We start from the raw sequence: 131,892 nt of genomic DNA, 5'->3' as shown, positions 1-131,892 counted from the left end.
CATTGTTTTCCCAAGGAAAATCCTTCAGAAGAAAATCATAATTGAAAATGCAAAACATTCAGTGAAGAAAATGTCAAAAGAGACATTGTCTTGGTACTGTAACATGGGTTTACTGTAGGTCTGGTCTTAGTGCCTGAACATCATCTGGCAGCGGCCACTCTGGTCTATTGAATGTTGTAATCATTGCTATTGGAACCTGAAACACAGTGAGTGAGTGAGTGAGAGAGAGAGAGAGAGAGAGAGAGAGAGAGAGAGAGAGAGAGAGAGAGAGAGAGAGAGAGAGAGAGAGAGAGAGAGAGAGAGAGAGAGAGAGAGAGAGAGGGCTGTGTAACAGTATCATTCCTCATGGGAAACCACAATAGATGACATTTTGAATACATCATGAAGTGGTGAATATATTTTACACATTTACAGCAAATGTTTTATTATTTACTGGGGTTGTTCTAATGAGGGTAGGGTTCATTTCATGAGCAGAATTCCTAAACCGTTTCATATATCGTGAAACTTGTATTTGATGTTTCTGCAATTTTGCATACATTCTCTGCGAAACCTTTCCGCGATTATTGAATCGCAGAATTGTTCTGGGACTAGTTGTGCATCACATGAGAATCATCAGGAGTGGTTCTTGTCTCATCTTTTCTTGTAAGGTCACAATATCGCAGATCACAAATATTGAACTTCTAATTTTACACAAAATATTTTTTTTGATAATCCATCTTCATTTGTAAATATCTTCCCATTTAAAACAACTGAGTTCATGTGTTCTTGGCAGCCATATTGAAAAATCCTAGTTTCCCACACATTAGCCATTTTCGTAGATGGCAAAGTGGCTTTACCTGATATCCTTTGTCTTTATTCCTGTTGCCTGATGATAGTTAGGATAATTATGTTTCTGCCGAGTAATTAAATAAAGTCATTATGGATCATGTGCCTTTTTACGGAATACAGTATGTCATGAATGTGTGCCTTCTGGGTATAAAAATATTTGTATGATTTTAAAGCATCTATAGATATTTTCAAAAGCTCTTGATTTACAAGAACAGGATCTGATTAACACAATGTCACAATTAATCCTACTTCTTGTCATCAGCGTTTAATATACATGTCACTTAAGTTTTATTGATTATATAATGTCTCTGTGCAATATCATATGTGGTGGTCCTTGTATCTTCATGTTAGTTTTTACTGTGTTGACAAAATGCAGCAAAACCTCGTGGAATCCATTCACAATACCGTATTCTACGTAATAAGTGCCCAGGGCGCTCTCAAAATTAGAAATAGGGGGCTCTTATTAGAATATTATTTTGGTGAAAAAAGCAGAGTTGAAAGATAAATTCCGTGGTTTATGCTGACAGCCTGAAGTGTTTATGTACGACAGATATATTTTTCCAGAATTGAATTGCCCATAATTAAGGGTGCATGTAACACACGAGTGCGTATTACCGGTATACGCGAATAAATAAGTCTTGTGTACATTGATCAATCGGAAGGGGTGCTAATTGGGATTATTCACTAGCCAATATATTAGCAAATGTCGCCGTGGGCGCTTATTACGTCGAATACGGTATATATTGTTAAAAACCATGTATCTTGTTAGTCACATGGCTTAGTATTGACACACTGTGCTGGCGCCAAATAATTGATACTTTTATACATTCTTTATGGTCTTTGAGTTAATGAGAGAACGTAGCATAGAATTTTGTTCCATGGCCTAAGCATCCATATACAGTCTTCAGAAAGTGATGCCATCAAATATAGAGACATGTATGCATGTATGAATGTGTGAGTAATGAGTTTGGTATATCATGGACTAAGAATATTCCTTTCTAAAGTATATATATACCCGGTATCGAGTAGCATATTGTTGTTTATTATTGATTTTATCATTGTTTTCATGTCTCATATATACATGTGTTTTTGTATGTCGCATACCTACATTATAAGTTGTTGTATGGTGTAGGAAGTATCGTTTCCTCTTTGCTCATCCACATAATTAACCATATGATATACAATTCATATTTTAGCCTTGCAGTTGCAATGCAGAGTACTTATAATATATACTAATCAAGTTTGGATAGGGATACTGTGAAAATTCAAAAAGAGAGAGAAGCATATTGTTGTTTGTTACTGATTTTAGCATTTGTTTGCCTATGTCACATACCTGTGTGTGTTTTTGCACATAGTGGTCCCTAGGCCAGCATGTCCTGTGTCTTTACTGTAAAAGTAGAAGCTTATTTCTAACCTTTTCATGCTATATTGTATTTTCATAAAATAATCAATTATAAATTTTTATATGATTGAAAATGCTTCTTCTTCAATAGTATTTCTTTATAAGATATTCCATGGACAGCACTACAGACCAAGGCGGTGAGACTATATTTGCGAGGGCTGAAACCACACAAGTCTCAGTTGGATGCACCCCAGTCTCAATAGCATTTGCATTTTATACACCCAAGTGTCAATGCTTTGCACAATGTGTCAATATCATAGAGTTGGTTGGTTGGTTTGTTGTTTAACGCCACACTCAGCAATCTTCCAGCTATATGACGGCAGTCTGTAATAACTGTATTGAGTCTTGACCTGACAATCCAGTGATTAATATCATGAGCATTGATCCACGCAGTTGGGATCAAAGACATGTTTCAACCAAGTCAGTGAGCCTGACCACCCGATCCCGTTGATCGCCTCTTACGACAAGCATAATATGATATTACAGAGAGATAGACACATAATGGGTGAAAATACAAAAGTAACAAATAGAATAGCCCAAAATGGTGTCTTCCTGAGTTGTCAAGCCAGTGTTGTAGCGTTTCTACAGTGTGGCAAGTAAACATGTGCAGTGTATGAGAGCGAATGGGACATGTGATACCATGGGTACAAAAAATAATTAAAGATATCTTGAATTCATTTCTGATATCAAAAATTCAATTACTGAAATCTTAAAATGTTACTGTGATATCAACAAAATATTTTGTGATATCTCTAAATGTATTTAATATATCATTTAACAAATACCATCCTACTGTACATTATCATATTAGTAATAAATTCAAGATATCTTAAAATAAGTTATACACATCCACAAATCCACAAATCATTAATTCATTTTAGATATCTTTTATTCAATTAGAGATATCTTTAATTCAATTCAAGATATCATTAATTCTGACCATTACTGATATCAAAAATCAAATTAAAGATATCATTAATAATTTCGAAGATTTCTTTATATCAATTGTTGATATCTGTAATATAATTTAAGAAACATGAAGGAACGGCAAAAGAATTATTCCGGTCTCCAAAAGTGCGGAAAATGATTTACAGATATCTTCAAATACTTCCGGTCTGGCTACATATCCGTAAATTCTTCCGGTTCCAAAATGGCGTCTAACCATGCCCAACTTGTGCAGGAACTAGTCTCAACAGCACGCCAAGCGGAGGAGGTAAGGCTTTGAGGGGTTGAGGGGGCTGACTACGCCAGCAGTGATCAATTTGAAAACATGGTTGTGGGAAGAAATTTTCTGCCATGGTTAGAAACATTACCCACAGTACTTAACAGACGGAAGTATTTGAAGATAACAATAAATAAGCAGAAGTCTTTAATAACGTCAATAATTGAAGAAATAAATGATTAATTATTGATATCTGTATTTAGTTTCAAGATATCAGGAATTGAATTACATATATCATAACAACTTCTTGGAATCTTTAAATCATATTTTGATATCATTAATTGAATTTAAGATACCAGTAATAAGCTTCACCATATCCTTAATTCATTTCGTGATATCCTTAATTCATTTCGTGATATCCTTAATTCATTTCGTGATATCTACAATTCCATTCAAGATATCTTTTAAACAATTGAAGATATCAGTAATTCCATAATAAATGTGAAAACGTCTTGCCATAGAGCCTGACCACCCAATCTCGTTAGTCGCCTCTTCCGACAAGCAAAGTCACCTTTTACGGCAAGCATGGGTTGCTCAAGACCTATTCTGTTCATAGGCCACTTATTTGAACACCATGAGAATCCCTATCAGGTAGATACTTCGAACAGTGTACAATCACATGTTGTTTGTTTTAAAAAAAACAGATTTGATTTTAAAATGTGACTCCAAGCAGAAACATGTTTATGTCGATGATGTTCCATGGAATTCTGATCCAAATTTTCAACACGACACAATAACCATATTGATATCACTTTAGCCCAAGTGTGTATGTTTATGAAATAAAACAAACAGTTGCTTATTTTAATTATATACCTATAACCTAATACCTTTATTACCTTTGACCATCATGTAACCCTTGAAAGTTGTGAAGCCACATTTTCTTCCGTGTGGATGAAGCTGAACATCTGTGAATGTGGTCCCAACTTCAGATGTGATAAAAATAGTGCCCAATCTCTGTAAATCAGATCTTAGTTCTCGCTACCGCTAAACAAAGATCTGAGGACATCGCATTACGGGTCACGTCAGACCGACCTTTCGCGAACTTTGACCGACCAATGGAATGACCAATCAGAAGGCAGCTTTCTTGTGTTTTACGGTGCGGTGCTCGTGTTTAACTACGCACGACTACGCTTCGAAACATATTATGACTAATTCTTGATTACAAATTTGAAACCTGAACAAAAGAACATTCTGGTATGGCTAATAGATGGTCTAGATTGTAAGGATTCAGTCGTTAAACCCATATCTATTGTTCGGAATATCCCGTGTTAATGTTTACGAGGTTGTATGATTTGAAATCACATTCCGACTGTCACTTTCATGATCTGGTAAGTTACGCTCTGATTGGTCGGATGAAAGGGCGTTCTGACGTGACCCCTAATGGGATGTCTTCAGATCTTTGTATAGACACAGTATACTGACTCCGAGCCGACCAGTCCTTGTTTAGCCCCTTAATGCTGAGCGCCAGACAGGGTAACAACAAGTACCATCTTTTATCGTCTTTTGGTATGACGCGGCCTAGGATCGAACCCCGGACCTTCCGCTCTTCGGGAGGACGCTCTGCCACTACACCACGGAGGCGGTTCTGAGGGGGAAGATGTTTACAGACACCAACACTGACTGACACCAGACAAGCAGTCCATGACATAAGCTCACATCATCAGGTACACATCACAATACACAAACTATACCTGCACTCAAAACTATGTATCACCACTGGAATTTCTATTAAGTCTGTCTAGCTTAACACAAAAACAAACACAAGAAATTAGTTTTCACATTTTATTTCTGTCAATGAACAAGTCAGTTCACAACTTACGTCTTGTGACATAACTATGAATGTACATTGAATATGTAAATAGGTTGGTCTCTGACACTTGACATTGACATTGATGCTTAAGCCAACTCCCACAGAACCTCCCTGCCTTGGTGAGAAATTACAAGCCACGTTATGTCCAAGCATAACTGTAGCAGGAGATGAGCACTTCTAAATCTCGACACAGCAACAAGATGAGTCAACAATTGAAAGATACACTGTCATGTTGAAGGAGCAAGTCATCTGGGAGTTGGCCGGTGAAACACAGAATAATGATGTAGATAGTAAAGGAGATCAACTTGACACAACAAGGGGCTTGGGTTTGATGATGGGTAGATCCTTGATACCTTCCTTTGTCACAAGTCGTACTCTGAAGTTAGGTAAGTTGACGATGAATCGCTTCTGGACCTAAACAGAAAGAAGAATCACTTTAACTTAAATGCTAAAAGTAACACAAATTGGAATAAGAAAACAGCGTTATCACTAACCACCGCCATGAGTGAGTGAGTTTGGTTTAACACCTCTTTGAACAATATTCCTGTTATACCACGGCGTGTAACCTTAATGTGGTACAATCCATGAGCATGGGTATGGTGCTGAGAAACCTAGAAACAAAATCAGGGTGAACTGGGTTTGGACCCCACGATCATAGATTTCAGGTGTGCTCAAGGGACAGAAGTCGGCGTCCCATAAAGCCTTAAGAAGTGATAAGCACTATCTGTTATGTTATCTGAAAATTTGAGAAAATCTGTTCAGATTACAAATTAATACGAACGAAAGGTCCCTTAGCTGGAATAAATAAATTATGGCACCAATATGGCACCAATTTTCAAACTGTCTTGATATGTAAAGATTCTCTTAGATAAGCTTGCAAAGTTTCATTCATGTAACATCAGTAGTTTTTGAGAAAACTTGTCCCCATTGAAGACACTTATAGTTAAGTAAAAAAAGTTTTGTAAGAAAGTATTTAACGGTTTTTGAACGCTCCGGAAACGAACACCACCCTTTTAGAACCTAAGTCCAACTTGTTGCCATGGAAACATTAAAAAAAATAAAAATTTATAAAATTCCTAAATAGCAAAAGGCACCAGTTCAGTATGTGCCTGGTAGACATGCAAAGTTTCTTAGAGAAATATTAAACGGTTTGAGCTATGCTCCGGAAACGATTTCGGGACACACAGACACACAGATGCACATTGGAGCTTTCTTGGGGCGGGGGATAAACTTTAGTTTACAATGACTTACATTACCTGAATTGTGGAGATTGAAATTATCACCTTGGTCTACAATAAGGGAGATAACCAAGAGGAATGACAATAGTTACCCCCCTTTACATGCTATTCAGCAAGCTCATCACAGCATGTGACACCTTTGTTACATTCTCGGTAACAGCGCCGCCACCAGTGTGGGGCAAAATTCAAATTGACAAACAAAAGGAAATAATTAAGCTGGGCTGAGAGTATTCGGCGTCACAGTCACCACTTGCTTTAAAACATAACGGTCAGTTTGTTGCGAGTTTAACTCCATGCATGGTTGTGGCCACCCACCACAGTGGGAAGTTTTGACTGGTGGCAGCGATAGTATCACTTTGAGGAGCTTGGCTATTCATTGGCCGAGTCTAATGAAGCATGTGACACTGTACAAGGAAGGCTTTTGAAATAACACCATTCTCACCTCATCAATACATTGCTGCAACAGGGTCATCGCCTCTTCCTGGTTCATGTCTGTGAACATACACAAGCATAAACGTCATCTCAAAATCCTGTTACTGAGATCAACTGATGCTAATCTTGGAAGAAATGAAATTATCGATCCCTTACAATAGGCTTGATACTGTTCCATAGTATTAATAACATGAACTAATGATGGGTCAAAAGCATATGAAGAAATCATGGCCATTACTTTGTTTCTTTTTCTCAACGATTGAAATATGCATCATGTCCAAATTGGCTTAATAACCTACATGGGAAAGTAAAATTAAGATTTTATGAATAGTATAAATGTGTGTTCACAACCAGAACAGTATCTAATAAATATAGAGTTGGTTATTTCACAAATGCTTTCATAAATTCTGTTGTGGAAATCACAATTTATGTAATGAGTCTTGACAATGGGAATAAAATTTGTAAGAAGAAAGATTGTTCATCTTGTAGAATGTTTGTTTAAAGAAAGATATTGAAGATGAACATTTTTTATTGATCTATCCTTTGTATGAGTCAGTATTTTAGCGTTGTGAAAGGACATTTTAACGTCATCACTATCATGTAAATTTGCATATTCCCGAGGCAAGAGAGTTAACTGACTTTAAAAGTCCAGTTTCCACCCTTGCCGAACTTGGCTGAAATTACTGGGCTCGATCGTAGCACCACCAGTGGCTATTACCAGTCAATGTCCCTTCTAAGCCTCTCATATGGACCAATCAGATTCCACCTCTCGCATCACTTGCATTTGCTTCACACAAAATGGTGGCGCCCAGTCAGGACGATCTGATTGATAATCAATATCTATATTGTGATAAAACATGTCTTACATCGCGAAATGCATCAAATCACGTGAGCACCTTGATTAAAAACATGATAAAATTTGGAAAATATCTGCTGACAACGACTTGGCGGTGCTCATGCTTTGCAAATCCTGCAATCGACCGAAATCTGCACGACAGTTTACTAACCGGATTTCGATTTCGGTGCGCGATTTTGATTGGACTATGCATAGACTCGCTAGTCCAGCCAAAATGTAACTCCATAATACCAGCCTAGTTCAGCAAGGGTGGAAACTGGACTTTTATAGTCAGTTAACTCTCTTTCCTCGGGAAGATGGTAAATTTGTAATAACTAACATGCATGGAAACAAGGTGCATACATATTTTACGCTTCCAATGTGAGAAAACAACGGATTGAAAAACACTATGATGTGAATTAATAGCCTTTGTTGATAATTTATGTTTACATTGATAGTAATGCATTGAATGCATAAAGGCGGAACTTTCATCAACATACTGTTTGTAATTGTTTGTGAATTATGGGCTAGATGGCCTACTTTTCCGAAACAAAATACATACATTACAAAAGGTAATGAACTATAATGACATTATGATATGTTGCTTATATCATTGCTCATTAACAGACTCTAGCCCCAATTAACATCTGATTCTGCCATAAATGCCCATGTGCATAATTTAGTTATTCCTGTCGATTGTACATATTCCATGGACGAAAACTCACACAAAAACACTCACTGCAAAAAGCTTTCCGGAAACTGACAGCATAGACTTTCTAGTTCTAATCAGAAGAAGTTCAGTTGGAGAGACAGTACCTTTCTTGTAGTATCTGTCCATGATGCTCATGGTGAAGAGGCTGCCGTATCCATGTACAGCGAATGGCAGTTTGTTGAGAGACGCCAGATAGTCCATGAAGTACAGCACAGGTCCCTCGTCCTCATCATGCCCAGCAATCAGCATGTTCACCATGTACGGAGTCTGGGAAGGAATGTTGTGGAATAAAAGATCTTATTATTCATAGTCATAATATGCTTAGGCAGAGACAAAGAATGTGTTTGTGAAAAATAGTGCCCAAAGACTATCATCAGCTGGTTATATATTGAAGAGTGAGTGAGTGAGTGAGTGAGTGAGTGAGTGAGTGAGTGAGTGAGTGAGTGAGTGAGTGAGTGAGTGAGTGAGTGAGTGAGTGAGTGAGTGAGTGAGTGAGTGAGAGTAGTCATTTACATCATTACAGTTTCCTCTATACAGCACTAAACAAACTACTTTACTATAGAGCATCTGATGCCAGGGTTACTTACAGAACTTCTTAGGTAGTCTGCCAGGTTCTTGCGAGTAAAGTTGGCCGCCGCATGTGGAGATAATTCATATCCTGCAAAAAAAACAATCAAAGTTCTTACTTTAATGTTGGGTGTAAACTGAATCAAAACCCAGACTTGACATACTCAATATGCTAAATACTTTCTACTAACTCATATTTTGGCATTACTTTCAGTAGATTTTAGTAAATCCCCAACCCTGTCCGTCCAGCAGTTTTTAATGTCATACACCGGCTGCCAAAGGCAACCTAGACCATCTGAATGGTCCAGAAAGAACCTGGCCAGCCTCATTGCTGAACATGGTATGACACCACTGATGTAAATCTTGGATGCCATACTGACATGTTTGCTGCCGCCGGTTGTATAGATGTTCTGGACCTAACGCTAACAATTAACTCCAATTCTGTAAAATGTGATGACGCACATGTTCACATGCTGGGTGCAGCGTTAAACAACAAACAAACAGACATGAAACATGCGTTCCCTTATTATTTTCCATCCCTATAGCTTGCTGAGCTAATCCTCATGTTAATGAAGTCAATGTGATTTGCTGTGGTTTTTATTCAAGAAACATCCTGAATATGTTGTACCAACTGTTCATTGGTTTGGGCTGAAAACCATTGTTAGCAAATTGTAACCCGTAAGTAGTCCCTACTCCCTGACCTCAGTGATTTCAATTTGTTTATTTTCAATTCATGTTGTCATCAATGTGCCTTTGGCTTGTAACAATAATTTGCTGAGGTCTAAACATGATCAAAATAATGTATTGACTTATTGGACGAGAAGTATTTCAGCAACACCGTGTCATAAACAGATTTAAGAAGACCTAAAAACACAATGATATGCACACCAATGCCTTTGTTTTCAAAAGCAAAAAGACTCTTTTCAAGTTATTGTAACATACTGACTGCCTGAAAACATACCATGTACCTTATATAAATCATTGCTGACTGCGCAATCAAAATTGAGAAAATCCTGGCAACAATATATTTTAAATATGGTATGCGAGTGAGTGAGTATGGTTTTACGCTGTTTTTAGCAATATTCCAGCAACATCACGGCGGGGGACACCAGAAATGGGCTTCACTCATTGTACCCATGTCAGGAATCGAACCCGGGTCTTTGGCGTGATGAGCGAATGCTTTAACCACTAGGCTACCCGACCGACCCTAAATATGGTATGCATAATATAAGTATAACACTGAAAACCTGATCGGAATCATATTTGACAAAGCTGCCATTTATATGACATTGTTATTAAAGTATCATTCCATGCAAACATGAAAAACATACCATTTCTCATTTTGTACAACTGAATATTTTTGGATATGTATTCTGCAAACTGCACTGTGTCCCCGGACTCGCCAGTCACCAGCATGAGGAGTTTGTCACTCAACTTGTGCATCTTGTCATGATCTGAAACATTTGACCGATTAAACATGTACAAAGTAGTACTAGAAAACTAACCAGTTGATATAGTGTGGGTTTACAGAGAGTGAGCTGCACTACAAACTTGTATCCTTGGTCATGAATGGCTGAAAGCACTGGAAGCTATCAGACCAAAACAGAAACCGCCGTACCAAAATGTTGCATCGAAAACAGATGCAATCCATAAGTCAGTTCCATCTTCATTGGATGCTACAGCTCCAAAATCAGAGCTCCAGATAACTTTTTGAGCAATTTAGTTACGTTTTTCATTGGGTAACCAATAATTTTCTCTCATCTATTCATGACTCTATAGGGTATTTCCCCAAAAGAGTGAACATTTTTAGATTTCAAGAAAATGAAATAATATTTTAGATGTACATAACCATGATAACAGTTTGACTCGGAAAGTAAATTAGCTGGTAATTGTGTTTCGGAAATTAGCTCCTTTGTATGCATGCTGAAAAAGCTTTACTGGGTATTTACACTTGCTGTTTTTATACATTTGAGTTTTTCCTTTACTGCATGCATTTCTGTACGCAAGTTAATTGAGAGTAATTGTTTTGTTTTTTGGGGGTGGGTGTATTTTATGCAAATACAGTGTTTATCTGTAGCTCTGAAAATGCAATTTAAGCGTTGTGTCAAGATATCAAAATTATTTCACTGAATCCATGAGTATGATGAAGCCTTCTGCCTGTAACATGTGGAAGTCTGCGAATTTCATTCATGTTGTTCGTAAACCAGTTTATAACCATGGTAATCAAACAACATCAATGGAGGTTGAGGAGAAAGACTACCCCATTCAATACTTGTGATTATCACAACCTTGACCTGTCAAAGATTTTCAAAAACTTCATAGTAACACGTTGTAGAATAATGTCTTTACACTGAGATTCGTAATTACTTCTAATAAATGAGCAATGGACAGATATATAATGTATATGCTTCAAATATACCTATACTTTTTAAGACTTTATTATCAGCAAAATCATTTTTCATGATTTAAACCGACTCTTTTGTGTGCGGGTCATTCAAATTTGTATACGAGTAAACAAATTACGAATGCTCAAAATCTGGGATGGCAGAGACGGGAAATTCAGTTACGTGTTAGCCATTTCCATTTGGTGCAAATACAGTCAAGTCTTGTTAATCCGACACTCGTTAATCCGCCAATCGGCTTTATCCGACACTAATGATGGGAACTGATTAAATCAGTGCTATTTAGACCCGTTAATCCGACAGTCTTGCACTCCGATCCCGACACACACCTAATTTGCAACGATTTACCGAAATCACTTATTAATCAGTCTCGTTAATCCGACACAGTGATCAGCGTACTCCGTGGTCATCTGCCCGCGAGTACACAGCCCGTGTTTTGATGCAAGACGAATCTGCTGGTAGGTGAATATTACAACGGCGGCAGAGATAAACTTGCTTAACAATAAACAATTAATGAAGAAATGAAGAAAACAGGATAATTCACATGATTAGATTACCTCAATCTTATTAAAATCAGATACAAGTTCTTGCTATCGACGAGGACATCCCATTACAGGTCACGTCAGAACAACCTTTCGGGGAACTATGACCTACCAATGAAATGACCAACAGGAAGTCAACGTTAGCCACTTCGAAAGCAGCTTTCTTAAGCTATGCTTAAGCTTCCAGACTATGCTTTTTAAAGTATTTTGAATCGGTCTTACAGTCCGTAACAGTTGTTTTGTGTTAAACTTTAGAGGTTGCATGATTAGAAAACATATTTTGCCAACAATGTAACATAACAATATGAATATTTATTATATATTTTTTATTACGTGTTTGAATCCTTATCTATCGTGTAGTTGTCCAATTTTCGATCACGAACGTTGATACTACTAAATTTCTTTTATCTGACATACTCGTTAATCCGACATAATCATATGCAACCATCGATGTCGGATTAACGGGACTTGACTGTATCCGTTAGTATGGATCATCTAGTCACACCAAGGATCGTGAAGGGGTGCTTGATCAGAAACCGTTACATTGTCAGCTTGAAGTAAACCTAGGCTAATGAGTAAATCTGTGAAGCAAGTGTCACAGTCGGCAACCTCAAATAGCGATATATATAGGCTGTCCCCAGTAAACAGCATTGTTGCCAACTGCAGTGTTATCAAAACCTTCCACTTAACCAGCAAATGTGCAGATATGTTGTTGCCCTTTTCATGTAGTTTAGATGTTTTTATGTATCCAGTCTTAACATACCGGGTAAGTTTGATGGGAAAATGGACAATCTGTACCCACGGAGATCTGTACCCAAACGTTTTGGACGAACTCATACCCAAATATTGGATAACCCATGCCCACTCGTACCTGATCAACTGGATGACTCGTACCCCGAAAAGCGAATAAGTATCCAATGAAAATATATATGATTTGTCATACCCAGGCAAACTGTTCAGATCCTGATCAAATTACCAATGAGGGAGATTTCAGCTTACAAACTACTTAAGCTATGATCTCCAGTGACAAGCCAACTTGAGGACTAAAATGACAAATAACAGACACTGATTGAGATAAATGGTTGATTGTTCATTCACCAATTCACCAGTCAGAATTATTGAGAATTTTGTGTTGAATAAATGATGAGAAACACGTTTTTATAGTCTAAACCTGTTAAAGCAATCCGGTTTCGAACATCTTGCTTCAAAACATAAATAGGTACGGGTCATCCAAATCTGAGTACTGGCCCCTTAACATTTGGGTACGGGTTCTCCAAATTTGGGTACGGAAGTAGTGCACTTTACTGGGGCGCACTTTTTCAGATCCAATAAGCGCTGTGGGGGCTCGAACGCGCTTCGCTGGCTCATCGGCTTGGCTAATTAATGTGTTAATTAGCCGACGCTCTACCACTGGACCACGAGCGCTATCACACGTAATCAGTGCTCGTTTATCGGGTCATAAGCACCCCATTAACAAGCATGCGTAATTCAGAAAACAATGAATTGCACATGCATGTGACGTCACTGTCTGCAGTCCCATTAATCTTTTCTTGAAACCACACACGCCATTGTTTATGACAACATGACCGACCAATCGGTCGGAAATTATGGCTAACCCTTGCCCAAATCAAGCTAACCCTAAGGACCGAAAAGGGGTGTTGGATCGTAAAGACGTGTAAGTTTCCCTAAGACCGAAAACGGGTGTTGGATCTTAAAGATGTGCAAGTTTCCCTAAGACCGAAAACGGGTGTTGGATCGTGAAGCGAGAGTCACCGGAGCGTGAGGCATAGTGGTAGCACGGTATAGCGAGACAGCAGTAGCACTAAATTGCAGTTATTGAGTGGATGGTAGAGCTCGGGCTGCAAACGGTAAATTGCATTGTTGCCTTGGGTACTGGTCTGCCATATACGAATACTCCAAAACAGGTACGAATGAGAATTTTAGAGACGGGTTAGCCATTTTCGCTGGGTGAGAATCTCCGTGGGTCAGGATCGTTTAGTAGATGTAAGGTATACACTTCGAACCGTTTCTAACATTTTGGACCAACACCGTTTTCTATTTCACCTGACCTCATCCACGTTATTGTTAAACTGCCGTGATTGTATATGGAGAAACAATGCAAAATAGAAAATTGATGCAAAAGACAAAATGTGGTATGGAGGAAAAAGCAAACGCAGATCCCTCGGTTGATGCTTTCACAAACAAATATACCTTGCTTCATGGCAATGACACTTCTTCCAGAAACCATGTCACAAGCTGTCAGAATGAAATCCTTCCCTTGGATCCCTATCAAAAACTCCATTCTCACTTTTATCGGGGCACCGTAGTGAATCAAAAAGCAAAATGTTGAAGTGAGACAGCACTCTTGATACTTCCGGTCTAATCCCGCAACAAAACTACCGGTGTCGGTGTTAAAATTATTTTGAAAAATTAACAATTTATACGCCGGTATTTGCGTTTTCAGAGTATATCACGATATTCTAATATGTATACGTATAATACAATTTATATGAACGTGTTTTTAACAAATATGAGTCAGCCTATTTAACAAAATCTTAACTCAAAAACGAAACGAAATATAAGACAAAACACAAGTAACAGTTAGTCGTTTGCTTTTTGAGTGGCTTTATTCGCAATCGGCTTTCGACAATATTGGCAAGGCACTATCATGTATCACCCCCGGTTATCCAGTGTAATATACATCACCATTCGTTGAGGAAATATATTTACATACATATGGTTATACCAGTACATATGCAGATATGTATCCAAATTAAGAAATAATGAAAAAAAGAACCAACCACAGCCTGTGTATATTACCCTCACTTCTGCAGTTATTTATCTCCATTTTCATTAGAGTAAACATTTTTCATTTGGTTTCATATTTTCCTTTGTTTGAACATTTCTTTTGTTGGACCAGAAGAAAACTATGAATGTTATATATAAGCTAGATCAAAGGCTTATCAAGAACCCCATAACCGTCTGTATGTTTTTGCGTTTATGTGATAATGGACATGATATTGTTTGATGCGTATCTTTTCCTTCTTTTTTTTTCAAGTTACTGAAAAAACATCGCACAACATAATGGACCCTAACTGGCGCATCATTTCACCTTAGCCCCGAAGACAAAACAAAATAAACTTATATTTTTCAAGAATCAGTGTTATCAGTGCTCCAAATTAACATTATATCGAGAGTGGAACGTATCCATGTAGAGAGATCATATACCGGGATGTCTGATATCGCAGCTGTATAATGTGACAATGTACACTTTGCTGCAACAAATATGATGACGTGTCCCATTTGCATCATCATCATCATCATCAAGGGAGTAGTAATCTTCCAACCCCTGCTTCACTTTAGACATTGACACAGCGGCTTTAAACACAATATTCACTCACTCTCACATCATGATCATTCTGTAAGGCTGCGGCAGTCGTTTATTTTGTCTAACGTAAACATGTTTCATTTTCCATGGTAAATGTCAATTGCAATAATTGATATGTGTTAGTGTTGAACATTTCTTAACTTTTTGTCGCCTCATATATTTGACTCAGGCGCAACACTAAATTGAGGTCCGCATTTATTCTAGTTCCGTATTTCTATCACTCCTAAATTTAGGATTGACCTAAATTTTAAAACCGACGACACACAGACAGACTAGAAGTTTAGCTGGTACTGACGTGAAAGCGGGTACGTAATTTGATTATATGATTCATTCTGTGGTAATGTGATTTCGGTGACCATTCAATACCCGTTTGATATTTTCCTGTACCTTTTGGAAGTTACAAATGTCTCCTTTGATGTTTATTATCCCATTAGATCGAAATACTTCAGTGAAGTTGCAGACTGCGCGTCTCAGTCATGCCGGCGGGATCGCAGCAGGAATATTTAGACTTCATTTTCGACCAAATAAATGAATTTATTATTGCCTTGGTAACATGATTATTTCATCACACATTCGTGAGTAGGGTATGGTGTGAAATCATTACCGCAGCATAAACAGTTGTTCTGGATTTGTAGAATTGTCAGTTGGAGAGATACTGAATCATCGTGAATGACAGCCGAGTTGCCAAATATCACATGTTTTTGTCACAGTTGAGAGGAATGTGTTAAGTCGGCTAGGAGTGGCCCTGTCCTTCGTGTACTTGCAACTTGGTCGTATGTTGACAGATTTGCTCTTCAAACTCTTCTTCCCACTTGAAAAGTCATTACAAGTAGGTCAAAGCTTATGACCCGAGTCGGCATTGGGCCTCCATAAAACAGATTGCCTAAACCAGGGGTTAAAAATTTATGAAAAATGTTACTTGACCAAGGGCAAGTATGGCCAACATTCTTACTTGCCCTATATTAAAATGTACTTGCCCAAAATCAAGCTAATAAATTCAGTAAAAATGTTACATCTACAGTACTGAGAATCAGAGATACAGTGTACCCTCGTAATTGTGCACCTCAATACAGTGCTAACTCGGTTATAGCGCGTGGTAACGCATGGCTCCCGAAATTTACTTACATATTTAATACATGTAAACTCAAATCTTTCACTGACACGATGTTTTCCCCTCATCTAAAAACACATTTAACAGTGATCGCTCGCTATTGCGCTTCTCATTGCATAATCAACCGTTAATCGCTGAATAGAGCTCTAATAATCTGATTGAAAACATCCGTGGCAAGCCCCGGAAATACGATTGTTCTACTAGTTAACTTTTCACACTATACATCCTTTGATCTTAGAAGCACATGCATGCAATAAAAGAGAACCACAAGCGAAGTTCATATTCTTAATTAGTGGGCAATCCAATTTGAGGCGACACTGTCAACTCACATGTAGTTGCTGTCACAACAAGACGGTCATTCCTTTTGATTCGGATCAAGTAACCGTATCAAACCAATTATTCTGGCTTGACCGGCCTGTACTATTGGATGCTCCCTGACAAGAACTGCCGAGAAAAATGATCCCAGGCAGAAGACAGGTTTCAAGAAGGCCAAGCAACATGTTACAGGGCTCCTTGCTTGTAACAAGACCGGAAATCATAAGTTGAAGCCACTTATTATAGGAACATTGAAGAACCCCCGCGCCCTCCATCATGTGAACCGCTCTACGTTGCCAGTGGTCTACAAAAGTTTCCAGAATGCGTGGATGACGGCATACATTTTCAAAGACAGTTTTTTTAAGAATTTCATCCCCGCCGTAAGAGATTACCTCAGACAACAAAAAATCAAGTGGCGATGATGATGAAGAAGATGAAGATGACGAAACTCTACAGCCGTCTCCCTGTGTCCCCAGACGTACAGCCGAAGAAGCGGTAGCCGGTTTGGAGGTTTCTGTCCAGTATATTCAACAGAACCCCAATAGCTCCTTCAATTCAACGACATTGGATATATATTTATTTTTACACTATGAACCGTAAACAACTTGTATCAAGGCGAAAAAATGAGATTGGCTGAGCGCGCTCCCCTACGCCTCACCTCGGTTAAACGGCTCATCGTCTATAATGCCCACCAATTATTTGGACCCCATTTTTTGCGTTGTAGCGAGGTACCACTGTATCAGCTGAGCACGTAACACCGGAAATACCAGTCAACCAATCCGAACTGGAGCACACGATTTAATCCCATTATTATATTACATGTATCTGGTTATAAAAATGTGTTCACTGTATATCTGGACTTATGTTTGTAATATATTTGATTCAAAATTTCATTAAATATTTGTTCACATTTATTTAGGCGAAATCATGTGTGAAGTGATCGGAAGATAGCACAACTCACCGTTATTTACAGCAACCATGGTCAGATTACCGCTATTGACGCCTTGAAACGAACTTTAGTGGATAGAGAATAAATATATCTATTATAAATGCCATACTTTGTCTCGTTGAAAGTCATATTTGTTGTAGTTTGACAATTTTATGTCAACATAAAGTTTTCACTATCACGCGAGCGGGCATATTGACGGTGATAGGTCAAATTATTCCATACCCCAAAAATATCCGGCAACCACGATCAGCTGTACCAAAGTGCTACACTTATGGTTATTAATTTAATTCAAATATATGCAGTAAAATAGTTTGATATAGCAGTGTTCGCGTTTACCGGTAATTACCAGTTTTTAACTGGTTAAATTAGGCATGGACTGGTAATTCATGTGACTGCCAGTCCCTGCAACTAGAGTACCTTATAAATCTCTCTTGTTGAACAAAACATCGGCGATATTCATATAAGTATATTTTTCAAATGAGGTCAGCTTGTCTGTCACCATCAAGGTTTACCCTTGTCAATTTTAGTGCAAGGAAATAACATTTTGCCTTGCTTCGAGGTTAAATATGCATTTTTAGCGACTTAGTGTAAAAATATTTTTACAAAGGAGAAATTTGTGACTGGACTTTGTGTGAATGACGTGTAGATCTAACTGAATTACTGCAAGACGTCATTGCATTGAACATGATGTTGAGGGAATTAAAACCAGGTAATTTTCGTGCGTTTTTTATTTGTTGAAAGTTGGGACTGACAAAAATTAGTGGGGACTGGTAATTTTTAGAGATTCAAGTCCACCAGGACTGGCAATTTCCAAAGCCAGCGGGAACACTGATATAGGAATAAATTATTCCAAATAAAATAATAGTTTCAGATTCAATTCTTTCGATTATTGTATCAAAATTCTTGAAAGTTATAGATCTATTATTGGATTGTTATTAACCACATCACTGATAGATTCTGAGAAATGTGTGTACAGCTGATTGCTAGTTCCGGCTTAGTTTACGAGAAAATACACACAGTAATCTTAATCTCTGCATATCAGAACAGGAAAAACAATGTAATCGGTAAATGATCATGTCTAGTGTTTTTTTACCTCAAATTTTAAATTTGTATTGACCAAGTTTAATTGTTGTGATCTGTTTGTTTCCCTGAATTGGCTGAAGGGAAACAATGTAAAAAAATTCTGCAGAAGCCAAACACGTTTTTATTGCAAATGTAGGGATTGTGTATGCACTGGTGGCGTGCTTCATTTTATAGACAGGGTATATAAATTAGCATCGATTTTAAAGGCTTTTACAGGGGGGTCGTCTTATACGTGGGGTTGCTTTATAGACGGCGATATGCGGTAGGCCTAACGAAGCTTTAAAAGTCAGCACTAGACCTACCTCACATTACAAATTCCAAGAAATGTAGTCAACTGTTCGTCATTCATTGTCCAAGAAGCATGTGCCATATATGGAAGTGTTACTATGATTTATCAATGAAACAAGCCTGGTTCTCATTGTTGACCTGCCTGACATTGATGTGTTTTAATCCCATTGGTTGACTGGTGTAACTGTATGCAAATTAGATTGCCAGTCAGGGACATCAGCAAAATATTGGCCAATGCAATATCGTAGCATGATCACATGATTACATTCACATGAAACTTGACCCAGTTCATTTTGTGTGCTCCACTTGTCCACGGACATGCTAGAAAACGTATATTACTCGCCCGACATCTAAACCTTACTTGTCAGACAATGGTATTTTTCAACCCCTGCTAAACTGCAGGTAATGTTGTCTCTTTACATCAACAAGATCAACAATCATACATATTTTAGTTACACATTAAGTCAATGAAAATAGCTTGAGACGTAACAATATCTAAATATGCAATGAAGAACATACTTCCATTGATGGTACTTAATTTTAGGTGCTCGAACCACATCTTCGTTTAGTGGTAGCAAGCACTGAATCTGATTTTAATGACATTGTATTTTTCATTAATTTTGGAGACTAATGCTGACATTTATTTGCTATAACCAGGGCTCCACTTGAGGAAATTGATTTAACATGCACCAGGTGCATGTTGACATTAAAACCTAGTTGCACCAGATAAAGCCAGGTTGCACCTTGTCCCAGAAATTTATCAAAATTGAAAAACAGATGCATAAACTAATCTAAATACATACAATCTGAGATCTCTGATGACTGTCATGATTTTACATAAATTGGACAATGGGTATTGCTGTAAAACATAATAGGAACATGTGCACATAATCTTGAAGTACTCACAGTTTGATGTCACACCAAAGAAAGCATGACAAATTATAGTTAATAAAACTAAGCGGTATTGAGTGTGTTCAAAGATGGATGTGTGAAAAGTATGGGTTGATCAGTCACAAATTTGAATTTTGTTTACATGCACTTGACGCAAGTAGACATCAATATTAGGTTTCATTTCTCGATAATAGGTTGCATTGGCGCATTGAGCTATATGGCTAAATTGAGCCATGTATTAAAAAATAAAATTACATTTGAATTTGTCCTGAAATCTGAGCATACAATCCACCCGTAAGATCTGGCAGGATATTTTCCAAGACATGGCAAATAGTGGCCAAATGATAATCATCTGTATAACTATTGTATCGATACAAGTATTGATCACAGTCGAACACTAAGGGACCACTTCAAAAGTTTGATGTTGGAAAAAAACTTAATTCCTTAAGTTTAAGGGTTTGAGGTTTAATGGCTGTGTAAGTTTTCCATCTGACAAAATGAACTGACCTCATTTCTATTTTGTATACTAAACTTAGCAAAAACTCTGATCATATTTCGCCGACCCCATTTCTATTCATATGCTTTTAGGAGTTGTCATTAAGTACATCCAGTCTTTTGATGAGTTTTGTCATCACCAATACTGGTAGTAAGTCTTTCTAGTGCAGTGAGTACTATAGACTTGCCGATTTTATCTTTAAAAACTCTACCAGTGATTTTCAACACCAAGTAAATAAATTTCAGTCGATGAAAGTTCTGAGAAAGTGGTGCAAACATAAGAATGCTTGACAAAAGAGACCACTAAACTTATAAATTCAACTTTTCTGAGAATTAAGGTCAAAATTTTGGACTGGTCCTTAAGTAAAACATATCGGTTCCTACCTTAAATGTTTCTTTTAATAACTGTTACATCAAAAACACTAATTAGCAGTGAAAATTAGTTGTGAAAACGGAAATATTTCATTCAATGAGCCATGTCAGTATGCCAGGTATTTGGCCATCCTGTCTATGAGAAAGATGGCACATGCACTTATCGTGATACATATTGGATTATGAGCAAAGTATTGTGATATGTATCGGATCGCACTGAGTGTATCATCCCAGTCCTAGTGTGGATTCTCTCTTCATATGCAACCAGCTATTATGGATGATATTCTAACCTGGATACTGTGCAGGCCTCTTTGTTGAAACAAGACTCGCACTGTAAAGCCAGAATCAGTCCAGACTATTTATGTGCAATAATCTTTAAACTCAATGTCACCTCACCCTCACATTCAGTGCACATTGTAGTATATCAGAGGAATAAAGTCCTTGCTGTTAGCCCTCATGGGTTTCACCAAGTTGGTAGATGCTTACATTCATCACTTCGGGCTGTTTTTCAACATTGATCATTGTTGAGATTTGTTTGTTTGTTGTTTAACGCTGCACTTAGCAATATTCCAGCTTTATGACAGCGGTCTGTAAATAATTGAGTCTGGACCAGACAATCCAGTGATTGATATCATGAGCATCGATCTACATAATTCAGAAATGATGACATGCATCAACCAAGTCAGCGAGCCTGACCACCCAATCCCGTTAGTCACCTCTTACGACCAGCATAGTCGCCTTTTACAGCAGGCAGTGGTTGTTGAAGACCTATTCTACCCCGGATCGCATGCTATTTATGTGCGTCCAAGGACTTAGGACAAGCATAGTTTTCTTTTACTGCAAGAATAGCTTGTTCCTGAAGACCTATTCTACCCCAGATCTTAACGGGTCCCATTGTTAAGAGATTGGTTTTGATGCAATACTGTTTTGTGGAGTTTAGCCACACTTGCTCTTATCACTAATGTCTGAATATTCAGTGTTGTACATACAGTGTGAAATGTCATTATGTACCAAAGTTGAAAGTTTTGACTCACAGTGAGCTCAAATTGTGTTGTTTTTGAAGGAAAAACAGCTGTTGATTTAGAAATTAACAAGAATTTTCCCAGTATTTTCATTTATTACATGTTGCCAGTCTAGCCTCTACTAACATGAGGCTGTTGCTATCACCCAGTTCGTGTTAAATTCTGGTAGTTAATAATCTAGCTTGTTCTGATCCCATTCTGTGGCTATCAGGATGATCAGGTGTCGGTAACCATGGTAGTCAGGTAATATCTCAATGTTTGAATGTATTAATGTTTGTACTGTTTTTTTCCATTTTCTTGATTGTATGTTTGCAGACAATAAAGCTTTCAACATGGCTGTAAATGTGTACAACACAAGTGCCACAGCGGAAAACTTGAGTCGGCATGACATCATTGGTTGGGTCAATGACACTTTACAAGCTAACTACACAAAAATTGAGGAGCTATGTTCAGGTTGGTTTTATTTTCCATCTTTTCTTTGCTTTGGTTCTTCATCAATATAGGATATATTTGTTTGTAGTTTTATACCACACTCAGCGATATTCTAGCTATTGGACCTGTAGGAAGGAAGCCTGTATATAATTCAGTCTGGACTAGACAAACAAGTGATTGAAATTATGGGCAACATTGCACGCTACACACAATCAACCAAGTTACCATCCTGACCATGATCTCACCCGTGAAGATCCGGGGTAGAATAGGTCTTCAGCAACCCATGCTTGCCGTAAAAGGCTAATAGCGGGATCGGGTGGTCAGGCTCGGTGACTTGGTTAATGCATGTTATCGATCCCAATTGTGTGGATTGATGCTCATGATATCAATCACTGGACTGTCTGGTCCAGACTCGATTGCTGAGTGTGGCGTTAAACAACCAACCAACCAACCAACCATGATCTATCTAGTAGCCTCATGGACAAGCATGGTTGTTGTTCTCACCTGGAATTTCTACAGGAAAGGGTATGTTGTGCTCGATAGAGCTGAATAAGATGTGTGACCTGACTGATTGTGTGTAACCATGTTCCAATGGGATGGGTGTTACTTCTCCTGTCAACCATTGGTTTGCTTGGTCCCAATTTGATGTAAAAGGCTGTTTTGTTCCAGCTTATATGTTGCTGATTTTGTGTAAAACAACATTCACTCACTCACTTTAGATATGGTTTCAGATCTGTTTATTTCTTAGGTCATTGACTGATTATCACCTAAAATGTCTACATATATTTTTCAACTTTTTTGAAGATATAAATTTGATGAAATCATGAATACCATATGTCTCTGCAAAACCACTGCCTTAGCTCACCCTGGCTAGGCTGCCATATTAGCACACACAAGTACAAGTGTGATAGTTTAACACAAACGTCTTTGAGAAGCACCATTTAAGGCATTCTGTCTGAAGTAATGAATGCAGCAGACAGTATTGATTTGTGTGGGATGAGTGTTTGCTGGATCCTGCTGATTGTCTCTTTGGATGACTCCGTTTACAGACAGCCACACCCATGCTGCCCAGTGTTTGTTTCTGTTTCTGTCCTTGTCACAGTAACACTGGCAGTGCCCATGTGTGGCTTGGGTTGTCCACGGCAACCAGCTGCTCTCTCTTTGTACTTCTCCAGGCAGTATGGAAAACAGAAGGAAGTTTCTATTACATTCAGGATACATTATTATCTGTACTCTGGGTTTGAAACTGGGTATGCTGCAGTGGCCTCAACATCAAATGCATTGATTATATAATGATACAGTGTAAATGTGCATAGCAACCCATTATCAATATCATAATGCTGAATGATCCCAGTTGAAAATGTTTGGGACAATTTACTATAAGCACTGTTGAGTGTTTGAAATAATTTTAATACCCAACAAGACAGTTGGGGAGGTGACCCATAAGTGTTGCTGCCCATTGTCAAAGTTACCTGCCCGCTTTCAGACAGTTTAAATATTGAAAAATTCAAAATATAAGAGACAAATAGCATCTTGATTCAGTTGAAATAATGCAAACAATTACTTGAGAATCTTCAAGGAGTTAAACTTAAGCTAAAACTGAATACACGAGGAGTCAAAACAATATCTGTCAATCTGGCAGGTAGAAGAAAATTCATGCAGCCCAACAGGAAAGTTAACCAGCTACAGGTTGGCAGGCAGGCTGTTATTTCGGACACTGGCACTGTTTATCATGTGTGTCAACATGATCAAGAAAATGAGATTAAAATATTCTTTTCATTCATGTTCCATGTACTGAAATTATTTTCAGTTGTGACATCTAGTTTTGTTTAGGTATAATGAAATGATAATTGTGTTTCAGTCAGTTATCATGGGTATCAGGGATTTTTCTTGGCCTGCCAAGAAACTGATGTTTAGCCCCAGGTCTGCAGCAAATTAAAACATGACCAAGTTATGTCAAAATAATTATAACTAATTTGATGATAATGACAAAGAGAAAAATATGAAGTTCAACAAAATAGTTATTTTTCCCAATGTGTAAATGTTTAGGAGCTGCATCACTTGGGACATTCTTTAACCTGACATGCCAGCCATACTGAATTACTGTTATCAGCAATGTTAAACCAAACTTGATCATGCAACAAGGTTTCAAAGCAGTGGCATGGTTTGTGGTGCTGCTCAACATGCTCAATTCACTTTTACTGATAGAGGTATGTGACCTGGCATAAAACAAATATTGCTTCACATTTTGCATGATATGTCATCATATCTATCATGTCTTTGAAAATTTGACGTAAAGAGTTTGTTTTCTTGAGTGGTCCATTTCATATTGGCGATAGACTGACTCTAAATATGTTGCTAAGCGACTCCCAATATGGCCATGGTGTTTGAATGGTCCATTTCATATTGGCGATAAACTGACTCTAAATATGTTGCTAAGCGACTCCCAATATGGCCATGGTGTTTGAATGGTCCATTTCATATTGGCGATGGACTGACTCTAAATATGTTGCTAAGCGACTCCCAATATGGCCATGGTGTTTCAATGGTCCATTTCATATTGGCGATAGACTGACTCTAAATATGTTGCTAAGCGACTCCTAATATGGCCATGGTGTTTGAATGGTCCATTTCATGTTGGCGATAGACTGACTCTAAATATGTTGCTAAAGGACTCCTAACATGCCCATAGCCACAACATGCCAGTTGGAGCAGTGAACGGGGATGTTTATGAGAGGACAACCCTAAATATTTTTTCTACTTGAAACCCCTGCTGGCATCACAGCATCTAAAATAATGATGATTTATTAAACATGTTAAACTGAAAACCACTTATTTTTCATTTGTACCGAAACTGTTTCTGTATTCAATGGTTTATGTTGTCATGCTATCCATTGGCCAGCTATGAAACATGATGTATCACACAGTCTGGTTCCAAACCTCTGTTCAACATTACAAGACTACCTAATATCACACATATGTATGTGTCATTTATGTTGATGCATTTACAAGCCTTCAGAAAACGACATGCATGGTGTAGATGACAGTATCACAATACAAACACTTTCAATGAATCCATTCTAATCAAAGCTGTCATTTGTCTGTTTGTAAGACCATGGGTAACATTTGTTTGCAGTGCAAACATGACATTACTTCACCTCCTTTACTAGTGAATGGCTGTTGACAGTTTGGGTTAAATAGGTAATGCAAACCTTTGTGCATGTGTTTCTATACAAACAGTAGATGCTTAACTGAATGCTTTCTTTCCTTTCAGGTAGTTCATATTGCCAGTTTATGGACATGATGTTTCCAGGTGAGTTATCGTCACACAATGACACTGTAGTAGCTCTAGGCTTTCCTTTGACCTCTTAACTGTCAGGATATTATTAATATGAATAAACATGGACGAAGCCATGATGAGTGCCTGAAAAAAACACCTCAATCTAGTCGCAAAGAAGAATGTATTTTGTCCAGGTTGATATACCATGGAGGACCATTCTGAGCTGAAGTATCTATATAAATATTATAATGTTGTTTATAGTTACTTGGCAGATAAATGAATGTTGGTCCTGAATGTTTATGAATATATGGCTTAGACATCTCTATGCAGTGAAGAATGTGGCCTAGACATGGATGAGTCATGAGACAGCTGGATCCAAGGGCATATCGTCTTCATTGATAAGTGCAACGCACTGTCATAAATATAAACGCCTGTAGTAAGCTTTGACCAAAGTATCAATTTATTGTACAATCTGTGCGCAGATAGATTTATACCATGTGGTTGTCATATATAGTTGTCTTTCTACATGTCCTACAAATATCAATGTATGAAAATCATTTAATTGATTTTTTTCACTCATTCTTCCATGTATAAACAAGGTTCATACAGGCTTGGAAAGCCCTTGTATTTTGAGGTCCCTCTTGAAAAGCCTTGATGATTTTTTAGTGTCAGCCATGAAAAGCCTTGAAAATCACAAATAGCTTGAAAAGCCTTGAATTTGTACAAAAGGACATATATACCTGTTAATATAAGTACATGTATTTGAAATTCTTCCCTGACTTAATGCATTTTATTTTTGGTTGTGAAAATAAGTCTTATTGGAAAATTTGTGATGTTCATATTGCTTTTCAGGTCTTATGATTAATATATAGTATGCTTGATTTAAAAAATATATATTGACAGACGAAGGCTAATAAACCAGCTAAAAATCCTTGAAATGCCTTGAATTGTTCCATATCTGTATGAACCTTGATAAATGTGTTTAAACTCTGAGATTTACAACTAATGATATTACATAGCATCACATTTATTACATACTGTCATTGTGAGTATTGTGTTTGTTGTCTATATAACTTATGAGAAAGGTAAGCTGCATGTCATTAATGTTCCTGAGCCATCTTGTCCCAGATTCCACATGTATTGCCTCTGTTTAGTCTGTGTAGAGACATATTCAGTAGAGTACATTTCTTCAGGTATATAGTACAGATACTTATTATCAAGTTTATTTACGTATCGCCTTGTAAACTTCAATGAAAACCAAGGGTGTGGCAGTCTACCTTAAATTTCATTCAGAAAGCAGAAATAACGATTCCACATAGTTACAATGTGACAATTTATAATAGAAGTCAACGATCCTTGTCATCACTCTCATGTTAAAAGGAAAGATGATGGAGATTAGCATTAAGATATCAGAAGAAAACCTCAAGGCCCCTTTGATGCCCTCTAAGTGTCAACATTTTGTTGATGCTCATTAAAACCTGTGACTTACTATTGATGTAATATGAAGAGGTTCAGAGTATTACGCTAGATTACAGTGTTATGTATGGTATGCTGTTGACATAATTGAATATTGCAAATTTTATGAAAGCAGTAAACTGGGCTGGTATTATGGAGTTACATTTTGTCTGGACTAACGAGTCTATTCACAGTCCAATCAAAATCATGCACCGAAATTGAAATCCGGTTCGTAAACTGTTGCGTAGATTTCGATCGATTGCAGGATTTGCAAAGCATGTGCACCGCCAACTTGTCAGCAGATATTTTCCAAATTCTGTCATGTTTTTAATCAAGGTGCACACGTGATTTGATGCATTTCGCGATGCAAGACACGTTATATCACAATATAGATCATGATTATTGATCAGATCGTCCTGACTGAGTCTGACCACCCGACCCCATTAGTCGCCTCTTACGACCAGCATAGTCGCCTTTTACGGCAGGCAGGGGTTGTTTAAGACATATTCTGCTCCGGATCGCATGCTATGTATATGCGTCCAAGGAAGGTCCATTTTGAGGCTGTTGTATTCACCATGTGCAGATATGAAGTTCATACATGCCGGCAAGGATGTAAATGAATACACTCCCAATCATATTGAATAACAGTTAATCAAAATTTCATTTTTTTTTTTACGATTATTCCACCATATTAAAACACTAAAAATAGTGATATCAATTCTTGAATAAACTGAAGAAACACAAGAAAACATTTGACAATTTTTATCATATTAGAGGTACACAACAATTTATTTTTTTTTAGAGTGTTAGTATATGATTGTTTAAACAATTATTTTATAAATTTGTTATGATCTTTTGTAATGTCTGTATGATTATTTTTGCTTGAGGTATCTTGCACAACTGCCTGAAAGTCCATGATTAATCATTCAGCATGACAAAAAATATTCATGGGAAGCCTAGTAAAAAATCAGGTCTGAGGTGAATACTAGCAAGGGAAAAGTTAAACATGAAGACATGTAAATGAAACATTGTTTATGGTTTTAACGTTCTTGGAGTTAATTGGATAATTAGATGGATTCTGTATTAAAATGTCTTTGCTGTCAGGGACAAGGTAAAACAGGAGCATGACTCACACCCTTGTGTCAGGTCTAGTTACAACTGATAAGCCAGTAGTCACTTAAGCCAAGACCACAGCAGGACGTTTGTTTTTGCTGTTTATGGATTTTGTTAGTGAATGTATTGAACAGGATATTTTAATCATAAGGAAGAGAATGTTAATATCCATAAATCTCTTCCTTTTGTGCATCACTTCTAAATTCCATTCAAAGACTTGATTTTTTAATCATCTTTATCATGTTTAAAGTTTGATTTGGATTGAAAAGGTGATTTAATTTATTGTTGAAAAAAATTCAGTTTTATTCATTAAAAATCCCTTGAATTATTTTTATTGTAGAAGTGATTTTTACCATCTACCATCGGCGGTACTAAAAACCTTGTCATCATGATTTTCTCTCCTCTCCTCTCTTCTTCTTCCCCCCCCCCCCCCCCCCCCCCCCCCGAATTTTCAACTTTTTAAATCCAACAAAAAAAATAATGTATGGCCAAAATAGTGATTCCATTAAGAGTAGAATCCTCCTTAACCTATTAATAGTAAGTGAATTACAGGGGTAATCAGGTTAGATGGAGTCAGTTTGACAGCCACTAGTTACTCACTGCACTTCCTGGGTAGAGTATAGCTGACTAACACTCATAACATGACAGGCTGCTACCATAAACATCAAGTAAGATACTGGCAGCTTGGCAGTTTCCTTAGAGATGTCAAAGAGTCATTGGTATAAAGTCTGGCAGGGGCACTGTGATAAACATGATAAATGGGGTAGACAGTACCAGACACTGTATGGAAGTTACCAGGTCACAATTCAGTTTAAGCTAGTTCGTCTGCATGTTGTTCTTAGTAGTGTTCAGCATGATTAGTTTATTTCAGTTAAAACCAAGAAATTGAATAAAAAATGTTATCAATGGGGTTTCTTTTATGATCCAGTATGTGTGTATTGCTGATTCAAGGGAAGTATATTATAATAATATTGCAAATATTATTATTAATGTGTAGGATGCTGAGTGATAACGAATGCAGTCTATGCCTTATCATGATCAATCCCAATTTAACGGTTGACTTCTCTTTCGAACCAGTGAGCAATACAGAAAGTTTTACCCATTATCAACTCTGTTGGAATTAGTATTAATGAACATAAATGCTGGTTATATATTATAAATCAATAACATTAATAATAATAATAATCATCATCACCATCATCATCATCATCATAATCATAATACCCAGGTTTGCTACCAGGAATACAGCCAGCTACCTGACATTATGGGTAATGCAGGAGCGTTGAAGTGTTGGGGAGTCTTCACATTCTCCGAAAAGTTCTGGGTGGGTTTGACTTGGCAGCGCTTCCTGGGAGAAGTCCCATTCGCTGTCTGGGCTGTCTGGGCTGCGTGTAGAGGGGGCCAGGCCCCTGAGCTGATGATGAGCCTAACCATCCTGACTGTGTCAGGATCACCCAAACCCTCTTTGCTGCATTTTTTTTTTCAATCGGTACATAATAATAATGCCCAAAGTACAAAACCACCTTTATGAGTGAAACATTCTTGCCTTGGTTCAGTCAGTAATATCAGGAAGTATGTAGTACATCTGACTGCCAGTAGTGGTAGGCAGGAAGTTGTGATAGTGTGTAAACTGCACCCTAGTGGGGCCGGTCATTATATAGCATGGCAGTTCCACCCCTTCCCACTGGGGCTGTCTGAACTTCAGTGGCCGACCAATCCCTGCCACAGCAAGCAGGGGAGTTGCTATCTCAAACTCATTAGTGTAACTCACTACCTCATCAAAGCTGCAACTCAAACCTTCAGTATCAGCAGGTTATCTTAGTCGTGTAGCAGGAGGAAGTTAACCACTTGTCCGCTACATTCACTGAAAGATTAGGTTAGCCCATGTGTTTCATTGCTCACTGCACAAAGTTATGCATTTTTGTCTTAGATGAAACCACCAAAATGACTAAATGCTATTAAAATTATATATCTGTTATGACTTGAAAGACATAAAAAAACAAAATATTTTATTATTGTGGATAAAGTTTACATTTATTAATATATTTTATGTCCTGATCCTCATTATGCGTATTGTGCTTATATCAATCATAATTTTAAAGAGTTAGACAAGGGCAGTGATCTAGTTTACTGTTAGCTCCTCCAACGTTATGTTATTTTAATAACTGGAAGTGTGTTAAACACAGATTAACCATTTGTATTTATCATGTCAGAAATTAAGAGGGATTCCAGAATTTAACATTTTTTGCCATAGTATATTTGTCTATTGAATCCTCAATCTTAAATAATGGAGTTACGAAAAGGACTTGTTTGTCTTTCATTCTAACTGAATGTATTTTTCTGTTTGGTTTTAGTAACAGAGTGGCACAAGATTTCAGTTCATTAAAAACAAAATGTGACAGTAGCAGAATGTATTGCCAAGGAAATAGCACTGTAATATCACATGTTTTGTATTTAGTTTATGGACTTCAAAATGAGGATAAATATATATCAAAATAATTTTATCAATACATTGTGTGTTTTGTCATTTACTGATGCTGTAATGTAACAATTAAAATTATGATTAATGTAAGGATATGTTCAGAAATGAATTGTGAACCAGTGGGATTTGTGACATTATGTTTTACTTACGATTTCTTAAGCTATGATTGGTTGGTTGGTTTGTTGTTTTACGCCGCACTCAGCAATATTCCAGCTATATGACGGCGGTACCTTAAGCTATGAATAAATTACCATGTAGATCAACTTCCGACAAGGATTTTGTTCATAGATGACTTTGTTTCCCAGTTGTTAAGCTGCATCTGTGATTGTGTCTTGTTGATGTTTGTTCTTCCTATATGCTCCATGCATTATGTGTATGCACTTTGACATCTCCATCGGCCTTAAACAATTTTGCATCTTATTGATGTTGCTTTCCTATCATTTGGATTATTTGAGATTTGTCTTCAATATTAAAGGACAAGTTTAGTCTACATGGCAACCTTGCAGATTTTATTACATTAACACATATTTAATCACAAAGGCTTGACCAAAATTAAATATGAAAAATGGAAATAGCGTACAAAAGTCAATAAAAAACGACAGGCAAAATTGTGTGCCCCAAACGAACAATTCTGCCACTGATGGGATTCCCCTTACTGGTTCCTGGCGTTTGACACGATCCCGACAATTCGGCCGACACCCAGTCTGCCTGATTCTGCTTCAGATTTTTTTTGTCTGCTCATCTATTTGATTACCGTGTCCACTATTTATGTCACCTTAGTAACAACACTGAAGATGCCTTCAGTTGTTTTCGCAGGGGATTAATCCCTGACAGGCATTTATTGTGTGGAATAGGGCCGAGGTCAGCTGGTGTTTTGCTACAGTATATGTATAATGGCTAAAAATTGCATGATAGATAAACGCAGCAAACATATCAGCCAATGAAAATAGTTGTCTCTGCTGCGCCAGTAGCTTTAGGCCACGTCCCCTAATAGATTTGTTTTGTAAGCCAATTAGGGAGCGTGTGATTTCAGCACTTTCACCTGAACATAGGAATACTTTCTACGAATATGATGAATTTTTCACTTTCAGAATGTATCTAGTGAAATTGATATTCGCAGCAAAATCGCAATCATTGTTTTCACTTTACTTGCCCTTGAAAGTATTACAGTTATTAACCTGAAAAAGAATACAGTATTGATTTACATGTGATAAAGTGGAGAATATGTTGAGGCAGTGTTCATGGTAATAAGATCTTTTGGAAAATATTATTGCAACTCTATGAAGGAAGTGTTTGTAACATAACTTGAATAGTCACTAACTTATCTGAACAGCCGAGACAATGTACATGATGTAAGAAAATGTCTGTGATAGGAGGTTTATCATGTTCATATATGGAGGTAAGACTTGGAAGTATTGTACTATATTCCTTTATGTTACTGTATATTACTGTATTTATTGAATGGGTAAGAGGTGTACTATATGGTGTATTCAATATATGTATAATACAGAGGTGTAAGCCCATATATACAGGTGATGTTGTGTGTCCCCGTCCTGCTTGTGACATTGTTTGTGACTGAATTCCCTATTGCAGGCACTATTCTCTTGAAGAAAGTCAAATACAACACCAAATTAGAACATGAAGCCATTCAGAATTTCAAGCTGCTGCAAGGGAGTTTTAAGAAGAATGGTGTCGACAAGGTGACTTACACGATGTCTGACCTGATGGTCAGGGGAGGCAACTCATGTTGCCTCATGAGACTCCTTAACTGCCTTGCACACAGGTCGGATGTGACTACGACTGGCACATTTTGCAGTGGGCCTTAACTGTTGTTTTATTTGCAGCTTACTGCATGATCCACTGAATGCTTAGGTCCCTCTAACGCTGGGATGACCCGATACCTGTCGGCAGGGACTGGACATGCATAGCACTGAACATACTGAATGGCAACATGTTGCTTATCGATTGTTGTGATAAACTGCTTTCGTAATTTAATTTCTCAAAAATATTTCAACAGTGTCACTATTTAGTGGCACTGTACGAGATTCGTTGCTGATATTTTCAATGTCTGTGCATATTAGTGTCTCTCCGTCAATGGTACTGGGCCAACTTGCACAAAGCAATCTTAGCATTACAATGATGGTTAATCCCTTACTTTAACATAGACTGACAAACTGTGCTAAAGATCACTTTGTGCAAGTGGGTGCTGGTCCCAACAACTCCTCCTACCTCCTCTACCCTCTTCACTGATGCATGCAGGAACTAACACCACTACTAATCTTTGACACAGATATACTGTAGTGTGTATGATGTTTGCTCTCTCAAACCACATGACCTCAAACACTCCTCCAGTTTCTTAGGGCCGAGACTTGTCCATACTAACATGTATTGGTTAGCCTGCTGGGATGACCGCCTGGGCATGATATATCTGGACACCAAATCATAAACTATTCCACTATCATGACAAAGCCAGAAATTGTCTCTTTGTCCGTCATGTTTGAAATACTGTGCCACATGAAGCATGGGAGGATATAGCTGACTGCAGGTGTACGTGTTGGTTGTCAGTACCTGCTGCACTGGTCCCCCAGATACTTCCTTGTCCACTGAGAACTGCCATGTGCACATCCGTATGTCAGCTATGGACAGACCAGTTTGAGGACGTGGTGTTTGTGACAGCAACTTAGAGGTTTGATATTTTGCTTAAGGAGGAATTGTCTTTCCTCTTGCAGGGTCAGTTCAGATGAAAAGGATAAAATTCAATACAAAATTAGAACATGAATACATAAACAATTTCAAGTGTTTGCAACAGTCGTTCACAAAGATGAATGTAGATAAGGTAAGTGAAGCTGGTAAGCTGGCTGTTTGTCTTGTCACTGTTGGTAGACTGCTTGTGTCAGTGTCTTGTAGTTCCATTCCAAGAGTGAGTTGTTTCTTGCATGTTTTGAACATTTTTTGCACCTCTCTCGCAGATCACCCCATCCTCACGATTTGATTCTGACATAGTTCACACCTCAGTCAATGCACATTTTTAAATTTAAGCTTTTTATCATTGTGGATCATCTTTGTGGATCATTGTGAAGAGTCAGTTATTATTGGTGTCTCTGGGAGGATCTTTTTCAATTGGTTAGTTTTGAGAAATGTTTTGATGTTTGATCAGTTAACATGGTGAAATGATTCCTCAAGTTTTTGCATCTTGTCACCTGTAATGTCAGTGAGTCAGGGGTTAAAACAGCTGCTCAATATTGAATCAACATGCACAAGCCTGTTATTTTATTAAATTATTTTGTGTGTGTACCTTGCCAGCCACTGACAAGATTGTTTCATTTCAAACACAAACCAGAGGACTTACCTCTGCACAGTTCATCATAGAGACAGTGTCTGAAATTATCTTAACAAGTCCCCTGGATCTTCTCAATAAAACACTAAATAAAGGTTAAAACAGAGTTTTAAAATTTGGGAACCATGATAACAGGAAAAAGTTTGAAATTTTGGTCCAGAACCAGAGACCTCTCACTGGAATTTTCAAACCTTGAGTGAGAAGTTGACTGCTGACATAGGGCACTGAATGACAGTCCAGTTCCTGTGGTGGAGTTGCTTGTCCAGCTGATGCAGGGTACTGTGCTGGGTAATGGATGGAAGTTTTGACCCCTGAATCTCTGCCTCCAGTTTGTTCACTACGGCCAGAGGTTGTCGTGAGCATAAGCCATGGAATGTTGTTTGAAATATCCATCTGTAAATTAAATATTAAGAACTTGTGTCAGATACAAACATAAATTTATGTCATACAAATATAGAAAAAAACAACAACTTTTATTCAATCATAAAGTTTGCTAATGTTTGATGATGATTTAATTGTAAGTTTAAAAAGTAATAATGTGCTATCATGTGCAAAAGATGTAAGATGTATGTGATGGATTAATGTATGACTCTGAGGTTATGCTCGAGGAAGTAGGACCTAGGAAGTAGGACCAAGGCAAGAGGGTATCGGCAATACTTCCTCGGCCATGACTGAGGAGGAGTGCTTAATCTCATTTATAAACCATCCAAATGCAAGAAATGACAGTTAAAAAAAGAGGAAACATCGAGACATCTTATAGTGAAACAATACTGTAAAAAAGGAATGTGATCAAAACGTGCGAGAGAAACGTGCACCATAGACAAAACTAAGTCATGACATCTCAAATTGAATATTTTCACAACACCTGCCCCGGTGGCTCAGTGGGAAAACAGTGGGTTACAAAACTGAACACGATATGTTAGGTTGCAGGTTGGATTCCCAACATCCACAGTGAAAAGTTTCATGTCTTGTCTTCGATTTTAGAACATTGTTTGAAACACTCAGTCCAACTTCCATCTGCTACTCACATCATCAGGTCTTACTAGCAAAAAGTAAAACCTCATATCCGGGATGAGGTCCTTTTAGGAAAAAGTGAAACCTCCCAAGAGGTTATTACGAGATAGAAAGATACCTACATTACAATAGGCAGTAGGTTTGTAAGAGATATAACATGAGCAGTAATGAGATGACTGTGACTGCAAGGTGAGCCTCAGAACCCCGTCTTGTCTCATCATTGACCCCGCAGATGTGAGTTAGGGTAACTGGACCACTTGATTGGAAACCAATAGTGATAGATAGTTTGTTTATGTTTCACAGTCCACACTGTGTTGTCATCATCATATTCCAAAAGTAAGAATTACAGTTAAAGGTTTTGTTTTCTGGGAAATTGTATGAAATTGTAGATCTGATTTCAAAGGATTTTCAGCTGTCAACTTTTCATGATTATTGAAAGTGAATGAAGAGGAGTAAAATCCCCTGAACGTATCTGAGGTTGTTACAGTTTGGCCATCTTGGCCTGATATGATAGTAACTAAACTGCTGAAATATGGCATCGTTAAAGATAATAGTGTGGGCTGCATTATCTAATGAAGTTATTTAACAGTAATATTTACAATCTCCGTCCATGTTTCTCTGCATTTGGCGTACTTTATGTGGTTTCAAAATTACACTTATTTGCTAGCTTTGCTTTGTGTTCCACTCATCATTGGAGGTCGTGTTCACTCATGTGTTTTTTGTCATTTCGTCTGTGCTCTTTGCTTCCTGTATATTACAATAACTCTCATCATCTTCATTGCAGACTGTACATTATACATGTGTTATATATCATTCATTGGTTGTGCATTGTTTCAGGCATGTCTGCGATAGCTGTTATAACATAGGATCTTTAAGTTGGTCCTGATGGCATGTAATACATAATATATCACATGAAATCAAAGGAATGATATGCTGCTTTGTTTAGAACAATTCAGTCTTTTCACACTGTAATGTATTTAATGCCTCTTGTAACATGGCTTATTGTTATAATGATTATGAAAAGATGAGTTTAAAATATTGCTATTATTTAGATTGAATCTGTAGTTTTGTTGAACTAGCCTTCTACTTTTCATACTGTATTTACCATGTCAGTTATGGTGCAACTGAATACCTTGTTTTTGTTGGCCTATTCCTTTATGACCTCTTTGTGTTTTTTTCTCAGATTGTTCCTGTAGATCGATTGGTGAAAGGAAAATTCCAGGATAACTTTGAATTTGTTCAATGGTTCAAAAAGTTTTTTGATGCAAATTTTGACATGCGTGATTACGATCCCGTCCATGCTAGAGGCGGTGAATCTCTTGGAAGTGGGCCAAAGGGCAGTGCCTTTAACAAACCCCGGGTTACCAAACAGTCCCCAACAGTCAAGACAGCCAAGCCAAGTGAGTAGCGAAGACTTCACAATTACTTTAAATCATGTGCAAAATGTAAGAGTCCCTTACTCGCATTAATTAGTAAAGTGACAAAGATTTTTACTTAGTTCTACTTGACATGTTCTTAACTTGGATCTTTTGTCATCGTATATATATTTATTCTCTGTCCATCCATCCCTGAACTAAATCACTTATATTTTAAAAGTACCGAACTTATCGATATCATTTTCCCAGAACATGTTCATGTCCCAGACAAGAATAAGGATGAGACTACTCTTAAAAAAAAATTGAAATGGCTGCACAATGGCCTACATAATGTACAAATTGAAACCTTCATGTGAGCATGGCCAGATTCTAATAAAAGGGAAGTAATGTGGATCTCTGGATCTTGATCTCAGTTCAGGGCCCTGTTGACAATCAATCTTAGAGCTGTGACTATTGAAATGTTCAAGTTGTGGCATTGTGGTAGTTGTGTGTAGCATGGCGAACACTGACTAAATGGCTGATATAAGTACACTGACTTCTTCCACTTGCCTTGTAGTGACGGAAACAACAAAAAGGGTGGCTCCACCTGCAGCCAGGCCCTCTGCGAACAATCATGCTAGCAGCAAAGACAACAAAGATAACAAGATTGCTGATTTGGAGGCAAATGTATGTCATCTCTCTCTGTGTCTGTCTGTCTGTCTGACTGCCTGCCTGCTTAATTGCCATGGTTAAATTGACAAACTTGGAGTAGTCCAGCACTGTCTTAACCTGCATATTTGGCCTGTCTTGTATTGTGATGATTTAGACAGTCTACTGTACTGAACAGTCTCCAAAGGAGCTTCAACTCACTGTATAGAGTTGTGTCCCTTGGCTGCCAGGATGTAATGGTCTTTGGTACAAATCCAGCATTTGCCTGGATTATGATCCTTGGTTTGTCGGCACCATACCTGTGGCAGTAGCTTTCACCAAAGTGGTGAACATCTAATCTATCATCAGTGACACTTTGGGCTTTCCTTCCACACGATGCTGGAATATTGTTCAATCACTCACTCACTTCCAGCTTGTCCGAGTCACCATGTATGCTTGATGATATACATTTGATTTCAGATTTCGGAACTCCGACTCACCGTGGAAGGTCTGGAGAAGGAGAGGGATTTCTATTTCGCCAAGCTGCGCGACATTGAGATCATCTGCCAAGACCATATTGATGATGATCCAGTTATTAAGTCAATTTCTGAGATCTTGTATGCAACAGAGGTGAGAAATCAGGGGGAGTTGACAATTTCTCTTGTCATATAACAAGTAATAAGTAATTTTTCAGCAGATGATAAATGTTAAATAATATATGTCTCAAAGTTTGAATTATGTTCTTGCCCAAAGGCTACCTATTGTCTATTAAGGCATTGCAGTAGGCAAGTGGGTAAGTAGTAATGCCTGATCCATTGTTTTATAACTCTTATTAGGTTCTTGTTAATGTTTACAATTTCCATATGGTTAAATCATGAATCATGTGTATGATATAACTGTTCCTCTATAACTGTTCTGTTAAGTTCTCATACCTTCATGATCATTGAAAGTTGCTCAATCTCATATTCATTTATGCTTCATGTTTACTTGGAGACCTATGTTCCTGAAATCATCAGTATACACCTGTATTCAACTGATATCATCCCTTATCACATATATCTATACACTACTCTGCACAGATGTCATATATTCCTGTATTACCTGGTACCATGATTACGCATATATTCCTATAGACACTTTGTAGAAGTCATATAATCCTGTAGACACTTTGAAGACGTCATATATTCCTATATATACCGGTGCACTTTGTAGTCATTTATTTCTGTACTACACTGTACTCTCATACTGAAGCGATAACACAGTACGGATTCCAGCCCAGAATAAGTCCCCATCACCCCATACTTGTTGTAAGGGCCAAGTGTAGTGAGGATCTGGTTGTCATCTGGTTGATTGTGTGTCATTTTACCCCATCAGCTTAGGTGCCTTGTCAAGACCCTATTATTTACAGACCGTTGAAGATAGCTGGAATATTGCTGACTGCGGTGTGAATATTCACTCACTAGAAGCTCTACATGACCCTTTATTACACCATGTAGAAGTGAACTATTGCTGTATTAGGAGACGGATGTTTTATTTTTTGGTTTACGGATAGACCAACTTCAGTAAAAATAACACTAACCAAAAATGAATATATTATTTCTATTTTTGACAAAAAGAAAGGGGGAAAACAAATAGAATGTGCGAAAAGAAACCAGCTTAGAGGAGCAAGAAGTAATAATTGTTACTGTATGTCTAGTCAAAGATTCAACAACACGGGACACCCTAGTCAAAGTTTGTACCAGTAAAATATTCCAGGTGGTCAGCTGTCGTTATTCCTTGAAACATTAGTCTCTACCAAAACAACAAGTATGATACTACTCCTGCATAAATACATAAACATACTTTGTTGCCACCCATATTAATAGCCGTTTCTGTTTACTAACACCATACACCTGTCGGAAGTGAGAAGTTGCTGGTGTAGGAAGCGGTGAGTTGATCCTCGCTAATGTGTTAAACTTTTGATAAGGCTTGACCGTAGACAGCTCCTAGAGCCAGCTTGACAGGCTGCTCTGTTGCACTGCAGCCAGTCACAGTTATTCTTAACAAGGTTCATACAGACTCAAATAGGTCCTTAATTAAGATACTTCATCTTGAAAAGGCCTTAACTGTGACAATACCTTGAAATGGTTTTAAAAAATTGTTCATGAGCCACGAATTCCTTGAATTTTGTATGTAAGGTTTCGTTTCAAGAATTTACAATGAAAGTTGCCCGATTAATATTTCCATATCAAAGGTTTCAGCTTTAACATTTAGATAGAACACCATGGTACAAGCAGTTAGGAAACTCGGATGTATAGCATATAGCGTTCCGTTCTTATCACGACAGAAACATTTCTTTAAAAAAGCTGCAATTTTAGCAACGTTTACCCTTGAAAATACATATTTTGGTTTTTAGAAAGCCATAAAAAGGTTACTGAATTTCTGTATGAACCATGCTTAAAGAATTACATCCAAGTAATGCCATGACCTACAGTTTTCATTCTTGATATAGAATCCTGATGTTTGGGCACTGCATGAGAAAGTGAATGTTTCCCAACAGGATTGCGTAGACATCACAATATTTGTACAAAATGAATTGTTTCCAACTGAAAAATCATTATAAAATTGAAATTCTTGCATATATTGCTTATTGTTATGTTGTGTTTATGTTGCTCTAAGGAAGTTAGTGGGGAAAAGTTTATCATGAAACAATTTGTTTGAGAATGTTTATGAACTTTAAAGACTATGTACAACATTGGTCATCATCTGATTACAAGGACTGCTAGTGTCATGTCCATGCAAGAAACCCTGGATGAATAATGTATGTAAACATTAGTGTCATAAATAATAAATAATAATATCAAACAAACATATATTATTAAGTAACTAACTATCTAAAACTTTGTCTTTAGTTTTGTACATCATGCATACACACATGCATACATTCATACAGGCATGCATACATACATACAGGCTTGCATACACACATGCATACATACATACAGGCTTGCATACACACATGCATACATACATACAGGCTTGCATACACACATGCATACATACATACAGGCTTGCATACACACATGCATACATACATACATACATACATACATACATACATACATACATACATACATACATACATACAGGCTTGCATACACATGCATACATACATACAGGCATGCATACACATGCACACATGCATACATACATACACATGCATACACGCATGCATACATGCATGCATACACACATGCATACAGGCATGCATACAAACATACAGACATGCATACATACAGGCATGCATACAAACATACAGGCATGCATACACACATGCATACATACATACATACATACATACATACAGGCATACATACATACATACATACATACATACATACATACATACATACATACACACATGCATACACACATGCATCGTTCAAGGAATAAACCAGGTAGTTCAACTCGCCTAACATATATTTATGCTATACACTTCAGGTAGCCCAAACCAATTGTCCTTGTTTACAGACATTGCTGTAAATTATCAGTTCATCTAACATGTCCAATGACACATTGAAATGACTTTTTATTACGTGTAAGAAGCAGATTCTATTGGAAGAAAACAACATTAAATTTTGAAGAGGAGAAAGTATAACATGGTATGATGTGTTGATAAATTTATAAAATGTTTCAAATGGCCAGGAAACTTTCTTTCTGTGTAACCTCTCAGTGGCTGATGCTAATTGATTATTCACAGACTGCTGTGATATAGCAAGATGTAATATTATTGACATATTCCTACCCTATAGAAGGAATTTTGTTGATCTGTTGATTCGTATAGATAATTCGTTGTTTTCTTTTCTCACTTTACAACAACTCACAATATGAACAATATATCCAAACATTTAGAATAAAACATCATATGTACACATATTTATATTAATTTTGACCTCCCTAAGGCATCTGGTAGTAAGGAATCCGTAAACCACTGAATAAAAACACCTAGTCTTATTCTACCTATGTATCACTTGTCTCAATCATATACTCCTTTATTACCCATAGGGTTGGAAACAGCCGAGTTCCTAAAAATCTTGTGTGCTCTAGTGCAAATATCACTTCACGCGCACCAGTTTATAGTTTCAGTCATCTGCATGGCATTGTTGACCTCATTCGAATCTTATTGTGACGTAACGTCGAATTGACGTTACACTAGAGACGAATTCATAGCTGAACATTGCTGAAGATTGTTGACGTCTTTCGACAATTGTGGTTTACTTTGAATGTGGTCTTCATCAGTGCAATTATCTCTAGGGGAGCTTGAAAAGATTAAGAAGTAATGGGTTATAAAAAAATAACATGTATCACCCTCGATCTTGCTCAGGAAATACAAGAATTCTGACACTTGTTTCCTGAAATCAGTATGACACACATGCTCATATAATAATCTCTGTATATATCAATGTGTAGATGTCATATTCCTTTGTTGCATTTATGTTTGTATGCTGCTATATATGCATCACTTTTTCCTGTAGTCCTATACATATAAGTTCTATAATGTATTCTTGTGTAACACAATTCAATTGATGACTTGATGTATCTTGTAGGACGGCTTTGCACCCCCAGAGGAGGGTCAGGACGATGGCTTGGTTGACCCTGAAGATGAAGAGTACTGAAGCAATATGATGATACATACACACACCCACACGTCTGTGACACACAAACTGACTATTTCCTCCCAGTCGCCAATCTATTGAACTATTACACGGACAGGCTGACGAACAAACTTGCTACTCACAGATACCTGGGCTGCTTTACCAGGGCAACACATGACCTGCTTTCTATAGTGCTCAATGCTGATGCTGCTGTGTCATCTAGACAGCAGCCTGTGTTGGCCTGAACGCCCGATGGCCTGATGCCAACCTTTGCCTTCATCCTGCAAATTGTATCTATGGACAGATTAATACTGTTTTTGTGTTGGACACTAACCTGTACGCAAATTTCACAAATGTGTTACTGGATACTTTCTGCTGACAGAAGATATGGAAGAGAAGAACTGTGATCTCAGTGCTTGTTACGAGTAGGTGTAGGTGTGGTAGCATGTCCATAGGCACTTCACGTGGAGTGCTCCAGTGTGGGACGGCTATTGAGTGTCATTGTCTGCATGTAAATAGGTTTACCTGGTTTGCATGTTCAAGTAAAGAGCTTACAGCCTTAAAGACTAGACTGGTTAGATTGGCCTGCTGTAACACAATTCTTTCTTTGTGATCCCAGTGCTTACTGTTACATATGTTATTGTTACACCTTGCACTTGTTAAGGAAATTCGACAAGCCTTTCTTGATGATGTTCTTATGGCTGAAAATGACAACAGAAACTCTTGTGCTGATGCCAAGATACTGTCATTCAACTGCCTTCAGCCGTTGTTCAAGGATTGCTTGGGGTATTTTCATATTATTTTTAAGTAACATGAGTCATGTGTTCAATAAAATGTAAGAAGAAATTAATTTAAGAGATTAATTAACCTCTTTAACTAGTATCATTCTGAGGCTAACCTTCAAAGCAAAATCATTTTTAATGTAATCCTGATATGTATGCAGCTTGTCTAGCAGTTGAACACATCTTCATCTATCCTGTCTAATGGCAAGGGATTCCTTGCTTGCACTGTTCATCATTAGGGACATGGTCACTGTAAGCACCTGTACCAAAATAAAGGCTAGTCAGTACCAGATACTTCAAACAGCTCTCTGAGATAGTCACCAGTGCTTCTTCAAATGGGTGCTTGTGCTGTAGTTCGTGTCACAAGGTACCAGCCCCGGCTGGTGTGTTTTGTACCTCATCTTCAGTGTGAAGACTAAGCAGTGTGTACCCACCAGGCAGTGTTGGAGACGGTATCCAGTCTGCGTTGTGAAGCCGGTTCCACTCAACAGTAGTTGGCTGCTTGTATTGCTGAATTCAGTGACAAATCAATGTTGCATTCAACCAAAGTTGTATAAAATTTTTGTATACCAACTCTTGCTCATAGTGTGTCCTGGCCTCATTCAGGTACTGTAGTTCACCGACTAGTTTTTTTTTTACTGTGTGGATGATACTTTCCTTTTCCGTTCTCAACACATGAGCCTCACTCAAAAATACCAAACTACAACAAAATGCATTTAGTATGGAGTTTTTTCTCAGGTTGAATCCTATTTGGATATTTGTCTCCTGAAAATGTAAAACTGAAGTGTCATTGATTCTAACAACTTTCGAAAATGTTAATACTTCATTCTCTGATGAGTGATTAAAGCAAACATTATTAGGGCTAGCTGGAGGACAATGAATCTTTCCACCAAACAGAGACCAGATGGAACAATTAGGGATGTCATATTAACCATGTTTGGCAAGGTATGTAATAGTGTCTATGGGTTAAAGAAATGTAACTGGTTATCAATTATCAATAAAGTTCCCAACTAATCCCATTATTGATGTTTGGTGGAAGTTGAGTGTGGTCATTGAGTTGCAGTCTTGCCATCTGGTCCAGATTCTCTGTGACACGCCCACACTCGTGTGACATGAGGTTATGACTATATCACTATCTGTTACCTGTATTTGTGTGTATTTCACTTGTCCTATGGAATGTATCTGTGGTTTATATACAGTGTATAAAACATTTTAGAAAGGGAATGGCATAACCTGCTTTAAACTGGAAGTAGATACTGCATCTAAACAATGTTTATACTGGGCAGTTGGATGGTATGGAGAGGGCGGGAGAGCTGCCAACTTTCGTAACCCACTCGTATGACAATTCTATTGTAAGCTGTTGTTTTAGTTGCTTCAGCAGCCCATCCTGTTGATTTTACTCTGTCAGTGCTGGGAGAATGAGCTGTATATTTTAATGTATGTGATTTGTTTGGGTATCTTTACCATTGACATTTGAATGGTCTCAATCTACACGAGACAAGCTGCTACACTTGTGACTAATTTAGCCATCAAACTCTTTCTTTCTTCCACGCTCTCCTCCTATTTTGCTGCCTGTTTGTAGTTCTCCATTTTGCAGATGATAATGCCTGGTTACTGAACTTTGTATATTTATTTTCCTATTCACTGTTATATATTCTGAACAATTCAGTGCTTGTAGCAAAATTTGAAACTGTAACATTCATTAAATTTGATTCAATGAAATGCTTGTTTGTTATGAATATTCTCTGCCCTCATGGCAATATCTGCAAGTCAAGCTCCTTGCAGGGAAACTGCTCCCATAAGATGTGAGAACTTTTAGCTTAACAGAGCTTATCTACAAACATGTCTCACCTGGAAATATGGTGCAAGACAAACTCTTCGCATCTTCTTTCCTGTTTGTTTTCAAGTTGCCATACATGATAAACATGGTGATAAAATATACCACCAGAAAAGAATTACTGTGCACAAATCAAAATCACATTTAAAATAAGCCATTGATGTTTGGCTATGGTTTCTTGACAGCAGTGATGCCCTTCAACGTTGGGTGGAATGTTGCTGTTTTGTTCACAGTTCTGCAGTGGTGGGAGTGTAATGGTGTGGTTGGTCATCACTACAAACCAAAGGATCCCTCTAGTGGTCACCGATGTTAATAGAAAGGATTGGCGATTCTGAACGTTTTTTAGTAGTACAAATTTCCTACCCGTGGGCTTCACCATAGTGGTAGTGGACCTGCATCATTTTGGGCTTAAGTGATACAAATGAGCTCCTATTCAAGACTGCCTCAAAACTAGCTCACTCAATCAGCATTTATACATACGGTTGTCGGGGAGATTAATGGTTGAAATATATAAAACCTGCCTTCGATTCCCCTCATAAGGGTAATATGTTTAATCTGTTATTGGCGTCTCCCGCCAACATTAAACTGCAATATTGATGAAACCAGCGTATCCTATTCACTCTCTCATTCGACTTAAGACATCCCGGAAAGTGTTATGTTTCAGTCACACCTATAGCTTGAGAAGTATTATCGTAATCAGATTTCGCAACCATTGCCAGTTACAAGGGAAACAACCCTCACCACCAGCGTCATAATTAAGAATCAATAATAAGAACCTAAAAGCTACCGATCATCAATCCATTGCCCTCAAGCGCTTCATCCGCTGTTGTATTGGTCAAACATTCTTAGCCGACTGGCCATGATCAATGACTTGTCTAAACTACAAAACGAAAGTTCTGTTCTCGATTGATAGTTTAATCTACTGATGGATTTGGGAAGACATCTTATAATACAATGTTATAATATGTAAAGGGTGTGAACCTAGAACACCTACCAAAGATAACAATACCCATCCAAAGAAATTACTCTAAATGGCGACATAAATTCTGCGGAAGTTGAGACAGGAGGGATTGGGATGGTGACGCCATTTCAAGAACGAAGCTATGGTGGCGAATAGGTCCATGGTACTGGTCATAACACAGGAGAAAGAGTGCAGTGGGTTTAATGGAGGCTGGGAATCGCCTACCGTTACTACCAACTGGCCCGTGAAGATCCCGGGCAGACAAGGTCTTCAGCAACCCATGTTTGCCATAAAAGGCGCCTGTGCTTGTTGTAAGAGGCGACTAACGGGATCGGGTGGTCAGGCTTGCTGACCTAGTTGATGCAAGTCATGGCATCCCAATTGCGTAGATCGATGCTCATGATGTTAATCACTGGATTGTCTGGTCCAGACTCGATTATTTACAGACCGCCGTCATACAGCTGGAATATTGCTGAATGCGGCGTTAAACAACAAATAAACAAACAATAAATACTACCAAATCTCAACAGCAATCACTTGAGGCGATGGAAACGACAGAATCCTTTAATGATCAACTTGGCGATCCATGTAAAACGTTTAAAATTCACTTTCCTAACATAAATTCTGTTGTGTATATCATGTGATTGTCCTCATTATAAAACAAACAAACAGTGCACTACATTTCACCTTTGGTACCTTTGGTAAAACGTCTAGGCCTTTGACGGATATAAAGACCCTCGTTAATTTGGGTAGGTTCATGTCGTGTATAAATCGATGTGTTGTACTGGTCTCAATAGTGGCGTAATCTCATTAAAATCAGATCTCAGTTCTCGCTACCGCTAAACAAAGATCTGAGGATATCCCATTGCGGGTCATGTCAGAACGACCTTTCATCTAACCAATCAGAGCATCGCTGATCAGATCAGGAAAGTGACAATTGGAATCTGATTTTTGATCGTGCAACCTCGAAAAAACACACACTGGGTATTCCGAACTACAGTTATGGGCTTTATGTCTGTATTCATACAATCTAGACCATCTATTAGCCATTCCAGAATGTTCTTTTGTTCAGTTTTTAATTTTTTAATCGAGTATGTGTCAAAATATGTTTCAAAGCGTAGTCGCCAGTTTGAAACTCGTGCTGTAAAGCTCGATTAAGCTACCTTCTGATTGGCTATTGTCGACTTCATTTTAGGCATTCCATTGGTCGGTCAAAGTTCGCGAAAGGTCGGTCTGACGTGACCCGAAATGGGATGTACTCAGATCTTTGTTTAGCGAGAACTAAGATCTGATTTTGATGAGATTACTAGTGGAGCGGTCGGGTAGCCTGGTGGTTAAAGCGTTCGCTCGTCATGCCGAAGAACCGGGTTCCATTCCCGACATGGGCACAATTTGTGAAGCCCATTTCAGGTGCCCCCCCGGTGTGATATTGCTGGAATATTGCTAAAAGCGGCGTAAAACCATACTCACTCACTGGTCCCAATAGTACAATACGGTAACTTTACCATGCTACACAAACAAAATTATATGTTCTCTCTTTATTCCTGAAACATATAAATGTCCCGTAAAGTATCAGCACCGCGCTTTGGTCGAACTCGGACTCGGTATATATGTATATCAAGACAATATATTTTTTCGACGGTCCTGAGGACTTCTTGTCCCAAAGCTTCACCGTGTAAGTAGAAGTAACAATGCCTTGAAAGAATTGATTCCTTTCAACCGAATGTCTTACACAACTGTTTTTTGGGTTCATTTCTTTGCACAGAAATTCAATCTGCACCGACATGAAACGTACTTACATCTCAGATGTCCTCTGATTGAAACTAAGGACATGATCGTGTCACTCTACTGTGTGTCTTTAATGAAGTCAGCTTTTTTAGCATCACTCAGCCGACTTTGAAATGCAAGATAAACACCACTAATAAATAGCTATTGATTTCTCAAATCCATAGCCATCTCCGATCTAAATATTTAACAAACATTAGCGTGTTACATTTTTGTCGATCATAACAAAAAGCAAGAACACTTTATTTTCTGTTTAGAGCCATTGTGGCAATGCTGTCACGACGTTGCTTTAATTGACGACCGACACCGACCGAAACGGTGTCGCGCAAGATAATGTTGGTATTGATAATGTGCACGCTTCAACTCATAATATATAATATAACATCCTGATTGGTGTTTATTAACCTTTTTCTTTATGCACTTAAATACGAATAATAACTTAAATATATATGAACCAATAGTAATGTAAATAGGGTTTGTAACGATCTCATATTGATTGACACTGTCACATTTGGGGGTCAGATGACACCACTAGTCATCTGCGAGATATTGCTGGGATTATATTTCCCTTGGATATATACAGTAAACTACGTTTATAACGAACACGCTTATAACGAACATTTTTTGTCCAGGCAATTTGTTGTATTTATGCTGTATATGTGCTTATAACGAACTACGGTTATATCGAACTTATATCAGCGGTCAATTTGAGTTCGTTATAACCGTAGTTTACTGTGACAATAATATACTATGCTAAAACGTAGGGCCTAGTTTTGATTATCATCAAGACATCTTCTGATCTATATGGTATTGGAAAATGGAAATGATATGATCATATCTGCTGGGGAGTAGGCGATAACATTTAATGGGTTCTAATGGTTGCTGTGGTGAGACGGTGGCGCATTAGGTCGTTAAAGAGGTTGGGGGTCAAATTCGAAATTTGCATTTGGCAGCCAACGTTGCTAACACTGAATTAAACCACCTCTGTTGTGCAGACATGCACGAATTCTTCGAGGCATCCTTCTGATGAGTCAACCAATGTCAGCTTGACTCATGATTTCCACTCATGAGTGTTCAGTGGAGGAAAGGTGAGGTGAAATGGGGTTTAACGTCGCGTCCAAGATTATTGCACTTATATAGCGACGTGCATGTACGTGTGTGTGTTTGTGTGGCTGCTTGTACTAGTCCGGACTGATGCCGATTTATAGTGCTAGCTCACTGAGATACCATGCCGCAGTTTAACATGAATACCCCACTCAGACACAGTATACTGACTCCGAGCCGACCAGTCCTTAGTTTAGCCCTTTAATGCCGAGCGCCAGACAGGGTAACACCTTTAAACGTCTTTTGGTATGACGCGGTCGGGGATCGAACCCCGGACTTTCCGCTCTCCGCGCGGACGCGCTACCACTAGACCACGGAGGCGGTCGGAGGAAAGGTGAGGACTGAGTGCTTGCCATGGCATGAATGGATGTTTTGCTGTTGTAGGAATTGGGTCACACTCCTGGCACGATAAACACGTGCATTATCATCTTGAAAGATGAAACGTTGCTCAACACGTAAAAATGCAACCACGAGTGGTGCGATGATGTTGTCCCGATAGTATTAACTGTGACTCTGCCATGGACAATATGGAGCACAGTTCGGCCAGTCATTGTGATACCATCCTATACCATTATGGACCCCCTCCCAAAACGATCATGCTGTACGACGTCAACGTCCATGAAACGCTCATTAGGACGTCTTCAAACTCGATTCCTTCGGTCACGGAAGTCGAGAGTTGTGTCGGTTCGTCAGAAAACATTACATTAGCCTCTGATTCAAATGACGTGCAGTAAATTGTGGGATTACACGTGCACGAGCATGTACATGCTATCTGTGCAGAAGATATTGCACCGTCTGGACAGGTACTTTTACACCATGTACTTTGCAATTATAATCACAAAATATACAAAACATTCTTGCCAAACAAACAGTTTAACACAAACAATAGTATTACTTATGGCTCAAAATAGAGACTATGGGACTATTAACATCAACCAACATTTAGAAGCAATCTTATTAAAATCATATCTGAGTTCTCGCTGCCGCTATACAAAGATCTGAGGACATCCCTATACGGGAACGACCTTTCGCGAACTTTGACCGGCCACTGAAATGACTAACAAGAAGTCGACATCAGCCAATTAGAAAGCAGCTTTCTCGAGCTTTACGGCACACGTTTCAACCTGGCGACGTCCATTTCAGATTAATTTGAAAAATATGTTGACCCAGTTCTCGATTTAAAATTTTGAAAAATGAACAAACGAATATTCCGGAATGTCTAATGTATGGTTGAGATTGTATAGCAGCGCTTCCCACATACTGTGCAACGCCTCCTCCGTTCAAATGTTTATTCAACGGATGCGAGAGATAGACGATAATGTTGACGGAATCAGTCGTACGGGCCGTAACTGTCGTTTGGAATATCCCGTGTTAACGTTTTCGAGTTTGCATGATTAGAAAACACATTCCGACTGTCACTTTCATGATTTGGTAAGCGATGCTTTGATTGGTCGGATGAAAGGTCGTTCTGACGTGACCCGTAATGGGATGGCCTCAGATCTTTGTTCAGCGAAAGCGAGAACAAAGATCTGATTTTAATGAGATTGCATTTAGAAGAATCCCAGCTTACATAGGGACCCAAAGCATGAATCATGTTCAACCGGTTGTGTTCGAGAAAGCTGTTCCCACACGAGGCCCAGTGGGAACGTGTTAGCCTGCTTTGACTTCAACATTGCATGATTGCACTTTATATTTGTGACAGATACATAAAAGCGGATTATCAGACTTGGCGTGTATGCTAATGAAAACATCATTATGAAGTGGCTTTAGTTATTGTTTTGTATTTGGATTATTCTTTCTGAACACATCAGTAATCACCCTTCTTAAACATGTCCCTCATCGCATTCCATAAATACATAAAGACAATGTTAAGTAGGTTTCCTCAGGGATGAGACCAAGACGTTAATTTGCGAATTACGAGGTGATTTCATAACTGACGGGTTAACCAGAAGTAGGTTCGCACAGAACTAACTTGTGAAATCAGTAAACGAACACACAAGATCAACTAATAATCAGACAAACAGTTTATTCAGTAATTTAGGCATCAAGGCCCATAATACAATGCAGATTGGATATTAATTTGTCACGTGATGTACATGATGAGATTTTAAATCAAGTTACACATTCCTTCTTATAAAGACACGTTTTAAGAATACAGAAACAGCATGGCTCATATCAGGATTTTCGGAGTTTAGCAGATTTATCATTAACTGACGGTCTTTAAAATACTTTGCAACATGGGGAGAAATTTATACCTTAAATGGGAATACGTTTCACATATAAGTAAGACATGGTATTCATCCTCTGCTTCTCCGGATGAACAGTTTGTATGAATAAAGTTCACAATATCAGCGTCTTTGGACAAACAATTACATTAAAATTGTGCAATGAAATTCTAAGTTTACAATAAGCTCTGATTAAACTTTTATCAATTAAACAAGTTAAATATCTTTCAGTTTGTAACAATGATTTTACTTTGCTGTAATTACTAAGATAAAATGATTCAGAAATACTTTGGTGCCACTGTTGACAAAATATATCCTTTAGTCTTTGCTTACGTGAATGAAGAAATAACTGTGGATCTCCCACATCTTGGGAAATCCATATATATGAAAAGCCACTAACAAATAATAGATTTCTCACATCTGAAACCCAATTATTTTTACTATTATCATCAAGTACCAATAAACATATGAAATGGGTATCTATCAGGCATCATTCTAAGTAATTTAATCCATTACTTAATTACCCTTAATTAGCTGGCTACAAACATATTACTACGGCCTGTTTTATAAAGGAACACAGAAATCATTTGAAATATGAAGTGGGAACTTTTTTAACTGCAGCGTTATACTTAGCATCCCATATTTCAGAACCATACAAAAGTATATGCATAATTTTGCCTTAAAAAATGGTACATGCTGTGAAAAAAGACACACAACTATTTTTCCTGAATAAATTAAAAAGAGGCATTATGGCTTTCGACGTCTGAACAGCTAATTGCTTATATGCTATAGACCATGACAATCTAGAGGAGAACATAAGACATAAATATTTATAGTAAGTGACTACACTCAAGGCAGACGAATCAAGAAAACACTTTTCATGTTTTGCAACAATACCACCTTTTCTAAAAACTACAGCATTGGTTTTATTCAGATTTACGTCAAGACTCTATTTTGAACAGTAACTCTGAAACACATTTAACTGTTTTTGTAAGCCATTTACAGAATAGGAAAAATGACAACATCATCAGCAAAGAGAAGGAGCATAATGTCCATTATTTCTATTATGTTACAAAAATCCCATGTTGGCAACTATTTTGCAGCTCTATAGCAAGTTCATTTATGAAGAATATAAACAACGAACTTAAAACACAACCTTGTCGTACCACCGGAGGATGTTGTAAAACAGTCCGTATTATATATACATGCGCTGACTGATGCACACATGTTTTTTAAAAGTACAGACATTTTACCATGACATCCTTTAGTAATAAGTAAATACATCAATTATTCCTATTAACATTGTCAAAAGCTCTTAAAATCATATACACCATAAAAGCGACGTCTGTATTGCACAAGTATTTATAACAAAGAGCTTGTAAAACAAACAAGTTATCAACAGTAGAGAAATTTGGTCGGAACCCTGCTTAAGACTCGGACAGTAAATCATTTACTTCCATCCATATTCTCAAACGTGAAGATTTTTCCCATAACATTTAGTAGTGAAATGCCTCTATAATTACTTGGTTCACAAACTGACCCAGATTTATATAATGAAATAATCATACTTATATTCCAAGATTCTGGAAACACACCCATTTCTAAAATCTTATTGAACAATAACTTCAAGTATGGTGCAAAGAGATCCGATGGTAGTTTAAAGAATTCAGATGGTATCCCATCTTCAACTGCGGACTCAGGTTATTGATAGCGTCAGTGACCTCTTTTTCAGTGATCTCACCTGACAGGAGTTCATCCGAAAAGGGTAAATCATTGCAGTTATCACACATGTATGAGAGAGCAGAAACTAATAATCAACAAATTGAAACACACAGTTTTAAATTTACAATCATAACACAATAGGTGCACACACAAATGTCCAGAATTTGTCATTGTCGACTGTCTTTTCAGAGGGCGTGCTCCGTTTTAGAACCCGGAAGAGTTCCAATCCGCACTTGGCAAGAGATAAGACTCAAAGGCTTCGAATTTTCAACGTCTGGCTCTTTTATATGTACAGCCGGCACTCTAGAAACTATCACATCACGAACGATCAGTATGTTTCAACAACCAAGGGAGGTTACTCTAAAACACACTTCCTGTTTTAATCCGCCACTACATCACTCGATATTTTACGAGCGTTTCAATCATTTGCTTCCACCGACAATCACTACACATAACCTTACCACAATCGCTACTGCCACATAACAAGTGGGTCTGTGATAACAAAGCGTCAAGGAACGTTAGTAGCTAAGGGACTGACTCGTCGTACGGAGACACGTGTTCGATCCCCACGTGTATTGGAATATTGCCAAAAGCGCTGTAAAACTCGTTCCGTGGCAGCAGAGAAAAGAGCGAAGAGCGGATATTTGACTTTGTCAGGACCGAGAGTAGAATACACACCAACACACATTGTAGACATGTTAGACTTGTATATTAATCCATAAAGATCAATAAGCAATAACTGTATGATGTTCATATGCTACGTTGGAACTTCTAAGGAGTTTGTATGCATTTGTCGATTCCAGTTTGTTTGAACGTTCTTCACCTGGCTAAGATATAGGCTCCTACTTGAGTAATTGCACCGAAAGAGTTAATCGATGGACATCTGAGTCAGGACACTCGAAGAACTGAGTTCACGGCTTGGGAGTCAAAAACTAACAAAACGATTCAGTTACACAGAGCATCTCATGTCCCCAAATCAGATGTGAAAAATCTACATGGTGTCATGGTCACAGCGGTATCTTTGCTCTACAGTTAATGTTGGATCGTATTGCAAGATCGCATAGGCGTGGATGTGGAGGCATCACTTCGTTCTGAGGAGTGATCCGAGAACCTACAGAGGTGTGGTGTCTTCACACATCTGTCAACCGTACCTGTAATGTCACCGTGCGACAAGCATGGGCTACTGGTGACCTATTCTAATAAGTCTAAGCCGGTTTCCTACGAGGACCACCACACGTGGTCGAATATCCGCAGTCGTCCAATCAAAACCAAGACCGGAAGTCATCTTCGGAGCTCCGTGTGTCATATCATTCGCGAAAACCGAGACATCTATATATCCGATGTGTGTATAGATTGCATCCCGACAACCGCCGACTGCTTGGTTTATCGTAGCTATAAACAGTATTTCAGTTATGTCTACGTTATAACCGGAAGTGACGCAGGTAGTGAAAACCACGGGGTGATGCTGACAGACAAAGGGTCTTAATCGCGATAATGACGATAGAATATTTCAGAAACGAGACCTCTTTGCAAGTTTTTATTCTTGAAGGTTCGGACCGCCTCCGTGGTCTAGTGGTAGAGCGTCCGCCCGGAGAGCGGAAGGTCAGGGGTTCGATCCCCGGCCGCCTCATACCAAAAGACGTATAAAGATAGTACTTGTCGTACCCTGTCTGGCGCTCGGCATTAAGGGGTTAAAGCAAGGACTGGTCGGCTCGGAGTCAGTATACTGTGTCTGAGTGGGGTATTCATGTTAAACTGCGGCATGGTATCTCAGTGGGTTAGCACTATAAATCGGCATCAGTCCGGTCTATCAAAACACATCTGTGACGTCATTCTATTGTTTGAACGCTCCATTATTTTTCAGGAATGGAGAGTTGCTTGTCAACTGTACATTATCTTGAAGCAGCATTTGAATTTTTCAAATATATTCAACTACAGAATATTTTGTCAAAGTGTAAAAGTAGGGATGGGTTTTAAGTAGGGGAATATCCTCGTAACTCTCCATTCCTTAAAAATAATGGGCCTCGGCCCCTGCGGGGCCTCTGCTCCATTATTTTTAAGGAATGGAGAGTTACTCGGACATTCCCCTCTACGTACAAGCAACCACACACACACGTGCATGTATGTCGCTATATAAGTGCAATAATCTTGGACGCGACGTTAAACCCAATTTCACCTCACCTTGAAGGTTCGACAGAAAGTGGACTGTAAACCCATGAGTCGAATCTACATCAACGTCCTTTCTGTTACATTAATGTTTGCCCATAGCCGTCCAACATTGAACCATACATACTCATAACGAAATGCTGTTTGCATCGACCAGTCGTGACAAGTATGAAAAGTAACTAACTACACATCTGACTATAAACAAACAAATATTTGCCTAGCGCTTCCAGCCACAGATGCTGACACATAATGGTTGTATCATAGTGATATGAGGTTCTCGTGCACCGTGGTCCACTGACGACTCTAGGCAGTACTGCCTGCCCCATATCAGCGATACATCGATACAGCACTATTGACCGACTGGGGTCATAGTCTGTGCTTTGCTTCACGTCTAAACCAAAGAGAGGCTCAGTTGTTCAAATCAGATTCGCCCCGATTATGTTCAACGGTGCCATCAACGTGCACGTGAGGTTCTCCAACATGGTAAACGTTAATCTGCTTATACTTCGTTAACCTGCCCCAAACTGATACACTCACTCTCTCACCTTTCCCTCTGTACAATCGTCTTAATGAAGATGCTAGTAAATATATTTCACTGAGTGAGAGGTGGGCACAGGTGCGTCGAAATCCGCTGTGCAGAGTTGCGTCCCTTTGGCACGCCAGAAACATATGATCGTGGGTTCGAATCCCGGTTCGCCCCGATTGTTTCCAGGTTTGTCAGCACCATACCCGTCCTCGTGGGTTTTGGTACACGTCTGAGACCAGCATCTCTTCTAACCCGGGCCTTCAGCGTGACGAGCGAACGCTTTAACCACTAGGCTTCCGCCCCGCCCGATAACTATAACGTTGTGTACTGTTCCCCTTTCTTGATCGACCAACTACATCTTAAATTTAGAATATTGGCTTTTTGTAACCTACAAGTACTCATTTCCTGAAAAGATGACCACTCATTGTTCTATGTGAATGAATACGTTGACCTACCGTGAAAGAAATGACGTTATTACCTGACCAAACACGCTGGCTGGTTGAAATGAATGCCTTGTCTGACACTGTCTTAATCACGTATACCTGGCATATGGCGTCCTCTTTGGTGAACACAAGATAGGGAGGTAGCAAAGGCGTTCGCTTGAGGCATTTAAGTCCATAGAAACCTGGGGCGGTCGGGTAGCCTAGTGGTTCAAGCTTTCGCTCATCACGCCGAAGACCCGGGTTCGATTCCCGACATGGGTACATTGTGTGAAGTCCATTTTTTGTGTCCCGCCGTGATATTGCTGGAATATTGCTAAAAGCGGCGTAAAACCATACTCACTCACCCATAGAAACCTAGCCTTTCTGTCATGTATGACGTCAACTTTAAACATCATCCATTACTAAACACTTCGATTAATGTCAATAGTTATTTATCATGATCACAAATCGTTAAGGTACTTTTATCCGCCCGACAGAGCTTATAACCATGGCGTCATACAACAACCGCATCTTCTGATAGTGAAGTTGATATAAGGTTTTTAACGGAATAGGAATATGACACTCAAACTATTCAATGATTCATACCTGTATTCTAGTTCGCTGGGGCATTACAACAAATTGATACAGTTATAGCCGTCGTTATAACGAGGCCAGCGGTAACGGCGTTAGAGATCAATATACAAGTGATCGGGCGACTTCTACCTCTACTGCTGTTCACGTGAGACGTCGCGACGACACAGAGACGTGGTCGTCCAAAGCGGGGAGACTCCACCTACATCTTGCATATCACATAAGGTATGTAAAAATCCACATCTGAACTTCATCTCCCTACCTGTTTCCATGATGCAGATCTCTTGATGAAATCTGACAGGGATCTCATACAAGCTGTTTTAACACCTTGGATTTCATCACATCAATTCTCTTTCTGATCATTTGAAACAAATTGGTCGCTTGTTCCTTTTTTCAGATATACAACTTTAAACATGACAAATGTATTTTGTAACACGTTTATACAGCTTTGGATATAGTGGCAGCAATCATTTTTCGATTATTTGGAACAAAATAGTTTTATTTCCTTCGTAAACGCTACTGAAATTAGACATTGCATCTCGTAAACGCATTACACACGGTTCAGTGGAAATCTTTTGTAACAAACCTAAAACCTATTCTAGGCGTTGTTTTCATGTCTTTAATTCAAATCTATTTAAGGCTAGTATATGAAGGGCAATATATAGTTCAGTTGCCATTTACCCAATCATTGTTGCATAACCTCACACCAACAACAGGTATAGCTTATATTACTCATGAATGTTCTAAAGATTGACCTTGAAAATTTTCAATTACATTCATCTTTCGTTCCGAATTCCGAACCCTTTTGAGATATTTTGAACAACTTATTTCTTAATCTGCACCAAGCGTCGCCACAGGAAATAAATCGTTCAGATAGAAATCAGGTATGTTTCTATACCGTCATCGATGTTGTGCAAAGAGGCAAGCCTTAATGATGGTTGTATTGGACTCGCTCAGTACACAAGCTGTCGACATTCCGCCACATGTCACGACTGGAAATCACGAATTTATTAATTCCATTGAATATCTAACAGTCATCATGGTGACTTTTGCTTTCCAATGTAACTGCAAGTATCAAGTATGAACACTTTCAAAATTGTAGCATCATAATATTTATTATCCAAAGCTGTATGACTATTGTAAATATAATTCTCTTTCCAGAATTCTTTTTTTTTGTAATACATATTCATATATGCATATTGTGTATTGTATGTTAGTTATTTTCTTAACGCGTCACGTGACTGACAACAATGGGGGACGTCCATCTGTCGCAATGTAGGAGCAATGTAGATTCCGTATGGTCGATGTTTGAATCTAGGAATTCAACCACAGTGACAGACAGTTGCCCAGACCACATATCTATCTATCTATCTATATCTTTCTATCTATCTATCTATCTGTCTATCTATCTATCCCTATCTCTCCCCCCCCCTCCCCTCTCTCTCTCTCTCTCTCTCTCTCTCTCTCTCTCTCTCTCTCTATATATATATATATATATATATATATTTATATATCCAGTACAGGCCAACATGGAAATACGCGACGTCCTTATTTCGATCTCCTTCATCAGAGACAAAGAGGCAGAGTTTAAGAGGCTTTAAAGGGATATTACGTCACTGCTTCCAATATAATCACCACTGGTGAAATTCAGTTGTGAGATACATCGTACACCTTACAGTTAGACATGATTAAATACTAATACCCACTAAATATGTAATTTAAACTGTAAAGCGATAAATATCTGGTCTTAAAGAAAATGATTTTATGAAATCAGATGTTTCAAATTCATAATTACTTTTATATATTCACTCTTTCTCGTCACAAATATTTTGCCAATTGAGTAAAATAGTCGTATCTATTTCAAGTCCAACCGTGTTTATTCTAATAACTAGAATTCGCATAATTTCTTTCTGTGTCAGCTTTATTTGTTTCGTACCAACCGGCAGAGCTAATTAAGTGATTGGTCAATGGCCCAGTGTCTAAACACAGCCAGGCTGGGTGTGGCACTCGCTGGCACCCGCCGGCACTCGCTGGCACTGTGTTGACACTCCATCGATGAGCGCACGGCCCTCACCCACAACGGGCAAACAGTACGCCATAGTTGTTAAATACAACATCTTTGCTACCTAGCGTTGCCCGAGACCGGCCATACGTATTATTCAATCGCTATAACTTTGATGTCGTCACATGCGTATATATGCTTCTTCACATGTCCAAATCAACTTCACCGAATACAGCTAATCAATATCGGCTTCTTTTGGACACGGAGTAGTGAGAATCAATTAGACAAATACCATCCAACAACCAGGCACTGTAGAGGGATCATTATCGTCACTTAGGGCTTAAACACCAGGGAGCTCGCTGGCACTGGCTAACCTAAATCCTATCACATGTACAGTGACAGTCCACTGAGGGATATGTTGACGTTTAAGTTAATGTCATAACGAATTAATTCAAAGATTTCATTAATGAGCCCATGTTGATGACGTAAGGGCGTCTCTATTATGTACACATGTATTTTTTGTCAAGAATTACCGTGTCACACGCACAAAGATCGTTTCTGTGTACCGCTAGAAATGTTAATACTGAAAACCATTGAACTTCGATTGTCTCTTAATTAAAGCATTGATTGCCTCATCCTGAAGCAGAAGGAAATATTTGTCTGTATCTGATAACACTGCCAGTATCAACGCTGTATTTGCGATCAGCTGTTTTTTAATTCCTGGCAACGCATTTGAACTAATCCCATATATGTGGGTTGAGGTGAAATGCGGTTTGCACTTATACGGCGACGTGGGACTTTAGTCCATCAATGGTCATCAGTTGTGACCAGTAGTCCACCAAAGGTCATCAGCTGTGACCAGTAGTCCACCAAAGGTCATCAGCTGTGACCAGTAGTCCATCAATAATCATCACTTGCGACCAGTAGTCCGTCAATGGTCATCACTTGTGACAGTAGCCCATCAATGGTCATCACGTGTGACAAGAAGTCCGTCAATGGTCATCAGTTGTGACCAGTAGTGCATCGGTGGTCATCACTTGCGACCAGTAGTCCGTCAATGGTCATCAGATGTGACCAGTAGTCCGTCAATGGTCATCAGATGTGACCAGTAGTCCGTCAATGGTCATCAGATGTGACCAGTAGTCCGTCAATGGTCATCAGATGTGACCAGTAGTCCATCAAAGGTGATCACTTGCGACCAGTAGTCCATCAAAGGTGATCACTTGTGACCAGTAGTCCATCAATGGTCATCAGCTGTGACCAGTAGTCCATCAATGGTCATCAGCTGTGACCAGTAGTCCATCAATGGTCATCGGTTGCGACCAGTAGTTCATCAATGCTCATCACTTGTGACCAGTAGTCCATCAATAGTCACCGCTTGCGACCAGTAGTCCATCAATGGTCATCAGTTGCGACCAGTATTTCCATCAATGGTCATCTCTTGCGACCAGTAGTCCATCAATGGTCATCACTTGTGACCAGTAGTCCATCAATGGTCATCACTTGTGACCAGTAGTCCATCAACAGTAGCAGCACACACTTCACTGACTACGATGTTCAAGCATGGTTACATAAGAGTGTACAATGGCATATTGACCATGGAGTGTCACCATAGCTGACGTGTCACTTGCGACCAGTAGTCTGTCAATGGCCATCACTTGTGACCAGTAGTCCGTCAATGATCATCACTTGTGACCAGTAGTCCATCAATAGTCATCACCTGTAAACAGTAGTCCATCAATGGTCATCAGTTTTGACCAGTAGTCCATCAATAGTCATCGGTTGTGACCAGTAGTCCATCAATGGTCATCACTTGTGACCAGTAGTCCATCAATGTTCATCACTTGTGACCAGTAGTCCGTCAATAGGCATCGCTTGTGACCAGTAGTCCATCAATGGTCATCAGTTGTGACAGTAGCCCATCAATGGTCATCACGTGTGACTTTAGTCCATCAATAATCATCACCTGTGACCAGTAGTCCATCAATGGTCATCAGTTGTGACCAGTTGTCCATCAATGGTCATAAGTTGTGACCAGTAGTCCATCAATGGTCACCACTTGTGACCAGTAGTCCATCAAAAGTCATCGCTTGTGACCAGTAGTCCATCAATGATCATCACTTGCGACCAGTAGTCCATCAATGTTCATCACTTGTGACCAGTAGTCCATCAATAGTCATCGCTTGTGACCAGTATTTCCATCAATGATCATCTCTTGCGACCAGTAGTCCATCAATGGTCATCACTTGTGACCAGTAGTCCATCAATGGTCATCACTTGTGACCAGTAGTCCATCAACAGTAGCAGCACACACTTCACTGACTACGATGTTCAAGCATGGTTACATAAGAGTGTACAATGGCATATTGACCATGGAGTGTCACCATAGCTGACGTGTCACTTGCGACCAGTAGTCTGTCAATGGCCATCACTTGTGACCAGTAGTCCGTCAGTGGTCATCAGTTGTGACCAGTAGTCCATCAATGGCCATCACCTGTGACCAGTAGTCCATTGGTGGTCATCACTTGTGACCAGTAGTCCATTGGTGGTCATCACTTGTGACCAGTAGTCCATCAATAGTCATCGGTTGTGACCAGTAGTCCATCAATGGCCATCACCTGTGACCAGTAGTCCATCAATGGTCATCGGTTGTGACCAGTAGTCCATTGGTGGTCATCACTTGTGACCAGTAGTCCATCAATAATCATCACTTGCAACCAGTAGTCCATCAATGTTCATCACTTGTGACCAGTAGTCCATCAGTGCTCATCGGTTGTGACCAGTCGTCCATAAAAAGTCATCAGTTGTGACCAGTAGGAAATCAATGGTCATCAATTGTGACCAGTAGTCCATCAGTGGTCATCACCTGTGACAAGTAGTCCATCAAAGGTCATCAGTTGTGACCCGTAGTCAATCAATGGTCATTAGTTGTGACCAGTAGTCCATCAGTGGTCATCACCTGCGACAAGTAGTCCATCAAAGGTCATCAGTTGTGACCCGAAGTCAATCAATGGTCATCAATTGCGACCAGTAGTCCATCAGTGGTCATCACCTGTGACCAGTAGTCCATCAATGGTCATCACTTGTGACCAGAAGTCAATCAATAGTCATCAGTTTTGACCAGTAGTCCATCAATAGTCATCGCTTGCGACCAGTAGTATATCAATGGTTATCACTTGTGACCAGTAGTCCATCAATGGTCATCACTTGTGACCAGTAGTCCATTGGTGGTCATCACTTGTGACCAGTAGTCCATCAATAGTCATCGGTTGTGACCAGTAGTCCATCAATGGCCATCACCTGTGACCAGTAGTCCATCAATGGTCATCGGTTGTGACCAGTAGTCCATTGGTGGTCATCACTTGTGACCAGTAGTCCATCAATAATCATCACTTGCAACCAGTAGTCCATCAATGTTCATCACTTGTGACCAGTAGTCCATCAGTGCTCATCGGTTGTGACCAGTCGTCCATAAAAAGTCATCAGTTGTGACCAGTAGGAAATCAATGGTCATCAATTGTGACCAGTAGTCCATCAGTGGTCATCACCTGTGACAAGTAGTCCATCAAAGGTCATCAGTTGTGACCCGTAGTCAATCAATGGTCATTAGTTGTGACCAGTAGTCCATCAGTGGTCATCACCTGCGACAAGTAGTCCATCAAAGGTCATCAGTTGTGACCCGAAGTCAATCAATGGTCATCAATTGCGACCAGTAGTCCATCAGTGGTCATCACCTGTGACCAGTAGTCCATCAATGGTCATCACTTGTGACCAGAAGTCAATCAATAGTCATCAGTTTTGACCAGTAGTCCATCAATAGTCATCGCTTGCGACCAGTAGTATATCAATGGTTATCACTTGTGACCAGTAGTCCATCAATGGTCATCACTTGAGACCAGTAGTCCATCAATAGTCATCACTTGTGACCAGAAGTCCATCAATAGTCATCACCTTTGACCAGTAGTCCATCAATGGTCATCGGTTGTGACCAGTAGTCCATCAATAATCATCACTTGCGACAGAGACCATATAATAGAGGGACGGCCCTCCCCAACAGCTTATCATAAACCATCAGCGCTACGGTCTGGCATGTAACTGATACACCCCGACACCCTGCTGTTAACCTCCCTGTACCGCTGCAGATGCGCAATAGATGCGCAGACATTCACGACTGACCATTCTGGTAACCACGTAAACAATATTACATAATATCCGGGGTAAGAGTTAATTCCCTTAGCCGAGATTTCTCCGACTACGACCAGCGACAATCCAATAAAAGGACGTCTCTTAGCGGATTACAATGATTCTTTTTATGATATCTCTCACTAGCACATGTCAGTTGGCTGCAAATTATTTGCTGAACATGTGTGTCTTCCGGGACATTTATTTTCAATTTACATTCGCTACAGCCATGGACGACTTCATTCACTTGGACGATTTCGTTTTGGACCTAGATATGCCACTTGAAGAATTCCCTCTCTTCGACCAGGGGTTGGTTTCGGATGACTCTTGGTCTAAATAGAATGACAGTGATGTTACCGCTACCAAGCCGTTGGTAATACCTCCCAAAAAGTTTCACTCAAAGAAAAAGATAGGAAATGAAAATATGACGTCTGTCCACAAGCGTAAGTTTTCGAGGGCGAATGAAGAAAAAGCCGTTCCGATATCAAAAGTATTTTATAACGTATTCTATTTGTTTTAAAAATCAGTTAACATATCTCATTTTATGCTGCAATTGTTAACTATTATAAATAAACAAATATACCAAATCTACTACGAACGCCACAGAAAACTACGATCCGGTAAATTGCACAGGAACTCAGGAAGTGTAAATAAAACTCATCCAGAAGCAGGGAAGACACTTGTAACATATCACCATATTCCCGATGTTCACAAAATATATCTCCAGATTAACTTCATATCTTATAATAAGTCCAGACTAGATTTACTTGCAAAAATGCATGATCACCGACTGGTGTAAATGCTTTACTATTAGCCAGAAAAAAAATGACGCCATATTAATGTTTTTATTTCATGTAAATTCGCTACTATTTTATAATGCTAATAGTTCCAATGAATTAGAAATACACATTAAACTACGAGCGTTGTTAAATGAATTTTCGATGTGTCCGACAATGGGCTTCGAAAGAATCAAATGTTATTGGTTAATGCCAGTTTGGGGCTAGCAGTGATAATGGGGTTTGCCGGAGCGAGGTAAGTTTTTTTTCAAAGGGAGGCTACTGTTAAATTCCAAAGCAAAGAGGACGATTGTAATTTTACAATCGTTATTCGATATTACCCGATTAGATTGATATTTCAGCATACAAATAATTAGGTATTTCAGGTATAACAATATAGCTTCAACGAGCATGGTACCAGATATGTACTAGTATATCGTAAACTGTAGTAACGTTTGTTGTTTTCAAAATCCTTTCATCATAGTTTTCTATATTGATCAATGAAAAACAAACTTTAAACTCTAACCAGGAACGAAGCATGCAACTATTACTATTAAAACAAAACAAACTCTGACATATGTAAATGTATTTTTCACAGAAAAGGAAAATAGACCATTTATATATTTTACTGAATGACACCTTCGACCTTGTTGTCTGGAACTTCTCTCCCGACGACTGCCGATATAATCCTTCTTCTTTCTTGGCATTTACAAAGCAAATGATAATTTTATTATACAAATATTTCATGTAACGGATTTTTATTTTTGTATGATGTTTTCATTGTTGTGTAAATACACAAAGTAAGTAGTACCTTCATCATATTTATATTATTATGATTGGGTTTAGGCCAATATCATTTTGCTCATAATCTATATTTACACGGCATAAAATAAATAATTGATTAAATGTAGTCATGATTTATACAGACAAAATCTACAGAAGATAACAGATATGCAGTATTGTAGTATGTAGTATATGCGCGATATGTGATAGAAGCCTAACTGAAACACTGTTAAACTTACGAAGAAATGGCGAAAGCAATGGTAAAAGAAATATGCGTTTTACAAAAAAAATTCTAATATCATACAATATAAGTCACTTTGTAGAATGTTTCAAAGGATATATGCGGATGATAATCACAGACAAAATGCATGTTATGTCGTCTGCTATATGGTAATTTAACTTAAAATATGTGACGTAAAATATGGCCTTGCGCCAAAAATCATACCAAAAAAACTACCGATCGTACCTAAATAACGTTGGTACCAAGCCAAAGGGGAAATCGTGATGAATGTAAAACTATTAAATTCAGGACCGATAATAGGAACACATTCGTCTGAAAGCATGCGAAAATTAAGAGTTGTGGTGTAATTATTTCGGGAAAATTCAGATTTAGTCCCATTTCTGGAGTCAAAATCTGAAATTTCGCATCCGCCCTAAATTTGTAAATGGCACTAAGCCATGTTTTAACATATCTCCTTTTTATACACCTAGGTAACCAAGGACTTGCATTGCGAATTAGAGGCCGTTATTGAAAATCAAGATCTGCACTTTTGCCGATTTTACATGCGCGCCATTTTGTTCTCTCGGACAAAGACAAAGCGTGATCACAGTCATCAAATACAGTGACAACGACATGCTTTAGGGCACCAACAAATCTCAGTTGTAATGTCAACAATGATAAGAAATACATGAGTGTAATTCTGTATTGTGAAATATATCTTTTGCATGGGAAAAAAAGGCAACAACGATGACTGCAGTGAACGCGTTTCTGCTCGCTTCCGGACAGGCTGCGCAGTACAAGCCGTAGCACTGATGGTTTCGCGCATAGGCTAGAGGGCCGTCCCTCTATTATATGGTCTCTGCTTGCGACCAGTAGTCCATCAATGATCATAAGTTGCGACCAGTAGTCCATCAATAGTCATCACCTTTGACCAGTAGTCAATCAACAGTCATCGGTTGTGACCAGTAGTCCATCAATAATCATCACTTGTGGCCAGTAGTCCATCAAAGGTGATCACTTGTGACCAGTAGTCCATCAAAGGTGATCACTTGTGACCAGTAGTCCATCAATAGTCATCACTTGTGACCAGAAGTCCATCAATAGTCTTCACCTTTGGCCAGTAGTCCATCAATGGTCATCGGTTGTGACCAGTAGTCCATCAATAGTCATCACTTGTGACCAGAAGTCCATCAATGGTCATCGGTTGTGACCAGTATTTCCATCAATAGTCATCACCTTTGACCAGTAGTCCATCAATGGTCATCGGTTGTGACCAGTAGTCCATCAATAGTCATCACTTGTGACCAGTAGTCCATCTGCAGTAGCAGCACACACTTCACTGACTACGATGTTCAAGCATGGTTACATAAGAGTGTACAATGGCATATTGACCATGGAGTGTCACCATGGCTGACGTGTCACTACCGTGCTGGTATCGACTGGCCACTGTTAGCTTCAGTGTCTTCTGTGTTTAGCGCTAGCAAACCACGTCAGGCAATGCGTTGCCAAATGACAAGGAACAAATATGTAAACAGGCAGACATGGATGTGCCGGATTAATCATTTGTGGACTTTATGACGTCACTTGTCCCCTTGTAGGTTACATAAGGATAAGATATATGGATACGGATATATCCTAGTAGGCTGTCTATTGATCACAATGAGTGTAGATCCCTGAAGATCCGGGGTAGAATAGGTCTTCAGCAACCCATGCTTGCCGTAAAAGGATTACTATGTTTGTCGTAAGAGGCGACCAACGGGATCGGGTGGTCAGGCTCGCTGACTTGGTTGACACATGTCATCGTATCCAAATTACGTGGATGGATGCTCATGATATTATCACTGGATTGTCTGATCCACACTCGTTTATTTACTTTCCGCCGTCATATAGCTGGGATATTGCGGAGTGCGGCATTACACAACAAACCAACAATGAATGTAGGCACCAAACACTTTATTATCTCAATTCAAAACATTAACAATCCAGATCGGTTATGTCTGTATCCAATCGTCAACTAATTCTTTTCATTTCAGGGAACTACAACCTCACACAGAAACATTGAAAAGACCTCTATGTGAACGCTGCCACGATGGCTGTCAACGTGTTTATTACCAACACCAACGTGAGCAACATCAGCCGTAACGACATCCTCGACTGGGTCAACAACAGCCTGAAGGTCAACTACACGAAGGTGGAACAACTCGGTACAGGTACTACACACAGGCAGCGTCTGCGAGCGGTGGAGGTACTGGTGGCCCTGTGGTCTAAGGCCCTTTGCTTCCAAGATCCGTGGGTTCGAATCCTGAATCACCAAAATTAGACTGGAGGGTTTCACCAAGGCTGGGGCACATTGGAGCTTCCATGTTAAGCCGTTATTGTTTAAAGCGGCGTTAAACCTCGCATACACTTGTATGATACGGTAGCCATCTTCCCGAGGCAAGGGAGTTAACGGACCGAAAAAGTCCAGTTTCCACCCTTGTCGAACTGGGCTGGAATTATGGAGTTATAATTTCGCTGGACTAACGAGCCTGTGCATAGGTCAATCAACATCGCTTAACGAAATTGACATCCGTTACACTGCCGTCCAGATTTCGGTCGATTGCAGGATTTTCAAAGCATGTATACCGCCAACTCGCCGTCAACAGATATTTTCGAAATCTTTTCATGTTTTTAATCAAGGTGCTCACGTGATTTGCGAAGTATGACCCGTTTTATGACAACATAAATGTTGATTATCTATCACATCCTCTTGACTGGGCGCCGCCATTTTGTTTGAAGCAAATGCAAGTGATATGAGAGGTGGAATCTGATTGGTCAACAGGAGGGACAAATAAGGGACATAACTCGTAATAGCCACTTGTGGCGATACGATCGAGCCCAGAAATTACAGGCTAGTTCGCAAGGGTGGAAACTGGACTTTTACACTCAGTGCCCTCCCTTGCCTCGGGAAGATGTATGGTAGCTGACTGAGGTCAGCCTGGTGCTAACCCAGTTCACTCCGGCCATGGTCCTTCTCGGTCTGGCAGCAGTATTCACAAGCTCATGTTATGTAAACACTTATGAAAGCACCACTGTTGTGATATTAAATACAGTCAATCGATGATTCAAATAGTACAAGATCAGTGTCCTGTGGTTGCCAGCCATTTATGTATTCATGTAAGGAGGACGCCTCGTGCGTTCAATGATCTCTTCATAAATCTCTTTAGTCAAGAATTATTTCAATCAATATCTTATATTTTCATCGTAATTCCGTCGTAATTTGCCTTATATACCCTTAGACCCGGCGTTAGTCCAAGACCTGTCGTTACGTGAGGAATAAGACATTTGTTCTGCATTGTACACTGACGTACGTGGGCAGTCCATTACACATATGAATCAATCTTGGACTACATTAAGATGGTATGTATGGCCTACTACATGGTATTTCCCTCCCCCTACACTTCGATCTGAAACACCCTAACCAATTTACCTGGTAAAGAAAATCAACTGGATGAGTAGTAGTTTCTATGATGATATCTGTATAAGTGTGTTGTCCGACATGCCTGCCGCAGAACGCTGATCGTCTCTATTGTTTACATCGATTAAACCGACATTATACTAAACGCCATGTGGGCAGCAATTGTACTCCACTGAACATCGACATTATTACTAATGATTAATCTACTGGATAATGCCATGGGACGCTGTGTTGACAACCTGTTCCCTGTGTTTGTTTGCAAGGTGGGTGGCGCTTGCCAATGAGATTTTGAGATTTGTGTAATATCGGAAAGTGTTATCTGAAACAGATGATGAAGCATGAAAGTGATGATATGCCACGATAAGGTGCTGGGCAGACAGCTACAGTCCTCATTCGCCCAACACACACTACAGCCAGTGATGAGTCGTGAGTCGACTCGGCTGATGATGGTTGGGTAGTAAATACAAGGCAATACTGATCTCGGTAACAATCCTCAAAAGCAATAAACATGTCGCTTTCAATAAAATCTGTTTGGATGATGATGATGATAATGATGAATAACGTTACTACTAGTACAACCCATGCTTGTCGTAAGATGCTCGCTGACTTGGTTGATACATGTTATCGTATTCCAAGTACGTAGATCGATGCGCATGTCAATCACTGGATTGTCTGGTCCAGACTCGATTATTCGCAGACCTCCGGAATATTGCTGAGTGCGGCGTTAACCAACAAACTACAACGACGACCACCACCGCTATCATTACTACTACTACTACTACTACTACTACTACTACTACTGCTACTGTTGTTATTGCTACTACTACTACTACTGTTGTTATTACTACTACTACTACTACTACTACTACTACTACTACTACTACTACTACTACTACAAAAGCAATAAAAAAAGCAATTAAATAATATAAATTATAGTAATACACTTATTAAACATCGGATTCCTCAAAAAGCATGTCATTTATCCATTTACTGTATATATGCTGCATGCTCAGCTCCATGGGGAGTATACCGGTGTACGTAGTGCCATGAATGCTGCTTCTCCCGAAAGGAAAAGTGCAGAACTACGGTACGGGGAGAAATGTCAATAGCAGCTCTGAAAACAGGATGTCATCTATTTTCACAACATTGAGGCCAGTTGTCTATCGTGTGTATTTATTGACAAGACAAGAAGCGAAAACAAATGTTGGTGATGAGATATTCTTGAAATTTTCAGGAGTATATAAATATTCAAATTTACCAAGTGTGATATTTCGTCCATGAATCGATCTCAAGTACTAAAACCTACTTTGTGACATACTGTAAATCACGTACCTGCCAACAAAGTGCATACAGGTGATTGAATCCTGGAAAAGTCATGGAAGTATAGTTTGAGTTTCCCAAACCTTGAATAGTTTTGGAAAATGGAATATTGTTATAAAGTCATGAAAGAAAATCATGGAAAATGATATATCGGTGAAAGGAAAATAGATGCAACTCATTATCAGCCACGCGCCATGTTAACACTGCCCAAAGTTTATTTTTTAAATTTTTGTTTATTGATATAATATCATGGGAAAATGGAATAATACCCCGGAAAAAACATTGACTAGCCATGGAAGCTTGCCAGGCTACTAGTGTATGACATGACCCCTGCCGTTAATCAGGAATGGCAGATACACACGAGGTTTCCTATCATTCTGCTTGTAATTATTTTCAAAGAACACTTTTTCACACATATATATTGTAGAATTAGTGTAAGAATTATCAATCATGTAAAATACATAGCATTTGCAAAATACATTTGCTTCCGTCTTTCGACATGCCACCACCGCGAAGCACCATTGTCCTGGTACCATAGACAATATATCGATATTAGTATATATAGCCGATATTAATACCGATATATATATATATATATTTATATATATTTGAATTTAAAAAAAAATAATTCCGAGAGAAGACTAATACATCTCCAATGTTATGAAGATGAAGGTCAAAGGAGGTGCCAAGGATGCAGCCTGCTACTTCCAGACGTCCGTGTTTGAGAGGCTCTTCCTTCCCCCTATGATTGTGGGTTCGAATCCGGGTTCGCCCTGATTATGTTTCGAGGTTTGTCAGCACCATACCCGTGCTCGTGGGTTACACTGAAGTTGTGAACGTCTGAGACCTGCATCACTTCAGGCATTCCTCTCAGTACGCCGACACCCGTGATATAACTGAAATGCTGCGGCGTAAAACCCAATTCACTCACTGACTCTTGTTTCTTCACCAGGAGCCGCCTATTGCCAGCTGATGCACATGATGTGGTCACGTGAGTATCCTTCACGACATGGGGCTTGCATCACTGTATAACTAATCATTCGTGTTTAAGGAAGTTTACAAATAAATATTTTCACTAATATTTTTAAGCGGATCACAAATTTGGAGAACCCGCTCGACACACAAACCAAGACAATTAACATCTTCCTTATTGTGATTCCAGATATCTTACGTCATGTCATATTTGTAGGTCAAGTTTCTCCCGCTTGTGCACTTAATGTGGTCTTTTGTTTTTCAAGATTGCATACCACTGAGGAAAGTAAAGTTCAACTCTAAACTAGAACACGAGTACGTCAGCAACTTTAAACAACTCCAGAACAGTTTCCACGTGATGGGGGTAGATAAGGTGAGGAGTCACGTGATTGGGTAGACATGGCGGTGAGTCACGTGATAGGGGTAGTCAAGGTGAGGTCACGTGATGGGGATGAAGAGTGAGATCACGAAATTGGTTAGATAAGTAGTGGAGGTCATGTGAAAGTCACACGACCTGAATAACACACCAGTACGTGTTTTAAGAACTGCCGCCTTACTGATTCAAGTGTCCCTGTGTGGATAGATGCGCACAGAATTTGAAATTCGTGAATCCTATAAGACATACTAAATCCCTGTCATGAATTTGGAAAATTCTCGATTCCGATTGGTCAATCGAGGTATCAAATCACATGTACTATTTATAGAATAGTACTTCTTCTGTCATTGTCGCCAGGCATTTTGGAATGATAATATATGCAGTTATAAGTTACAAAATGCAGATTAGCGGCTACTACAATAATCAAAGTATGCGCGGCAATACATGTTGTCCAGATAACGCTTTATAAATCGAGAAAGAGTGTTTTTTTAGTTTTTAAGGACCACATTTGGCGCTTTTCCATAGCCGACTGTGACGTTCGGTTTCAAATTCAACTTAGCGCTCTGTTTAGCGGTAGCGAGAACTAAGATCTGATTTTAATGAGATTGGCTCTACACTGAAAACACAGTTATTTTGTCTCCTAATTAATTAAGTAGCAAACATTCCCTGTGACACTTTAAGCATGTTGACATGCCTAGATATAACTGAAATACCGTTATCCGACTCTAGCACTAATTTAATCACTCCTGGTTTAATTTAAGTAATGGCTTTTTTCATTATGCACGAGGTAGTTTGTAAGTTGTTTTCAAATGATGTGGGTGTTCCAGTATTTGAAACAATTCAAATGTGTCAATAGCACTATCTCTCAGCAAGTAGCCAGCACTGAAACCACCCCTGATAGTGAGTGGCAATTAGAAACTAGGTCAGTTCTACACCACAGTGATGTTTTCTGAACAATCAGTCGTGACACGTCGACGCAGTGTCACATGCATGGACTGGTTTAAAAATGAACTAAACTGCCGGCATATGAATGTTTACACCTGAAAATTGAATTTGACCAACACATTACAAAAGTTATCAAAACGTTATCAGGTTGAAAACAGTCGCCGAAACTCTGCAAACTTGAACTTTCAAAAAGACAACGATTCCCCAATCAAATACATTACCATCGATTAACCATTTCCTGTTTGTTTCATTTTAGCCACCATCAAACATGGATGTATGTGTTCTTTTGTCCGATAGTTTAATTACTTAAGTGATTGATCTCCTGGGATCCCAGAGCTCTATTGTAACACTGGTCTACGTCTGCAATGTCACACCATACACACCTTTTGACCCGCTACCATGGTGCTGAATATTTCATGAATCAATTGTAATGGAGATTGTTGTATTTCAAGATGGACCTTTGATGTATCTTGGACATGAATATGCAATTATTTTTTTATTGAATTAGCTTGGTAAAAACAACAGACCTATCAGTCCACATGTTGACGTTCTTACTTATTAAAACGGTTTCTTGTATTTCAGATAGTTCCGGTGGATAAATTGCTGAAAATGAAATTTCAAGACAATTTTGAGTTTGCACAATGGTTCAAGAAGTTTTTCGATATGAATTATAACGGGCTGGGATACGACCCTGTGACAGCACGAGGGGGGAAGAATGAGGGGGAACCAGTCAACTGGACAGCGCACACTCCAAGGTCAACCAGACAGTCGGAGAAACAAGTGACCATTACGTGTAAGTGTATGAGGGTGGTGATGGGGCAAGGGGAAGATTTATATAGAGAGAGCATACAGATATATATAGAGAGAGCATACAGATTAATATATAGAGAGCATACAGATTTATATAGAGAGCATACAGATTTATAGAGAGAGAGCATACAGATTTATATAGAGAGAGAGCATACAGATTTATATAGAGAGAGCATACAGATTTATATAGAGAGCATACAGATTTATATAGAGAGCATACAGATTTATATAGAGAGAGCATACAGATTTATATAGAGAGCATACAGATTTATATAGAGAGCATACAGATTTATATAGAGAGAGAGCATACAGATTTATATAGAGAGAGAGCATACAGATATATATAGAGAGAGAGCATACAGATTTATATAGAGAGAGCATACAGATATATATAGAGAGAGAGCATACAGATTTATATAGAGAGAGAGCATACAGATTTATATAGAGAGAGCATACAGATTTATATAGAGAGCATACAGATTTATATAGAGAGAGCATACAGATATATATAGAGAGCATACAGATTTATATAGAGAGAGCATACAGATATATATAGAGAGCATACAGATTTATATAGAGAGAGCATACAGATTTATATAGAGAGAGCATACAGATTTATATAGAGAGAGCATACAGATTTATATAGAGAGAGAGCATACAGATTTATATAGAGAGAGCATACAGATTTATATAGAGAGAGCATACAGATTTATATAGAGAGAGCATACAGATTTATATAGAGAGAGAGCATACAGATATATATAGAGAGAGAGCATACAGATATATATAGAGAGAGCATACAGATATATATATAGAGAGAGCATACAGATTTATATAGAGAGAGCATACAGATTTATATAGAGAGAGCATACAGATTTATATAGAGAGAGCATACAGATTTATATAGAGAGAGCATACAGATTTATATAGAGAGAGCATACAGATTTATATAGAGAGAGAGCATACAGATATATAGAGAGAGAGAGCATACAGATATATATAGAGAGAGCATACAGATTTATATAGAGAGAGAGCATACAGATATATATAGAGAGAGAGCATACAGATTTATAGAGAGAGAGCATACAGATATATATATAGAGAGAGCATACAGATTTATATAGAGAGAGCATACAGATTTATATAGAGAGAGCATACAGATTTATATAGAGAGAGCATACATATTTATATAGAGAGAGAGCATACAGATATATATAGAGAGAGAGCATACAGATTTATATAGAGAGAGCATACAGATATATATATAGAGAGAGCATACAGATTTATATAGAGAGAGCATACAGATTTATATAGAGAGAGCATACAGATTTATATAGAGAGAGCATACAGATTTATATAGAGAGAGCATACAGATTTATATAGAGAGAGCATACAGATTTATATAGAGAGAGAGCATACAGATATATATAGAGAGAGAGCATACAGATATATATAGAGAGAGCATACAGATTTATATAGAGAGAGCATACAGATATATATAGAGAGAGCATACAGATTTATATAGAGAGAGAGCATACAGATATATATAGAGAGAGCATACAGATTTATATATAGAGAGAGCATACAGATATATATAGAGAGAGCATACAGATTTATATATAGAGAGAGCATACAGATATATATAGAGAGAGCATACAGATTTATATATAGAGAGCATACAGATTATGGCGTGTGTGTGTGTGTGTGTGTGTGTGTGTGTGTGTGTGTGTGTGCGCGCGTGTGCGTGTGTGTGTACAGATGCAGCATAGGGTGGGGTGGTGAGGGGGTGGGGGTATACAAATGCAGCATAGGGTGGGGTGGTGAGGGGTGGGGGTATACAGATGCAGCATAGGGTGGGGTGGTGAGGGGGTGGGGGTATACAAATGCAGCATAGGGTGGGATGGTGAGGGGGTGGGGGTATACAGATGCAGCATAGGGTGGTGAGGGGTTGGGGGTATACAGATGCAGCATAGGGTGGGGTGGTGAGGGGTTGGGGGTATACAGATGCAGCATAGGGTGGGGTGGTGAGGGGTTGGGGGTATACAGATGCAGCATAGGGTGGGGTGGTGAGGGGTGGGGGTATACTGATATGGCATAGGGTGGGGTGGTGAGGGGTGGGGGTATACAGATGCAGCATAGGGTGGGGTGGTGAGGGGGTGGGGGTATACAAATGCAGCATAGGGTGGTGAGGGGTTGGGGGTATACAGATGCAGCATAGGGTGGGGTGGTGAGGGGTTGGGGGTATACAGATGCAGCATAGGGTGGGGTGGTGAGGGGTGGGGGTATACTGATATGGCATAGGGTGGGGTGGTGAGGGGTGGGGGTATACAGATGCAGCATAGGGTGGGGTGATGAGGGGGTTGGGGTATACAGATGCAGCATTGGGTGGGGTGATGAGGGGGTTGGGGTATACAGATACAGCATTGGGTGGGGTGATGAGGGGTGGGGGTATACAAATGCAGCATAGGGTGGGGTGGTGAGGGGGTGGGGGTATACAAATGATGCATAGGGTGGGGTGGTGAGGGGTTGGGGGTATACAGATACAGCATTGGGTGGGGTGATGAGGGGTGGGGGTATACAAATGCAGCATAGGGTGGGGTGGTGAGGGGGTGGGGGTATACAAATGATGCATAGGGTGGGGTGGTGAGGGGTTGGGGTATACAGATGCAGCATAGGGTGGGGTGGTGAGGGGGTGGGGGTATACTGATATGGCATAGGGTGGGGTGGTGAGGGGTGGGGGTATACAGATGCAGCATAGGGTGGGGTGATGAGGGGGTTGGGGTATACAGATGCAGCATTGGGTGGGGTGATGAGGGGGTTGGGGTATACAGATACAGCATTGGGTGGGGTGATGAGGGGTGGGGGTATACAAATGCAGCATAGGGTGGGGTGGTGAGGGGGTGGGGGTATACAAATGATGCATAGGGTGGGGTGGTGAGGGGTTGGGGGTATACAGATACAGCATTGGGTGGGGTGATGAGGGGTGGGGGTATACAAATGCAGCATAGGGTGGGGTGGTGAGGGGGTGGGGGTATACAAATGATGCATAGGGTGGGGTGGTGAGGGGTTGGGGTATACAGATGCAGCATAGGGTGGGGTGGTGAGGGGGTGGGGGTATACAGATGCAGCATAGGGTGGGGTGGTGAGGGGGTGGGGGTATACAGATGCAGCATAGGGTGGGGTGGTGAGGGGGTAGAGGTATACAGATGCAGCATAGGGTGGGGTGGTGAGGGGTAGAGGTATACAGAGCATAGGATGGGGTGGTGAGGGGGGTGGGGGTATACAGATGCAGCATAGGGTGGGGTGGTGAGGGGGTGGGGGTATACAGATGCAGCATAGGGTGGGGTGGTGAGGGGTAGAGGTATACAGATGCAGCATAGGGTGGGGTGGTGAGGGGGTGGGGGTATACAGATGCAGCATAGGGTGGGGTGGTGAGGGGGTGGGGGTATACAGATGCAGCATAGGGTGGGGTGGTGAGGGGTAGAGGTATACAGATGCAGCATAGGGTGGGGTGGTGAGGGGTAGAGGTATACAGATGCAGCATTGGGTGGTGTGGTGTGGGGATGGGTGTATACAGAGCATAGGATGGGGTGGTGAGGGGGGTGGGGGTATACAGATGCAGCATAGGGTGGGGTGGTGAGGGGTAGAGGTATACAGATGCAGCATTGGGTGGTGTGGTGTGGGGTAGAGGTATACAGAGCATAGGATGGGGTGGTGAGGGGGGTGGGGGTATACAGATGCAGCATAGGGTGGGGTGGTGAGGGGGTGGAGGTATACAGATGCAGCATAGGATGGGGTGGTGAGGGGGTGGGGGTATACAGATGCAGTATAGAGTGGGGTGGTGAGGGGTGGAGGTATACAGATATAGCATAGGGTGGGGTGGTGAGGGGTGGGGGTATACAGATGCAGTATAGAGTGGGGTGGTGAGGGGGTGGAGGTATACAGATGCAGCATAGGATGGGGTGGTGAGGGGGTGGGGGTATACAGATGCAGTATAGAGTGGGGTGGTGAGGGGTGGAGGTATACAGATATAGCATAGGGTGGGGTGGTGAGGGGTGGGGGTATACAGATGCAGTATAGAGTGGGGTGGTGAGGGGTGGAGGTATACAGATATAGCATAGGGTGGGGTGGTGAGGGGTGGGGGTATACTGATATGGCATAGGGTGGGGTGGTGAGGGGGTGGGGGTATACTGATGCAGCATAGGGTGGGGTGGTGAGGTCTGTAGATACTCTGGGCACATTATTGGCCAGTGGTTGCAGTTCAGTAAAATGATCCTTTATTGAAGAGTATCCCAGTATTCCAGTTATATCACGACGGGTCAACTTGAGGCGGGTGGAAAATAACGTTTACCACTTTCGTGAAGCCACGAGCACGGGTATGGCGCTGACAAACCTAGAAACATAATCAGGCCAAATCTGGAATTCGACCCAAAGATCATAGGTTCCTGTCACGCCCAAGGGACGCAACTATACATAGCGAATTGTGACAACTTAAATGATAGGGACGTCTCCCCGTTTGAAAATAGTCGTTTAGTGAAAAACTGTATTGTGGTGTTTCAGCTTAATTTAGGAGGGGGCAAATGGAAACATGTCGTCCACGTTTACCCTTTTTTCTGAACTGAACCAATGAGCAGTCCAAATAACCAATGACTAGATATGAGGCCCAACTCTGAATGGTGAGTCGCCACACCTTGTGTCAATGGTCCATCCACTGGTCAAGGAATCGACACTCGATCAAGAATAGGATTGATTTGTCTCTTCCTTAATCCAACCGTTTATTAATAACACAGATTTGGGCTAACCCCCTTCATTTGTTCTCACAGCACGCCAACACTCGCACACTAAAGAGGACAGTCACATCCGGGTCTCCAGCAGACAGCTCGAGGACATCAAGGACAGTGTATGTATCCTAGATCATGATCGCCATCTATCACCTACCACCCCGTGAACATCCGGGATACATTTGGTCTTCAGCAACCCATGCTGCTCGTAAGAAGCAACAAACGGGATTGGGTGGTGAGGCTCGCTGACTTGGTTGGTGCATGTCATCGTATCCCGATTGCGAGTATTCACTGTCATATAGCTGGAATATTGCTGAATGAGGCGTTAAATAACAAACTAATTATCTCCTATCCTGAAATCTGCTGCTTGTGATTGGGTGACCAATTCCATTGTATTACTACATTCCTTTTAAGCGTTATGACATTTGGAACATTTATATTTTCTCTGCTATAACATGTGTTAGTGTTCCATGTGCTCCGCGAGTTTACTCGCCCATGTCGTGATCCAGATTTCGCAATATGACCAACTATTCCATACTTTCGGCTTGTGTACTCGCCTATTATATGATCCATTATTTTAATGTGTACCACGTGTTTTGTACCCTATACTATGATTCAATAGACCAAGTATTCCGCGACTTCACTGACCTATAATATGATCCAGTATTCCGCGAGTTCACTGGCCTATAATATGATCCAGTATTCCGCGAGTTCACTGACCTATAATATGATCCAGTATTCCGCGAGTTCACTGACCTATAATATGATCCAGTATTCCGCGAGTTTACTGGCCTATAATATGATCCAGTATGACCAACAGCTCCTGGAGTTGCAGCTGACGATCCAGACGCTGACGAAGGAGAAGGAGTTCTACCTGAAGAAGCTGCGCGACATCGAGAGTTACTGCCAGGACCACGAGGACCTCGCCGTCATTCAGTCTGTCATGGAGATCCTGTACGCCACGGAGGTGACTGCCCCGGACAAGTCGGCGTCACGTAGACTAGAGCTGCACTCTAACTCACACATACCAGTTGCACTGTTAGTATGCTTCGCTGTTCACCCTATTCCTGTTCGACACCTTCATGCAGCGATATGCTTATACCTACGTATTATTTACCATAATTCACCACGTTAGATTAAATGTTCTCAGGGCCACGTTTCACAACGCGATCGTAGCACTACAACCATCGTGACTCCCATGCTTCACCATAGACCTAGGATGGTCGTAGTGCTAAGATCGGTTTGACGAACACGACCCAGTACCCCAGGCATAAAATCGACTTTATATGGATATCCGGTGGACATAATGACTGCTAGATATGGATAATATTCTGCCGGGCGAAAGAAGTTATACACTTGAGAAATAGATTTGACAATACGATTACAAACGTCATCAACACGTTACTAGGTTGAAAACAGTCGCCGAAACACAGCAAACTTAGTTCCAGAACACTACTATGATACCCATATCAAATACATTACCATCGTATAACCATTTCTTGTTTGTTTCATTTCAGACACTATCAAACATAAGTGTGTGCTTTCTTTTGCCCGATAGTTTAATTACTTAAATGATTGATCTCCTGAGATCCCAAGAGCTCTATTGTAACAATGGACTAATGCCATACACGTGCGCAACAGCTGTGTTGGTCGGTATATATATAAACAGGCACAGCCGCTTGGGGATTCCGGGTTAGAATTGGTCCCCCGCAACCTATGCTTATCATAGGAGGCAACTATAGGGATCAGGTAGTCGGGTCCCGGGACATGGTTGTCCGAAGATAATATAATATAGTATAATAATATCAAACACCCGTGAAGATCGGGGTTCGAATTGGTAAAAGGCGTAAAAGGCGCTATGTTTTTCGTAAGAGGCGACTAACGGGATCGGGTAAGGCTCGCTGACTTGGTTGATGCATGTCATCGTATCCCAATTGCGTAGATCGATGCTCATGATGCGAATCACTGGATTGTCTGGTCCAGACTCGATTATTTACAGGCCGCCGTCATATAGCTGGAATATTGCTGAGTGCGGCATCAAACAAACAGACAAGCAAATCACTGGTTTGTCAAGTCCAGTTTCGATTACCATCATCCAAATTAGATAGGACCATTTGATAATGAGTTAATACACACAGCGCGACAATTAATGTTTCCCTGTTCAATCTGTACGACTGCTTTGCATTGTGTATATTCCATGTGTTGATTTTTGAGTCGGCAAGAATAACTATCACAAAATAACTGATATAAACACCTTCTTCCCAACCACTGAGTGGAGTTCGTCTGTCGGTAAGGATGTTGCACTAAGTGTACCTCCATCTTCCCGAGGCATGAGAGTTAACTGACTTTAAAAGTCCAGTTTCCACCCTTGCCGAACTAGGCTGGAATTTATGGGCGCCACCAATAGCTATTACGAGTTATGGCCCTTTAAGTTCCTCCTACTGACCAATCAGATTCCACCTCTCATATCGCTTGCATTTGCTTCAAACAGAATGGCGTCACCCAGTCAAGACGATCTGATTGAAAATCAAAATCTACCTTGTAAGAAGACTGGTCTTACTTCGCGAAGTGCATCAAATCACGTGAACACCTTGATTAAAAACATGAACAGATTTGGAAAATATCTGTTGACGCCGAGATGGCGGAGTTGCAAATCCTGCAATCGACCGAAATCTGGAGGGCAGTTTACGAACCGGATGTCAATTTCGTTACGCGATTTTGATTGAATTATGCATAGACTCGTTAGACCGGCCAACATATAACTCCAGCCAAGGTCGGCAAGGGTGGAAACTGGGCTTTTATGGTCAGTTAATTGCTTTGCCTCGGGAAGATGTGTACCTCGAGAATATTGAGCACCAGGGTGTCGTTGTACAAAACAACCTTAGCGCTACGATCGCTTCGTACAATGGCACTTTGGCCAGTATGTGTGCAGTGTTATAGCTTCTCACTCGTGTGTTGCATGTGTTCGATCAATTCTCTATGTTCGTGTCGGTGTGTATTGAATTCATGTTGTTTGAAATCATATACTTTTTGTCACATTCTATGTCGCATGTCCTGTTGTCAGCACCGAACTTCTTATGCACATCTCCGTGCACGTTTTATAGAATGTACACATTACATCTAACTCAATATATCCCAGACTAACATTTAGTCACGGGAATTAAGATATCTTATCTAATCTATGTGTGCAAAATAACATCGAAAAGGAGCCCAGAGGCAATCTTGACTTGCCATGGATTGGATTCATTTTTAATTTAACTTCTAGGCCCTGGGAGACAAACACTCACTCAGCCTACAGTTGTTAACGATACTTAATATGATCAGTACGTGATAGAAAAGGTCTGGCGGACAAGATAAAGGAGTTTTGAAAAGTACGAATATCTGGACTAATATATATATTCGTGTCCTGTGTCACCTGCAATTTATACAATTATGGTTGTTTTGTACATGACATATACAATTTGATATCGATCTAATATGGTCTCCATTTACTGTAATTACAGGAAGGGTTCGTCGTCCCCGAGTACGACACGGACGACGACGGCGACGGTGATCAACCAGGACAACAATGACATCAACATCAATATCAACATCAGCATCGACAAGAACGAAAACGACAACATCGAGAGCAACGTTGACATTGAGGGTACCGTCGACCACACAGAGACAAGCGACTTGACTCACAGCATTGCTACTAGCGACCTGACACAGACTAGTGACACCGACCACACCGTTGACAGTCAGGTGACTCTCAGTGAAATATCCGAGCTGGGAGACTTCAGTGACAGCACCGTCCGCACCAGAGACGACAGGACTAGCGACGACGGCGACATTGACGCCGACAACGACGTCTTCGACCGAGATAACCTTCCACTTGACAGCGTTATTTCTACGCGTGACATTCACGAGGTGGAAGGTGAAACATGTGACCTTGACCTTGATACCCAAGGCACATCTGACGGCACTTCTGACAACCACGCCAACACTTCAAGTGACGTACATGCTGATAGTGATAAAGTGGATGCCATTCACGACGTTGACAATGACGTTGAACCAGACAAAGACGATACTGACGACAGCGAGGAAGACATCTTCTACGATTTCGATTCTGACCAATCCAACGCACCATCGGAATGAATGTCGTTCAGCGACCGAACTGTGCCATGTCCAACCCTAGTCGAGACATACCATGCGTTGTAACTGTGGACACGATACCTTCTTTTTGGTCTCATTCATGGTATAACTTGTAATGATGTGGATATATATGTTTTCCTAGTAAGGGTAAATGGTGCTTGATGGGCATTTCCCATCACAGTCAACAACTGTTTCAGTCATATTACAGCTGGAGTTGTGGAGTCAATAACCTTGTCCAAGGATACGGCACAGTCACTTGCATGAAATGATTTGAATTGCTTATTAATAGATCAGTATTGCAGGCATACTTTTTATTATGCTCATGTCTCGATGTCAAAGATTATGGTTTTGCTCACGAAATAATCTGTATTGACGAGGATGGTCATATTGCGGTGGAGACTCTTATTTTGAGGATGGGATTTTTTTTTTACCAAGCAGAAACTTATGAGCTGTGTGTTTTTACCCCCCTCCCCTCTAAAAACCAAATGGACCACCCTACGATGTATAATACTCAACATTGTCGACAACCATATCGACTAATGAAAGATGGTCGTTTGTTCTGGGTGTTGAATATTTTAGCATACTTGCTGACTTGTGGGGTGGTTTTAAAAGGACTGTAAAATAAAAGTAGCGGGTCATCATGTTCTGTACACGTCTCGCGTCATCACCTGTCATGTGCAAGTCTCGAGGTCATCATCTCTCCTGCCAAAGTCTCGCGTCACCATCATTCTGTCCAAGTCTCGCGCCATCATCTGTCCTGTCCAAGTCTCGCGTATTCTGTCCTGTACAAGTCTCGCGTCATCTGTCCTGTCCAAGTCTCGCGTCATCATCTGTCCTGTCCAAGTCTCGCGTCATCATCTGTCCTGTCCAAGTCTCGCGTCATCTGTCCTGTTCAAGTTTCGCCTCATCATCTGTCCTGTCCAAGTCTCGCGCCATCATCATCCTGTCCAAGTCTCGCGCCATCATCATCCTGTCCAAGTCTCGCGCCATCATCATCCTGTCCAAGTCTCGCGTCACCTGCATCCTGTGAAAGTCTCGCGTCATCATCTGTCCTGTTTAAGTCTCGCGTCATCTGCCTTGTCCAAGTCTCGCGTCATCATCTGTCCTGTCCAAGTCTCGCGTCATCATCTGTCCTGTCCAAGTCTCGCGTCATCATCTGTCCTGTCCAAGTCTCGCCTCATCTGTCCTGTTCAAGTTTCGCCTCATCATCTGTCCTGTCCCAGTCTCGCGCCATCACCTGTCATGTACAAGTCTCACGTCACCACCATCCTGTCCAAGTCTCGCGCCATCACCTGTCATGTACAAGTCTCACGTCACCACCATCCTGTCCAAGTCTCGCGTCATCAACTGTCCTCTCCCAGTCTCGCGCCATCATCATCCTGTCCAAGTCTCGCGTCACCATCATCCTGTCCAAGTCTCGCGTCATCATCTGTCCTGTTCCAGTCTCGCGCCATCATCATCCTGTCCAAGCCTCGCGTCACCATCATCCTGTCCAAGTCTCGCGTCATCATCTGTCCTGCCCAAGTCTCGCGTCAACATCTGTCCTGCCCAAGTCTCGCGTCAACATCTGTCCTGTACAAATCTCACGTCACCATAAGCCTGTCCAAGTCTCACGTCATCATCTGTCCTGTCCAAGTCTCGCGTCACCATATAACCACTATACGCCTAGCTGCCTCATCCGCCGAGTAGAGAGTCCAGCATACAAATAAACAGACGGCTCTTTATCTCGAAATACCATTATCTTGAAGTGACAAAACAGTCCAATAATTTTATAGGAGGTGGGAATAATGTCCTCCTGAATGGGGGAACCGAAGCATAAAGTAAACACAAGTCTCATGCAGATTGTTACACCATCCATAATACCTGGCGTATCACTTAGCAAAGTAGCATTTTTAACACTGCTACCTTTACACGTAGGATGAAACACACTATTCAACTGTATAGATCTTGCGAATCTACTTCAATATCTAAACCGAGCTATAAAGAGGGATCACTTTGTTGTGTGATGTATTGAATGAACGAGAAAGACAATGTCCTTTCTTCAAAGTCTTTGAGTCACCCATTATAGTTAAAGTGACGCTCAGAATGAAAGTGAATCAGGCGTTGGTTATCAGCGATCAACTATAATTGCATGCAGTCGGCCGTGGCTGTTCGAATCTAAGTTTGCGCTGCACTGCCGACATAATGAGTGAGACAAAGGACGGTAGTGGATGTTATGACATTCTGGTAATGGTGTTGTGCGTCGGTCTCCAGGAGACGATGATTGTGACTTGCAACCCGGTACATTTGCTGTCTATTTCTTGCTTAATTCTGTGTGGATTTCAACAACAAAATCAGTGAATGTAAAATTGATGTAATTCACACTGTGAAAGGCCCAACGGGGATAATTGCACTTATTAGTGTCTACTTTGATAAAGACCGGTCACTGGCAGCATGGAGCCGAGCTGGCGCAGCTATCATTATATTATAATGGGGACAGGGATACGTACGGAAGCCTTTTAGGGCCATTTTTTTCGATACTATCTTAAAATTTCAAGATACTTAGTTGAAATTTCCAAATGGCCCTAAATGGCTTCCGTAGGATCTTGAATTTTCAAGATTATTCACTTCAAACGTATTTTTACATCTTAGGATGTTAACTTTTTATCTTGAAATTTCAACTTAGTTTCTTGAAATTTCAAGATAGTATCGAAAAAACCAAAAAAAACCCAAATGGTCCTAAAAGGCTTCAGCAGTTTTCAGAAATGTTCAAGTGCTTTCCATAACACGTGAAAATCATTACATGTGCGTGAATGTAAATATGTCTTGTAGGATATCACTCGTCTAGCTTATTTGTACACGCCATACAACCGTCAGACATCGACTCGTCAGGTAATGCAGGACAACTGCAAGTGGTATCGGATTCTGTTAAGCCCAAGTCAAGATGTAGTCATTGCACCCACACGGATATTTCACAAGGCATAGCTATGTATTTCATTTGCTTGGCAAGGTGCTACAAATATTTTCGATTTTCTATATTTGTAGTAGTTTAGAACACTCTGCCAGAATGACGACCTTGTGTATCCATGATTATATTATCCCCATGTAGAGTAATTTATGACGTATGTCCCCAGATTTGTATAGTTATGCATGTATTTAAAGAAAGTAAAAAAGGCTCTTGTATATTGCATTATCAGTCATATTTTTTCAATAAAATATTTCCGATTATACAGTTTTCTCTTATTTCCTTCCCCCGGATCATATGGTTATCGTGAGTGAGTGAGTGAGTATGGTTTTACGCCGCCCTTAGCAATATTCCAGCAATATCACGGCGGGGGACACCAGAAATGGGCTTCACACATTGTACCCATGTCGGGAATCGAACCCGGGTCCTCGGCGTGACGATCGAACGCTTTAACCACTAGGCTACCCGACCGCCCCCTTATGGTTATCGATTGCACAGAGTATGGTAACGCTGTTATTGAGTATTTTCGAATGAATATAGTCTTTACGCTGCCTCACGCCAATCCGGAGTTCTGATTAAAACAATGACATTGTATGCCTTTTTATAGTTTGCTAGTAACAAGGTACACGGTTTTATTAATGTATTTAGACATTACCCGAGTCTTGTCGTCAAATCTATGATCATCTCTGCCCTGCTCTTTGGTTCTCAAAGGGGACACGGGTAGTCCAATGCGCAGCGATTTGCGGATCAGAGTTGTGTCCCTTGGGCACGCCAGGAACCTATGATCGTGGGTTCGAATACCAGTTCTCGGTTACTATGCTTGTCGTAAGAGGCGACTAACGGGATCGTGTAGTCAGGCTCGCGGACTTAGTTGATGCATGTCACGTATCTCAATTGCGTAGATCGATGCTCATGATGTCAATAACTGGATTGTCTGGTCCAGATCTGACAATTAACAGACCGCCGTCATATAGCTGGAATATTGCTGAGTGTGGCGTTAAACAAACAAACAAACAAAACATCGTGCCAGTGCCCGTGGGTTTCACGTGGGTGGGTTGTAAACGTCTGAGACCCTCGGGCTTTCTTCCACCATTGAGATGACCCAACTCACTCAGTCACTGACTCACTCAAACTCACTCATAGGAACCTACAACAATGGAAATACTGTCGTAATGGTAAGCTTTCTGATTGAACCCGACGCCGTGGATCATTGCTCATGCTAGCATGCGCAATGCTATAGCTGTAGTATTGTTGATTACGTAAAACAACATTCACAACCTGATCAGTCGCGTGGAAAAAATGTAGATGGTAGTGGAAGTAACGGATAAATATATATCAAAGTTCGTCAACACACGGACATTAAGTTACTTGTCAGGTGACAACAGATCAATAGTTTAGGACATCCAACCTAAAGTTTGGAATTGAGCACCGGAAACGAAATGATTACAGACACTGAGGTGGACTTCCCTGAGATTTTAAGAAAGGTGAATATAGTTGTTATTTAGCCGAGTGAACATATTCATGCATAAAACAAAATCGGTTGGCCAGTTTTTAGACGATTTCACATTAAAACTTGATTAAATAAAAAGGTTAAAATGTGATGTTTTCCACAGACACCGAGAGAAGTGCTATAATCCTATCTATATCGGCTTCTAACTTTTCCATTGTTCACTTCCTATTCCCATGGTTATTGGTTTTCCGTCCTGGAACCTTCTTCCTGTAGGATGGACTCCAGGTAGCTGTTCAGTTCGTCCAGGGCTTCCCCTGCTGAAGGATGTTGGTCGACCGGTGATGACATGAAGGCTGGGACTGTCTGGCGGTCAGGACACAGTGGTGACCGACTAACGTTGGACTCCACGCATCGACTACCTTCATCAGGACTAGATGTTCTGCTGACCTCACAGGTCGAGTTTGACCGTGGCGTTGACGTGTGACCCCCGCCATCTTGGTTTTCAGAATCCTCCATTGGTGTGCCGATATCTTTACAAGGTGTGCCACTACTTAGCCCTGATTGGTCCGTTTTGAGTTCATCACTATTTCCTGCACGGTCCATATTAACACCTGATTTTGCAGTTTGTTCACTGTTCATATTTCCATTGACAAATACGTCACCACAATCGCTAGTACCTTGGATTGTCTCCCCTTTCACTTCCTTGCAACTTATGGATGGCGTCTCGAAACTTTCAGCTAGTTGCCACATATAGGCTAAGTTCGTCTCCGACTGGGTTGGGTCGGAACTGTTCACAGCAGCAACAACATCCTGCGTCGACTCGGACATATAATCAGCAAAGCATATGCCAGGAAAACCTTCGGCTTGTCCCATCTCCGTGGTGGGACAAGGCATTATGGCCACCATGTTTGTATATTGGTTGATGCCCTGTATAACCGTGTTACGCCCAGAATCGTCCACTTGACTATCTACAGTTCTTGCACCAGCGTCTCCAATGTCCCAACTGTTAAATAATGGCAAATCCGCAGCTTGACCTGACTTACACATCGAATACACACTGTATTCATTCACATCATGCCTCCTTAAAGAAGCAGTGTCTTGTACAGGGTGGCTGCTACCGAGAGATCTGCCCCATTCCGTGGCTGGGAATGTCGCATCGGGACCAGACACATACTGTCCGGTGTGAGGTCCAAAAGGCAACAGGTTATTGTTCACGTAATCCACATATCCTGCATCCGTCTCACAGTACGGGTACCACAGTGCAGACCCATCTTCTTCAAAAGTAGGGCAAGGATGCAGAATCTCATTGCCCATCGAACCATATGTCTGCCTTGCGTCCTGGATGTCCCCATCAATGAAGGTCGTCAACCTGCTCTCCTCCTTGCTACCAAACCAACCTGGAAACAAACCCGCCCCTCCTCTTGCAGGACCGTCCCTCCCGCCATCCTGTCCTTCAGTATATAGCTGCCAGGTAGTGTTCCCCATGAACTCGGCAATTTCTTGATCCAAGGTATGTTTAGCTGAGGACGGTTCTGGTTGACGGCACCGGGTGTCAACATCAGGCTGTTTTGGTTCTGTACTCTGGTCGAAGTCCGTACAGCACAGGATGAGGCTCTCTATGATGTTCTCTTGCTCTGTGCAGGACATCAAGCTTTGTGCATCATGGCGACTGCTCTCTGAAGGTTCGACAAGGATGTTCTGCGTCGTAACCGCAGCGGTGTCATCGGTACTTTTGGTAAGACAGACGTCGGTCCCTCTAGCGCCAGAACCCGTGCCTTCGTTAGAGTCGTGTTGATAGCTACTGGTCAATGAATCAACTGAAGCTCGTGATGACACATTAATTTCCTGTGCCTCCAGCTGGATCTCATTCGCCTTCTCAACCCGTTCACCCTCTTCACCGGCATGACTCTCTATAGCGTGTTGATCTTTACCGTCCGGGTCATTGTCTTGAGGTACTTGATGGCTGTTTCTATTGATTAACACTCCATCTATCTCAACGATGCCGGCGTCCATTATCGCCTCCTGTAATAAGACCGCAGCATGATCCAATTCCTCAGAACACTCGGACAGCTCTTCCTCCGCAGACTCCTCGTCTGTCTCAACAGAAGGGTCTTCTATTTTAGCGCTCGGGGGGTCTGCGTTCTTCATTGAATGTTGTCGTACTTCATCCAGCGTCTTACTGAGTTCCTGCCTGGTAGAAGCGACTACTATTGGTTTGTGTTTTCCATCATCAGCCCCGCTGAGAAGGACCTGGCCTGTCCCTGTGTTCGGGCGTTGTGTTGATAGGTTCCCTGCCTCAATTTGCGGATATACTTGACTCTGCATCTCCGGCGGGAGTTTTGAAATGTCGTATAGACGAAGCATTTCCGCAGATCCGCTCGAAGAATCTGTACCTTTCGTCGTGGCGGTAGAAGGCCTTTCTGGGATGGTTCGGACAGCCTGATTTATCATGTAGCTTTGAGGACTATAGCTCTGGTCTTGATATCCAGCCATGTTACCTTGAGCGGTGCGCATATTGTAGGCTGGAGGGGTGGTATAACCACGATATGCCCCTCCTTGTTGCATTCTAGGGGGAAGCGTCGTTCTTCCTGAGTGAAAGTAGTCATGGCTTGTGTTATACAATGGCGTTTGGATATCCTGCGTGAATGTCGTAGGGTTAGCAGCAGGAGGACCACTCCACAGACGAGGGTTCATGTATTCATTCTCATAACGCTGAACTGAATAATAAGGACGATCATATTGCTGATATGCTGGTGCGAACGGCTGATTTTGTCCTTGATAAGCTTGATAGTTAGATCCCATTGGCCGACCCATTTGACCATACATCGGCGGGACTTGCCTGTTATAATCCTGGTATTCGTAGCCTGTTGGACCTGCTGGCATGTCTACCGGGTACCCACGTCTCTGATAGGGCGCCACGGGTTGTCCTTGGTGTAGATCTGGTCGGGATGTGGACAAAAATTCCGCCTGCAGCTGTTCAGCTCTTACATCGGGTGCTGGTTTAAGGTTTTGAGCCCAGAAATCGGACTGGGCGTCAGGACGAGGAATTGGTCTCCTGTACGACAGAGATGGGTCTAGTTGCGTCATCGCCGGCCGGGGTCCCATGGACGTTGACTGGGGCTGCCTATCATCCTTGGAATAAAGCACCTTCACGGGCCGGATCTCGCTCACTGTCGCCTTTTGCCGTTCGGCTTCGAGTTGTCGCCCTTTACGAGTATCTGAAGTGGGTAATTACTGATACAATATCTGATATTATGGTTGAATGTTGCCGACAGTTATTAAAATATGGGTTTACGGGTAAAGGCAGGTTGATAGATACCATGTCTGCCATGTCTGCCATGTCTGCTTAAAATAGACTGGAACAAATTACTAAGATTGCGAACAACTTACAATATGCGTACCACCTATATACACCCGCACACAGTTTCGGAGTTGGTTGGCCGCCTCACACGAACAACTTGAAACAAATGCTATCGTAAGTAAATGTCATTTATTGTTTCAGAAGGTAATAAAAAATGCTTCGATACTTGTTTGTTGAAATGTAGCCCTGATGGATGTCACTGATGAGCTTGCCGCACGCCATTATGGTTCTATTTTCGAGTAATATTTCTATGACAAAGTAGGCACGGTAACAACTCAAAGTAACACAAAGTAACAACAATTGCATACATGTTACTGTTAATCCTCCACCTAAATACTATATATATAATCTGTCCATGTTCATGATTTAGCCCTGCTTGACAACGGTATAAGGATCTATACCGAAACGTCGGCAGTAAACGTTTACAGTAAATAAATGAGTTGTTACTCACAAATAATTGTGTCTTCTTTGCCATCCGTCAACTTCAAAGTAATGCCTATTAAACAATTTATTTTTCAATGTTGCTGAACAATGTTTATTTAATTATATTTAACTAAACAAGTGTGAGCGAACTCAATTTTCCTGCATAGTTTGAGCTTTATCGGCCTATTGTTGTCGCGGGCTGCTATATTAGTTGCATCAAACAAATTAACACAAACAAAACATTACTCGAATGATAGCGTGCGGTAATCTCATGCATCAGTGACATTTTAACAAACACGTAGTATTTTTCATGAAGTTTGGTAGTAGTAGTAGTAGTAGTAGTAGTAGTAGTAGTAGTAGTAGTAGTTCTTGCCCCCAAATCTCCTGTAAATTTAGCGAAACGGATAAAAATGGCGTTTGGCGTTACGAAGGTTGGTTGGTTGGTTGTTTTACGCCGCACTCAGCAATATTCCAGCTTTATGGCGGCGGTCTGTAAATAATCAAGTCTGGACCAGACAATCCAGTGATTAATATCATGAGCATCGATCCACGCAATTGGGATCGATGACATGCATCAACCAAGTCAGCGAGCCTGACCACCCGACCCCGTTAGTCGCCTTTTTCGACAAGCATTGTCGCCTTTTACGGCAAGCATGGGTTGCTGAAGACCTATTCTACCCCGGAATCTTCACGGGCGTTACGAAGGAGGGAGCTCGTGCACATCTCACAAAAAATGGCATGGATATAGTTTTGGTAAATTGCACGGATAATTACCAAAGTGCTAATAGTTTCTTTGCTGATTGATGTTCCCTACTCACCTCTACCGCCATCCATCTGTCTGATGCATTGCGCAAAGCGTGACTTTATGTGCTTATATGGTGGCCTTGACAACCATACAATACAATGACGACACAACATGTTGACGTCATAATAGTAACACGTCATAATATATGACGTCCCAGTTCAGTGTCGCCAGAGTCACTTCCTAACAGTGTGGCAAAGCCATGAATACGTTTGGGTGCTGAAACACCGGAACACAATATTCTACTTCGTAAGATGTGAGGGGGTGGTCGGGTAGTCTGGTGGTTAAAGCGTTCACTCGTCACGCCGATGACCCGGGTTCGATTCCCGATATGGGTACAATGTGTGAAGCCCATTTCTGGTGTCCCCCGCCGTGATATTGCTCAAAGCGGCGTAAAACCATACTCACTCACTCACTCACTCACTTGTAAGATGAGTTTCTAATGTCCGCTGTGACGTTTGTCACTTTGGTGATGGTTAGGAGAGGTAAAATACTGTGGTAATATAATATTGTTAATGTTTGTCAATTCATTGCAGTTAAGAAAACAAATCAAATGAAGTTATCAAGGACTTTATTCTCGAAATGTAACAGTCACCCGAAAACATTACACATGTTAAGACATTGACAAAAAACATCTGTTTAAAGTGAATTACAGACATGCGATGTATGCTAATATACCCAAGTTATCGAAGCAGGGTATTATGTGTTTTCAATGAAATGAAATAAGGACAAATACAAGATGATCTCAAAGAGAACATAGAAATCTGACTTAGCTGCGCGTGCAAGTGTCAATATGCTCAGTGTAGCGCCAGCGCAGCATACCCAGAGAACCAGTCTGATGTCAGACAACGTTGTTTATTGGGATCTTGGGAATACCTTACAGCCCGGAACCAATACATGCAGTGGGAGTAAGGCACAAAACCTCCTGCACTATGGGTGGGTACATAGACCATTGTGAACAAGCACTGTACATAGGCTTTTTTATTAGTTTATGAAATATTGCCATCAATAACGTTGATCTGAAGTTATTGCACACACAACTCGCAATGTTGACTTTCCGTGATCCACACTACCAAACTCAGTCTCATTTGCACAGGATTCTTTGAGAGAGAAAAATAAGGCGACACTTTAGAAAACGAAAGTGAAAAAAAAACAAAAAAAAACTGTAAAAGCACTATTTTGTATATTCCGAAAATGATCTTGTTCCGTTTCTCACCAAAAACACATACTATACGCCAAACTGCAAAATTGACGACTGGTCGAAAACTGCAAACAAAAGCAACATTTTCAGATACAATTTAAAAAAAATAAAATAAATTAATCTGAAACTTTACGACCTGGAATTTTCGCAAAAAAACCCCGTAAATCTAGAAATAGTCTGGCCTCATAATACTGGTCATCAGGTTACCCTTTGTAAGAACGACACATTCACAATCTGTGTCCCTGCTTCAGTGGCGGCTATACGGTGACCAAGGTAACTGACTAGAGACCAACACTCTCTCCTTCTTTCACTGGAACCGTACATCAACGGCCTCGCATCCATCCTCATATATAAGTCTCCAAGCCTTTCCCGTGGTGGAAGAGGCCGAACAGCACAACCTCGGCATACAGAACTTGCTCCGACTCCGTGTTCTCCCACACCACCATCCTCCTGGAGCCACGCCCCTCCCCCCTCCTCTGGTAGAAGCCGAGTGCCTCCATGGCGGAAGTCTGTCTCTGGTACAGTGCGTCTACAAGGGTGGGGTTGCTGATCCGGCTTGGGGATCGCAGCACATCCTGCAGCTGGTTCAACAGAAGAGTGAGTGAGTATGTTTTTTCGCCGCAATATTCCAGCAATATCACGCCAGGGGACACCGGAAAATGGGCTTCACACATTGTACCAGTGAGTGAGTTGGGTTTAACGCCCCTTTCAACAGTATTCCAGTTATATCGCGACGTGTCAGCTTAATGTGGGAGGAAAGCCCGAAGTGATACAGGTCTCAGACGTTTACCACTTCGGGGAAACCTACGAGCACGGGTATGGTGCTGACAAACCTGGAAACATAATCGAGGCGAACTGGGATTCGAACCCACAATCATAGGTTTCTGGCGTGCCAAAGGGACGCAACTCTGCACTGCGAATCGCGTCGCCTTAGACGACTGGGCCACCCGTGCCCCCTCACATTGTACCAAGGTTCAAAGAAAAATACCAGGTACACATGTACAAAGATAACAAGACACATCGTGTGTATTATTTGATCAAATCGCTGCTCGTTGTCCATTTCTGGGCTGTACGTGCTGTCAATAATTGTAGTATGTCTAAAGTGAGTGTGCTGTATGTGGCCTAGAGCGTTATTGAATCCGAACATCGTGGGGGGTACCACATCTCCCCGAGGCAAGGGAGTTAAGTGACTTAAAAAGTCCAGTTTCCACCCTTGCCGAACTAGGAGTTATATTTTGGCTGGACTAACTAGTCTATGCATAGTCCAATCAAAATCCTGTAACGAAATCGACATCCGGTTCATAAACAACAAGCAACTGTCGTGCCGAATTCGTTCGATTGCAAGATTTGCAGAACATGTGTACTGTCAACTGGGCGTCAACAGATTTTTTCTAAATCTTATTCTTAATCAAGGAGCTCAAGTGATTTGATGCACTTAGTGAGGTAGAACCCGTTTTATTACCATAAAGATCTTTATTATCGATGAGATCGTCTTGACTGGGCAGCTCCATTTTTTTGAAGCAAATGCAAGAGATATGAGAGGTGGAATCTGATTGATCATACTAGCCACTGGTGGCGCTATAATCGAGCCACGAAAAATTCCAGCCCAGTTCGGCAAGGGTGGAAACTGGACTTTTAAAGTCAGTTCACTCCCTTGCCTCGGGAAAATGGGAGCACCAAGAGGGCTTCAACTATTCTGAGGAATCGAGCCGTTTGCTGAGACATTCACTACCCACTGTGTGCAAAGAAACTGGTGTACACCTGTCTATCACACACAGAAAGCGTTAACTGAGACAGGTGTACGTCCTCTACTCACTGTGCACAGAAACTGGTGTACACCTGTCTATCACACACAGAAAGCGTTAACTGAGACAGGTGTACGTTCACTACCCACTGTGTGCACAGAAACTGGTGTACACCTGTCTATCACACACAGAAAGCGTTAACTGAGACAGGTGTACGTCCTCTACTCACTGTGCACAGAAACTGGTGTACACCTGTCTATCACACACAGAAAGCGTTAACTGAGACAGGTGTACGTCCACTACTCACTGTGCACAGAAACTGGTGTACACCTGTCTATCACACACAGAAAGCGTTAACTGAGACAGGTGTACGTTCACTACCCACTGTGCACAGAAACTGGTGTACACCTGTCTATCACACACAGAAAGCGTTATCTGAGACAGGTGTACGTTCACTACTCACTGTGCACAGAAACGTAAAAGCTTCTTCCTCTTCCAGGTAAAGTATCAGGCGGAGGATGTCCCAGCTCAGCTCTGTAACAGTCAACAGGTAAACACTATGTCCACAGTCCTTGGCCAAGTCTACCTCTGTGTTGTAATTATCGTGATGATGAGCGTTAAATTGGTACATTCATCATGTTAAATAATAGTATCCTTAAATGTTATATTATATACACACAGCTGTTTAGTTAAAAGTTATTTACAAACTTGAATCGCACTTTCAAGAACACTTCATTGTCCTGAGACAGATTTCCTTTTAATGTTACAGACATTTATACCAGATTTAATTTAATTTGGAAACTTGAAACTATATACAATATTAAACAAAAATGAAATCCAATCGGAGCAAAACTCACCTAAAATATTCTTCAGCAGTTGATGAAACCCTATGAGAGATGGTAAAGTAACTTTATCAGTGACCTTGACCTCGATTAAATCAAGATGGCGGTTGCCTTCCGGTTCCGTGAGCTCGAAGTTGATGGCGATGAGGATGGTCTTCCAGAGGTCAATGTCAAAGACGACCGGCTTCCTGTCGACGTGGACGTATAGGCAGGGAAAGCCTGGGAACAAATGCGGCGAGCGGATCGCTTCTATGGCGGAGTGGATCTGCATTTGAAGACACGTGAATAATGAAAGGGCTACTGGACAAGTTTTCAGTTGTTTACTTCTCGAGGTAGCGCAAATGACAAGTTACTATTACGAAATCCGTAGCAGACAGTGTATAAAATGGGCAGTGATTGTATCGTCCCGGTACATGTAATTCCAATAAGGTTATATCGTTATATACCCTAATTTCCTTGAAAGTTTCCCTCGCAAAATGTGTGGCTTTAGTGTTTGAAAGGTATTTTCCCGCAATGTCAAGCAATACACTAATATGTACTTACATATATGTATATGACTCTGACTAAGTTAGTCTTTGTACAATGCCCTTTCCCGTGTAGATAATCATTGTGGAATGACCTTCAACTCTTCCTTACCGTAGTCGAGATCAGCATGGACGCTGAGCATGGCATCTTGCCTTCGTGGGTACCAACTATTTGCCTCTTACATAGTGGCCATTCCGACATACTAATCTTACGGTCTGCAGAAGATTGTTCAAGACTGCGTCTGCCACACTATGACAATGTCGTCGTCGAATTTTCTCTATTTTGACAATCTACAGACTATTTCTTGGTCTGAAAAGTGACCTTGACCGTTATTTTTTTCTTTAATATAGGTTAGTGGACACTCTTTCCTCAGAAAGATGTAGAGGGACATCAGTGCCGAAGGGGTGTGTGGGGGGTGGGGGTGGGGCAGGGGTGTGTGTGAAAGTTAACTTGAATAAGAAATGAATAATCTTATTTGACCCCCCACCCCCCACCCCTCCCCTGTCAAAAAAAGTTAACTACGGCCTTGGACATACAGTAACAAACAAATCAGAGCATTGACTGGCACTGACACCATGCCCTATACTACACACGTACGTTGTCGGAGAGGAACGTCACAGCCTGTTTCATGACATCATGTTGGATATACGTCATCAGTAGTTTCCGCAGCGCCCTCTGCCATTCCGAGACACGTGTGTCGCCTAGCAACCGTGTGATGTGGACGTGGTCAGTTCCCCTCCCGTTTGTAAGAGCTGAAGTTAAGAATGATGGCATTCTGACACAACCAAACAGAATGTATTACATCCCCGTCTGTTAAGACACATCATATACACGAATGACCATTGCCTAACATAATGCCCAAAATTTCGAACAAAAAATAAAAATAAAATCTAATTTAAGATAATGCTTAATAGTTGGGAAGGGTGGCCCTGCCGTCTAAGGCGCCGCATTCACTGTGCAGAGAGTCCTTTGGCCAGCCAGAAACCTATGATTGTGGGTTCGAATCCAGGTTAGCCGCGATTATATTTCTAGGTTTGTCAGCACCATACCCCTTACCCGTACGTTTCACCAAAGTGGTAAACGTCTGAGACCTGCATCACTTCGGGCTTTCCTCCCACATTAAGCTGACATGCCGTCATATAACCGGAATACTGTTCAAAGAGACGTTAAACCCAACTCACTCTCACACTAATGCGTTTACACTCTGACAGAGGATCATTCATGATTGACTTGGTAGTGGCTAAACACTGATTACTCATCGACATGTTTAGGACGTAGATCGTGTATAGCTATGAACACGGGCATATGCTAAAGGTGAATGTTCACAGAGGGTCTACAATGATACAATACATGTTTACGCCTTGAACAAGATTATCAAACCTCCAATGAAATGATACGCTTCGATGGTTATCTCCCCTTGATCATGTATTTACAAATTCAAGTTATATATGCCTTAAAGATAATTCACTTGAGCTTTAATAATAAGTTAAAAATTCGCACATCGAGGCATCACCAATTACGAATTCCTATTCTGGGTTAAAGAGGAAGGAATGGCAGTCAGAGAGCTAACATAGCTTTTAGCGTCGATGATTTATGGTATCGCATCTTATAAAACAGAAATCAAGAATAGATCCGTGAAGATCCGGGTAGAGAATAGGTCTTCAGCAACCCATCGTAACAGGCGACTATGCTTGTCGTAAGAGGCGACTAATGGGATCGGGTGGTCAGGCTCGCTGACTTGTTTCATGCATGTCATCGTACCCCAACTGCGTTGATCGATGCTCATCATGTCAGTCATTGGATTGTCTGGTCCAGACTAGATTATTTACAGACCACCGTCGTATAGTTGAAATATTGCTGAGTGCGGCGTTAAACAACAAACAAACAAACAAACAAACAAAAGAAACCAACAATAGCTTACAGTGAACAAATTAACTGAAATGAAATATAATCACTTGTTGAGCCATGAGACACACATAGCATGACCGTGTTCAGACAGTGACAACACACAACACCAGCTGTGCCTCTCGGGTTGAAACATGCATGCATATGGTAATGAAGGGTCGTCCATACTACATGACGGCTCCCGACACCGGCCTTCCACAATGTTGGAGGTATTACGTAAGCAGTATAATTGATAAAGCAAAGTCTGTGTCCTTTTTGAGTTTGCACGATTTAATAAAACACTTGGCATGGCATGGAGTATCTGGGGTCGGTCGCAGGACAACACGACACGGTAAAGGTCACGTTTGAATGAGAAATCGATTGATCCCATTCGCGTACAGTTTACCTATATATATATAATAAAATATAATATAGTGAAAATCTCTTGAAAATCACATGCGTGAAACCGGTTGAGTAAATTATACAGCTCATCTTTGGACTTTTGTATTATATATATATGTATGTATGTATGTATGTATGTATGTATGTATGTATGTATGTATGTATGTATGTATGTATGTATGTATGTATGTATGTATTAGCACGTATGTTTAGGAGTCCGGACTTTCAATCAGGTACTAAGTAAATATAAAATATAAAATAATAAAATATAATATATATATATAATAATATATATACTTAGTACCTAAGTACCTGATTGAAAGTCCGGACTCCTAAACATACGTGCTACTGTTAACGAGCGTCGCTGAACACTACTAGGATGGAATTCAGCCACATTTGCATAAGTCTACCATTGTTTACATCTGTTCTATATAGATGCTTGGACTATGGGGAATGGCGTCAGCACGAACAATAGGGTCAGATTACAATAACAGGGGTATACAATCTGACAATTTGACATGTAATTAGAACATTTCAATTTTTCATCAAGCGATGGTTCTATTTGATTTCGCTAAAGAATGTAGTTTTGAACTGCCAGTAGAACACTCACGTGAAAGGCGTTTTGTGAGGAAATTGTTACAAGGACAAAGTCAATGTCTGACTCGCAGTATGAATCCATGATAACTACACGCTAGAAGTCGGGACTGACAAGCTACACACTCACGTTTACTGGTGTCCATTCCGTGTCCAAGTACCGGTGTTTGGGATCTGACCACATGAATGACCAGATTACAGCGTTAACCCTAACACGCCTAAAAGAACATTAGCCCTCTGTTGGTCAGCAGCAGGTTTTATTCGTCATTCACGTTGACCATTCATAACGTATCGTATGACTAGATATCACCACCAAGGTTAAATGAACACTCTCGATAAGATAGGTTTTATATTCTGTACAATAGAAACACTATGCATATCGAGTGTGACGACCTATTTTTGTCCACTATCAAATTTTAGATATAAGCACGTGATGGTTAGATCACGGTGACATTGTGTTTCAACTGACATTATCGCGAAATTAGTTATTTCTTTGTTCCCCATAAAAGACGCTTTGTAGTGTTAAGTGGAGTAAAACTTTTAACCAATGAAAGGAGAGGATAAATATTATCAGCTAAGCATGTGACACAAAAACAATATTTACTTTCATGAAAACGTGACGGACTGAATGGCTTGCTATGACGCCGTCAGCACCCAGACAGGGTGCATATATAACCGGTGTGTATTTCAGTCGGTAATCCGAACACGAATAGACGACCTGCTCGCTTATTGTGCTGTGTTAATCGATACCCAGCCCAAACAAATCTCAGCTAGGTGATACATGGCTTATATCAGCGCTGTCGTTATGATATCAAACATTACGCATAGGTTATTATAGTATGAATATATACCTAATGTGACATAATGCGTCTATGGAAGCGTATTAGTGCCACAGTCTAAAAAAGGTATCATCTACGTAGATGTAATAAGTATAATTTACGTAGATTAAAGTATAATCTACGTAGATGTAATAAGTATAATTAACATAGATGAAAGTATCATCTAAGTAGATTTAATAACTATCGTTTACGTAGATTAAAGTATCATCTACGTAGATGTAATAAGTATAATTTACGTAGATTAAAGTATCATCTACGTAGATGTAATAAGTATAATTTACGTAGATTAAAGTACCATCTACGTAGATGTAATAAGTATAATTTACTTTGATGAAAGTATCATCTACGTAGATGTAATAAGTATAATTTACGTAGATTAAAGTATCATCTACGTAGATGTAATAAGTATAATTTACGTAGATTAAAGTATCATCTACGTAGATGTGGTAAGTATAATTGACATAGATGAAAGTATCTACGTATGGTCTACGTGGATGATAAAAAAAATATTTAGACTGTGGCACAAATACGCTTCCATACACGTCAGTGGAGTCATCTCTTGAGTTAAGGGCTTGCATAATGGACGCTATGCAGTATATTGACCAGGGATGGACATTGAAAGAAAACTGAAAGTGATAACTCGGGCTTATAGTGATTCGTCTACGCTGCCAGCATGGTTTAGCAACAAAAAGACGTTAATGACGAAGGCTATTGTTAATGTGTGCCTTTATTTCGCTTAAAGACACAGGTCCCGATAGCCTTGAGGTGTCTTTTGTGTCTGCAGGTGTGAGAAGGAGGGCAGGTCAGGTGTGGTAATTGGTTCACCTGGTTACTGATCCCCTTACAGCATACCCGTGATAGCTCACCTGGAAACCTGGCTGCTCATTAAAACCACGATACAGCGCTTGTGATGGAGAACAGGTAGACTGGCGACATCCCTCGCCCTCAATGTGACACGTGCTTCACCAAATGATCTGTCATCTCGGACATGAGTGTACACGCTAATTAAAGGGGGGATCATGCTTCGTGGAGCCCATGTCCAGCCTACGCCTAGACCCTCCAGTTATTGACCTGTGTGAAATTGAGACAATGTCTCAATGATTGGGGTAATCATTATCAGTTTGACGGATATATAGACTATACATACGTTTTGAGGTAGCGGAATGACAATGGATTGTTTTGAACGACTTACATCAAACTTGCTGGGAATGACAATTCGCCGGAGCCATGCCTCCTTTAAATACCATACCAAATCAAGTATCCGATGTACGGCACCCATAATGGTAGTTCGTGACGTGTATAATATGCTGTGGAGAATGAACATGTTTTTGTCCGTTGGTGGTTTCACCATTTCTAATACCTTCCCCAAACTGCGTTTGTATGTATAGGCTGATATGAACGTTTTAAGTGCACATATTTGTGTGTCGATCTAGAGCGGTTTAAGATAATAGGTATGTGTGTCACGTGAACCAAGAAATGTACATACACACACCAACTGAACGTTATCTTCATGTACAAATTAATCACATCTAGTCTATAAAATCCCAACAATCACCCAAAAGAAAGTAACTTCTTACCGAGCAAGTTCATGACGCTGCGGCCGGCCGGTAGAAGGGTGCCCCCTCGTGTCAAGGGTACCCCCGACAACACTGGAGGGGGCGATAGTGCGGTGTTTGAAGTCATTGAGTGATGGCCGATCCCCAACTCACAGAGCAGAATACTGATAGGTTGTGTACACGGAGTTCATACAGTGTTGTCACTGGACGCTACCCCGTCGTTTTGTCACAAATTTGGCCTGTTCTAAAGTTATCTTTTTCCTGGGTTTTATTTGTATTACGGGGCAATTGAGATTCCAGGTAAAAGGCGTGTTAGCTTCGTCAATATACTGGGTTATATGCGGGGTGTCCCGGTCTATATTTAGACACCGCCTCCAGGTGGGGGTGACAGAAACATCCCGGATGTAGCCCACCTGATCTGTGATGGTGTGCAGACGTGGGTGTTGGTGTGATGATGATGATGATTGCGCGTGTGTGACGATGGCGATGATGATGAGTGCGTGCGTGCGTGCGCAGCAACACTATAGGGGGGAGTCACATAATAAAAACATGTTTGCAATGATCAGACTCGAACTGTGGGTTGTTGGAATGACTAGGGTCAGGAGAATCTCAATGTGTCCTATGGTGCTGTCCTAAAGTGAATGAATTGGGCTTTTCGCCGATTTTAGCAATATTCCACGGCGCCAGACACCAGAAATGGGCTTCACACATTGTACCTATGAGGGGAATCGAACCCGGGTATTGACGAGCGAACGCTTGAATCACAAGGCTATCCCACCGCCCCATGCCCGTAACAGAAAGACCAGATACACCAATAATTGACATAATGAGCAACGGTCCAGGATGGGTTGGAAGGAATGCCATCAACTAAGTAAGTCCACGAGCCTGACCACCCCATCCATTAAATCGTTGGTTGGTTGGTTTGCTGTTTAACGCCGCACTCAGCAGTATTCCAGCTATATGACGGCGGTCTGTAAATAATCAGACAATCCAGTGATTAATATCATGTGCATCGATCCACTCAATTTGGATCGATGACATGCATCAACCAAGTTCGCGAGCCTGACCACCCGATCCCGTTTGTCGCTCTTACGACAAGCATAGTCACCTTTTACGGCACGCATGGGTTGCTGAAGACCTATTCTACCCCGGAATCTTCACGGGCCCATTAAATCGCCTCCTGGGACAAGCATAGGTAGCTGTGGGCCGACTCAAACCAGGAATATACAGGGGTGAGTTCTGTTCACAAATTTTAAGACACAGCTGTTAAAACACATACACATCACCTAAACATAATCTTCCAGATGTTTCAGAGATTGTGGACATGCAGTTAAACTAGCTAAACAGGCTTGTGAATATTCCCCAAAATGCATTATCTGCAATTTTCCATACCATTTTCTGAAACAACATTCCACTGACATACCAAATTGTATGAACCAAATCTGGCTAAGATGTGTAATACTTATTTACATTGCTGTGGGTGCTGGGAAACATTCCAGCTTCATAAACACACGGATGTATGAGAGGGAGCTGAACATACAGAAAATCAAGTTAACTAGGGATATGTGAAGGTCAAATGCAATAGCATGGTAAAAAATCAAAATACTATAAAATATCATAATGATACATATACTATAGAAAGGCTGGACCTGCATAAATGACATTTCAATATGGCTGCCTTGACAACCATGATAAGAATATGATCAGAATTCATGGAGTACCTTTTAGGGACATTATAGCTGGGATCACTTCGTGGTTTCAGAGATGAAATGTATATGAAAAGGTTTACTGACGGATGTACGACGAACCAAATCATAACTGTGTGCAAAGGAGCTAAATATCACTCTTAAAAGGGTTGTGAAATGTATATCACAGTAGTAAGCAAGTATGGTGTTACGCCGCTTTTAGCAATATTCCGGCAATATCACGGCGGGGGACACCGGAAATGGGCTTCACACATTGTACCCATGTCGGGAATCGAACCAAGGTCTTCGGCGTGACGAGCGAACGCTTTAACCACAAGGCAACCCGACCGCCCCTTATCAAAGTAGTCTTGTGTCTGGCTGGAAGTTCAATGTTTGCATCTCTAGGACAAAACTACACCATCATGACTATATGTGGGTGTCCTGTCAGTATGCACTCACATACTGTCAGCACCCTTTGTTCATATTCCAAGGTGCTTTAAGCTCAATTATCTTCCAAAACCTGAAAAAATTGCTCTCAAAACACATATGGACTTCAATATGGTTGTACAAATTGTTTTATTTTGTAACAAGTAACACAGAATAAATGCTCTGAATACGTCTCTGTCACAGATCATCTTCAACTTCACACATAATGACAGTGTTGCAGTCTTTTTTTATCTTGAATGGGTCACACATGAAGACAAATGGAACCTCACCCAGTTACTATCTTACCGAGGTAAGGGAGTTTACTGATGAAAAAAAGTCCAGTTTCCAGCCTTGCCTGGCCTGGCCTGGAATTTCTATTTTTGCTGGACTAACAAGTCTACGCATAGTCCAATCAAAATAGCATAACAAATTGACATCACGTTCATAAACATGCTGACTTGTGTGCAGATTTTGGTTGATAGCAGGATTTGCAAAGCATGTGTACCGTCAATTTGGTGTGTTGACAGATATTTTCTAAATATTTTCAGGTTTTTAATGAAGGTGCTCAAGTGATTTGATGCACGTTGCGCAGTAAAACATGTTTTATTACAAAATAGATTGTCTTTACTGGGCACTGCCATTTTTTTTTTAAGCAAATGCAAGTGATATGAGAGGTCGAATGGTGGTGCTACGATCGAGCCACGAAATTCCAGCCAAGTTCGTCAGGGGTGGATACTGGACTTTGATTTCAGTTAACTCCCTTGCCTCGGGAAGATGTACTTGAACTGTCCTTATCATTAGTCTGTATCACAGCGACGGAGATTTGGAACATTTGAATATCTGTGTGTATTTCAGTCATTTGAATCAATGGGGAAATCTTCATGAAAAACAATACAATTCTTATAGAACATGATATATGTTTATGTATGTTGTGTTTGCTTGCTTGTTGTTTAACATTGCATTGCATAGTATTCCAGGAATATGACGGCAGTCTGTAAATAATTGAGTCTGGACCAGACAATCCAGTGACTGACATCATGAGCACCGATCCACGCAATTTGGATAAAATTACATGCATCAACCAAGTCAGCGAGCCTGACCACCCGATCCAGTCAGTCGCCTCTTACGACAGCATAGTCGCCTTTTATGACAAGCATGGGTTGCTGAAGACCTATTCTATCCGGGATCTTCACGGGTTTGGGGTATGTATTTGGCAAGAAGATATAACCACCAATCAGCTGTTCACCGAGTCAGGAGTTCCACTCTGCAATGTCTGTGAAATAAGGTCAGGAGGTCAAGAGGTCAGGATTTGCTGCTTGAAGTGTTCCCTGATATGTTCAGCAACTTTAACACGCTTCCTTTTTCTTCGAAGTTTCTTTTCTTTTATTGGCGTATGAAGACCAGCTTTAAGTTTCTTAGATTTACAAGACAAGGGATTCGGTCCCTTCATCTTCTTCTTCTTTTTCTTCTTCTCCTGTTCCCCAAACTCTTCAAGTTTTAACTTTGTTAACACATTGTGTTCATATTCTGTTGGGCCAAGTTTTTCAGCTATGACATTGGCAGCCTTTTCCTTGGAGGCCTCTGATGGAGCTTCTATAGTGACGGTGTTGTGAGCAATGTACAGCAGTGGGATGCCCGGCTTTGTCCGTGACAGCTCTGTCAAATCTGGGTCCTAGTATAGAGGAAAATACAATAAAAAAAGTAATAGAGCCTTTTAGAAACAGTGCCTCAAGTACCTGTGTGTATATACATGGATACAGTGTTTCTTTGTTGCTTCACGCTGCACTCAGCAATATTCGAGCTATATGGTGGTGGTCTGTAAATAGTCGTGTCTGGACCAGACAATCTGGTGCTTGACATCATGAGCATCAATCTATGCAATTGGGATACAATGACAAGCAACAACCAAGTCAGCGAGCCTTACCACCCAGTCCGATAAGTCGCCTCCTACAACATAGTTGAAAGCAGGGTTGCTGAAGACATATTCAACCCCGGATCTTCATGGGTCAGATACAATATAAGTGTATTTGTTCAGCATATAGAATCTCGAATAATTAATGAGTAAATGGTGTTTTGCACCAGTCAGCAGTATCTCAGCTACATCTCAGTGGCCTGAAAGCAAGGTCACTCATCACAAGCACCAAGCATCAATGTCAGCTCTAACAGGGGTACCCGTGAAGATTCTGGGGTAGAATAGGTCTTCAGCAACCCATGCTTGCCGTAAAAGGCGACTATGCTTGTCGTAAAAGGCGACTAACAGGATCGGGTGGTCAGGCTCGCTGACTTGGTAGATGCATGTCATCGATCCCAATTGCGTGGATCAATGCTCATGATATCAATCACTGGATTGTCAGGTCCAGACTTGATTTTTTACAGACCGCCGTCATACAGCTGGAATATTGCTGAGTGCAAACTAACCAACCAACTGTACCTGAGTAGCAAGCATGTACTTGAGTTTGTTCCGCTTCCTGATGAGGGACTTGAGACAATGAGAAGCTGAGACAGGCTTCTTATGGCCGCACTTGGCGACTTCGTACTGGCGCAACACCTTGAGGGGTCCATACAGGACGCTCCCTGCAACACAGACACATACTAAAATAACGTAAAACATCTCATTCACTTATAAAAGACAACATTATCTTAAAACAAGCCATCATCTGAGTATTTACAATTTCTGTGTGACAACACACCTGCGTTATAGTGCAAGTATTCATGATAGAAACGTATGATGTCCGGAAACCTATGATCCAACGATAATAGTATTGTGCCATGAATAATAATAAAAGAACACGATAATATTTTTTGGAGTGTTTCTTTTAAATCTTTGATCATATTTTTACGAGGAAGATGATTTTTCCCCGAGGACTACTGTTTTAAAAAAACCATGATTTTCTGCATTTCCGCGGAGATTTCACAGCCCTGATACTTATACTGCTGCGACAGACAAGTCATTATACAGTCCGCATTGCAATAGTTTTCTCTACTGACATCTATATCAATTCACAGGAATATGCTTTGACAGAAAAGGAAGAAAACATGATGTTTGAATTTACCAAGTATAAAAAGTACATATTCAAACATCATATTTAAATCTGGGAGCTTCTTTAGAATAGAGAGCCACAACAACAATCTCTCAAAGACAAACAACCAGTTTTTGTGAGAGTCTGTTGAATGCGAACTCACAGACTTTGGATTGTTAGCCCAACAGCTAACTGACTGAGCCACGTCCACGCTGTTAAACTTCGTGCAAATTTACCTTATCATGCCTAACACATTACAAAACTGAAAGGAAAGGTTCAGTTCCTGTAGGAATGGTGTTTTGTTATGTACGGACACACAAACGAGTGATCCTGATGCCATATGTCACACTCGTCTCATTCCGTAATCTACATGATCATATAGCTGTTATATTGCTGTGTGCTGGTTAAACAACAAACAAACATTACTTGCAGTAAAACTAAAATCTGGACTGACATACAACTTACAACCTACCAAACAATTCACATTCAGCCATTACACATGCTGATGTGATGAGTTTCACTTCAGATTCAAAATACTTTGGAACCTGTTCCGCTATGTTAACTTTGAAAGAGAGAGCCGCTTTACAAAATGTGCCATCAACCAGAATCTTGTAGGGCGGTTCAAATCCGAAGTTCCCCTTGTAGAACGTCAGAATACGACGTGCATGCTTTCCTCTTTTAACCTTCATCTTTTAAGAAGTCTGAAATTACAATGGCAGAAAAATAACAGTAAAAAAATCAAATATGTGCACGTGCGTTGGGGCATGAAATAGATTTAGGCCTATCTGAAACATCTGGCTTAGTGAAGACAACTTGCAACATACGTAAATAAAATTACATAAGCACCACACCAAGGATAAATCTGGGATTAAACTCACAACCAGCTGATTCGTAAAGATATACCGACTTCCGACTTGTGGGTTGTGAAAGGATTTTTTAAAGAGCTATTAACTTCCAGAACAAAGCAAGTACCTTGTGATATTCCGTTGATATGTTGTTGTCAGTACATGTGTTGCTTCTAGGGGGCAGACATTTTGTTTCATTCACTCTTCGCACTTCCGGTATCAACAACGACTTCAGTCAAATAAATAACTGTCAATAACATTTAAACATGAAACGACGATTAATTTATGATAAAGTTTTATCGATACAAATTTGGTAACAACGAAAAACAAAATCTTTGGCAGTCTTACTTACAAACCACACAATACAGTTCCAAACTGGGTTCAGGCTGATCATAAAACTTGGCTCTGTCTATGTCACCTGCCTCAACATTGTCTCCCTTTATTTAAGACATTTCTGGTAGAGCTACAGATTCAACACAGAATTATGATTGTGACAAAACCGTCCATAAATTCAAATACTCGGTCAATGATATCTTACTAAAACATCAAATTGCAAACTTTCTTGGAATGTTTATACGTTCATGCAAGATGTTCCACTTGTATCTACAAGTTGACCAGGGTGCTGTTGTACAAAGCGATCTTAGCGCTTAGGTGATCGTAACTCCCATACCTTAACAGAGACTTACGACGATCATAGCGCTAAGGTTGTTTTGTACAACGGCACCCAGATCTTGAACCACTATATGGAATCAGAGACCATCTTTTTAATAGTCAAAATTAAAGGTCAACATGGCCCTAACTATGATAGCGTTACCTAACTGGTTTAATTAAGGTGTGTCGTGTATCGACTCAGACTATCGATTGACAAAGTAATAATTAATATACAGACGCTGCTTGGAACTACGCAGTAATATGTCAAGTCTTGAGCCATTGTCATAGGAAAATATCAATACACTTTTAACAATGAAATGGCCTTAGGCATTGAACAGACTGTTTATGCACTGCATGATTTAGGCTCCCCAAAACAACAACGAAAAGTAAAGTTTTTTGTTTTTTTTATAGAAAAACCTGTTGATGAGTTTACGTACCTGCTACGTGGGCAGCTGCACACCTGGACTATAGATACGTTTTCACTTTTTCGAGTGATCTTAAACTTTCATCATGCTACCATTATCTAACAGACCACAATTATTGTGCCTAGACCTATTGTGGTACTGAATTCTAAAGATAGGCTGATATATTACAGCATATATCATATTCATAAAGTGCTTTTCTTCTTGTAAGTTAGAAATTACAAGTTGTGTATAGTTTTGAGGTTCCGACCCTGGTTGATAATACCACTAAACGCAAGAAATGCACGTTACAAATGAACGAAGAAAGTATCGCAAAGAAATCCATTGCACAAACGGCTGTTCATAGAACGGAAAGAGTTTTGCGCAACATAAACGAAATGACAGTCAAATCTACTGATAAGCGCTCGCGCAGTCACTCAGTCAAAATGGCGACCGTCAGAGCGAGCACGTTGCCGTCACCGGTAAAATATGTACAGATTGATGGCCTTGTGAGTATTCTGGCTGCTACGAAACATCACTTTATACATTCAGTCAATGATAATGTGGAATCATCCATGGTTTGATTTTTCTTTAGCCTGTCAGAAGGAAGTGATTAGACATACATATGCAGCTGGTGTACCGGAGGAAGTTACATGGCTACATTATTATGATCAACCATGGAAACTAATGAACCATACTGTAGGATTTTTTGCTACTCTGTTCTGTCTGACTCGTCATGTCAGAGTGTAGCAATTTGTCCAGTCCACGGTAATGTCTTCATTGATCAACAGCCTTAGTCTCATGTTTCATTAACATTTTTTCTCTGGCTCATACACTGATACAGCATGTTGGAATTTGAGAGTAACCACCTACCAAAATCAAAATTCTTCTGATTCGTTTTGGTATCAGGTCCTAGTTTGTATAAACCCAACCAAACAAGTAATTGCTTGTAAATTACATCATAAGAAAATCAAACTGCAAGATTTGACATTAAGGCAGGAACTATTGAATATCGGAATAGGTGGTACTGGTAGACTGCTGTTGAATGTATGAGCAGTTGTAGTCTTCATCTCCTCAAAAAATACTACTGATCTGTCACTAAGTTGTTACATTTCCTGTATTTCAAAGTGCAAAACAAGCATGATTTGAGAGCAATCACATACAAGGGGAATTTTGAGTGACTAATTTTCCTATTTAATATATACTCAATCTTGACACTAACTTTGTTTACAAGGAAGCGCTGTGTTGTCAGTCAACATGGTCAGCTATGGCCCAAATTGTTCAGCTGCATGTTGCCCTGCCTCAACAAGAGCGTGTGCCTCTTAATGTCAGATAATATTAATTTTGTTGTATTTTGATCGCAACACTAATACAGTAGACTTTGTTTATAACAAACTTCCTTGTAATGAACTGACGGATGTAACAAACTGTTTTTAGGTCCTGTCCTTTTGCTGTATATAGGCTATATATATATGCTTTTAATGAACTATGGTTAAAACGAATTAAAAATAGTGGTCCCATTGAGTTCGTTAAAACCGTAGTTAACTGTACAGTGAGTGTTACCAACTGTGAGTATGTATTCCTACCCTATTTAAATCTCTTCTTTCAAACAGATCCTTGGGACTTTTAGGGATAATGGTACTTATGTATGTGCAAGTTAGAACTATTTGAGGTTGCTTGTGATTTACATTTCTGAAGAGGTTCCTATCTCAGATCTAGAAAGTGAGCATGCCCTGTAGAGTGAGAGTTTGGTTGCAGGTTGTGCTGAAGATCATCAAGCACTGCCAGGAGGAGGGAGCGGGGGGCACGGACCTGGTGCAGGGGGTGCTGCTGGGGCTGGTGGTGGAGAACAGGCTGGAGATCACAAACTGCTTCCCCTTCCCCAGACACAATGAGGAGGAAGACTTTGATGAAGGTAGAAGGAGTTATGTGCAGCTCTTACCATGTTTGCTGTAAGAGGTGACTATGCTTGTCGTAAGAGGCGACTAACAGGATCAGAGGGTCAGGCTCGCTGACTTGGTTGATGCATGTCATTGTATCCTAATTGTGTGGATTGATGCTCATGGTGTCAATCACTGGATTGTCTGGTCCAGAGCACCGTTCCACAAAGCGATCTTAGCGCTACAACTATCATAAGCCAGTGCTAAAGTATGGGAGTTAAGATCACCTTAGCGCTAAGATGGCTTTGTGGAACGGGGCCCAGACTAAATCATTTACGGACTGCTGACATATAGTTGTAATATTGCTGAGTGCGGCGTTAAACAACAAACAAACAAATCTTTTCAGACTGTTGGACTATCATGTTCACATAACGTAACAAACCATTGGCAGATATATTTGGACTAGTCTTATGACTGGTGGCTTTATCTTACCCTGATATGGGCGATGGGGTAGCATCGTAGTTAAAGTGTTTGCTCGTTGTGTAGAAGGCCTTTGTTTGATTGCAAAAGTATTCACATTGTATGGAGCCCATTTCTGGTGTCTCCATGTCGTGATGTTTCTGTAAAAGAGGACTCAATCGCTCCTTTCTGAATATGGTCACATTGATTTAAATGAAGTTGTATATGCACCACATCCCTCAAATATCGTTGATTTGTTTTGTTTCATTATGTGACCATTTAGCATGTCGTGCCTAAACACTGCTTGTGTTTCCCTCAGATACACTTCCTTCTGTGTCTATGGTACCTGGCTATTAGTGATGTGAGTGTGTTACTTGTAAAGACTAACACCAATTGTGACACTTTCAGTCCAGTATCAGATGGAGATGATGAGGAACCTTCGTCACGTCAACATTGACCATCTTCATGTTGGCTGGTATCAGAGCACGTACTTCGGTTCTTTCATCAACCGCCCTCTCCTGGACTCCCAGTTCAACTACCAGCACTCCATTGAGGAGTCAGTGGTACTTATCTACGGTATGTGCTGTCATAAACATTCACACTGTCATATGTATTGATGGTTATTGGACCCATGAAGGTCCGGGGTAGAATAGGTCTTCAGCAACCCATGCTGTTAAAGGCGACTATGCTTGCCGTTAGAGGTGACTAACAGGATCGGGTGGTCAGGCTCGCTGACTTGGTTGATGCATGTCATCGTATCCCAATTGCGTGAATCGATGCTTGTGATGTCAATCACTCGATTGTCTGGTTAGGACTTGATTATTTGCAGCCCGTCGTCATATAGCTGGAATATTGCTGAGTGCGGCGTTAAACAGGCGACAACAGGATCAGACTCACTGACTTGGTTGATGCATGTCATCATATCCCAATTGAGTAGATCGATGCTCATGATGTCAATAGCTGGACTGTCTGAGCCTGACTTGATTATTTACAGACCGCCACCATACCTGACATATTGTGGAGTGCTGTATGAAACCAAAAGCAAACAAACTTGACTTGGAAAATGAATAAAATTGAAATAAATTAAAATTGTGTCGGCCTGTTTCAATGATTAAAACTTTCTCGGTGATGTCCGTGAGCCATTGTGTATTTCAATTGCTATGAGAAACAGGTTTGACATTCTGGCATTTAACAACAAACAAACAACATTCAGTGTTTAACCAAATATAGGTGTAATTTCAGTTTTGATAAATAATATTGTTTAATAACATTTTATACCTTGGCACGAGAAGCAAATTCAAGGGACAGATAGTGTAAAGATTTCAACTGTGCTTTTATGTGGTTAGATCAGTGTAGTCTGATTGGGCATTACATTTTTTCAAATGCATGAAGGTAGGTCGGTAACACTGAGGATTTCTCATAATGAGTATTCCTGTTTGTAATATTTCTGTCAACAAGAAAACCTATTCATAGTCTAGTGGTAGAGTGTCTGTCAGGAGAGTTTAAAGTCAGGGGTTCGATCCATGGAAGCGTCATAAAAAAGACGTCAGTTGGAGTCTTTATACTGTGTCTGAGTGGGGTATCTTAGTGGGCTAGCACTATAAATCGGCATCAGTCTGGACGAGTACAAGCACACACACACATGTATAAGTGCAATAATCTTGGACGCGACGTTAAATCCCATTACACCTCACCAATCTGATCATCTGGAAGAAGTATTACCATGTAATTTCCTGTGCAGACCCCCTGAAGACGACCCAGGGCTTCCTATCGCTGAAGGCGTACCGCTTGACGCCAGAGATGATGGAGTTTTATGCCAAGGGGGACTTTACCCCAGAGGGCATCACCAGCCACAACATGAGCTTTGAGAAGATGTTCGAGGAAATCCCCGTGGTGATGAAGAACTCCCACCTGGTGAATGCCCTGCTGTGCGAACTGGACGACAAGAAGATGAAGAGCCAGGAGTTTGCCTTCCTCGATCTGGCCACCAGGTGGGTGCAGCACTGAATAGGTCCGGGAAATCGGGAAGATCTAAAGTTGTTGGTAGAGCATATGGGTATCCACCGAGTCTACGCCTATAGTGTCCTATAAAATAAGATCTGTACATGGTGTAGAAGACCCGTGAAGATCCGGGGTAGAATAGGTTGTTGTAAAAGGCGACTATGCTTGTCATAAGAGGCGTCTAACAGGATTGGGTGGTCAAGCTCGCTGACTTGGTTGATGATGCATGCCATCGTATCCCAATTGAGTTGATGATCGATGCTCATAATGTCAGTCACTGGATTTTCTGGTCCAGACTCGATTCTTTACAGACCGTCGTCATATGGCTGGAATATTACTGAGTGCGGTGTTAAACAACAAACAAAACATGTTGTAGTGTTATGCCTTCCTCGTTGTTTCATATATGTAGCCAATATCAGCCAGTTTAGCGGGCTCCAAGGACAATAAGGCCACCTTGACCTTCCTACAACACATGCATTATCAAGTTTACAGATTTTACAAGTTTTAGTGCTGAGCATAATCAGATTCAGGAACTTGTACATAGTTGATGAAAACACTACTGATATAGACCATAACTTAAAGAAAAACCTTGTCCCTTGTAGCTCCATGTTAGAAAAGAATCTTCGGCAGTTGATGGAGTGTGTGGATGATGTTGCCATGGATACGAACAAGTACCTGAACTTCCAGCGGCAGCAGTTCAGACAGACACAAGCAAAGCAGGCTCACATTCTCAAAAGGGTAAGCATGATTTATATGGCGGAGATTTGTAGAGAGGTCGGAGAAATCATGGGGTTCGTTGATCTTGCTCAATTGTGGTATTACAGTGGAAATGTTTTAATTTATTTGATGTCTTATTGAAGAAGAGGTTGCTGTAGGAAAACTCATGAGGATGAGTCATAAAGGTGTGTTATTATACCCTGACAATTAATCATGCAGTGAACCGATGATATGTCTGGTTTGCAATGGCCTACATATCACAGTATCCGCCTCCGTGGTCTTGTGGTAGAGCGTCCACCCAGAGAGCGGAAGGTCCGGGGTTTGATCCCCGGCCGCGTCATACAAAAAGACGTTTAAAGATGGTACTTGTTGTTACCCTGTCTGGTGCTCGGCATTAAGGGGCTAAAAAAGGGACTGGTCAGCTCGGAGTCAGTATACTGTGTCGGAGTGGGGTATTCATGTTAACCTGCAGCATGGTATCTCAGTGGGCTAGCACTATAAATCGACATCAGTCTGGACTAGCACAAGCAGCAACAAACACACACGTACACACGTGCATGCATGTCGCTATATAAGTGCAATAATCTTGGACATGACGTTAAACCCAATTTCACCTCCTCTCACCTCACATATCACAGTGATAATGCTGTGACATCACCTGCTCTCTCATTTTCACAGACACAAGAGAACCAAGTCCGTCAGGCCCGAGGTGAGGCGGCGCTGCCCGAGGAGGACCTGTCAAAGCTGTTCAAGCCGCTCCAGCCGCCACCCCGACTTGACTGCCTCCTGGTGGCGGGGCAGATCGACAACTACACCAAACAGATATCAGAGTTCTCTTCACAGAGTATTGGAAAGCTATTTTTAGCAGAATCTTTACAGGCGCCAAAATCCAGTTAACAGACTGCGGAGGATAGAAACTTTTCACATCAACTATTTGGGGATCTAGAATCAAGAAAACATTGAAGTTTAGGCTGTTTTATCATTGATCTTTGACCATCAAACCATTATTGAAGTTAGAACACCCAGGGAGGTTGGACAATCTGTGTGACTTGTCAAGGAGTCTGTCGGGCCTTGTACGGGGCACCCATGCATGAATCAGCACAAACAGCCAGATATAGTTTGATTCTTTCAAAAGATACTCTTGCTGTTAAAACAGTCTCCCATGTAAGGTGATGAAACCTATATATATGCGTGATGTTTTCATGAGGTGTATGAATGTCTTGTCTTACATGGGAAGACGTGTGTTAACAACAGACTATTTTCTGGACGTCCCAAAATATGTTTGGTTGTTTTGCTTTTGTCATGTACATTGTTAAGATAATACAAAAAAAATTCTGTATGGAAAAATGAAAGTAAAGTAATCCTATAATCATTTTCATTGTTGTGTGTTCAACTATGTGTAGGGCCGCCATGTTTCAAGCAGTAAACAACGTCACAACTCTGAAAGGCTATGTAAACAAACAAGACTCATCTTCCCGAGGTAAGACAGTTAATTGACTATAAAAGACCAGTTTCCGACCTTGCTGAACTAGGCTAGAATTCCTGGGGCCAATCGTATCGGATTGTATACCAGTGCCTATTACGGGTTATGTCCCTTCAATGCCTTTCCTATGGACCAATCAGATTCAATCTCTCGTATCACTTGCATTTACTTAAAACAAATTGGCTGCGCCCAGTCAAGAAGATCTGATCGATAATTAATATCCATATTGTGATAAAACGTATTTTACAACCCGAAGTGCAAAACGTGAAAAGATTTGGAAAATATCTGTTGACGCTGAGTTGGCATTGCACATGTTTTACAAATCCTGCAGTCGACTGAAATCTGCACGACAGTTTACGAACTGGGTTTCAATTTCGTTGTGTGATTTTGAATTCTGTAAATTGTAAAATCTGATCAACATTTGGTTTTCGTTTATTCTGAGATATCTGAGGGATAGTTTTGATGTCTGGTGTTCAAAATAACCAAGTTATAAATTTGAGGATCAAAATGGTGATGAAAGTTGGGTTGTACACTGACTTGGATGATATTCTAACTCTGTTTTGGTGTCACAGCAGGTCAAATGAAACCCGTTGATACAAGTGACTTATGATGTACAATCCCATACAAAATCACACTCACGTTACAACAGACACTGTGACAGTCAGAAAGTCAACTTTGAAGTAGGATGTTTCCCACAATCATGGATGTAACCAAGGACCGTAAACTTGATGACGGTGGGATTCAAACCTGACAGGCCCCACTGATTCTCCTCTTCCCAGGGCAAGAGGTTAACTGATTTCTTCTAGGGTGGAAACGGGACTTTAATAGTCAGTTAACTCCTTTGCCTTTGTAAGATGACCAATCTCATTCAAATCAGATCTGAGTTCTCGCTGGTAAGCGAAGCTCTGAATGGTTGGATGAAAGGTTGTTCTGACGTGACCCGTTATGGGATCTCCTCGGATCTTCGTTTAGAGATAGCGAGAACTAAGATTTGATTCTAATGAGATTGGAAGATGACTAATTCTTAACAAGTATATTGTGATCCTATAGGCCACCATGCAAAGACACAACACAGTCCAGATTATTCCTTGTTTATTGGTATGAACAAGTACATGTGTTGAAGGTTATCTGAGCACCTTCGTAGTTCTGTTCATGAAAATAAGAGCAAAAACCAAAAAATACAAAACTTGCAACAACAAAAAAGACAAACAATGCCCAACCCTTTGTGATGAAATCCCCAACAACAAACCTGATTCATTCACACTGCCCTGCTGACAAATACTATATCTGCCCAAAGGGTCACTCTTCAGGCAGCTGATGCCCAAGTGGGAACTATACTGATGGCAGAAAATAAGGGAACATAAGGCTTTCATTTATTAGATGGGACATCTTGCATGTATCCTGAATGAGGTTTTTGAGAAATGTTTGTGCGTACGAAGAAGTCACATTGATGCAACAATATTCTTCTGCTTGACCCGCCGTGATATTGCTGCAATAATGCTAAAAGCGGCGTAAAACCATACTCACTCACTCTTCTGCTTTAATGTGTACCCTTATTTGTTTCCATCAGTATATTAACATCATTTTCCAAATGTCTGCAGATGTCAAAGTTGATGCTGTCAACAGACTTTCTACAAGTGATTGTCGTATACTGTAAATACTCAATATTTATCCATGGTTTGGCAAATTATCAATTAGATAACAATGCTGATGTACAGTCAACACTAGGGATAACATTCCAAGTGCTTAGCTAAGAAACCTGTGTGAGGTTTCAGGGCTAGAAAAACTCCCCTGCAACTTAAACAAGGTTTGTGACCTGCCTGATTGTGAGGCGTCCTGCCCTTGCACCATGGATTGTGGTGCTCATGCTATCTGCCACAGGTTTGACCGGCCTCTTGTGACACTACTTGAAATATTGCAGTGTTAAGATCCTCACTAACACCAAAAATGTTACTAAATTCCAGAATATGTTTATGCCACTTTGGCTGTGAAACAAAGACTGCTGGGACACCAAGTGTGAGTTTCATGTGGGGACTAGAACCACGTCTTCAGTGTGGGGTGCGAACACCTCAACCACTTGGCTACACCGCTGCCCCCTCATGTCCTGAATCAGATGTTGTGGAGAATGAAATGTAATGTTGCAATGGACGGTTCATGTCCGCAACATTAAAACAAAGTGAGCATGAAGCACGGTAATGCACAGAGAGGTCAATGTATGTGGCACTTTTTACACTAAAAAGGCCAACAATCTTCCAAGTTTCAAGTATGTAGCTTCAAGTTGGCTGATCGGATGAACAATCAAATAATGAATTAAATTTAATCATATAAATACAATGTATCGGTAAATCAAATGGTGCCATGGCACTGCAGCTCACATAGATGTGTAGTCAACAGTAGGAAATGTTAACAATGACGGCTCTTTAACAAAAGTTGCTGTTGGCATTGCTATTCAATATATTCTGCATAAGTGAGTGAGTGAGTATGGTTTTACGCCGCTTTTAGCAATATTCCAGCAAAATCACGGCGGGGTACACAAGAAATGGGCTTCACACATTGTACCCATGTCGGGAATCGAACCCGGGTCTTCGGTGTGACAAGCGAACGCTTAAACCATTAGGCTACCCGACCGCCCCATATTTTGTACAAATACTGAGGCCAAAAATATTAAGAAATAGGGAACAAGTATCAAAATTTCAAAAAAGTTTCTAAATCTGCAAGAATAAGATAACTATTTTACAGTTACATTTACTTTCCACAAAATACTTCCGAAAGAAAATATGGCATTATCAATTCCACATAATCTAGAGAAGAAACATCAATGTTTTGGCTTCCTCAATCTGGTACTTGCAGAGATGATGTTTACCAAACCAAAAATACACTTTGAGAGAATTTAGGTGCACGGTTCAAAGAGCAAAGGTCCAATAATGTTGAAAAACTGAACATGTCTTGAGCCCAAATGCTAACTACACACACCCCAAATTTCATGACATCTAGAACAAAATGGCTGAACACTGGCCAGAATTAGGTTTTCAAATATGGCTGTCATGTTGAAAAACAGATTTGATCAAATAAACTTATTGGGAAGTTCATGCTTAATTGCTCCAGTGGTTTCTGAGATGTTTACATTAGACAACCCGTGACAAACAGGCCACGACAAAAACACACTTCACTTTCAGCCCAGTGAGCTAAAAATGAAAGTTCTTCATGATTCATCACATGTAGCCTAACATTTAGTGAAAGTGAGTCGGTGTTAAAATGTTTCAAAATGATAGCCAACTTAGAGACTTCATAAATATGATTAACACATCAAAACATAAAAAATCAAAGATACTGGAAAGTTAACCTCGTTCTAAGACTACAATTTTATAATCAACATCTTCAATCAAGCCATAATAACTGGCTTATTACAGTCTTAAAAATGTGGACCATGATATGGCCGGTGTGTCTTGAAGAGTGACTTTGAAGTAACAAATGTTATATTTGGGATAACACTTTCTTAGTAAAGTACAGATTCTCGTACTTTTTGGGGGGTTGAATCCCGACCGGGATTCGAACCCACACTTGCCAGAGTGAGGCTTTCACAAAAATGATTTTACACTAGTCAGAGGGGTACTCAAAGTATGTGATCTAGACTACCAGTTGTAGGGCTTTCATATTTGTGGAAGCCTCGGTGGCTGAGTGGGTTAGATCGCTGACTTTGTGTGCTGGCGATTAGGTGCCTCACTCTGGCAGTGTGGGTTCGAATCCCGGTCGGGACTCAACCCCCCCAAAAATTACGAGAATCTGTACTTTACTAAGGAAGTATATATAACATATATATATAACATTTGTTACATTTGACCACTTTCTAAATGGCATTGTGTATTCATGACTTGGAAGTAGTGGCTTGAGCAGTATGTCATATCCGAGCATGGACATGTGGGAGAAGCCACTCCATCATCACTGGGCTTTCAAGCACACAACCTATGGGTGTGGTGTGTGGTGAGGTCTTGGAGGTAAGGGACATAACTCTGTACAGGAAGTTCTTGTTCTGCCATGTTTCACCTTAGCCCTGCCAATATATTTAAATAACCTTGAATAGCAAGTGGTTATGTGATTGTCAAATTATTTATCCGAATTGTTCATGTTGATCATATATATACTAATAATATAATTGGGAAAGGACTATAGCAAATTTTATAAGAAAAAAATAAGTAAAGAAAGAATACATGTTTCTTCAGATTGATTCAAATACATAATCCATTACCAGTCGAAAATATCTTGTTTGAGAAAATACAGGACCAATATTGCTCAATAATATAGGCACATATACTTCATGGGCCACTGACCAAGGGCTGTGGAGAAATAATGTTTATAATCCATATTCTGTTTGAAGGAAAACCAAACCTCCACTGATAATTAGTATTTCCAAAATAATATGTATCCTAATTATGTTATTTTCAAATTTGCTTTTTCCGACATCATGTCAATTATTACACACTTGCTGTTTACTGGCGGTATCGATATCGGCACTAGATAGACAGTAAACCATGGAACATTGATCTAGCCTTCAGGCTATTTCTGTGGCACAATAGATTCCCAACTGCAATATTTATGATATAAACTGATAATCATAAGTTTGTTTAGTACTGTAATCTTAGTTACCATTCAGGGCAACGTTCCACAAAGCGATATTAGTGCTACGACTATCGTAAGCCAGTGTTAAAGTATGGGAGTACAGGTTTGCAAGATTAATATTTGATAGGGAAGGCTTTTAGTGGATTGACAGTAACATCAAGCATACAAGGTGGATGAAAAGACAGGGGTGCGTGTGGGTGGGAGTGGGGGTGTTGGTGGGGGATAGCGGTGGTATTATTTTGTCAGCTACATCTGTAAAACCAGATACTTATTTCATTGTAAATATGAGCCCAAATGGGTCCTTTGGGTCCTTTGGGTCCACAGTGCTGACACTGACTGTGATTGGCAGCAATTATCAGCTGCAACTAAGGGATGCAACTCTGCAGTGCTGACACTGACTGTGATTGGGAGCAATTATCAGCTGCAACTAAGGGATGCAACTCTGCAGTGCTGACACTGACTGTGATTGGCAGCAATTATCAGCTGCAACTAAGGGATGCAACTCTGCAGTGCTGACACTGACTGTGATTGGCAGCAATTATCAGCTGCAACTAAGGGATGCAACTCTGCAGTGCTGACACTGACTGTGATTGGCAGCAATTATCAGCTGCAACTAAGGGATGCAACTCTGCAGTGCTGACACTGACTGTGATTGGCAGCAATTATCAGCTGCAACTAAGGGATGCAACTCTGCAGTGCTGACACTGACTGTGATTGGCAGCAATTATCAGCTGCAACTAAGGGATGCAACTCTGCAGTGCTGACACTGACTGTGATTGGCAGCAATTATCAGCTGCAACTAAGGGATGCAACTCTGCAGTGCTGACACTGACTGTGATTGGGAGCAATTATCAGCTGCAACTAAGGGATGCAACTCTGCAGTGCTGACACTGACTGTGATTGGGAGCAATTATCAGCTGCAACTAAGGGATGCAACTCTGCAGTGCTGACACTGACTGTGATTGGGAGCAATTATCAGCTGCAACTAAGGGATGCAACTCTGCAGTGCTGACACTGACTGTGATTGGGAGCAATTATCAGCTGCAACTAAGGGATGCAACTCTGCAGTGCTGCAGGACCCTGGGCCTCCTGGCCCCTCAAGTTTTACACAACATGTGGTTGAGAGGTTTCTGGTTTAGATGACTAAAATACTTTACATTGAACTCTGTAATATGTATTAATATTTAGTGAAATTAAATATGTACTCATTGGTATGTACTGATATGCCCAGGCATTGGCAAGCAAGGCTTTCTTTGTATCAAATAGACAAATGCTGATCACAGTGGAACATGGTTTTGTTAGAGCCTGTAGCTTACCTTGCCTGGTCTCTCTCTCTCTCTCTCTCTCACTCACTCACTCACACACACACAGACACACACTCACTCACACACACACACACTGACACACAAACAGACACACACACACTGACACACACACACACTCACTCACACACACAAACAGACACACACACACACACACACACACACACACTGAGACACACACCCACACTGACACACACACACTCACTCACACACACACGGCATAATTCATGTCCTCAGTAATGTTTCTATTCTCAAATTCAAATATTCTGGTTCAGGAAAATCAGTCTTATTTTAATTTTTCCTCAATTTTGTCATCCATAAATTCGTTGTTTGTTGGTTCTACCATTCTGATATCATTCTGTGTGGTATCAGAATGCTTCTCTCTCACAACAATTTGAGTGAGTTGGGTTTACACCGTTTTGAACAGTATTCCAGTTATATCACGTCATGTCAGCTTGATGTGGGAGGAAAGCCACAAGTGATGCAGGTCTCAGACGTTTACCACTTCAGTGAAACCCACGAGCACAGGTATGGTGCTGACAAACCTAGAAACATAATTGGGGCGAACCAGGATTCGAACCCATAATCATAGGTTTCTGTCGAGTGAACATTGCATGACAAACATTTGGGGCAGTTGCTGAAAATCTGAAGCAGTAACATGTCAAAAGAATAGTGAAAAAGTACAGTCCAGCCTACAAGAGACATGGTTTGACACTGATAAACCTACAGCTATTCAAGTTTTAAAACAAATTGAGAATGACGACAAACAATGGAAAATGTGCCCTGCATCAACTTGGTCCAGTCCTCTGGACAGGTGAGCTAACAAAGAAGGCACTATTACCAGACATCAAATATATATATCCAACTTGTTTCATGTATAAAGAAATCTGTCTAAAACAATTCCAGTTTAACATCAAACTGAGGATAGAACTTGTATAGCACATGTTGGTCTACACATGTATAATCCGTATTGACCATGCACAAATGAGATGATAAATCTCACCCAGGGATACAGCCTGTACCGACACATCGATGGAATATCCTGTGCAGGTTGTGCTTGCGGGGGTAGATAACCCAAGTCTTACCAGGAAGCAGGGTACAATTAGGACCCTGTTTAAGCTTCCAAGTGACTTCACAGATACTTCCTCCTAGCACTGACAGAAGATGAGTGTTTGTGGACCGTTTAATGACAATGGATCTTGAATACTGCTAACAAGTAACATCAATACTGGGAAAAATAGTTATTTCTTATTCATGTAAATTGCATCTTCCCGAGGCAAGGGACTATATAAGTCCAATTTCCATCCTTGCTGAGCAAGCTGGAATTCCGAAGTTACATTTTGACTGGACTAACGAATCTTTGCGCATAGTCCATTCAAAATCGTGCAACAGACTAGATATCCGGTTCGTAAACATGGATTTCATCGTACAGATGTTTGGTGATGGCAGGATTTGCAAAGCATGTATACAGTCAACTGGACATTGACAGATATTTTACAAATCTTTCCATGTTCCTAATCAAGGTGCTCAAATGATCTGATGCACTTCGCAGGGTAAGCTCTGTTTTATTACAACATAGATCTTGATTGACTTGACTAGGTGCTGTCATTTTGTTTGAAGCAAATGCAAGTGAAAAGAGGAGGTGGATTCTGATTAGTTAATATGAGGGACATAGAAGGGACATAACTCGCCACTAGTGGTGCTATAATCGAGCCACGAAATTGCAGCATAGTTCAGCAAGGGTGGAAACTGGACTTTTATAGTCAGTTAACATCCTTGCCTCAAGAAGATGTACAAATTGCTCCTTTGGCAAATGGTATTGGCCATCAGTCCTGCATTGTATTGGGATCCTCTTAGCTCAGGATTTCCTGTAAAACAAAAACTCCTTTCACAATATCAAACTTTTATCGGTAAGTGTTGATATATTTGATATCAAAAGACACAAGGGTAAGATTCTTGTTACGAGTATCATCCAAAATCCATCTTTCAACATTTTCAACTTGTAAACAGTAACAAGCAGTTTGTGTGTGTAAAATGTACAGCTGGGCCCACTTGCACAAAGCGATCTTAGCGCTAACATGATCGTAACTCCTATACTTTAACATAGGCTTACGATAGTCTTAGCGCTAAGATCGCTTTGTGCAAGCGGGCCCTGAGCAGCTTCAGTGGCACAGAGACTAGTGATGTCATTTGATTGTGACATCATGGTAACCGATGACATCACAATGGTCTGTAAAGGATTGTGACAGGGAAGCCAGTTTTTGGTGATACATTGTAGTTCCCTGCTCTGGACTGACCAACTCGACTCTAATACTTTCATGTACTCAGCTGTAATAGACTGATGAGGTAGAATACATCTTCCAAAAGAACCCATACACAGCTAATTTACATACACATGGTATGAATACACAAAACTTGGTCTATAATCGTGACTAGTCCTACCTGTATCCCTATGGTAGATTGTAAGGAACAGCTTATGTACAGAGAGGTTCTGCAAGTCATTGCATGCAGCCAATATCTTAGTCATTTTTTTCTATTGCACGAAAACATGCAAAATTGTTCTGGGTACTCTATTTTATTTCTTCAAATATCCTGAATATTTCTTGGCCTTTTGCTGTGTACATATAGTGGCAACCTTAACCAGTCACAACATCATTCAGGATGGGTTTCAGATGCAGATGTTTAACAAGTGTGTGAGTTAGTGAGTGAGTGAGGTTCTACACCGCTTTTAGCAACATTCCAGCAATATAACCGCGGGGGACACCAGAAACCGGCTTCACACATTGTACCCATGTCGGGAATCAAACCCGGGTCTTTGGCATGACAGACACTTTAACCACTAGGCTACCCGACTGCCCCGTAACAAGTGTGTGTCAAGAGATGGTGATGATAGTTGCACAGAACAACTGACATGAGTGATGTAGCTATGTACAACTGTACATCTTGATGTAGGATTTGATTGAACTGCTAAGAGAAGAAAGCCAATGACAGTTACACATACAGACACTAAACGCCAAGTTCAAGATAAAAGTGTCTAAATACACAAAACAATCGTCTGTATTTATTCATGCTTGGGAATTTCCAGGGATTTCCCCAGGAACGTGGAAGTTGTCAGTCTGTGTTAACGTCACTTCAAGATTAGAGTCTCGTGAAAAATGTATGAATGTCAAAATGTGTCATTAATAAGCTCACAAACGTCAGACTGGACTCTTGTCCAACAAAAAACATCATATCATGTAACCTTCACAAAAAATATATTATATCTTGATGTAGAATTTGATTGAACTTCTAAGACAAGAAAGCAATGAAGTTACACCTATGGCCACTGACTGTTCAGGACCTTGGTCTAGGTCGGGGCACGGGGGGGCCCAGTCGTCTATGACGCCGCGATGGCAGAGTTGCGTCCCTTGGGCACGCCAGAAACCTATGATTGTGGGTTCGAATCCCGGTTCGACCCGACTATGTTTCTAGGTTTGTCAGCACCATAACCGTGCTTGTGGGTTTCACCTGCATCACTTCGGGCTTTCCTCCACATTTAGCTGACACACCGTGATATGACTGGAATACTGTTAAAAGCGGTGTCAAACCCAACTCACTCACTATTCTGAGTCTAAGTTACAGCATGGGAGTTACGATCGTCATACCACTAAGATCGTTCTGCGGAACGGGGCCCAGATGCAGTACCTGTCATCTCAAGCAGGAACGGTCTGTCTGACATAATCAACTTCCTGGGAACAGCTATTTCCTTGCAACTTTCACATGTAATTAAAAGTAAGATAGAAGTTGAACAAAATACCCAGTATTACTAATTTCTAACTTCGCCAATACATGTAGTTTTAGCAATTAAAAAATATCACTGTTGTGTAATCATAAATTAAATAACACATGCGGACAGTCATAACTACCTACACCAATAATATCTGGTAATTATCAATGTTTTATTCACAAATATACATATACCACAAGGTGATACATACAATGTATCCGTATAAGCACGTCGCCATGGCAACAGCTGGTTCACCTACATCCTAGGTGAGGATTCTATTGATAGCTGGACTAGTGTGACAAACATCAGTTGGGCTGAGACGACGCACTCCGGTCACCATAGATACGTATGGTACGATAACAACATCATACAAATTACAATGTTTCAGAGTAATATTGCACAAATCTATTCTAATTTTGATATAACAGAGGTAACACGTACCGACATTTCCTTACTTTTTGATGTGGTTTAATGTTTTTTAAACTGAAGAATGGGCTTCATATTATAAAGGTAACATACAGATCAGTACTACATTATGTACTGAAAATGATACGTAACAAGAGTTGCATCGATACTCAATGATAAGTATTGTCTTTCGTATCACTGAGATTACAACCTTGGTGGTCAAGTGGATCGTTTCAGCCTCAAACATCATAATCCTTGTTTCGTCGTAACCAAGGCAACTTACTGCTGGGTATTTCACAGGGATCAACGCTATTATCAAAACAAGACTTAGAAAGCAAACCAGGGCAGAACATGGCTTGTAAAACAACAAACGAGTTATGAAACTAAATGCTATTTACAATCAAATCGCCATAGTATATGTATCTTGCAAAGGCTAAAAAAAAAATATAATAGTCTTGGTTCTCAGGCACTGCCCGCATCATCATAAAGTTTGCCGCATGTTTTGTGTTTATTTCCATTTTGGAAAAAAAAATCAAAAAAATCCTAATACTTAAAAACAAAGCAATCCAACATAGCACGCAGTTACTTCCCTTTACATGCACACTGCTTATCGTAATGGCGGCAATAGGCGTTTGTATGCTTGTTTATGTAGGGAGGCCTTGTCCCAGGTTGATAGTACACAACTGTTCATTTGGTTACATGCTGGTTTGAACAAGCAAAAAAAAAAAAAAAAAAACCAACAACAAAAAACAAAACAAAAAAACAAACAAAACACTTCCCGCCCGCAATTTTCAAAAGTCATTGCCTGAGAACCAGTTCTTTTATTTTTTTATGCCAGATAAAAGCGCATCCAAATGTTCACATCAATCCTTGACATTACATACATAATTAAAGGCAGCCATAGAGATGGCATCGTTTCCATTCATATTACACGCAACCTAGGATATCATCATGTTGACCATTACAAAAGCAGGGTACATTGGCCAGCTCCTGCAGTGGGGGGTGTACGGTGGATTGCAGTGTGACTGTTGGGGGGGACTGGCTGTATAACTGGTCGTATCGCACACACAGCCTATGGACATGATAATTGATGGTTGAGTGATGTGATGGATGACGATCTCTGTATTCAACTCTTGCAACCAACATGGGACACGGAAATGACGTCATTTTGGATTTGAGGGATCTGCAAACAGGAAAAACATACCATGAGGCTAAGATGGAAGTTGTTGTTGTTTGTTGTTTAACGCCGCACTCAGCAATATTCCAGCTATACGATGAAGGTCTGTAAATAATCGAGGACCAGACAATCCAGTGATTGACATCATGAGCATCGATCCATGCAATTGCAACACAATGACATGCATCAACCAAGTCAGCGAGCCTTACCACCCGGTCCCGTTAGTTGCAATCTCATTGAAATCAGACCTCAGTTCTCGCTACCGCTAAACAAAGATCTGAGGACATCCCATTAAGGGTCACGTCAGAACGACCTTTCATCTGACCAATCAGAGCATCGCTTACCAGATTATGAAAGTAACAGTCGGAATGTGATTTCTTATCATGCAACCTCGAAAACTTTAACATGGGGTATTCCGAACGATAGTTACAGGTTTAACGACTGAATCCATACAATCTAGGTGAGGTGAAATTGGGTTTACGTTGTGTCCAAGATTATTGCACTTATATAGCGACGTGCATGCACGTGTGTGTGTGCATGGCTGCTTGTACTAGTCCGGACTGATGCCAATTTATAGTGCTAGCTCACTGAGTTACCATACCGCAGTTTAACATGAATACCCCACTCAGACACAGTATACTGACTCCGAGCCGACCAGTCCTTGTTTTAGACCCTTAATGCCGAGCGCCAGACGGGGTAACAACAAGTACCATCTTTTAACGTCTTTTGGTATGATGCGGCCGGGGATCGAACCCTGGACCTTCCACTCTCCGGGCGGACGCTCTACCTATGGACCACGGAGGCGGTCCCATACAATCTAGACCATCTATTAGCCATTCCATAATGTTCTTTTGTTCAGGTTAAAAATTTGTAATCGAGAATTTGTCAAAATATGTTTCAAAGCCTAGTCGCCAATTTGAAATTAGTGCCGCAAAGCATGAGAAAGCTGCCTTCTGATTTGCCGGTCAAAGTTCGCGCAAGGTCGGTCTGATGTGACCTGTAATTGGATGTCCTCAGATCTTTGTTTAGCTGTTGCGAGAACTAAGATCTGTTTTTAATGAGATTGCGTTAGTCGCCTCTTACGACAAACACAGTCACCTTTTATGGCAACTTTTGGTTGCTGAAGACCAGTTCTTACCCTGGATCTTCACGGGTCTAGAGTCATAATGACAACATCAACTTTTTCCTTATATATTTAATTGAACTGGTCCTATTGTTCACACAAGCTTTTACCCCTACAGGAACGTTTCAAAACCTCAATCAACATGCAGTAGCTCGAACGAAGAGTGACTCTCACTCATCCATGACCCTTCATGTTAACATCCAATCCAAAAAACAAACACTTTATGGGGGTAAGCCAACAATGAGTTGCCAGTTGAGCGGCGCCATCAGGTGACCCCTGACTGACCTTCTGAGAATGTGTTCTGTGATGGCTGCTGCTGCTGGTTCATCTGAGCTCGGAGCTGGGCCACCAACTCGGGATTCTGCTGCTGCATCTGTGACGCTAGTGCCTGGCCCCTACATAAACAAGACACGTGTCACACCGGGGAAGTAGAGTACAACTCCAACTTCACTAACACACTGCATCACTTGTGGCATTGTGACTTGAGATCCTGATGGAATCCTAGTTGGCGGTATAGACAGTGAGTGAGTGAGTGAGTGAGTGAGTGAGTGAGTGAGTGAGTGAGTGAGTGAGTGAGTGAGTGGTTTGTTGTTTACTGCCGCACTCAGCAATATTCCAGCTATATGACGGCGGTCTGTAAATAATCGAGTCTGGACCAGACAATCCAGTGATTTAATCATGAGCATCGATCCACGCAATTGGGATCGATGACATGCATCAGCCAAGTCAGCGAGTCTGACCACCCGATCCCATTTGTCGCCTTTTACGACAAGCATAGTCACCTTTTACGGCACGCATGGATTGCTGAAGACCTATTCTACCCCAGAATCTTCACGGGTTGAGTGAGTGAGTGAGTGAGTGAGTGAGTGAGTGAGTGAGTGAGGTTTAATGCTGCTTTGAACAGTATTCCAGTTATATCACGGCATGTCAGCTTGATGTGAGTGAGTGAGTTTGGTTTTACGCCGCTTTTAGCAATATTCCAGCAATATCATGGCGGGGGACACCAGAAATGGGCTTCACACATTGTACCCATGTCGGGATTCGAACCCGGGTCTTCGACGTGATGAGCGAACGCTTTAACGTCAGCTTGACCTCGGAGGGAGGCCTGAACTGATTCAGGTCTTAGACGTTTACAAATTTGGTGAAACCCACAAGTCAAATGTTCATATACATTCAGCTTATCTGTCTTCATAATTAGACTGCTCTTATTGCCTTTATTACCAAAAGGGTGCATTTTCAAAATGTCAGCTTCGACGCAACAATGACTTAAGTGAGCTACAAACACAACATGTAGGGTTGGTCGTAAAATCATGGCACCTAATGTGAATTTAAAAAAAAGAAAGAAAAATAAGAGGCAAATCACAGACTTAATTGTTCTTTCAATTATATAGAGGTTGTTTCAAAGGTCAAAGGTCATTTCACAAACTTAACAACTAATACAATGTTAGTTGTATTTGGACATTTAAATACTTTCCACAAAACAAAATCGCAAATAATGTGTTCCTGTCGCTGGCACTCTAAGTATGACAAGATTCCACCACATTGAAAAACACACTGGTGACCTGTTTCTGTAGCTGGGATAAGAAGGTGGTACAAAATCCTACAATAGCAGGGACACTGGACTGAACATCCGTCATAGGTTGCACGTTAACATGGCAGAGTACTCACGCCTGTAGTAAAGATGACAGACCCTGTTCTGGTGCTTGACCTGGAGCTGGACCTGGTGCTTGACCTGGTGCTTGACCTGGTGCTTGACCTGGACCTCCCATCCCAGGGTCACGTGCTGGGCCGGCTCCACCCCCTGACAACATCCCGGCCATCCTGTGCAGAACAAGACAGAATACATCCCCAGGGGGGTGAAGGAACACAGCGTCTTTGTATACCAGATATAGTACTGTCAATCTTACATTACTTTGTATATTTATATACTTATCCTATCTCTAACTATGTATTTCTCCTCCCTACTTTGATCCTGTGTGAAAAAGTGCTTGAACAAGGTTTCCAGCTTCTAAAAACAAATTACCCAAACACATCCCAGCATCACCATGGTCACCACCCAAGCAACTGGGTCACACTGTAATCATGTGCATAGCGACCTACACGACGTGATGTTTAACTGTCCCAGACACATCATTCTCTTATCATCGCCATACTGTGGAGACATATTTTTGAAAATATATTACATTTTTTTTTGTGCGTGAACTACCTCCTTGGTAATAACACCTACGATACATATTGAAGAAGACAGGAACAGCCAAGATAAATGCCCGGCCTGTATAACTTGTTACTTGTATGTACTTGTTCTTGGCGGACCCTCACAGCCTTTGCCGCGACTGTCATGGTCCTGTTCTAAAGACCGTAGATGTTCCCAGGTCGTTCTGACGTGACCCATAATGGGATGTCCTCAGATTTTTGTTTAGCGGCAGCGAAAACTAAGATCTGATTTTAGTGAGATTGGGATTTAAACTAGACTCGACTAGGTGATGTTACTCTTCACCACAGATGACACTAACCCCTCCACCCCCAATTTCAAATTACTGAAATTATTGAGATAATGTCTGCTGAATAGTAATGATAGAGGCTTAAAAAGCCAACTCAAACAAAAGTGGCGTCTGACGTATGACATGGTTACAGTGGTAAGATTACATAGATGCTGGTGGAGAGAGGTTACAAAGGTGGTACATACATCTGCTGCATCTGTGGATTGGACATCAGCGACGCTGCCTGCAACACCACAACAACAGTTCAGTATACAGCATACATGACAAGCATCAGGGTTATAAGCAATGCACAAATGCCAAGAATGGACGCATTAATCATCAGTCATGACCATTGATCCACATGATCAATGATTCAGTCCAGGCTCTATAGTAATTATCTAAACATACAGTGCAGTACACCATTACATTACTTTACAGGACCCTCATATTGCCTGCAGGGACCCTTACAATTAATTATTGGGGGTCCCCCGGATCCCCACTTTTGTAAGTCAAGGTTAAACCCTGACTAGCATCCATGTGCTCTACAGACACCTCCGCCTGTACACCACCTCACTAGAACCTAAAAACAAATGTCTAACCATGCTGTGGTGCCTTTAGTGAGTGAGTGAGTTGGGTTTAACACCATTTTTAACAGTATTCCAGTTATATCGCGGCATGTCAGCTTAATGTGGGAGGAAAGCCCGAAGTGATGCAGGTCTCAGACGTTTACCACTTCTGTGAAACCCACGAGCACGGGTATGGTGCTGACAAACCTAGAAACATAATCGCGGCTAACCGGGAATCGAACCCACAATCATAGGTTTCTGGGGGCCCAAGGGACGCAACTCTGCACAGCGAATCGTGTCGCCATAGACAACTGGGCCACCCGTGCCCCCTGTGGTGCCATTACCTTTTTAGATACAGGTGCAGAGATGGTAATTCTGATATATGGTCGATGTTCCACAAACTATTCTTAATGCTGAGGAAGTCTATATTAAAGTATGGGAGTTATGACAGTTGAAGTAAGACTGCATTATGGATCAGAGCTGAACATTAATAAACATTGTGTACACACCTAACCAGGGTTATAAGGCCACATGTCTGCCAAACTGAAACAATAAAACGGTGTGTACTCACCATATTGACTAGAGAGGGGTTGTTAAGCATACTCCCGAGATCCATGCCTAGACCACCTGCAGGGCCAGCTCCAAATCCACTCTGAAACATTACAGATAACCTGTACAGCTGCAGTAATCACAGGCTGACCTGTACAGCTACAGTAATCACAGGCTGACCTGTACCACTGCTGTAATCACAGGCTGACCTGTACAACTGCTGTAATCACAGGCCGACCTGTACAGCTGCAGTAATCACAGGCTTACCTGTACAGCTGCAGTAACCACAGGCTGACCTGTACAGCTGCTGTAATCACAGGCTGACCTGTACAGCTGCAGTAATCACAGATAACCTGTACAGCTGCAGTAATCACATTCTGACCTGTACAGCTGCAGTAATCACAGGCTTACCTGTACAGCTGCTGTAATCACAGGCTAACCTGTACAGCTGCAGAAATCACAGGCTGATCTGTACAGCTGCAGTAATCACAGATAACCTGTACAGCTGCAGTAATCACAGGCTGACCTGTACAGATGCAGTAATCACAGAACACATGTACAGCTGGCAGTTATCACAGGCTGACCTGTACAGCTGCAGTTATCAATGGCTGACCTGTACAGCTGCAGTAATCACAGGCAGATCTGTACAGCTGCAGTAATAATAGACAGACCTGTACAGCTGCAGTAACCACAGACTGACCTGTGCATGAACAGCTGCAGTAACCACAGACCGACCTGTAAAGCTGCAGTAATCACAGGCTGACCTGTACAGCTGCAGTAATTACAGGCTGACCTGTACAGCTGCAGTTATCACAGGCTGACATGTACAGCTGCAGTAATCACAGGCTGACCTGTACAGCTGCAGTAATCACAGACTGACATGTACAACTGCAGTAATCATATTGACATGTACAGCTGCAGTAATCACAGGCTGACCTGTACAGCTGCAGTAATCAGAGACTGACCTGTACAGCTGCAGTAATCACAGACTGACCTGAACAGCTGCAGTTACCACAGACTGACCTGTACAGCTGCAGTAATCACAGACTGACATGTACATGAGTCCCCAAGGGCTAAACCCTTTTGTAATCGTTGTTGGGCTTATGAAGATGACTGACAAATTTGGAGTGACAGAGATGGCATAACTTTAAAGAAAACGCAAATGTCACTAATGGTTCCTACTGGAACACAACTTACTCCGACAGCGGCCTCCTTGAGCTTGGTCTCTGCAATCTCCAGGTTATTCTGGTAGCTCTGATTGTCAGGATCCAACTCTAGGGCCTTCCGGTAGCATTCACGCGCTCCTTCGTGGTCGTTGAGGGCTGTGTAGGCGATTCTGCATACATCACATAAACACATTGATGGAACAAGTTTCAGGTGATATGGAGACTAAAATCCAGCTTCTAGAAATTCAAAACCCTAGCCTCTGTCCTAATTTCTGCTTCCAGTGTATATGAATTTGGAAGTAAATGGCTACAAGCACCATGATAAAAGGATGAAGCTACACCAACTCATCTCACTTGTTTGGATACAGAACGTAACTTCTCGGACTTGTTCAGCTAATGAGTGACGATCCTTAGTGCTCATCAATATTTGGCTGCCTAGTGTGTCCCAGGCGTTACGTATTATCATCAACATATAGCTACCCTAGTCTTCCATAGGCCTTGCTGTATCCTGGGTCTATGTTGAGAGCCCGGTTGCAGTCCTCTATAGCCAGCTGGTGTTTGTCAAGTTTACTGTATGCTGCGGCTCTGGAAAACACAACACAAATAACTGTCATACACCTGGAATAAAAACTAACATTGTTTGTTTGTTTGAAAAACGATCAACCAAGGTACCAGGTCTCTTATGACCACCATAGGTTGCTGGGACAATTCTAACCCAGAATGTACCACTACCATGTACTTTCAGGGCCAAGTATTGTAATCCTGCTTCAGGTACAAGATGTCTTAAAGTATCATGTATGCTACTTCTGTCAGATTAGGCTTCTTCTCCTTGTATGCTGCTTGCAATGGTTGGTTGGTTGGTTGGTTGGTTGTTTTATGCCGCACTCAGCAATATTCCAGCTATATGACGGCGGTCTGTAATTAATCGAGTCTGGATCAGACATTCCAGTGATTGACATCATGAGCATCGATCCACGCAATTGGGATCGATGACATGCATCAACCAAGTCAGCAAGCCTGACCATCCGATCCCGTTAGTTGCCTTTTACTATAAGCATAGTCGCCTTTTAAGGCAAGCATGGGTTGCTGAAGACCTATTCTACCCCGGATCTTCACGGGTCTGCTTGCAATGGCCGGAGACTACATCTAATACATAGACTAGATGTATCATAGCCAAAAACGTAAACAGGTTTTTGACTATTGTAGTTGTAAGTTGTATCTATTCTATTTTTCTACTCTCTCAAAGATAGAACAGCCAGGGCAAGTAGAAATAAATTTAAAATTTATTTTCTATTTGTGTTTTTGGCTCCAGTCGGTTAAATTCAAATGGCTGTAACCATGGTAACCAAAAAATGATCAACGTTGAGCATGTTGAGACAGGAAGAAATTAGCGAAACCATGACTAGTCAGTCTCTAAATAATCAAGTCCCACCAGTCAAACCAGCAACAAACTATGTTGTTTGGGTACAATGATACACAAGTCACCGAGCCTCATCATCTGATCCAGTAATTCTACACACAAGGAAGTTTCCCCGATGAATTACCTGTTACAAAAATATACAGCATTTTTGCAGTCAATCTTGATAGCCTTTGAGTAGCACTCCAGTGCGTCCGAGAACTTGTCCGTTTTCATGAAGTCATTACCTGAAACCAGGGAGAGACTCAACACTACTTTTTGTTCCCCCAAAAGAAACTAATTTACATTTCAACAACAGTATTTGACAGTACTTGATTGTTAATGAGGTACTAAATTATAGGCACATGAGAAATATATCCTTATACTAATTCCCTTAAACTAATTAAGAGAAGTACTTAGTGTAAATTCACAACAGAAGCAGCAAAAGACAATGGCATATAATTTGTTTCCATGACACTGTTGCACAGGGACCGTGTTGTTTGCTTATTGTCTTTTGTAGTGGGGGAGGGGGATGAGAGTTTTTTCAACATCAATTACCTCTGCTGGTGGGTCCATTCTTTGTTCTCAAATCTGTCACTGTCAGTGTAGGTGAGGTGAAATTGGGTTTAACTTTGTGTCCAAGATTATTGCACTTA

At 40.6% G+C, this 131,892-nt stretch overlaps 8 protein-coding genes across 12 annotated transcripts in view; 3 read left to right on the top strand and 5 right to left on the bottom strand.

Annotated features, from left to right (window-relative positions):
• Positions 1-5,220: 5,220 nt before the first annotated feature.
• On the bottom strand, positions 5,221-14,384 carry LOC124146247 (proteasome subunit beta type-2-like). Its single transcript, XM_046516444.2, has 6 exons — positions 14,202-14,384; positions 10,378-10,500; positions 9,067-9,137; positions 8,584-8,746; positions 6,943-6,992; positions 5,221-5,676 (listed from the first exon to the last, which is right to left on the bottom strand). Exons 1-6 carry the CDS (start codon positions 14,290-14,292, stop codon positions 5,563-5,565), a joined length of 612 nt encoding a protein of 203 aa, XP_046372400.1. The 5' UTR covers positions 14,293-14,384; the 3' UTR covers positions 5,221-5,562.
• A 1,217-nt stretch (positions 14,385-15,601) lies between these two features.
• On the top strand, positions 15,602-44,158 carry LOC124146246 (microtubule-associated protein RP/EB family member 1-like). Of its 3 annotated transcripts, XM_046516443.2 has the most exons (9): positions 15,602-15,683; positions 22,220-22,357; positions 25,611-25,649; positions 32,260-32,366; positions 36,201-36,417; positions 36,950-37,059; positions 37,501-37,650; positions 38,923-38,947; positions 41,607-44,158. In XM_046516443.2, exons 2-8 carry the CDS (start codon positions 22,237-22,239, stop codon positions 38,923-38,925), a joined length of 747 nt encoding a protein of 248 aa, XP_046372399.1. In that variant the 5' UTR covers positions 15,602-15,683; positions 22,220-22,236; the 3' UTR covers positions 38,926-38,947; positions 41,607-44,158. The 3 variants fall into 3 exon arrangements, with proteins under 3 accessions (XP_046372399.1, XP_046372398.1, XP_046372397.1); XM_046516442.2 differs by lacking the exons at positions 32,260-32,366; positions 38,923-38,947 and adding an exon at positions 33,396-33,502; XM_046516441.2 differs by lacking the exon at positions 38,923-38,947.
• An 11,754-nt stretch (positions 44,159-55,912) lies between these two features.
• LOC124146245 (microtubule-associated protein RP/EB family member 3-like) lies at positions 55,913-83,740 on the top strand. 2 transcript variants are annotated; one of them, XM_046516439.2, is made up of 8 exons: positions 55,913-56,000; positions 65,772-65,948; positions 69,468-69,506; positions 69,754-69,860; positions 71,391-71,601; positions 76,442-76,518; positions 77,220-77,437; positions 79,903-83,740. In XM_046516439.2, the coding sequence occupies exons 2-8, from the start codon at positions 65,828-65,830 to the stop codon at positions 80,534-80,536; spliced, it is 1,407 nt and encodes a 468-aa protein (XP_046372395.2). In that variant the 5' UTR covers positions 55,913-56,000; positions 65,772-65,827; the 3' UTR covers positions 80,537-83,740. The 2 variants fall into 2 exon arrangements, with proteins under 2 accessions (XP_046372395.2, XP_046372396.1); XM_046516440.2 differs by having other exon boundaries at positions 77,208-77,366; positions 79,903-80,119.
• Positions 83,741-84,935: 1,195 nt separating this feature from the next.
• On the bottom strand, positions 84,936-89,562 carry LOC124146244. Its single transcript, XM_046516438.2, has 2 exons — positions 89,530-89,562; positions 84,936-88,145 (listed from the first exon to the last, which is right to left on the bottom strand). Exons 1-2 carry the CDS (start codon positions 89,543-89,545, stop codon positions 85,165-85,167), a joined length of 2,997 nt encoding a protein of 998 aa, XP_046372394.2. The 5' UTR covers positions 89,546-89,562; the 3' UTR covers positions 84,936-85,164.
• Positions 89,563-90,067: 505 nt separating this feature from the next.
• On the bottom strand, positions 90,068-99,412 carry LOC124146243. 2 transcript variants are annotated; one of them, XM_046516435.2, is made up of 5 exons: positions 99,123-99,412; positions 94,424-94,578; positions 93,317-93,566; positions 92,923-92,993; positions 90,068-91,295 (listed from the first exon to the last, which is right to left on the bottom strand). In XM_046516435.2, the coding sequence occupies exons 1-5, from the start codon at positions 99,226-99,228 to the stop codon at positions 91,059-91,061; spliced, it is 819 nt and encodes a 272-aa protein (XP_046372391.2). In that variant the 5' UTR covers positions 99,229-99,412; the 3' UTR covers positions 90,068-91,058. The 2 variants fall into 2 exon arrangements, with proteins under 2 accessions (XP_046372391.2, XP_046372392.2); XM_046516436.2 differs by lacking the exon at positions 99,123-99,412 and adding an exon at positions 96,837-97,148.
• Positions 99,413-102,290: 2,878 nt separating this feature from the next.
• Positions 102,291-105,440, bottom strand: LOC124146242 (rRNA-processing protein UTP23 homolog). The gene is made up of 4 exons (XM_046516434.2): positions 105,205-105,440; positions 104,705-104,933; positions 103,644-103,786; positions 102,291-102,884 (listed from the first exon to the last, which is right to left on the bottom strand). The coding sequence occupies exons 2-4, from the start codon at positions 104,919-104,921 to the stop codon at positions 102,507-102,509; spliced, it is 738 nt and encodes a 245-aa protein (XP_046372390.1). The 5' UTR covers positions 104,922-104,933; positions 105,205-105,440; the 3' UTR covers positions 102,291-102,506.
• A 1,124-nt stretch (positions 105,441-106,564) lies between these two features.
• On the top strand, positions 106,565-112,558 carry LOC124146240 (eukaryotic translation initiation factor 3 subunit H-like). The gene is made up of 6 exons (XM_046516433.2): positions 106,565-106,638; positions 107,888-108,044; positions 108,877-109,044; positions 110,210-110,459; positions 111,072-111,207; positions 111,865-112,558. Exons 1-6 carry the CDS (start codon positions 106,576-106,578, stop codon positions 112,081-112,083), a joined length of 993 nt encoding a protein of 330 aa, XP_046372389.1. The 5' UTR covers positions 106,565-106,575; the 3' UTR covers positions 112,084-112,558.
• Positions 112,559-122,525: 9,967 nt separating this feature from the next.
• LOC124146239 (small glutamine-rich tetratricopeptide repeat-containing protein alpha-like) overlaps positions 122,526-131,892 on the bottom strand; it is an 18,074-nt gene continuing 8,707 nt past the window's right edge. Inside the window, exons 5-12 of the mRNA XM_046516432.2 lie at positions 131,385-131,484; positions 130,321-130,425; positions 129,872-130,010; positions 128,697-128,777; positions 127,766-127,803; positions 126,748-126,900; positions 125,365-125,474; positions 122,526-123,962 (exon numbers count right to left, since the gene is read on the bottom strand). Of these exons, the coding sequence (XP_046372388.1) occupies positions 123,943-123,962; positions 125,365-125,474; positions 126,748-126,900; positions 127,766-127,803; positions 128,697-128,777; positions 129,872-130,010; positions 130,321-130,425; positions 131,385-131,484 (746 nt within the window). The 3' untranslated portion in view covers positions 122,526-123,942. The remainder of the gene's footprint in view (positions 123,963-125,364; positions 125,475-126,747; positions 126,901-127,765; positions 127,804-128,696; positions 128,778-129,871; positions 130,011-130,320; positions 130,426-131,384; positions 131,485-131,892) is intronic.

This window comes from Haliotis rufescens, unplaced genomic scaffold, assembly GCF_023055435.1.
Source record: "Haliotis rufescens isolate VD_foot unplaced genomic scaffold, xgHalRufe1.0.p SCAF_2, whole genome shotgun sequence".
NCBI lineage: Eukaryota > Metazoa > Mollusca > Gastropoda > Lepetellida > Haliotidae > Haliotis > Haliotis rufescens.
This window is presented reverse-complemented; position numbering and strand designations above follow the sequence as displayed.

Bases quoted from the DNA above. Each gene is read 5' to 3' on its own strand.
- LOC124146247 (XM_046516444.2), bottom strand. From the start codon at position 14,292: ATGGAGTTTTTGATAGGGATCCAAGGGAAGGATTTCATTCTGACAGCT. The intron at 8,747-9,066 runs GTAAGTAACCCT...ATTCCTTCCCAG, and splicing joins CAGACTACCTAAGAAGTTCT to ACTCCGTACATGGTGAACAT. The intron at 5,677-6,942 runs GTGAGAATGGTG...CTTTCTGTTTAG, and splicing joins TGCAGCAATGTATTGATGAG to GTCCAGAAGCGATTCATCGT.
- LOC124146246 (XM_046516442.2), top strand. From the start codon at position 22,237: ATGGCTGTAAATGTGTACAACACAAGTGCCACAGCGGAAAACTTGAGT. The intron at 22,358-25,610 runs GTTGGTTTTATT...CTTTCCTTTCAG, and splicing joins AATTGAGGAGCTATGTTCAG to GTAGTTCATATTGCCAGTTT. The intron at 25,650-33,395 runs GTGAGTTATCGT...TTCCTCTTGCAG, and splicing joins TATGGACATGATGTTTCCAG to GGTCAGTTCAGATGAAAAGG.
- LOC124146245 (XM_046516439.2), top strand. From the start codon at position 65,828: ATGGCTGTCAACGTGTTTATTACCAACACCAACGTGAGCAACATCAGC. The intron at 69,507-69,753 runs GTGAGTATCCTT...TTGTTTTTCAAG, and splicing joins GATGCACATGATGTGGTCAC to ATTGCATACCACTGAGGAAA. The intron at 77,438-79,902 runs GTTAGTATGCTT...CTGTAATTACAG, and splicing joins TCACACATACCAGTTGCACT to GAAGGGTTCGTCGTCCCCGA.
- LOC124146243 (XM_046516435.2), bottom strand. From the start codon at position 99,228: ATGACTTCAAACACCGCACTATCGCCCCCTCCAGTGTTGTCGGGGGTA. The intron at 93,567-94,423 runs GTACGTGTGTAG...CTTCAAATGCAG, and splicing joins TGACGTTCCTCTCCGACAAC to ATCCACTCCGCCATAGAAGC. The intron at 92,994-93,316 runs GTGAGTTTTGCT...TGACTGTTACAG, and splicing joins ACTGCTGAAGAATATTTTAG to AGCTGAGCTGGGACATCCTC.
- LOC124146242 (XM_046516434.2), bottom strand. From the start codon at position 104,921: ATGAAGGTTAAAAGAGGAAAGCATGCACGTCGTATTCTGACGTTCTAC. The intron at 103,787-104,704 runs GTAGGTTGTAAG...TCTGTGTTGCAG, and splicing joins GGCTGAATGTGAATTGTTTG to GGAGCGTCCTGTATGGACCC. The intron at 102,885-103,643 runs GTACAGTTGGTT...CCTCTATACTAG, and splicing joins AGTACATGCTTGCTACTCAG to GACCCAGATTTGACAGAGCT.
- LOC124146240 (XM_046516433.2), top strand. From the start codon at position 106,576: ATGGCGACCGTCAGAGCGAGCACGTTGCCGTCACCGGTAAAATATGTA. The intron at 106,639-107,887 runs GTGAGTATTCTG...GTTTGGTTGCAG, and splicing joins ATGTACAGATTGATGGCCTT to GTTGTGCTGAAGATCATCAA. The intron at 108,045-108,876 runs GTAGAAGGAGTT...TGACACTTTCAG, and splicing joins GGAGGAAGACTTTGATGAAG to TCCAGTATCAGATGGAGATG.